The sequence below is a fragment of the Puma concolor genome, chromosome D1, assembly GCF_028749965.1.
Source record: "Puma concolor isolate L17-30 chromosome D1, mPumCon1.1.hap2, whole genome shotgun sequence".
NCBI lineage: Eukaryota > Metazoa > Chordata > Mammalia > Carnivora > Felidae > Puma > Puma concolor.
The window spans coordinates 18,718,458-18,859,948 of NC_141676.1; the positions used below are offsets into that span (position 1 = coordinate 18,718,458).

General features: G+C 54.9%; 1 protein-coding gene and 1 long non-coding RNA gene across 6 annotated transcripts; one reads left to right on the plus strand and one right to left on the minus strand.

Annotated features, from left to right (window-relative positions):
• Positions 1 to 8,869: 8,869 nt before the first annotated feature.
• On the minus strand, positions 8,870 to 57,435 carry CD82 (CD82 molecule). Of its 5 annotated transcripts, XM_086677628.1 has the most exons (11): positions 57,293 to 57,404; positions 41,181 to 41,425; positions 36,405 to 36,477; positions 31,290 to 31,372; positions 25,960 to 26,032; positions 20,870 to 20,994; positions 20,706 to 20,780; positions 12,500 to 12,601; positions 10,545 to 10,748; positions 10,114 to 10,197; positions 8,870 to 9,815 (listed from the first exon to the last, which is right to left on the minus strand). In XM_086677628.1, exons 4-11 carry the CDS (start codon positions 31,350 to 31,352, stop codon positions 9,738 to 9,740), a joined length of 804 nt encoding a protein of 267 aa, XP_086533754.1. In that variant the 5' UTR covers positions 31,353 to 31,372; positions 36,405 to 36,477; positions 41,181 to 41,425; positions 57,293 to 57,404; the 3' UTR covers positions 8,870 to 9,737. The 5 variants fall into 5 exon arrangements, with proteins under 5 accessions (XP_086533754.1, XP_086533750.1, XP_086533753.1 ...); XM_086677624.1 differs by lacking the exon at positions 41,181 to 41,425 and having other exon boundaries at positions 57,293 to 57,435; XM_086677627.1 differs by lacking the exon at positions 41,181 to 41,425 and having other exon boundaries at positions 36,405 to 36,593; positions 57,293 to 57,422.
• A 2,678-nt stretch (positions 57,436 to 60,113) lies between these two features.
• LOC147576536 (uncharacterized) lies at positions 60,114 to 62,756 on the plus strand. The gene is made up of 2 exons (XR_015240882.1): positions 60,114 to 61,621; positions 62,538 to 62,756. It is a non-coding gene; the product is annotated as an uncharacterized LOC147576536 (long non-coding RNA).
• The last annotated feature ends 78,735 nt before the right edge of the window (positions 62,757 to 141,491 follow it).

The window sequence follows — 141,491 nt, forward strand, 5'->3', positions numbered from 1 at the left end:
GGGGGAACAGCTGAGATAACGTGTGCAAAGCGGGAGCGCTCACTCAACCCGGGCTACTTCGTGTCTGTGTGGTAAGTGGCTCTCAGCGTTCTCTGATTTGACGAGGAGATGGAGGCCCAGAGAGGTAGACTTGTCTCAGGTGACCTGTCGAAGGTTTCTCAGCCGATGGGGGCCCCCAGCGCAGGGGTCTTTCCAGCACCCAAGTCGCCCCAGGGGAGGGCAGTCAGGTGCGGTTGTGGGATAAGATTCCCCCATTGCCTAGAAGACCGTCCAGCCTCCTAGCCTCTCACCTCTGTACCTCTCCTGCTCCCCCCCACGCACACATCTGCTGAAGTTCCTGGGCCACAAGAAGACTCTTCGTAGCTGGATTCCGATCAACCGGGACACCTGGGTGGGGACAGCCTGGAGGAGGCAGCCTCTGTAGGAGCTGGGCTCTGAGAAACTTGGGAGGCCGACGGCTAAGTCCCTACCCCAGGGATCACCCTGGAAGGCAGCGACGGCTCAGGCTGTCCCTGAATACCCCATTTGTAAACAGGTCAGCCAGGAGGGGAAGGGCACCGTGCCCAGCGCCCGGGGCCGGCAGGTGGCTGCGGTCCAGCGGCAAAGCAGAGGGGCGGGGCGGGCGGGCGGCGGGGAAGGCTGACCGGGACTTGTGGGCCAGACACAAGGGGAGCAGGATGGAGGCTGAGGTTATCTCTGCAGCCCCGGCAACGCCATCTCCTGATGGACCTGATGCACCACACCGCCCCCCCCCCCGCCCCGCCCCGCCCCCCGCCCCGGCAGCTCCCGGGGGCCCGGATGTCGTCGTGCAGGGAGCCGGCCAGCTCCGGGGGTCAGGGCACAGTTTCTAATACCCCATTACCCTTTCTCCTCTCAGCCTCCCAGCCGCCTGCCTGCCATGCACAGAGCCCAGGGGAAATTCCAAAACCCCTTCTTCAAAAGCCACAGCTATGGCGATAGAAAAAGAAGAGGCTTGGCCTGAATTCGGCCAGACCTGGAATGGGATCCCGTCCTGGCCACTTACCAGTTCGGCGGCCTCTGGGTGGCCACTTCACTTCTCTGCAGCCTCAGTTTTCCCGTCTGTAAAGTGGGGGGTGGCCCTAACGACCGCGGTGCCGTCTGTAAGGACTCTATGTGCTGAGTGAGGGCCTGGCACCCAGCGAGCGTCCGGGAAATGTCACGAAGGAGAGAACATGATGGAAATGGGCTCGTGACAGGCCCTCAATAAATATTTGCTGATTAAATAGGAGGTAGGGTAGAAAAGAGAGACAGATGATCCCAACATCTGTGCTTTTGTCTTTCTTTCTAAAAGCGCGCTGGGATTAGAGGCATCGGCTGGGGGTGAGAGAAGAGCCGGGCGAGACGCGGCATGATTCTTGGGGGACGGAAGGCTGAGAACATTCTAAGTGACGTCAGCCCCTGTGTGCAGAATACATTACTCCCTCTCAGCGCCGCTGGCTTGCCGTGACATTGAGGCTCGTCTGAGAAGGTGATTCAGAGCCGAGTCCGGACTTAGGTTTCAATCCCGCCCCTGCCTCTCACTGTTCAGGTGGGCACGGACGAGGGCCTTCTCCACCCCTCCGTTTTCTTGTCTGTAAGGTGGGGATCCAAGCACCAAGTGTGAGAGCCGATGGGAGGATCCCAGGAGGTGATCTCCATCCAGGGCTGGGAGCTGGGCCTGGCGGACAGCAAGCCCTCTGCAAATGGTAGCCGTCATCGTTATCCTCTGAAGTCATCACCGTATCAGCCAGCTATTATAATATTGCAATAACTGCCCCCAGGTTTAGGGGCGGAAAGTGACCACCGTTTGTTTACCTCCTGACGCTGCCTGTCAAAAACGTAGGTTGGGCTCGGCTGGGTGGTCCTTCGGGCCTCCTCTTGCATCTGTGGCTGGCCGTGGGTGGGCTGGGTGGCCCTGCGAGGGCCGGCGGGCTGCCGGCTGGGGTAAAGAGGTGACGAGGCCACCTGCCCTCAGCCCCCGGCAAGCTAACCCGGGCTCCTTCACGTGCGGTGGCAGAGTTTTGAGAAAAGGAGAGAGTGGAAGGGCCCGAGACCTCTCGAGGCTTGGGCTCAGAATCGGCCCCCTGGCCGCTCCCCGTCTCCTATTGGCCACGGCAGGATCCCACGGCAGGGTCCGGGGAAGTTCTGGCTGCACGGTCACGTTGCGGGGGGCGTTTGTACAAGAAGGGGGACAGAGTGATCATTTCTGCCCGCCACTGGGGCCAGAACTGGGTCTCTGGATTCTCAGTGCAGTGATCCCACCTCGGCTGCCCTCTGTGCCCTGTGACACCAGCAGCAAGGTCCGTGGCTCTCCCAGATGGCTTCACCGCTCCATTTTTAGCCTCAGAAGCAGGTTACCACCTTCAAACTCCTGTACCCTCAGGGGATGGAGACCAGAGTCCAAACAGGGCCCGCCGCACGCATGCCACGCGTGGGGTCGTGGGGACCTAATGACCCGCACCCCCTCCGTCCTCAGAGGCAGGACGTACCCCCAGCGCACCTGGACGCCCCTCCCCACAGGGCAGCCCCAGCCGTCCCCCAAGCAAACTCAGACTCTCCCGACGAGGCGGTCGACCATCCCAAGCTCCAGATAGTTTCCCTCGGCTCCCTGGGAAAGGTTTCCCTGCCCACGTGGAACCCCCGGGAGGCCGTGACATTTATATCCACATTTTGATTGGCTCCTGTGCCTCCTCCTGAACTCCGGGCCGGCCAGCCTCCTGGTGGAGTGGCCGTCCCCACGTAACCCCAGACAACGAGGACATCAGGTGATGCCAGCCGGTCCGGGGACAGGCTTCTTCCGTCAGCTTCTGTGCATGTACTGATGGGCAGAGACAGTCCTGATCATCTGTCCCCGACACGGGGCCCATCTTCTGGTTTGTGTTTCTTGCTTGTGCCCCGTCTCTAGACTGCGAGCTCCGTGACACAGGGACTTCGGTCACCTGGCTGCGCCCTGATTCCCTCCCCAGTGCCTGGCATTCAGTGGGTGCCCGACCGTTACTGCACAGATTGTGGATGAAACGTCAGATTTCATTGAGCTGAGCCTCTTCGAAAAGGGACCACCTCCTCAGCTCCTTTTCTGAAATGGGTTGGTGGGGGGGGGGGTCTTTATGCCCATTGGCATCCCCAGGGAGAAGGCACTGGACGCTGAGCCACAGGCTCCAGGGCCCAATCCCAGCATCTCCACTTGTGTGACCAGAGACGCACGGCAGTCACGGGCGGTTTTCTGGTTGCTCGCTGCCAACACTAGGGGAAACCACTTATTTAGACTACAGCGTGAATGACTTCTCCCAGATTCGTGCAGAGGGGCAGCCTGTGGCACACAATGTAGCTTTTCCAAGTCTCGGTTTCCACAACCAACAGGGGGTGGGGGGAGCACTCGTGTCTGCCGTGCTGGCTGAGGGGGGGGTGGGGGGGTTGGACATCAGCACTATGTACAAGGTGGCTGCTGAGATTGCCGCTGCTGCTGCCTGGGCGGGAGGCAGGGTCCAGGGAGATGCACCTGCCCGGCCTGCTGGCCTCCCGCCCTCTCTCCTCCAGCTGCCCTGCCCACCCCTTTGCTGCCCAGGGCACGCCTCCCCCTGCAGAGCTCTTCCTCTAGGCTCCACCTCTGGCTGGGGTCCTGTTCACAGCATCCTTCTCACGCCTGCACTCCCTCCCCCCTCAGATGTGGAGCCGGCCCCTCGGAGGAAGGGCCTCTCTCCTCCCATCCTACCGGACACAGGATACCTCCCGGCACCAAGGCCCAGCGTCCTCCATAAAGCAGCACCAAGAGGACTGGCTGCTGGGAACACAGGGTCGCTGTCACCCTGGCCAGTCCCAAGCTGGGCTCAGCCATGTGCGTGCTGCAGGGGCAGAGGCTACACCTCTTCACTTCTGTCAGCTGCCACCAGCACCCCCCCACCCCCCACAGCCCCCCAAGAGGCTGCTGGGGCCTCTCTAGACCCCACCTTCCGCTCGTCCCTCCCCTCCAGCCCCTCTGCATTCCAGCCCCCCACTGTTTCTGCCATTCCACACCCCCAGCATCCCGCAGGAAGCCCTTTCCTGCTCCCAGGGGGCCTACTTGAGGCATGTGAGGTGACATAGTGGGCGGGACGGACTGGCTTCTGTCCGGACTGCCCTCCCCCAGCCCAAAGCAGGTGCCGGGGGTGGGGGTGGGGGTGCTCACAGCTCAGAGTTCCTCCTACCTGCTTGCTGCACCTTCCCCAGAAGCAAGGGGACCCCACCCCACGGGGCGGGGACTTGGCACAGATCCCTTCCTGGCTCGGCCCAGCCTCTCGGACCGGTCCACAGCTCCTGCCCTGGAGGCACCCGAGTTCTCCACTGGCCTGTTCCTGTCCATCCCGCCGGCGGATGGGGGCTCCCACTGAAGCGGAGGACCAGGCAGGGGGAGAGGCTGCATTGGAAACAGCTCGTTGTGTCTGTTGCCTCACGCAACTCCCACAGTTAACACTGGGAGTTTGGAATTATAGCCTCCGTGTCCCAGCAGAGGGAGAGGTTTGCGGCCGTGGCTCCCGAGCGCGGGAGCTGCTTGGTTTGATTTGTTTCCATCGGGAGGGGGCTGCCAGGGGGCCTGATTCCTGTGGCGTGTGGCTGCAGGGGGGAAGGGGACCGAGTAGGGGTGCTTCCGCACGCTTTCCTGTTTGTCCGCTGGCTGTTCATTATTCTGCTTCCTTCCACAGGATGCCAGAGGCCTTGGAGGGGCCCCCGGGATCCCACGGCAACATTCGGCAAGGACTGTGGTGTCAGCGGGGGTGGCGTGTGACATGTGTCTGGGGGGGGGGTGTCCAGGTGAGTGTGCCAGAGCCCTTGTTTTCACCGGAATGCAGGTGCCATGCGGTCAGGGATTTTCTTTACTGCTGTGTTCTCAAGAGCGAACGAAGGAATGGATATGTAAATGGACAACCAATGAACAAAGGAAGCTTAGCCCAAAACCCCCAGAGAGCAGCCAGATAATTTGCCCCGAGGCAGTGAGGCAGGTTGGGTCCCCGTCCCCCTGCAGGGGAAGGATGCAGCGACAGTCCTTTGGGAGGGGCCCCGGGGACGGGACACTCCAGGGTCATTGGTGACATTAGCCTCCTTCACCATGTCCCTCCTCAGCCTGGGAAACCTTTTCATTTGTAAGGCCCCAGGGAGGGGGCTGGAGAAGGCTCTGCTAGGGAACAGGCAGGTTTGGGGTCTGCCAGGGCTGGTCCGGAATATTCCAGGCTGGCAGACATTTGGCCTTTTCTGCCTGCCCAACACTGGCCACCCACAGCTTAGTCTGAGGACAGGCTCCAGGTTCCCTCACAGATGAGAATGGACCGAGCCCTCAGGGGTGGCGGGGCCTGTGTGTGTGTGGAGGGGGGTGGAGGGGGCTGTGTGTGTGTGTGTGTGTGTGCCATGGCAGTTACTGCAAAATTAGCATTCTTCTCTCCTGGTTGACAACAATCGCCTCCGGACTGCCTGCCAGTCTGCACGGGACCTTATTCCAGTTCAAGTCTGGCTTCCACGCCCAGGAATGAGAGAAGCCGGACTGTGCTCCCTCCTTCCGGAAGGAACATCATGAGCCCGGGGGGTGGGGCTGGGGTGTTGGTAAGGAGGGCAGTGGAACCTGGGCCCTCCCCAGGAGGTGGGAGTGAGGGCCCCACAGGCTCGGTGCTCCCAGTGCCCAGCCCAGGCGTCACAGAAGTTAGGCCAAGCTCTGACAACACATCCCAGCCTGGGGGCGTGTCCAGGAACCTGGGAGGCAGTGGAGGCAGGGGGACATCTTAGAGTCCCATCTGTGCAGTTCCAGTCCTGGCCCTGGCACTTTCTAGAGGCGAGGCCCAGGGACAAGCTTCCGGAGGAAGCAGGCTGGGGGTTCAGCCCACCGTCTTGGTAACTTCTGACATTGTCTCAGCCTTCTTTATTTTGCAGACACAATTTTGAGCTCACCCCTGCTTTATGTGACCCAGGGTCACACAGACGGAGGTTCAGCTAGACCCAAACCCAGGTCCCGGGCCCCCGATGACAAGGAATTTCTGAAGAGCCATCCTGAGAGGCTCCCTGTACCCTCCCTGAGGGTGAGGTTGTGAGGGCCCATTAGGATGACAGGGCCCTGGAGGATAGGCCAGATAGAATCTTCCAGCTTCCCCTGCGCTCTGCCCACCCAAGAGGGAGGCGACCAAGGCCAGAGAGGGCACCTGCAGCCGACACCCCTCAGCTGGTTCCATTTAGGCTGGGGGTCAGCAGACGGCCTGGGAGAGTGCTTACCTCGGACCTCTCTTGTGTCTCCCCCGCACCCCCACAAAACTCCCAGCCTCAGCTCAAACACCCAGGCACCGGGGTCACCCACATCTTACTCGGTGCTCTGTTCTTGGCCAGCTGACATCCGCTGCTGCTCTTTGGGCGGACTTGGCTTCCTGGGCCATCCCAGCATCCCATTCTCCCCACTACCCTGGCCTAAAGGGGGTGAGGAGGGGAGACACAGTTGGGGGAAGAAACGGGCCCCCAGTTTCTCTGCGTTCTTCTGATTGCTGGCCCCACCCCGGGTATTGTCTCCAGGGGCCTGATGGAACCCTGAGAGATCACGGGGGCAGAGACCTGGTTTGGGACACTTAAGCCCCTTCGTGGCCTCTACTCCCCGGGTCTCATGCCCGGAGCTCCCCACACGGGCATCCCTGAAGGGCAGGAAAGTAGCACCATCCGGTGGCCTAGACTCTATGTTGCCCCCTAGGACCCCGTGCTCCTCGCTCCCCACCTCCTACAGACCCTCACCCCCTGTAGGACCCCCTTGACGCCTACTGCCGCGGACCGGGCCAGAGACCGGAAAGTCTGCTCAGCCGGCAATGCTGTGAGACGGGCACCATGGCCGCTAACTCACTCTGGTTCAGGGCTCCCAGGGAACCAGGCACCTTGCTGAGGCCTCTACATCCCTTCACCTGAGCCTCGCACGACCCTGTGTCCATCCCAGCGTTCAGATGAGGAAAGGGAGGTCCCCAGGGGTGAACGGGTTTGCCAGGGGTCGTGTGGCTGCAAAGCACCAGAGCCTCCACTGGAACACGGGACAGCTCTTCCCACGGCCCAAGCCCCTCCTCAGAGAAGCCCTCCCTGAGACCTGGGGATGTGGGACTGTTGAGTGGGCACCGAGGCACCTCTGAGCTGAATCCGACTGCGTCCCCACCCCACACGGCTCCGAGTCTCCTTATCTGACCCACAGGCGGGGACTCAGCCTCTCTTCCCCTAGGAGGCCATCATCAGGCCAGGGGTGGCATGTGGGTCCCTCCACGGGCCAGAGGGGGCAGACAGCCAGGGTGGGACAGCTCCCGGATCCACCTCAGCCTGTGGACCGTGCCACCAGAGGGCCGGGGTGTGACTCTGGCTCCTGTCGGCGACAGCAGGGTGTTGAAATCATTTGATCACTTGTTCATCATCCTGATCCGTAAACTGGGGAGAATGAGGGATAGGCACCTCATAGGATTATAGTGAGTAAACCTATGTCAGGGAGGCCAGGACAGAGCACATGCTATTTAAGCACCGATTACTATGTGAAATGGTCACCCAATTGCTTTGCATGCATTCACTGGGTCTTCCTGTCTACTCCTTGACAGACGCACAGCTTCTGTCCTTGCTGCCAATAACCAGCATAAGGCCGGGCCCAGTAGGCTCACTTAATGCTTTTTGCTCCAGTCACGAAGGGATATCAAAGTCTGTGTGTTTGAGGGTGGTCTTGAATTCTAGATTCCAGCCAGCCACACTCTTCCTAGTAGCTAAGCTAAGGAAACCCTGGAAATGAGAGCTATAAAGCTGACAGAGTTTCCCTTTTCGCTTTGACCACCAGGAAGCTCGGAGGCAAAATTAGATACGGCTCAACCAAACGACCAGAGCTCAAAGACGGCAACTGCTTTCATTTTGCATGCCAACTTGATTTATGGATAGTACCGACTAGGGAAGGATTCCGAGGCTGCAATGAGTAACATTTGCTTTGAGCATGGCCTTGGCATCTGGGCTAAGGCAATGAGAATGGCGATTGACTAGTGATGTCTGCTCTGAGTACAGCCATGGAGAATACGTGAGGTGCACAGCACGAATGTGCCACCACCAGGTGGGGCAGCTCAGCAGCACTTATCTCACCCATGCCTCTGTTTCCTCATAATTTTGTATTTTCCCTGTTATGTTTTATATTTTATTACCCGTACTTCCCCGTGGAATGAAGCAGGTCATAAATAAGCTGGAATGGCTTCACTCAGAGCCCTCAGACCTCCGTGCACTGTAAGAGCTCCAGGGAGAGCCTCTGACTGCAGCGGAGAGCGGCCTCCATGGAGCTGCAGGGTTCCTCGGCCCCTGGGGCTGTCCCCGTGCCTTCCACGGGCTTGAGCCTGTGGAGCAGCCACAGAAAGTCTTTTGCAAGAAATTAATTAGGTTCAGGTCAACAGACACACTGTCCCTAAAGTGTGTGCTCCTACCTCCCGGCTGGAGACAAGGCTGTCTGGCCTGCCCGCCCCCCCCCCCCCCCACTTTGGGGAGCATCTGTGGCTACATCTTATCAGGGCCTGGGGATCTAAAGCAACATGAATCAGGAATCACTGGCGGGCTGCTAAAAATGCAGATTCTTTGTCTCCAACCCAGATCTGCTGCATCAGAACCCCCGGGCCCTGGAATCTGCATTTTCACCAGTGCTCCCGCTGGTATGAAAGGCTCACCAGCCCGGGGCTGGTGGGGTGCCTGGAAGTAGCCATGAAAGGAACAACTTCAGGCTTCGCCGGGCTCCTTGGCTGGGACAGCAGCGCCACCTGGTGGGGCCGGTGGAAACACCTCCCAGCCACGGCCCACGGGGCCCCGCTTCAGGGGCCGCCGGCCTCTTCTCCGTCGGTCCTCCCGACTTCAGAAGCAGTATCTCCACGCAGCCAACTGGATTGTTACAAATCCTCTTTAATAGTTAGTTGTCAAACCTCGAACATGTTTCACAGAGCTACGCACAGAGCCTCTCCCCACCCCCTCACAAGGCACAGCCTCACCCACCCATTCCCTAGGGGGCAGACGACAGGCCAGCCTAGCTTCTCCCGGGGGAAAGCATCCTTCCCCCCGTCCCTGGATAGCGCGGGATCCTGGTGAATGCAGGGTCAGCTCTGTGTCACGCCCCAAGGGTTCGCCCTTCGGATTCCCTAAGCAGCCCGGGGCCAGTCCAGACTCCCTTGTCTAGGGGGCTCTTCTGCCAGCTCACGGCACAGCCTAGGCTGAGCTGAGCTGCCAGGGCGGGGCTGGGGCCGCCCGGGGAAGGGTTGCTGCTCCTACGGTCAGGCGAAGCCCGCCCTCTCCCACTGCCTTCAATGAAAATGTGAAAACCAAAGACAGAAGCGTTATCGTGGAAAAAAAGTCTACCCACGCAGTGGGCATCCCCTGACAGCCCAGGGTGCCTTATCCACCCCCCACCCCCACCCCGACCCTCAATTTTCAATACACTTTGCCATCCAATATATACAGCTCCCAAGGCAGGTAGAAACCCAGTCCGCCTGTGCAGGGACGCTGTGGGGAGCGTTTTCTCTGGATTGCTAAGAGAACCCTGGCGGTAAGCTGAGGATCCACAGAGCACCCGGGGCTCAAGTCTGGAGGCAAAAAGGTAGGGACAGGGGTCCAGGCCCCAGAAAGCCCCCTGCTTCCAGCCGGCACAGGATGGGTGTGGGGGAGGGAGGTGGGAGGTGAGCCTGGAGGAGAGCCAGGGAGACCCCGAGAAGCCATGAGGCTGGGGGACGGGCAGGGAGGTGGGGGCGGCAGCTGCCTCAGTACTTGGGGACCTTGCTGTAGTCTTCGGAATGGATGTGCCGGCACAGGCAGATGGACAGGAGCATCCCCAGGAGCTGTTGGGGGAGAGGGCAAGAGTCAGAGGGAGTCAGAGGGAGGCAGGGCCACCCAGGCCCCCGGGTCAGTGAGGGTCACAGGGTTTGCGCAGGATTAAGCAGACCCACAACTAAAGCCTCGTGCCCAGCCTGTGATTCCAGCGGCAGAGGGGCCCGGGGAGGGGCAGTGGTCAGGCCAGGCCTGCTGCAGGGCCTCTAGAAGCTGATGGGCCTCAGCCTCCAGGGGGCCTCAGCAGGGCAAGGACAATGGGATATGGCTGGGGGGGGGGGGGGTAGGGTGGGGGGAAAGGATTCCGACCTCAGTGACAGCCACGCCCACACACACGCCTAGGATGATGCCCATGTTCTCCTGCAGCCACACCTGCACCTTCTTCATGCAGCCCTGCGAGGGGAGAACACAGCCATGTCACCCACGCCCAGCCGCCTCACCCCTCCATGCACAATCACCAGGAGGGCCCGCCCCCAGCACAGAGGGCCTGCAGAGAGGAGAGTATGCTCCTTGAATGGATGAATTAACGAATATGTAGAGGCAGGTACAAATGACAAGCAAACAGATGAATCAAGGGCAGGAACAGCTAAGGGAAGGAAGGGGGGAAGGAGGGAGGGAGGAGGAAGGAAGGGGGGAGGGAAGGAGGGGGGGCAGGAAGGAGTCGCCCAGGCAAGCCCGACCGGCCTGTGCCCGAACCCACGAGTGCCCCAGGCCCAGCCCCAGCTCCACCTTGCACGCACCTCACGGTACACGGGCCAGAGCTCAGGGTTGTTCCCGCTCTCGGTCCTGTTGCCGTCAGGGGCCTCGCAGAAGCCCGTCTTCACAGGGGAGCCGTCATCCCCCTCCTGGTCCTCACAGGAACAGGGGTAGGTGACACGGGTGTGGTTCATGAGCTCAGCGTTGTCCGTCCAGTTGTAGAAGCTGACCCAGCCACAGCACTTCACCTGCCGGGGAGACCAGCCGCTTGTGGCCACGGCCCTCAGGCAGGCCGCCCTCCTGGCCGGGGTGGGGTCTCCCAGGACGGAGGCTCGGATCTGCCGCTTTCAGGTACCGCCCCCCCCCCCCCCCCCCCAGGTCCTGCCCAAATCGCCAGGATCAGAGTTCAGGTTTCACTTTGGCTTCTGTGAGCCACGGGGAATTTAAAGGGGCTTTCAGGAAACACATACCATAAATATTAAAACAGGAGGAAAAATAAATTGGGAGCAGTAAAAATAATAAAGGAGAACAGGAGGGACGTTCAAGTTGAAAGAACGTAGTCGTATAGGACACAAGAAAGGTGGACGGCACATAGTTGAAGAGCTGGGGGGGGGGTGTCTAGAATCGGGCTACCGGGTTCGAATCCCAGCTCTGCCACTGACCAGCGGCTCAACTTTGTGGTCTTTGTGGCTCAGGCGTGTGGTCTGTGCCCCCTGCCTGCTTCCCTCCCATCTCAGGGTGGCGGGTGCCTGACGGGCAGCCCGGTGGCCAGCAGGGGGCGAGCCAAGCACGCTCAGGCTCCCCGGGCTGCAGGCAGTAGTTCCTCCCGGCTTCATCTGCTCTGGTACTTGGCTGCCTCCTCTGGCAGGGAGGCTGACGCCTCTGAGGGGCACCCCCAGGCCCTCACGCGCTCAGCAAAAGCAGACAGGTGTCCTGGGCCCTTCCACCACACCAGGCAGAGCCTCCTACCCTGACTGGTGCCAGGATCTGTCCCCAGCCACCACCGGCCCACGTCTCAGTGGTTGTGCAGGAACAATAAAACCTCCCCACTCACGTGGTGCGTGAGGGCCGTGGGCTTCAGAAACATCGCACACGGGCATGGATCAACAGCCCCATTTTACAGACGAGGAAACTGAGGCTCAGGAAGTGTCAGAGTTGGTATTCCAGCCCCCGGGAGCCTCAGTCAGCTTTCTTAGCCCCAGTTCCAAGCAGCGTCTGACAGAATGATCTAGAGGCCTTCTCTGCCTCGGGAACCCCCCAACCAGTCAGCTACCTCCCACGGTGGGGTGCACGCCATCCCTCGAGGGACCCAGCTCTGCCCCAGACTCCTTGAAGGTGTTCGTGCTCATCTTGGGACAGCAGCCTCCTTCTAATCATTCATTCAGCCATTCATTCATTCATTCATTCATTCATTCAGCCATTCATTCATTCATTCAGCCATTCATTCATTCATTCAGTCAGTCAGTCGATTTCTCTTACTGTAACTGAGGTGGAATACACAAACACTGGCACAAACAGCTTGATGTTCACACACTGCATTGCACACAACTGGCATTAACTGCCAGTTGCACCAGGATTTGGATAGAACCTTCCTCTCACCCCAGAAGGTTCCCACGGCACCTGTCCTGTCAATACCCTCCCAGAGGTAGCCTCCACTCAGACTCGTGTGAGCATATCAGCCTTGGCACACGGTTCCTCAGCCCCCAGGACGGACTCCCGACACTCCCCAGCCTGGCGTGACACGAGGGCCTTCTTCCTGACCCCAGACCGGAGCGCTGCGAGCCTCGGGCAGCCCCCAGGACCCTGGGCCCCCTGAGCGAGGGACTGTGGTGGCTGGGGCGCCAGGGAAGGGGACGCCTCAGGGGCCCCCTTGCCCCCAACAGATACGCACGCACAGACACGGTCACTGGCACGTTCTGTCAGGGACACGGACACCCAGACCCAGACCCACACAGGCCGGGACCCTCACGCCGCCCTGTCCCTGCCACCCCCGCCTCACCTGAGCCTGCACGTAGTCCCAGGCCTCCTGCAGCCTGTCCTCGTGACCATCCTTGTAGTTCTGAATGAGCTTGGTCACGACGTTGCCCATCTCCTCCTTTAGCTGCAGAGCAGAGAACAAGATCAAGGGCAGATTTCCTGAAACCCGTGCGCCACCTGTGGTCACATCTACTCAGAGGGCCTCTCTCCTCACCCACCCCAACTCCAGGGACACGCTCTTGGCTTGAAGGCATTTCACTGTCCGTTCCAACTACTTCCCTGGTACTTCCAGGGTGCCAGCCGCCTGCTGGCCGCCACACTAAGCCCGGAGCGGTCAGGGCCAGCCACTCCCGCCCTATGCTCTATTCAGCAGTCAGTGGCTGCAGGACCCTTTAAATGTGCATCTTTCCATGTCACTGCTGCAAACCCTCCAGTGGCCCCCTGGCCCTCTCGGGAAGAACTCCAGCATCATCCCCTCAGTGGCCCGCAAGGCCCTACGTTGTTCGGCCCCTGCTCCTCCCAAACCCCCTTTCCTCTGCTCTCGCTGCTTCTGCTTCGATTACACAGGTCTCCTTGCTGTCTTCCTGCCAGGCGCGCTCCTGCCCCAGGGCCTTTGCACTTATTATTCCCACCAGCTGTTTTTCCCCTTCTCCCAAATATTAACAAGGCTCACTCCTCCACCTCCTCCAGGGCTCTGCTTCAATGCCACCTCTTCAGAAAGGTCTTCCTAGATCACCCTATAGAACACATCCCTTCTCTATCCCCGCCACCTACCCCTCCCAGGCCCTCCTCGACCTGCAAGGGCAGGCAGGCTGTGTTTCCCTTCCTAGTGCTGTCGTCCCGTGCTCATTTGTTTTCAGGATTTATTATCTCTCCCCTTCACTGGGATGTCAGCTCCATGGGAGCAAGGGCTGTACCTGCTGAAGCCTGGCCGGAGTAGGAGCGGTGTGCCTGAATAGCGAATGGGCGTGTACTCTGTGACACGCCTCACACAAGGCTGGTACTCACTCTCCCAACTAACTAATCCTCGTGCCTGCCAAGGCCCCACAAAATCCAGATCCTGACCGTCCTGATCCCCCTCCGTGCTTGGGAATTCGGGGTCCCTCGGTGACGGAGCAGAGAAGGCAGAGAAGGGGTGCAGGGGACAAACGGTTCAACCCCAAAGGCCCTTCAGCGGAGCTCCAAACAAAGGCTCGCAATTTGGCAGCTTTTCAGGAACAAGTCAGCTGTGCAAAGGGAGGCAAACCCGAAACCGGCTTTGAGAACTGAGAACAGGGAGGGCCCCAGGCTCCAGGTAGGAGTGGGGGGGGCGGGGGGGGGAAGGGGGCAAGAGCCAGCCCCAGCCTGGCCCCGCCTGGCCTCTCCCGTGGACTTTGTTCCGGGGCCTTCCTGGCACATCAGCATGAAGAGGCTGGTCACAGCCTCCTGCGGTCACCACAGAACCCCAGGGCAAGGGGCCAGGGCGCCAAGGGGATGGCCGCAAACGTGCCCCTGGGTTCTGGGGAAAGGATTAGGATATGGGACAGGTACTTCCAGGCAGGGGTTTTCAGAGCCCAGCTCATAGTGCAGTGAGTGGGTTTCCGCGAGAACCCCACAGGAGGCTCTCACATAGCGCTCAGAGAACCCACATCCTCCGGATGGACCCACAGCCCTAGCTCCCGGTTTCCTGCCCACCCCCCCTCCGACCCTGGGAGACTAGCCTCCTCCCCAGGACGGATCTCTGCCCCCCACCCCCGCAACCCTGGGACCCTAGCCCCTCCCCAGGATGGCTCCCTGCCCCCCTCACTAACCCTAGGACACTAGCCCCCTCCCCAGGAGGGCTCTCTGCCCCTCTCCCTCTTGACACAACTCCCAGCATGGTACTTTCTTTTTACTCCCCCCCCCCACCCGCCCGGCCCCCCTCGAGCTTCACGATTTGCAAAGCTTTCCTGTTGGTACTAATCACAACAACAACAGTGGCTAGCTGTTATCAAGTGCGAGATCTGCACCAGCACCGTGCTAAGCACTTTGAGGGCATTGATTCATTTTAATCCTCAGGGCAGACCGGTCCCTCATTTTCGGAGATGCGGAAGGCAAGGCCCAGAAAGATTAAATAACTTGTCCGGGCTCACGCAGTCAACACGTGAAGAGCTGGGATTTAGACCCAGACTTGTCTGATTCCCAGCCTAAGTGTTCACCCATTAAGCCCTGCCAGCACTTAAAACGCATGGCCAGACCCTGCAGTAGGTCAGGGCCGTGTCAAGGAGGGCCCAGAGAAGCTGAGTGGCCGGCCCCTGTCACACAGCTGGGGCCGGCTGCCTGCGGGTCTCGGGCCTTTGGGCCCTGACCGTCTGTTCTCCACCTCTTCTCCCCAGTGGGCGGAGGATCCCCGAGGCGAGGCGCGGCAAGCAGGGGGGTCCCCAGAGGCATTTGCATGGCGGGCTGCCTCTCCCACGGCTGTCCCACCTGCCTGCCCCAGCGACCTAGACTCTATTTATTCCCCAGCGTGGTTGCCACAGCAGCCCGGACTTCCCTATTTCAGTCCCTCTGAAATGAGAAAGTGATGGAAGCTGGGTGGTTTCCATCGAGGCTGGGTGGTTTCCATGGAAACACCACACCGTCCTGCAGCCCAGAAGGTAGCTGAAGGACATAGCCGGGCCACAGGGGCCAGGGCGTGGGGCTGGTTCAGCCCGGAGCGGATGCCTGGGGATCCTGAGGCCCAGGAAGCCATGTTGGGAGCTCAGGGAGGTCACCTTGGCAACCAGGTACTTCTCCTGGGACCCGAAGGAACAGGGAGGGGGAGCGGGAAGATGCCCACTATCTCACCGCACCCCTGCCTCCGCAACTTGTCCGCTCTGCACTGGATTCTCCCTTCTCGAAACGGTACTTGCTTTCCTCAGGGGTAACCACCCCTCAATACATCCACGGGGCTGGGAAGCTCTGTCTCTCCCCCCGCTGATGCGGGCAAGTCCCAAGCGGCCACTTGGCGCTTTCCACACCCTGAGTAGAGTGAGTGGTTCAAGAACGGGCTCGTTACCCGGGGGGACCTTCTCTTTCCACGAGTCTGGTGGAATGAGGGCCTATGTTGCTGGCGGCCACCTCAGGCTCCCCTGGGGACGGCCTGCCTGAGAAGGGAGCCGATGGAGGAGACCAGGAGCGAGGGATGGAGAGGGACAGAGTCCTGGGATCCAGCCGAGCCTCCGGCCAGCTCCGGCCAGTTTGGGTTGTGGCACTATCTGTGCGATGAAGGGTCCTGCCCAGGACCGGCCGTGTAATCAGAGCCCAGTGCAAAACGAAAATGCGGGGCCCCTTGCTTCAAAATGAGTAAGAACTTTGGGGCGCCTGGGTGGCTCAGTCGGTTGAGCGTCCGACTTCGGCTCAGATCACGATCTCATGTTCCTTGAGCTCGAGGCCCGCGTCGGGCTCTGTGCAGAGAGCTCAGAGCCTGGAGCCTGCTTTGGATTCTGTGTCTACCTCTCTCTCTCTCTCAAAAATAAAAACTAAAGAAAATGAAAAAACAAAAAAGCATGCAGATACAGCAGATCCGAGGCATCATCCTGGGATCCCGATAGGAAACACGGGCCCTTTGCAATGGTGAACTCAGAGGGGGAAGCCTGTTTATTCCTAGTCCCCACCGTCTCCATCTTTCCTGAAAGCCAGCCACAGTCTACACAAGCAGCTAGCCCAGAACTCCCCAGGCTCCCGTAGTTCCTTCGGGCAGATTCTGAGTCAGGCACTGCCCTCTGCTGCCATGGAACCACACAGGCCCCAGCACCTGACAGGTATGCCCGTCTCCATCCCACTCTCTCCATGATTCCCTTCCAGAAGGGCGGCTTGGACGCCTTCTTCCCTTTCCCGAGAGGGAAGGCAAAGGCCACCTCTCTCTGTCCTGGCTCCAGCTGCCCACACCCAGGGCCGGTAGAAATCCAGGCCGGTGGACCAGGAAGTTTCCAGCACAGTGAGCAGGCATCTCACAGAACTGCATTGTCCTCAAGGAACCCGTCTTACCACCTGTACGTTAGGGTGTGGGCGCACTGGCTCTTCTGAGCTTCCTAGGTGGGAAAGAGGAGGTGGGGGAAGGGCATCACAGTTCTCCTGACCAGCCTCCCGGGGGAGCATCCAGCAGTGTGGCCCGGCCACTGTCACCACCTCTACCCCGCAGCTCCCACCCAGCCCACGCAAGCCCTCAGCCCCTAGGCCTTCTGTTCAAGCCCCCGGTGGAACCCACCGAAGCCCCGGTGGCCTCCCCCGTGCGGGTTGTGGGCGGGTTGGCAGTATGGCCTGCTTAAGGACGCCAAGGCCAGTGCCCGACATCCTGGCAAACAGTATGTTCACGTCCTTCCTCCTGACCCTCTCCCACTCTCCACTGCCTGCAGAGAACAAGTCAGGATCCCAGAGTGTCAGAGCTGGGAATGGCTCCAGACCACAGCTGAGACTCAGAGAGGCCGGGTAAATCGTCCGAGCCCACCCCAGAACACAGGGCCTCTGGAGCCCAGACCTGGGCTGTGTCCACTAAATAGGCTGGATAAATAGTCAGATGAGGAAACAGCCAGAGGGAATCTTCACTCCCAAATCCCGGTGCCCACAGCTCTTGCTAATACTCAGGTTCCACCAATGGCAACAGGTACGGCCGCCATTCACTGAGCCCTTACTAAGCATCAGTGAAGTCAATGACGGTGACAATCGCGGTAGACCCTTGCAACGGAGCCAGCAGATATCCGCCCTGGGCGGGCACGACGCTATGCCCTTCCCACGCGGCGACAGTCTTCATCCTCAGCAGAGCGCTCCGAGGTGGCCCTTGGGGCCAGCGTGCTCTGGCACCGAGGGAGGTTCCACTTTTAGAAAGGGACTGGGGTTTGTGCCACACCCTGCGGTCTCTCCCATTCATAATTCCCGAGGGACTCCTAAATGGGGGTAAACAGAGGCCACAAATAGCCTTGCTTCTGCTTAGGTTTGATTTTGCCACCAAATGGGCTGCAAGTGGCATTTTTTGCCTTTCAAAGTGGTTCTTGGATTTCAGGATTGCAGATAAGGGGGGGGGGGGTGGACACGCACGGTCCACCTGGAGGCGCGCGAGGCACAGAGAGGCGGGCGGAGTCACTTGCCAGGGGGGGCCTCAGAGCAGGCATCGCCACCCAGGCAGTTAGGTTGTGGACTTGAGGCCTTGGCCCCCACCCTATTTTATACACGTGTTGCAGCGTGTGCTCGCTTCAGCCCTGGGAGTGGGGGCCCAGCAGGCTTCCCCTCGATTTACAGATGCGGTAACCCAGGGCCTGAGAGGCCACGTGTCTTGCCCAAGGCTCCCAGCCTCCCCTGTCGCTCCCCTGGGGACAGTGGCTGCTGAGAACCTGGGGCAGGAAGGACAAATGGCATCCCCGGAGACCTCTTCGGGGGGGCCCGGTGGCTCGTCCTTCCCACCTGCCCGGGAGGCCTGGAGAGTGAGGGGAAGGATGGGCCCTTGCTTTTAAAAGGCCTCTTCCCTTCAGGCTCAGCAAGGCTCACCTCCCCAGCTGGACCTCATCTGCAGGAATAAACATCATCAAGGGCATGTTTAGTCTTCCACCGGGATTTACAATGTGCTGGGAAAGAAAAAATAAATCATTCATTCCAACTCGGGGTGATAGAGTGGTGCCAGAACTTCCCCAGCAGAGCCAGGAAACGTCCCTCTGCCTTCCAGGAGAAGAGGGGGGCCAAGCTGAGGCAGGCTGGGACCCGGAGGCATGAGATGTGGAGCCCGAGGGGGGTGGGGTGCGGTAAGCAGGAGGCAGAGGAGGGAACAGTGGGGTGTGACAGTCTGGACTGGAGTCGGGAGTCCCGATTCTCCAAACAGGCCTTGCTCTGGGGCTGTGGGACGCCTCTGAGGCAGAGCTCCTGGTCACTGGCCAAGCAGAGATTATGCCAGCCCACAGGGAGGCAGCCTACTGTAGCGGGAGGCATGGGCCTTGGGTCAGAGGGATCGGGATGGAATTCTCCACTCTGACGCATCCGAGTCATGTGTGGCTGTGTCTAAAAGCCATTTTGCTTTTCTCAGCCTCAGTTTCTTCAATTGGAAAATGCTTGTACAACTGAACCAAGTACCAAGTTACTACTCAGCTCCTGGCACGTGCTTGTCATCCGATAGATGACGGTACATGGGCGCCATCTTTATTAACGTAGATGGGGAAACACACAGAGGATGAGAAAGGGACCGCTCAAAACCCTTATAGAGTCGACCAGCTTCTGAATCATAGGAACTCACTGGGGCCCTGTTTTTATTCACCCTGATTATAAGGGACCACGGACTGGGTCTCAGAGAAGCCCTGGGTGCCAAGAGGGCTGAAATGAAGACCGGATCTCACGAGCTTTCACTGGAAAGAGTTTCCCTCCCTTAAACACTGCCTTCCTGTCTGATCGCCAAGCGAACTTCCTTCCATTTACCGAAACCACTATTTCCCCTTTGGCCTTGGCTGCCAGGAAGCTCAGCATTCAAGTTAGCCCTCAGCTACCATGAGCATCTCGTCCCCTGGCTTCAGGGACACTGGTTTTCCTCTTCCCATCTCTCTTTTTGATTTTAGTGACCCTGTGCCTGTGTTGGAATTCAGCTCTAATTCTCCGGAGAAACAGGCTGGGTGTGATTTATAAATAAGTAAGGCAGACTCAGGTAGGGACCACGGCAAAGCAAATTTCACCAATATGAACCCAGAAAGCGAGCTGCCTGGGTTCAAATCCTGGCTCTGCCACTTACTAGCCGTGTGACCTTTGGTCACGCTGCTTAATTTCTGTGCCCCCATGTCTCAAAACAAGGGTACCATGCCCATGATCTCCTAGGCCTTGTAGTGGGGAAAGCACAGTGACTGTGCAGCAGCCAGTACCGGACCTGTTCTAGGCTCAGTTCCGTGTCAGTGGCTGATGATGGTTGAATGCTCTCTCACCTTCCTTGTAAGAGTGATTTGAGGCAACTTGACCTTCAAGTGGTAACAGGCGGGGGCCCGCTAGCCACCAGCTCTGCCTCCCCCATTGGTGGACAAGAACTGTAATGCTGGAGGAAGGCAGGGCCCCCAGGGTCAGCTGGGTCACAGGCCACGTGCAGTGGGTCTGGGGCGAGCTCTGGCCGAGAGTCTGGGAGTCTGTGCCCTCGCCTGGCCCGGCCACCGGCTGGCTGGGTGCCCTCGCCCTGCACCCGTAGGACGGGGATTCACACGCCACCCTGAGAGGGAGGGCATGGTGAGGATCAGTCAAAGAATGAAAGTCAAGTGGCCGGCCTTGTACTCAGTATATGGTATGTGCTGAACCAACCGCAGGGATGCTGGTGATTCTAGTTACTATTATTGTTGTTCTGGCCACACCCACCCCTCTCAACACCTGCCTCCCCGTCTGCCAACATAACACAGTGCACAGCTGCCACAGAACAAGACCGTGTGGGAGAAGCTTCTAGAACATACCACGTGCACATAATAGGCGCTCCATAAACGGTAACTTTCACGGTCACAATCGACTGGCCCACCCCACAGCTATTCCCGGCTCCCTTCTCCTTTGTGCCTGTCTTTGGAGACCCCTTAAAGCCAGGGGTGCCTTTGCGACCCCATCTGGGGAAGGCTGTGGGAGGACTTACTTTGCCTTTGTCCCTTTCCCTTTCTTCTGGCTGCAGCAACACAGATGTTGTGCCTGGTGCTGTGGCAGCCGTCTTGTGACTGTGAGGTGAGTGCTGTCACATAGTGAATGGCACGCACGGTCTTTGAGACTCCAAACCCGGCTTCTGGTTACGTCGATGGCAGACGTCTTTCGGGTTTAAGCCACAGTAAGCCTGCTTTTCTATTCCTTAAAGCTGAGTGCCTTCCCTGTGACACAAATGTTTTTGCTGACAGTCCCCTGCCTGGGCCTCATGGCATGATCTAGTACCTGCTGAGGTGCCTAAGAACAAGGACAACCATGCCAAGCGCTGTGCTGGGTTTTACCAGAGTCATCTCACTGCTCACCAGAACCTTGGGAGTTGAATGTATTATCGTCCTTAGTTCCCCAGTTTGCAGAAGGCGAGACGGGCACAGGGGCAAGCGGCTCGCCCACCGCCCCGCAGCTACAAAGTGCTGGGGCACAGCTACCGCATTCAGGCCCTGCAGCAACTCTGCCCGAGACGGGAGATCGCAGGGACCGGAGGCCTGAGAGGCTGCCAGGCACCTCCTGGGTTAGTCTGGGACAACTCAGAGGGCCCCTGTCTCTCGCCCACCCCCGGGGCCCATCCCCGCCCAGCGGGGACCCGGGAGGCTGCTTACCTGGCCCATGTTGAAGTAGAAGAGGGCTCCAGCGGTCACCTGAGCGATGAGGATCAGGAGGAGGAAGGCAAAGTACTGGGGGACACAGAGCAGCACGGAGTCAGCCGGGCACCGCTACCAGGCGCTCCCCACCCTGCCCCCCTCGGCGGGCCAGCCGCACTCACCAGCCCCAGCAGGCAGCGGACCTCCTTGATGGCACCGATGCAGCCCAGGAAGCCCATGAACATGGTGACAGCCCCCACGCCGATGAAGACGGAGGCCCCCACCTTGAGCGAGCTGGAGGAGGTCTCTGGGGATGGAAAGAGGGGCGTTGAGTGCAACCCGGGGGCGGCTCACCCTCTTGAAGCGCACCACCGTCCGTGTCCGTCCGGAGCAAAGCCCGCAGGTCTGGGCCCGCTCCTAACCGCCCCACCCTGGAGTCAGAGTGCTGGGGTCAGCCCCCACCCAAGGACCCACTCCCTCCCCGCTTTGGGAGCTGCCTCCCTTGGATGTCCACGCCCCCTCATCGGTCCTAATCCCCAGCCCTGCTTTGATGCTCTCCTGGGCACTTAGGATTGCAAAGACTATGTTTTACTGATGTATCCTGCTGCTGGCCTACTGGCTCCGCGAAGGGGTGAGCCGGATGAGGGCAGGGGCTTTGGTCCCCGCTGAACCCCCAGCTCCCCGAATACTGTCTAGTGCAGCAAAGAGCTACCTGAATGAATATCTGCTGAGTTAATGAACCGCAGATGGGCAGGTTCTGCTGGGGCCACAGACACGGAAGGCCTGCTTTCCTCCTTGTCCCTGTCATAATAAACCCCAGCCTCTCCGGCCCACTCACTGCCCTCCAGAGCCTCACGCACACCGTCTCTAGCTCCGACGTCATCCTGCCTGGTAGGCTGGGGCACAGCCACCTCACAGAGGCTCAGAGAGGCCTAGGGGCAAGCGCCGAGCTGGGGTGTGGAAAGCTGCACGCCCCCAAAATCCCACGCTCTTTCCCCTGACGCATGGGGCACGCGTGCTGACGTAGGCGTGATGCTAGTTCATTCACTCAGCCAACAAATCTCCCAGGTGCCCGCCGCGTGCCAGACGTTGTGCTGGGCTGCTGGGGGTACAGACTGATGAGGTCCCGACACCGAGGAGCTGACCTCCAGTGGGCTGGGGCGTGGGGGGCCACAGGTAAACAGTACAGATCTCTGGTTTGGGGGCAGGCCAAGAAGCCACGGAGGCCGGCTCAGGTAGAGAACCACGGGGCAGGGAGTGGGTTGGCTGGGTCGGGGAGGCCGGTCTGAGCAGCTGACGTGTGAGCTGAGACCAGGATGGAGAAGTGCCCTGGTGAAGACCTGAGGGGAAGGCATTCCAGGCCGTGGGAACAGCAAGGAGGAAGCAGTGGGCCTGATGTATTTGAAGAAGGAGAGACAGAAGGCGAGGGTGTGAGTCTGGCGGTAATATGCGTGAGGCAGAGCGAGAAGGGCCTGATGGCATGAGACCCTCTTCAGGGAAAGAAGACCCTCTTCTTTCCCAAGAAGCCCATCACATCACTCGTGACAACAGGGCACAGCTCCTGCCCACCTCCAGCCTGCCGGCCTGGGATGCGCTCTACCCGGAGGCCGTCACGCGCCTCCCATTGGCAGGGGCTGCGGACTCCTCCCACGACAGCCCCTGCAACTCTCAGGGAGACAGCCGGGACAGGATGTTTCCAGAAACCTGGTGGGCAGCCTGGAGTGTATTAGTGTGGGTTCCTGGGTCTATCACAACTAACAGACTTCCCTGGGGACCACCTGGAATCTGGAAGTTTAACCTGCTCTCCTAATGACTCAGCCTTGGCCAGGGCTGACACAAGTGACCGTCAGCAGGGAGAACACTGGCCGGCTCTCTGGGGGGCCTCGGAGAAGCTGAGGTCCCCACCCTGGCCACCGAGGGGGTGTTAGTGCCCTTAAGAAAAAACTACAAAGCCGAAATGTGGGTGGATAGGAGGGCCTGATTCAGTTCCACTTCCTGGTCACAGACAGAGTGTTCTGGAGCTCCGGAAAAGCCCTGGACAGCCCACTCCATTCTCGGGGTGCCAAGGCTGGGCTGCCTCCACCCAGTTCCTCACAGAAGCCCCCAGGCAGGCGGGCAGTGCCCCCTGCTGTGGTGAGTGTAGGGGGCTCCGGGCACTGAGCCAGTTTTCATTCCAGGCTCTCGGCAATCGGCACAGGCAGGGGGGAGGCCGTCAAGTGTCACTTTCTCTAAGCTTCCCGGGTTTGGGTTCCTCCCAGGGACACCTCCCAGAAAAAAGACACTGGCACTGCCTAGAATCCACTGTGTGCCAGCCAGAACAAGGCCCTTTATCCGAATCATCTGCTTAATTTCCACAACAGCCCAATGAGGGTAGATTTACATCCCGATTTGTCCCTACGAGCCTTGAAGCCCAGTGAGGCTAACAGGCGACCCAGGTGCCCTGGGCTGAGACCCCAACTCGGGTTCTCCCCCAGGAGGCCAGCCCAGATGTGGGGTCTCGGTTTCTCAGAACAGTTAGTGGACATCAGTCCCTGACCTCACCCACGGTCTCAGGCTGGCCCTGGTCTCAGCATCTTGACTTAGGAAGGGGACAAGTGGACATTCTGGGGTGGCCCTCCACTGTGCACAGCAGAAACACCTTGGTCTCACCAGGCCTGGCAGCTACCAGTGAGGTAGGAAGGGACCCAGACCGAAAGGGACTGGGGCTCAAATCCCAGCTCTGCTGCTAACGGGCTCAGCCTGGGCAAGCCGTTCTCTGGCCTCTATTTCTTGCTCTGTGAAATGGAACGAAATCCTACTTCTTAAAGATGTTGTTATAAATGTAATCACTTGTGTAGGGTTTACTTTTCACCAGGAGCTGTTCTAAATGCTTTTCATGTATGAACTCACTGCATTTCTCACCATAACCTTGCAGTATATTCTATTATCCCCATTTTCCAGATAAAGAGGCACAGAGAGGTGAGGTAACTTGCCCAGGATTACCCAGCTGGTAAGTAAGCAGCAGAGACAGGATTCAAACCATGGCAGCCCAGCTCCAGAGTCTGTGCCCCTAACCACTGCACTTGCTTCCTCTCGTTAAGGCATGAATGTGTGGGACCCTGCAGGACAGGGGCTTGGGGCTCCGGGAGCTCAGGACCCACGCCACCTGGTTCATATCCCAGCTCTGCCTCCTAGCTGTGTGTCCTTGGACAAGTCACTTCCCCTTCCTGTGCCTCAGTTTCCCCCACTGTAAGATGTAACGCCTCGCCCCGTGGACCCACGGTTAGGTAAGGGAAGAGCTATGTCATGCACGCCAGGGACACAGGTCCCAGCTCTGAGCCTCACTTTGTGTGTGATTCTTAGTAAGTCTTTTTCCTCTGGTAGGTTAGTGTTTACAAGCCCTGGCTGGGGAAGCACCTGGGGAGCTTTTTCAAAACCATAGTACTCCAGGCCCCCACCCACACATCAATGGAGTCAGATCCCTGGGGGCCCTTGTATTTGTGAAAACATTCCAGGTGCCCCTAGGGGACCTCTAAATTCTGGCAGCTCCAGAGTCTGAGAACTGATATGGGAGGAGGCGGGAGAAGCGGCAGGAGGTTCCTGGAGCCTGGGGCCTGGGGCAAGGTGCAGAGGGCAGGGATGCAGTGGGCAAGCCGGACCTTAGACTCTGCCCCATGGCGTAGTGCCTGCTGGGTGTAGGCCACGGCCAGGAAGTGGGGAGCCTGGGCCTCATCAGGGCCCATGGAGGGTGGGCACGGGGAGCGTGGGTACCCCGCTGGGGCGGGAAATGCAGACCCTAGCCCCAGAATGGGGGTACAGTCTGCAGCCCCTCAGGAAGAGGCCAGACTACCAGCCCCAGGCCACATCGGATGTGGCTGGAGGGTGGATGTCCTTGCTTCCTTTCAGGTCTGAGGGGCGGCCTAGCCCCCTGGGGCCACAGTGACAGGTGTGGCCTCTCCATCACCCATCCTAGCCTGGTTCCGCTTTATTCAAATCAAGCAGCTGTCACGGGCCTGAGTCCAAACCTGCGGCCTCAGCAGCAGCTGGGAGGGAAGCGGGCCAAGGATGCACTCACTGATGGGAGTGGCATCCCTGTGCTACTCGGGGGCCCTCGGCCGTGCCTCCCTTCCACCTCAGGGCAGCCATGAGATCAGTGCAGCAAGCCTGGAAGGCTTCCTGGAGGAGGCTGTGTGTGTGTGTGTGTGTGTGTGTGTGTGTGTGTAGACCTGGAAGGGCTCTTGTCAGCGGTGCAAGAGTGCCTTGGGCTTCTTTCCTCCTGCTTCAAGAGTGAGAGAAGGGGGGGCGCCTGGGTGGCGCAGTCGGTTAAGCGTCTGACTTCAGCCAGGTCACGATCTCGCGGTCCGTGAGTTCGAGCCCCGCGTCAGGCTCTGGGCTGATGGCCCGGAGCCTGGAGCCTGCTTCCGATTCTGTGTCTCCCTCTCTCTCTGCCCCTCCCCCGTTCATGCTCTGTTTCTCTCTGTCCCAAAAATAAAAAATAAAAAAAAAAAACAAACGTTGAAGAGTGAGAGAAGGGGCCTCCCTGCTGTGGTTCCCCTACCATGGGCAGCATACAGGACCAAAGCTCTCGGGGTTCGAATCTCACACCTGTCACTCGAAGCTAAGTGAACTTGAGCCAGGGACATCACTCCTCTGAGCCTCCTTTCTTCATTTGTAAGGCAGGAACAGAAGAGTCCCTACCTCACGGGGCTCTTGAGGGACTAAGGCAATTGTCATGTGTAAAACGTTTGGCCCCATGCCTGGCGCATAAGGAACACAAACAGTGGTTGCTGTGCCCGGTGGTTTCCTCCTCAGCCCACAGGCCCCATGAGTCTGACTGGCACCAGGTACATAGTAGGCACGTCACCAACTCCTGACAATCCGTCTTTCCCGGCCTTTCCTCCATCTACCTAAACTGACTGGGGAGGGACTGTTGCCCACATTTTGCTGAGCCGGCAAATGGAGGGAAGGAGAATATAAGAGGCTTTCTCAAGGTCAGGGCTGAGGGAAGGGCCGGGAATGGGAGAGCAAGCCTCCCTCAACCCCCCACTGTTTTCCAGACAACAGCAGCTTTGTTTAGGGAGGGAGAGAAAATTCCTTCTGAAAACCCCTGCAGAGGGGGCCCAGGGCAGAGTGCTCAGCACAGGACTTGGGCCAGGCCCTGAGGGCAGCTGGAAGAGGGACCAGCTTTGAGGCTCAAGTCCTCGTGCGGTGCGGTGCGGTGCGGTGGCCCTGCCTGCTGCCCCGGACGGCCACTCCAGAACCAGCTGGGCAGGGGGATCAGAGGGGTCCTTACGCAGCACAGAGATGAAACTGCTCCTGTCGGCCAGGATCCACACCCCGAAACCCAGGATCACCGCGCCCAGGATCTGGAAAGAGAGGGTGCGGTCAATGGGGGCCTCTGAGGGCCCCGCGGGCTGCCCCTGCAGCCAGGCCAGGAGGACACGGCGGGGGGAAGGGGGGGCACCACCTCCATCCCCAGCCCAGCCCAGGGATTTCCGGGTGGCCTCAGGCCCTGTACCCCAAGTCCCGGTGCACCCCAGCCATCCAGACAGCAGGGCCTGCCTCCAGTCTCCCCCACCGCAGGCCCATGGGTGGTTAAACCAAGTCAATCAGCCTCCCCCCAGGGATGCCCTCCTGCTTTACCTCCTGGCTCTTCCCCAAGGCCATCCCCCTCCCTCCCCCAGCCTATCTCAGGGGCCACAAACATCCCGAACCACCTCTGGGGAAAACCCTGCACGGACTTGAACATCAAGGCCCACTTGCCACTTGCCCCTCAGAGCTCGGCTTCCACAGGAGCCCTCCTGACTCCCCCAGGCCGGCCAAGGGGCCCCTACTCTGTGGCAACCACTCCTGCACCCCTCTCAACAGCCATTCCCGCTGGCTTTATTTTCTTTTATTTTTTCAACGTTAACTTACTTATTTTGAGAGACAGAAAGTGTGCCTACACACGAGAGTGGGGGAAGGGCAAAGAGAGAGGGAGAGAGAGAATCTCAGACAGGCTCCACACTGTCAGCAGACTCCCAGCTGAACCCCACAAACCCGTGAGATCATGACCTGAGCGGAAATCTCTAGATGGAAGTTCAAACCAGCGGACTGAGCCACCCAGGCGCCCCTCCTACTGGCTTTAACCAGCTGTGTGTCCTTCTCAGGCTACATGGTGAGCTCCCCGAGGGCAGGGCCGGGCTGTGTGCAGCTCTGTATCCCCAGGGTGCCTATCTCACCAGGTGCTGAGTGCTCAGGAAATGAACGAGATCCGGAACCCACTGTAAAGGCAGGAATAGAAAGGTAAACCTGGGGTGAATGGGTGGCATAGGCCCAGGGATTCCTTGCCTCACACCAGGGTGGCCCCCAACCTGAGCCTACTCCCCAGGTGGGACCCCAGAGGAGGCTCATATCCCCCCAAGCCAGCAAAGGCTGGGGAAGTGCCTGTAGCCAGGGCAAGAGCACAGGTTCCCTTTGGGAGCAGAGGACCCTGCATCACCCCACAATACTGGCCTTCACCTGGGGTCTGGCCTGAGCCCACCTGAGGGTCCTAGCATGCCACCTCCCGCCTCCATCACAGGCCCTGGGCTCCCCGCTCAGCCATCAGGTCCTAAGCTGCGAGGCCAGCAGCTGCTGATTGAGCCTCAGCGTGGGGTGAGCACTCCAGCCCACGGGGCTTGAACAGCCTTGCTGTGCTGTCATTAAAGCAGGAGCCAGGACCACAGTAAGGAAAACGGGGTGCTTGCCTTGGGCATAAAAATTAAGAGGACACACACACACACACACACACACACACACACACACACACACACAGCCCAAGATAAGAATTTGCAGCAATTACTTTTAAAAACCAAAATTCATTTTAAAAATCTATGATGAATGAATGGGGCGCCTGGGTGGCTCAGTCGGTTGAGCGTCTGACTTCAGCTCAGGTCATGATCTCGTGCTCCGTGAGTTTGAGCCCCGCAACGGGCTCTGTGCTGACAGCTCGGAGCCTGGAGCCTGTTTCAGATTCTGTCTCCCTCTCTCTCTGACCCTCCCCCCGTTCATGCTCTGTCTCTGTCTCAAAAATAAATAAACGTTAAAAAAAAAATTAAAAAAAAATAAAAATCTATGATGAACAAAATATCAAACTTTTAAATAAAGGCAGGATCGGTACCAGTGATGTTTTTCCTTCTGAAAAGAGTGGAGCCCTGAGAGGGCACAGCGTGGGGCTATTTCTCGTCCCCAAGTGAGTGCCTCACGCACCTTGCCCTAGTCTTGACCCCCTTAGAGACAGTAGCAGCTGATGGCAACCCTACATTTGTCCCCCACTGTCTCCCAGCAGGTCATGGGTCCCCTCCTCCCTCCTTGCCAGATGGGCCCTGTTACTGTCATTTTGCAGATGGGGAAACTGATGCCCCGATTTGCCAGAGGTCGCCCATTCCTCCCATCAGGGGCTGAAAGCCAGGTCTATTACTCTAGGTCAGATGGTGGCCTCAGCAGGGATACCCGGGGTCTGTCCTGGGTCTTCACCTGGAAAGCCAGCCTCTGGGGACAGTGAGGCTACTGGGACCCTGCTGAGCCGGAGGGTTCGAGTCAGGTGGGGGTGCCTCGGACTATATAGCCTGCTGGGAGGAAGCAGGACTTTACAGAACTTGGGAGTTCGATTCCCAAAGACTCCTGAGGCCCTGCCCACCCCAACTCTGCCCCTCACAGCACAGCTGGCCGATGGCCAGGCGTCAGGCCCACAGTCTGCTCCTGTGACTTGCTCACTCCCTACACTCACGGGGCAGGGCAGAAAACTCCCTGTGGGCAAACATAATCCCAAGTAGGTCAAAATCCAGGACTTCCCAGCTAACTTCCTCGGCTCGCCTCAAGACACCCAAAAAGGAAGTCCCCGGCACTCATCCTTCAGCCCCATGTGGGTCTGATGTGCAAAGACTGACATCTGTGTGGCCGGACCAGCCGCCAGGCTGTGAGTCAGCCAGGAACAGCCCCAGCCAGGCAGCCAACCAGAATGGGGGAGGCACCCTGGCACTCTCTTTCTCTGTGAACCAAGGCTGAGACCATGGGGCACCCCCACCTTAACCGACAACGCCCAGCCCCCCAGGTCCACCAGGATCTCCCCTCAGGGCTCAGCCGGGAGCCAGGACCCTTACAGCAACGGCTTCCCCCAGAAGAGTACGGCATCAGCAAGCGGCTTCCGGGTTTCTGTGAACCTAAGAAAAGCTGACTGGGCAATTTTCTGGGAAGCCCGGGGTCAGCAGGGAGCGTAGGCAAGGATGAACACGTGTACACGTATGCATATGCGAACACACACAGCAGCCAGAGCGACTCTTCCAAACCACAAGTCTGATCACGTAACTGCTTCCCACCATGCACCAAATAAAACCAGAATCCTTCCTGGAAGGCTTGCAAGGCCCGCACCCCGGAAAGCCCCACTCTGCCCCCCGCCCCCATACGGGACTCATGCAGAAGCCCGGACTCCTCTCTCCCCCCCCCCCCCCCCCCCCCACATAACTCCAGGGAGCTGTAGCTGGCCATCCTGACAAGGTCAAGTGCCCTATTACCACCTCTCCTGCGGGCCGTATCCTTCATGCCCAGCACACGGGACAAATGCCGTCTTATCATCCATTTGAATAAATACTTGACTGGAGCCCCCCCAGCTCCACCAGGAACGTAGGACAGAAACCATGGCCCTTCTGTTGGTGAGTGACTACCCGGGACCCATGACAGGGTCTGAATATGCACAGGTGTCTAGGACACACGTGGCGAACGAGGGAGGAGTGAGTGAGCGAACAAACGTGCACTGTCCCTCTAAGTCTCTCCTTTCCCCTCCCCCTCCTCTGATGAAAGCTCCCCTTCTCCCTGCCCACCCCCTCTCATCCTGATCGGCCATCCTGGACCCCAGCACGCAGGGGGTTAACACCTGACTCCTGCCAGCCCCCAAAACTCTGGCCGGAGACAAGCTTTTCCAGCCTCTGGCTCCACGGGGCAGGCTAGGAGCAGGATGGGGAGGGACCCCTCGGCCAAAACCACCAAGCCTGCTTCCTTTCTCCAGTCTCTACCCCCTCCCTCCCACTGCACGGGGTGAGACGGGCTGTCTGTGTCCCTGGACTCCAAACCCTGGCGCTCCCCAGGCTGTAGCCCAGACCCCTCTCTTCAGTCCCTAGAGTCCCCAAGGGTAGAACCACAGCACTCCCGCCCCCCTGTCCCCCAGTCCTAGCCGGACTTGAAGCCAGGCGGAGGCCCAGGAACCAAGCACCTGCCAGGGAAGGCTTGGCTCCGGCTGCATCGGCAACTGTTTCCCAGAGGCCCGGCCCAGCCAGGAGGGACCCGACCGCCAAGCTGGGGAAGCCCAGGTGCCCAGGCCCTGGCTGCGGTAGCTTCTAGAACCGGCTGCCATCCGGGGAGGACAAGAACCACAGCAAGTTCTCAGAGGAGGGGGCTGGGTGGACAAACGGCCCAACAGGCAGCACCACAGCTGTGCGTGCGCGTGCATGCACACAAGGGTGCGTGTGTGTGTGTTTGCGTGTGCCAACACACTCGTAAGTATCTGTTGGGTTATGGTTATGAGGGGGGATTTAGAATGACTCTTCACTTTCCAAACTGTCTACGATCCTGTGTAACTTGACATAAAACGTCTTTTCCCCACAAGTCATTCGTGTCTATTGTAGGAAGATTTGGAAAACGCAGAGAAGCACCCAGAATAAAATCCAAGTCCTCAGGAATCCCAACACTAACACGGAGAGGCATTTTCTTCCCCTCTCAGAAATCTTCGTGTGTGTGCGTAATTTTTAAAAATTAAGTTGGATCATGATAAACATCTTCTTTTTCAGCCTGATTTTTAACAGTATAGGGTAAACCAGCAACAGAGGAGACATAGCCCCTAGCACCACCCTGGGCCCGGGAGGGCCTCTCAGGCCACTCCCCCACCCCATCACACAGACACACAGACACACACACACACACACACACACACGCACACCCCAACATCATCCTTGCAACTCCAAGCAGGAAGAATCAGTCAGTGCCAGGCCAGAGAGGAAAATTGAGGCCCCAGGAAAACCAGCTCCAGATGTGCACTGGGCTTACATCTGGGCGGCCCCATGGCTTGGGGACCTGGTGAGGCCTGCCAGGGTAGGTCTGGTGAAGGGGCACTGGGTCCCCACTCTGGCCCCAAGCCTGGTCTCTCCCGCACACCCTCTGGGAGCTTGGGTGTGCCCCCCACAACGGGCGTGAGGGAGGAGGGGGGCAGCTGAAATCTCGAACCGTAACAGGAGTTCTTCAGAGGGGACACAGGTAGGGGGAGGGCCAGGACAGGACGAGAAAGATTTCAGAGAACTCCCTGCTGATGAGTTAGGGGACACCCAGGGGGCTCTTCCACACCCGTGCCTACTTCCAACCCTGACTGCCCAGGACCTCGGTGCTGGGGACACGAGAGAGGACAGCTGGGAGAGGCACCACAGAACCAGCTGGAGCGTAGGCAATCTCCCGGCTGCCCCACCCAGTCCCGTTTGCAGTGGTCTGTCCTCGACCCTCGCTGACCGTGTCCCACTGCCATCGCTGGCCTGGAGCGTCTGGAGGGTCCTCAGGCTGGGCTGCCCCCAGGAGGAGAGTCTCTGTTGGAGGCAATCGGCTGGTGCTGGTCGTACTTACAAAGAAGAGCAAGTTGAAGAGGAAGAGAAAGTATTTGGTGACTTTGATACAGGCTGACCCCATCCTGCTGGTCCTGGAGCTCCCTGGGGAGGAGAGAGAAGGCAGGTAGGTCAGGGCCAGGCTGGGCCAGGCGGAAAGGGAACAATGCTGACCGCTATCAGTGACCCAGCGGCCCCCAAATCATCCCAGCTCATCCTCACGGCAATCCCAGAGGGAGGAACTAACACGAGGTCTTGTCTTATGGTACCCGGAGGCCCAGAGAGGTTCGATGACTGGCCCAAAGCCACACAGCCAGGAAGTGCGGGCCTACAGGCCATCTCGGTTGCTTGATGTTTGACAGTTAGTCTGGGTTGGCCACTCAACTGGGCAGGGCCTGGAGGGAAGTCACGTAGGACCCTCTTGGGCTTTGGAAATGCCCAGATGGATGCTGGTCAAAGGGAGGAGGCAAGGAAGTTGGCAGGTGGTTGCTGGAGACTCAGAGGTGAGACCGTAGCTTATGGCACAGATCTGCAGCCCAGTCTGGGGCCAGGGGGCTGCTGGGAGAGAAGGAGAGTTCTGGCTTCTTAGAAAATGGACCGAGTGCGCCCTCCACCTTTTCCTCAAAGAGAGAACAAATATGCATGGTAGAATATCCAACGAATACAGAATAACACAAAGGGAACAAAAACTTTTATCTTACCCCAGAGATAAAAACTGTCATCATTTTAGGAGCTACACTTCCAGCATGTGTGTTTAACAGAAGGTTTTAAACAAAACCGGGCTCATACTGTACAGAGTGGTTTGTAACCCGCCTTTTTCATTCTACAATATACTATCTCTGCATGCTGATAAAATGTTCTATGACACAACTTTACATGTTGTGTAGGATTCCATACTGCTGATCATTTGACACTTTGCAGGGCGAGATTCCTCCAGAAAATTCATGTATAGGCAGCATTTTGCAAATAATTTCCGGAGGTTTATAGGCCCCACAAAGCTCGCTCAGGAACCCCCAAGGATCCTAGGGTTAAAGTCCCGGATACAGATATATCACAAAGCATGTAATCAATACTCTATGATTAGACCCATGGTTGTTCCCAATTTCTCACTGTTTTCCTGGGCAATACACTCGTGCTTCTGAAACACAAACCATGCTTGAGCACACTGGCTGTATCTCCCCACACTGATGGACCTCAGGCCGGAAGAGGGAAGCTGGAAGCTGGCTGCCCTCGCCCCCTCCCTGAAGCCATACAATCCAGGAATGACAACAGCCCAGCTCTTGGGCTCCGTGGGGCGAAAGGAGCCAGGGCTGGGCAGCTGGGGCCGGGACAGCTGCATGGGGCAGCTGCATGGGCAGAGCTGGGCCTGGGGGTGGGGAAGCAGGCACTGGGCCCAGTGCTGTTCCCACTGCCCTGCGGATGGGAGGTGGAGGGGCAGGCCACAGAGCAGAAGGGAGGAGGGCCAAGGGGTGGGCTTTACCCCTTCCTCCTCTTGCAAGGGTAAAAGGCAGCCCTAAGCCTTGTGAATACATCCTGTCCCTATGGAGGTCCCCTCTGCCTTTTCTGCATGTAATGATCTTCTATCCTTGCCAGTGGGAGGTCCGCTTTGACTTTCTGCACCTCCGGTAATGGGGGAGAGGGCTTAAGGGGGAGGACCCACCACCTCCCAAGGGACCCAGTTCAGTTTTCTCACGTCTCAATTAGAGAACATTTTCTTTAGCTGCCTTTCTGCGCGTCGCATTTGGGCACACCATGAAGCAAAGCCGTCCAAAGAAGGAAAAGGCTATCTGAGTGGTAATGAGCACCCTGTTACAAGTGGCATGGAAGCAAAGCCTGAACAAAGGCTTGCGGGGATTCAAGTGCAACGTGAGGAGAGGGGCCTGAAGGGCTCTTCCAGTCTACCAGGGTCCAAGGCTGGGGTCTGAGAAACGCAGGGACAACAACAGGGAGTTAGGAGCCAGGGAAACCCCGGCCATAGCAACTCCACCCGGGGCCTATCCCAGGTCCGGAGCGGGGAGAACAGGGGCTCCCTGTGTCAGGAGGTCTAGAGATCTGAGATCTTGAACCGAGGCCTGGCCTGAGGGAGACCTGCAGGGGACGGTCCCCATGAAGGAGCGTGACTGTTCTCTTCTCCCCCCTCCAGCACAGAAGACCACAGGTTCTTCATGAACTTGCGTGGAACAAGAAACAGCAGAGGAAAGAGTCTCTCATGGAGGGGAAAGGGGCATGTTTCTCATGCTTGCCTGGCTAGGTCTCCTCCCTGTAAGTGACGCGGGACACCCCGAGGGGCTGACCCAGGCTGAGCCCCAAGCAGTCTACAGACAGGTCACGATTCACTGGAAGAGCCTCGCGGAGCGCTGGCAGCGGCCAAGGGCCCGAGCAGCGCGCGCTGGGATCTTGTGCAATTGGAGAAACACGCAAACGGTCTTTGGCAACCGATGTCTGTCTGTTTCTGGGCAGTACGGGAAGGGAGTTTCTACACATTCCACTTCCACATCCTCTGCTCAGGCTGGGGCGCCAGGGCAGCCTCACAGGGTTGTGGGTGCTCAGGAAAGAAAGGGCAGTTGGCGGACAAGAGTAAATTCTGGGCCCGCTGAGTGAGAAAGAGTGGCCGCCAGTGAGTGGCACCGACTCTAGGAGGCCACCTGCGTCTCACACGCCCAGAAAGCGAGGGAGGTGTTCCTATCCCCGGAGGCCGTGGCTCAGAGAGGTGAAGTAACTCATCCAAGCCGCACAGCACCCAAGCAGGGGTGGGCTCCAGAGCCCAAGACCCTTCCCCTGTGAAGTGCGTCCTGTCTGAGTGTCCTCGACTATATAAAGGGATCTCTGGGGACGGCTGGGATTCCCAAGCGGGCAAGAAGGAGACAGAACCTGCTAAACTGGTATTCACGGATGCTCCAGACTCTGAGCAACCTCGCTGGTCTCGGGCACTCACATGAATTGTACTAGACATTGGGCAAAGCCCTTCTGTGTCCTATAAGCAAAGAAAGGCACAGAAGGGTGAAGGAGCTTGTCCCCAGTCACTGGTATGTTGACCAGCAAGGGCAGAATTCAGGCCACCTAACCCCTTAGGCCACCCCATCTTCTCCGGGAGGCAGCTGGGGCGGGGGGTGGGGCTCAGATGTTAGAACAGGAGCCAGCAGCCCCATGACTGGCAGGCAGTTTGGCCAATCCGGGAAGCCCCAGAGGCTCCCCGGGGATCTCCTGAGGGAGAAGGTGCCCAGAACCAGTGGCACACTGGCCGACATCCAAGGGTGCAAAGTCTCTCTTCCCTGTAAGGTACAGACATTTCCCCCTCAAAGCGACACGGAGAAGACGGGTAGCCCCAAGAAGATCTGGGGGTCACAGTCCAGCCTGAGAACATGCCCAGGTGGCTCTGCGACGGGGTGTGGCAGCAACATCAGGGAGCTCCCAGAGTTGCTCAGATACTGCCTCTGCCAACACGTGGCCACAGGGAAGGGACTTCTAGGTCCTCGTTCTCCTCACCTACAGAGTGAGGGGCCTGACTGAACCCACTGCTGTAAACGGATAGGTCAGTACCTCGTAGGGCCAGGGCTCCCTGGGCCTGTGTCAATCGGTACTTGTGGAAGAGGTGAGGGTTTCATTTGCAGATGAAGTTGAAGAGAATGTTATGCTTCCTGGTGTATACTTTCTGTAAACACTGGAGGGTCTGCCCACGCCTCCCGGCAAGCGTGTACGGACGGCCGGCGACACAAGGGAATGACACGAATGCGCGTTTTATTGGAAAATTCCAGAGCAGTCTCCGACAGCTGTCTGGGCAGTAGGTAGGAGGGACTGTTTTATGTTATACTTTATAGCAGGTAAATTGACCATTTCTACACAACCACAATTTAAATTGACCAAATACACCATTTTACGCCAAACCAATTTGTACTGTGAGATTACTGGGCTGATATTTTACCAACGCCTACTCATCCTTCCAGACTGACTTCAGAAATCACCTCCAGGAAGACGCCTCTACCCCAGCCTGCCTTGTCTCTACCACCGTAGTCACCTAGTCCCTGTCAACACAGATTGCTGGTTAGCCACGCCCCCTCTCCGCTTCCTTCCAATAGCTTCGGATACTGGATTCGTTGTTCCAAGAACAGGTTCCGGCGTTAGAGGGCCTGCCTGGGTTTGAATGTAATTCTCTCATCTCCCAGCTGTGTGATCTTGAACAGCTGACTTAACCTCTCTGAGCGTCACCTTACTCATTTTTGAAAGGAGGAAAATGAAACCCATTTGGAAGCTTTGTCCGGAGATTAAATTAGATAATGTGGATAAAATGCCTGGCATATGGTAGGCTTTCAATAAATGGAGGTTACCACGAGAATTCATGATGCTGTATGGTAATTGTCTACTTCATTGTCCATCTCCCCTGTGAACCGTGATACTTTGAGGGGAAAGACTATGTATTACTTATGAGAACAAAGTAGGCTCCCAGCAAATGTTGCAGAATCAAAGATGGAATGGGTGGCTGGACAGAGCCACGGATGGGGGTTGGCGGTGGGAGGATGCAGGGATAACTCGGGGGCTGGATGGATGGAAGGATGATGGACAGATGGATGGAGGGATGGGTGGAGGGGAGAATGGAGGGATGGTGAAGTGAGGAGGGACTTCCCCATAAAACACCTGGACTTCCAAGCGCTCAGCCACCTGAAAGGGGTCTGATACCCACGGCCCCTGAGTCAGCGGGGACTGTCGTTAGACCTCCTCTGTCCTCATCCAAGGGGTGGGGTGGGGGTTTTGTGGGGCGAGCTCCCTGAGCCAGCTCTGGGTGCCAGGACCCACCGCCAAGGCTCCTTCACTTTCCCCGAAGCCCCCTGGGTACAGGAAGCAGGACTGGGAAAGAGCTGGTGTCTTCGTGAGCACCACTGTCCGTGTGGGGCACCTGAGAATTTGCTCTCGTAGGGTAGGAGGCTCGGTCTGTTCCCCACCTGAGGACGGGGGGGGCAGGGGCCCTCCAGCCTGACCCTGGAACACGCATGTCCCCAAACGGCCTCGTGGAAAACAGTTACGTGACGGAGCGGCACCTGCAGGCCCAGAGTGGGGAGGTGCGGGTTCGGTGCCCACTCTGGTGGGACACGGGGTACCGGACCCAGCACGGTGACCGCCCTCCCTGGGCCCGCCTCCTCACCTGTGCGATGCCGGGCTGGAACCAGATCAGCGTTTCCTGGAGTGGCGCCTCACAATGAGTCCTGGAAGACGCGCTGTTAAGAACAGAAGGTTTGCTGTCACCGAGTCTGTAAAGTGCCACTTCTCCCTGAGAGCCACCACACATTAGGCTGTTAACATCCTCAAGATCGCCGCGGCAAACACTGCTGAACTGAAACCATTTTTCACTTAATAGCCCTCAAGGCCACACGGAGCACGTCTTAGGAAATGCCAGACCAGAGGCGCCTGCTCAGGGGCCGGCGCTAAGGATTCTAAGTGCTGCAGGGTTCGGGGGCCAGGGATGGGGTGGGGATGGCCTTTCCACCCAACAGCTGTCCCAGGCCAAACACCTAAAAGCCACACCCACCCACACTCCCTCTCCCTCCTCCCCCTCATCCCGCAGCCTGAAGGTGTCTCCTCTAGTCCCACACCTCACCCAGCCCAAATCTCACCTCCTGCTTGGACCAGTGCAGCTGTCTGCTGGTCACAGGCTCCACTCCTGTCCTCCCCCATCCCTCATCCACGCTGCAGGAAGGGGTTTGAAAACTGTAAACCAGACCTTGTCACTCCCCTGCCTGCAGCCCTGTAACCTTGACGTAGCCAACATGTCCCCTATAAAATCCAGCCTCTTAGGCAGCAGGCGGGGCCCCGTCTGGTTTGCCCTGCCCCTCCCCTGTCCTCAGCACCGCACGCCTTGGCCCTCCCCATACACGCGCTCATTCCTAAGGCCACTCTTTTCTGTGACTTGGTACACTAGGTCCTTGCCTGCTTCAGAGCCTTTGTCCTGGTGGTTCCCCCAAAGCTCCCGGCTGGTTCCTCCACTTCCTATAGGTCAAGTTCCCTCCTCCCTGAGGCCTTCCCTGAACACCTCATCTGCACAGCAGAATCCAAACATGCCAACATCCAGCCCCCGTCCCTGCCCCAACCAAGTTGCCCAAATCTCAGGTTGGGGTGAGGGGGTCTCGCCTGCTGACTGTAAGGAACAGCACCCTGGACACTGGGGTCTATCACATGGCCTGCTCACCGCAGTTAGCTTATTGGTTCACTTAGTGCGTCTAGAGCCCCCATTAGAACACGGCTCCTTCAGGGGAGGGCTGTGTCTGTCTCGCTCACCCCGGATCCCAGAGCCTGGAGCAGGGCCTAGTACGTGCTAAGCGCTCGGTATGTATTTGCAGGAAGAAGGAAGGGGAAGGGGGTGTCTGGGGAGCTCAGGAAAGATTTCTCAGAGGAGATGAGACAAACCAACTTTGATCCTGCACCTGGAGGTTTCTGGTCCTTAAGAATGACGTTGTTGGTTCATGGGAAGGGGAGGCTGTTTACTCCCAAGAATGGATTTTAATCTCCTCTAGGTCAGAAAAGCTGGGAGCCCTATCCCTAGATGCAGATGGGCAGGCGCGTGCTTTCCCTGGGTCACTCACCCTGGAAAGCCAAGAGGTTCGTACTTCGCCCATCTCCCAACTGGCTTAGGGCAGTGGTCCCCAATCTCGGCTGTGTGTAGAATCACCCTGGACGCTGTACAGCTTGCTCGTGCCTGCAAGCTGTATCCTGATTAAATTGGTCTGGGTTACAGTCCAGACTACAAGGTCTTTTAAGTTTCCAGGGGATGTTAATGTGTGGAGACCCACTTCCATCGGCCTGGTCCCCAGCGTGGCCTGGTCCCTCTGCTCCCAGTGCGACGCAGGCAGGCCTGCGGGCCCTGGGGCAGCAGGGCCTGGCTGGGGAGAATCTCACACGCAGCTCCCTGTACCTCTGCTCCTCTTGCTAGAGGCTCACGCCACCCCTCCCCCACACGACACCGGGGTGACTTATCCCAGGAGGAATATCTGTTCTGCAGGAGATCTTCCAGATCCCCGCATTTCCCAGAGGGGATGGAGACAGCAAGAGCTCACAAGTCACACAGCAAGATCAGGGCTGACGCACAGGGAGGACTTGGACATCCCCAGGCCACCCGCTGCCTGTCCTGGCTCCCCGGGCCTTCTGCATAGACAGGTATAGGACAGTCGCACGGCAGCCCTTCGTTCCCACCCCCGAGCGGCCTCATATGCCTCAGCTCAGCCACATCGCCTTGGGAAACACTACAGAGCTGCCTCTGTCAGCAGATGGGCATAGTAAACGTACCCGCCCCACACAGGTATGAAGACGAACCACAGTCAGGTTCATGCATAGTAGGGCTCAGTCTGTGCTGGGCACCCTGGCCATCCCTCCCGCCCTCCCTGCCTGAAGATGCCAAATCTGCGCATCGCAGCCAGCTATGTGCCCTTGAGCAATCACTTCACCACGGTGCCTCAGCTTTCCCACTTGTAAAATGGACTGACTAATGGATTATGGCAAGGCTTCCAGGAGCTAATATCTGTAAAGTGCCTGGCCCCCAGGAAGTGTCAAATAAATGCTATCAAATTACAACAATGATGATTACTACCCAGAGTCGTTGATTTCCTGACCAACAGTCCAAAGCGCTCTCGCCGGGGGTGGGGGGGGGGGGGCGCGAGGGGGCTGGATCCAGCCTCCAAATGTATGCCTGGCCTGGGGGCCTCCGTGCCAGAGGATGACCGCTGCTGCTCCTGGCAAGAGGGTAGGGGTTAAACAGGGCAGGGCAGGGCTGGGCCGGCCAAGGAACAGGGCCTCCGACCTGAGCACGGGCGGTGCCTCTGTCTCTGAGCCTCCGGCAGTGTCTCAGAGGCCTGAGGCCTGGAGGCCCAGCCAGTTTGGTGAGTTGACAACTGATCTCACCTGATCTCACCAGGAACTCAGAGAAAGCCTGGCCTGGCTGTTCGTTTCTGGAAACCGGCCTAGCCTGCGGGCTCTCCACCTGCAAGCTAGTCCTCAGCCACTCAGCTCCCCAGTTCTCTGGACTTTGTCCTGGTCATCCACGAAAAGAGGCTGGTCACAGGTGGCTGTGTTTGTTTTCATGCGGGGCAGGTGATGTGTTTCCTGAAACCTCGGCTGGCTCCGGGGGCTGGCTTTTTGACCTCTGCACGATCTTATTTTTCATTCCCCAATCTTCCCTTTTGTTGTTGTTGTTGTTAAAAGAGAAAAGAAAAAGTATAATAGGCCGTTTCTCTGGGCAACAGGAAAATCACAAGGCCATAGAACGTGATTAGGCTCATGTTTCCTTTAAGACCTGAGTCTGAATCCCAGCTCTGCTTCCAACTAGCTGTGTGACCTTGAGCAAGGGGATTGCAGAACCTCTCCGAGCCTTCCCATCTCATCTCTAACACGGGGGTACGAATGCCACCACCTCCGCCATCCCGGGTCAGAAGACACTCAGATCAGACCCTCCCAGGAATCACAGGATCTTAGAGCCCCAGGCCCTCCTGTTTGTCTTACAGATACGGAACCCGCTTCTGCTGCACCATCCCATGAGCCCAGGTGACGGGTCCTCTCCTAAGGACCTTAACGCCTGGAGCTGGGACTGACTCCTGGCATTTGGGGGAAGAAGGCCAGGGGCACCCCAGGAACACAGGCAGCCACCACGCCTGGCCGGACTGTGGCACAGGAGTAACAGCACCTTATAGTTTGTATCATACCATTCCCACTGTCTCTTATTTAATCTCTGTAACGAACCCCACAGAGATACTGTCATACCCATTTAATAGATAAGGAAACTGAGTCTCAGGCGTTCAGTGACCCGCCCAAGGCCACACAAGTAAGTGGCTAAGCTCCCTCCTCCTCACCTGCTGCTGAAGTGAATGAAGTAGATGGTGGAGCCAGCTCAGCCCACCCTTCTGCACCCCTGCCTGCCTGCCCCTCATCCCGCCACGGCTCCAAGGCTGCTTCTTGGCTTCCTGTCAGGAAGGAAAAGATCAGCCCCACCAATCCTGGCCAGAGCGTTCTTTCAGCGTGGCTGATGAGGCTGACAGATGTGGCCCTTCCTACGAGGCTCTGCTCTGAAACCCAAGCAATGAGACCGGCAGGCCATTAGCATGAGGAGGACGAGGCCACTTTACAGACGGTACGACACCAAGAAGCGAAGCGCAGACACCTTGAGTCTTCCAGCCTCCCCACCTGGCACCGTGCAGCCAAAGGCTCAAACTGAGGCTGAACCATAGCCTCTGACCTCTCCCTCTCCATGGCTCCCTTTCTGGACTGTTTTTGGCCTTCTTAGCAGGCTACTTGGGCCCCATGCAGACCCTGCCCCCTCCCAATGCTGGTCCTAGGGCTTATATATTTTGACTCGCAGTGCCAGAAGGATGCCTTTGACATCACCTACTTTGTCCCCATTTCTCAGATGAAGAGACAGAGGCCCAGAGAGGACTATGAATCCCCACCCTTCTGGGGAATGTGTGTGCTCAGTATGTATGGTGGGGGAAGGGAGGGGATTGGTTAGAGCCATCTCCTTCCCAACCTGTTTCACATAACGATACACATAGAGAAGTATCTGTTTGGTCCCTGGGGTGGATAGAGAGGAATGCTCCTGGTCTGAGTTGACCAGCCCAGGGCTCTGTCCCCATGGGCTGAGAAGATAACCAACCATCTGAACACATTGGGGACATTCACCACATCGGCTGGGAAGCCCTAACTTGGAGGAATATTTAGAACTCTCTGAGAGGCTATCCAAGAGCCTCAGATTCGAGGGCCCCTAACAGGAAGACCCAGATGGGCCCTCAGAATTTAGCCACCTTCCGAGGACCCCTCCTCATCCCCGTGGCAGAGGACAGAACAATGAACCAGGTCATAGTATGGCCTCTGAATTGAGAGAGACCTAAATTCCAATCCCACTTCACAGAGCTGTGTGACTTTTGGCAAGTTGCCTACCCACCTTGAGCCTCAGTGTCCTCATCTGTAAAATGGGGCTATCAAGCCTTGGCCGGGGAAATGGTGGGATCAGCTTGCCAAACGCTCGGATGCAAGCACACAGAGACGGGGGGCTGTGGGAAGAGTCAGGCGAAATGACTCCCCTCCTCACACGGCAGGAGGAGGGTGTGCACGAAAACTGTCCCTTGAGACGTAGGACACACACGGCTTCCCGCAAACTGCCCCAGGAAGGTTCCTGTCCCCGCGAACCTGAAACAGACATCGGGCAGAGGGAAGACCGATGGATGGCATGAGCGTTTACGGAAGCATCTCCGAGCGAGCGGTGCTTCGCTAACCTCAGCCAATCAACCCCATGCCGCTCGGTGAGGCGGAAAGCGTGGCTTCGTCATCCTGGGTTATCAGCGGGGGCCCAGGAAGGTGGTGGCCCTTGCCCTTGTCACATGAGCTTTGTGTTCCAGACCCCCCAACCCTGGAGTCCAGGGTCCTGCCTACTTTGTGGCCCGAGGGGCGGCCCTCCCGGGGGCTCCCACGTGGCCGTCTCCGCTCAGAGTTTGCGTCCTGCACCGAGCCCACTGCAGGTCATTGAATCTCCGACTCCAGGCAGGCCCTGAGCCGGACACGGGGAGGAAGGAGGAGACCCCCCCTGCCCTCAGGGAGTGCCCCGTTTGGCGGATGTGAATGGGAGCAATCACACACCAACGTCATCTTAAAGCGGCACCCAGCCAATACTAACCAAAGCTAACATTTTTGCAGTTACCTGTCACCAGCAATCATGCCAAGCGCTCCACATGGCTCAGTGCACCCTGGCGATGACCCGATGAGGTGGCTTCTGCTTTTACCTCCATTTTATGGAGGGAGAAACTGAGGCTCGGGGTGGGAAAGGGACTTGCCCAAGGTGACACAGGCCGTAAAGCTGGGAGTTGAACCCCACCAGTCCGACCCTTCGCTGTCATCTACACTGCCTGCAGAAACAAAGTTACAAACGATAGCCAACTAAAATAGCTTCACCAAGGCCTAACCCAAGTTCACTGGGTTTTACAGTCTGGCCTCCCAACCAACTGAAGACATTCTGGAACCACACTCGAGAGCCAGGGACCAGCTCGCACACCCATCACAGAGCCTGGAGGCAGGCGGTTAGCAAAGGGTTAACCTCTGCGTCAGGGCTGGGGTTCCTAAGACTCTGAGGCTGGGTGCTAAGTGTGCCCTAGGGAGGCAATTAGGGAGAAGGAAGGGACCCCACATGGCATCAGGCAGGCTCTTTGGTCACAGCATCCTGTCCCTAGGCACTGGGTTCAGGAAGAAAGAAAAAAGGCAGCAGAGATGCTACCTCCTCCAGGCAGCCTTCCCAGAACATTCTCCTGCACAGACTCTTTCAGGGGCTGTCTGGCAGCCCTAATTATCTCGGCATGAGGAGTTAGGGTGGGCATCAGACAGCCATGGGGTCAAACCCTAGCTCTGTCTACTCCTAACTGCCACTAAACTTTTCTGAGCCTCAGTTCCCTCATCTGTAAAATGGCCTAATACCTCCCACCTCCCAAGGCTACAGTTCTCAGCGCCTCTAGGCCTGAGAGGCATTCTGGCTCCAGGGATATTTGATGGGAAGAGCCAGGGACAGACACGGGGGCGGGGTGAATGAGACGCAGTCCAGGAAAAGTGCTGCGCACACGGGTACGGGGACCGTCTCTCTCATGGGTCCTTGGGGGGAGACACAGAAAAGATGGGGCCAAGGGTGGAGCGCAGGAGCAGGTCTCGAACCCCAAGAGCTCTGGGGGGATGGGGGTCTTCCTGGCTGGGACCCAACTAAAGTGGCTCAGGCCAGGAGAGAAGGGAAGAGCGGGGCTCTCTGCCTTTTCCTTCAGTCCTTCCCCTCCCTGCCTCTTCCCCTGTGTATCTGTCCCTATTTCCCCCCGTGGCTTCCTCTGAGCTTCGCCCTGGCCCCTGTCTCTCCCTGTGTCCAAGACCAGCTCTCAAGCCTCCTTCTCGCGCATCCTTCCTCCTTAGAGCCTCTGACGTCCGGAATGTCCAGGGCAACCTCACCAGCGTACAGGCCCCCGGCTCCAGCCTAGCCAGCCTTCCCCATAGCAGGTCCCAGCTCCAGCAAGGAGCGGCCTGGGGAAATCCGTTTCCACAGTCAGCTGTAGGCATCCGGGACCTCCGAGCCTGGGATGAAGGGCTGTACCTCCCATGTGGTGGGTGGAACCCAAGCCCCAGGTTCCCGGGCAGGGTGGTGGCCATGTAGGCAGCCCAGACACCCGACAGCCGGGGCACAGCCTGTTATGGCTCTATTCCCAGGGACAGAGAGCCCTAGGCCTGGGCAGAGCCAGCCAGGGTGGCCTTGGGTCTCGGTACCTCCAGAGACCTTCTGGCTTCAGAGGTACTTGGTGGGTAGGCAGAGGTAGACTGGTGGGGGGGTGTTGCTGGGCGGGACAGGGGAGAGGTAAGGAAAGCGAGACAGAGAATGACAGGGACAGAGGGAGGGACACAGATCCTAGGTGAAGGGAGCCTTCTGTGCATCCAGGACTCCAGCCCTCTCTGGTCTGCACAGGAAGTCCCCAGGGAAGCCTAAGGCAAAACCCAGCCAGGAATGAAGGCCCTGCTTACCCAAGCAGAATCCCACCCCAGCTCGGCCTCCCCCTACCCACTCCCCACCATCTCCTCTAGCCAACAGCCCGCCTCCCCTGTGGCCTCCCTGAGACTGGCGCCCTCCAGTTCTTACCCGCACTGTCCTTCCCCCACCGGCCATTAACAATGGCCCATCCCCTCCCCAGAACATTCTCCTCAGCCTTGGCCTCCCCCAGATTCTGGGAGCACCAGGCAGAGCCATGGCCGGAAACTGCCCCCTCTGAGATTCCCCTTCTGAGAAGTCTGGGTCTGTATCACCAGAGGGGATACTAGAGGCACTCACAGACCCCGAAGATTGCTGAAGCAGGCAGAGGACATGACCTCAGCCTGCAGTGGCTAAGCCAAAATGAGCACCCAGGTCCCAAACAGCCCCACGGAGTTCCCCAACTTGAGCCCTCAGGGCCCTGGGGAAGGGGAAGAAGAAAGGAACAGAGCCCAACCTGGGCTACCCTCTACCTTCTAATCACAGCTCTTCCTTAAACCTTACTTTCCCTATCTGTGCGGTGGGGTAGGCCCTATGCCGGCTCCCGGATCTCCTGGGGCAGGCATCTAGGACCCTTCACCCTGGAGACCTCCACCTCCTCTCAACCGGGCTCCCCATTCCCGGTGGGCATGTCTCTGCAAGGCAAAATGTAGCCAAGACTGCGAACACCGTGGATGGGGGAATGGGGCTGGGTGGAGAGGTCGTGAGTCCCAGCAGCGGGCCTGGGCAAGCCCCCTTCCTTCTCTAGGATAATAACAGTTCATTCCTGCCTTACAGGGAGGTGGGGGGGGTTGAGGAATAAAAATGCTCTCGCACAATAAAGGGAAGCGTGTGATTACTATCACGGTGAGAAGGTCCCATGTGCAGACATACAGGCGTGGAAAGGAAGCTGTGTAGCAGTATAGAAGGGGATCTGTGTCCCCAGTGGGCCCCAGGGCCAGGCTTGGAATTCCAAGAATTGTGAGCATAGGGACCTGCTGGCGGGGGGAGGGGGGGGCGCACCACCTCGGTCTCAGACAGTCAGGTGGGGCCTCTGGCCCGCTCCCCTAGACAGGCTACTGCCCCCGGGCAACCCAGCACACCAGGCCAGGAGCCAAGAACTCAACGGCCTGGTGAGCCTCCGGGTGTCCAGAGGGGAAGGGGACCGTTCATGCTGCACCAGGAAAACAGACAGGTAAATGAGCCATGCTGGGCTCATGAGAGGCAGCCCTCAGGGCTTCGGGTCACCTGGATTCCCACCCCTACCCTACCGGGAAGGCTCCAGGGTGATCCTGAGAACGTAGAAGGTAGAAGTAACCCTTTTCTGAAGATTAGGAAACAGGCTCTAGGAGGGATTATGTCCAGGGTCACAACTTAGAACCGGCAGAGCCTGGTTAAACACATTTATGTTTGGGGGCACCTGGGTGGCTCAGTCGGTTAAACATCCAGCTTGGGCTCAGCTCATGTTCTCACAGTTGATGAGTTCGAGCCCCGCGTCAGGCCCTGTGCTCACAGCTCAGGGCCTGGAGCCTGCTTCGGATTCTGTGTCTCCCTCTCTCTGCCCCTGCCCTGCTCGTGCTCTGTCTCTCAAAAATAAACGTTAAAAAAAAAAAACCCTTTTTTTTAAAAAAAAAAAACCACATTTATGTGTGCAGCTGATTCTGTCCCTCTGCCCAATCCTTCCTCGGTTATCAGCCTAGAACACCCCCTAGCTAGAGCAGATACAGCGCAGGCCTTAGATCAAGGCCCAACCAGATACGGGCTCAAACGTGTTAGGTGGGTGGAGGCAGAATGAAGCCCAAGCTGACTGCAGGGGAGGGGAGGGGTGGGGAAGCAGAGGCATTTCCTGAGCACCTCAACCCCAACAGACGTCAGTGGTGGTAGGTACTTTGCACGCTTTATCTCATGCAAGCTTCACAAGTGTCAGTGAGAAAAGTAGCTTTATTTTTAAGAGAAGGGAGCCAGAGGTCAGAGAAGATAGGGAACTTGCTCAAGGTCACCAAGTGTGAGAGCCACAAGTGTGAGGCTGACCCTGAGGGGGTCGGCCATGCCCGGCCCACCCAGACCCAGCACCCTGAGCCCTGCCAGCCTGGTAGACCCTTCAGGGGCTCGGACCTACAGCAGCCACAGCCCCTGGTCTCATGGCCTCAGGGAAGAGTTAACTAACCCGCTTAATTAGCTCACCCACTGGGCAGAACCCAAGACAGCCGAGTTGGCTTGGCCAGAGCACATGGCTGGCCCCAGAGAGGTAGGTGGCTGGAGCTGGGCCTAGAAGGATGAGGAAGACTTGAGTCGGGGGACAGGGGAGGAGGTGAGGGCATCCGGGCAGAACTGCAGGGCCCAGACACCATTGTGTGGGAGTCTGGAAAATTCTGTACTGTGCAGAAGTACAGGAGGGCAGGCACAATCCCCAGGGGAAGCCAGGAGCTGAGGTAGGAGGGACAGCCGGGCCGGACCCCACCTCCCTCCATCAGCAGGGGCCCCAAATGGCCAGGCAGGAGACGGTAACAGGGACAGCCCGAACCACTCCATCTTCCCTCCGCAGGCTCCTGGCCCAGAGCGAGGATCCCAGTCCAGTCCTTTCCTAGAGCCCCTTGTACCCAAGAGCCACCAGCCCAGGGAAGAGCCCTGGGATGCCCAATGCTGAGGCAGAGAATAGAGAGGAGGCCAGAGTCCTCTCTCCTTACTAAGGAGACAGCTCAGGGTGACAGACCAGGCTCAGGATGGGGAGCAAGGCAACACAGCTTTAAGTCCTGCCCCAGCGCTCCGTCGCTGTAGGATCCCCGGGCATCTCACTCGCAGCCTGTCATTATCTATAAAATGGGCTCAGAAATAATACCCTCCCTGCACACTTTACAGGATGTTGGGAGGTCTGCAGGAGTAAGTACGTGAGAAAATGTCCACTGCTAAAAGCTATAAAGCGTAAGGTATCATTAGCAGAAATGAGAACCCCCTGAGGAGGGGAGTGACTTCCCCAGGGTCACACAGCCAGACGGTAACAAAGCGCCATTTGAACTGGGTCTCCCGATGGTGAGGCCGGGGCCCTCCCAGGGCGAGACACCGAATTCCAGGGCAGCTGTGCCCCTTGGGCCGACCCTCTTTGCAGGAGTCGTGGGTAGGGCATAGGCTGTCCCCCAGCTGTACTGGTCCAGGACCCACCACTACTCTAGACGAGGGGGCCCAGCCTTGGAGTTCGGGATCGAAAGCCCAGCTCTGTGCCTTTCAGCTGTGACTCTGGCCAAGCTGCTACGACCCTCCATTCCCCCATCTGTACAATGGGGGCTGGCAGGGGGATGACTGATACATGGCTGCACAGTGTCCAGGGCAGGCCCGGCACATATTAGATGCTCGACAGAGGAGGGTTCTCTCCTCGTCCTCTGCTGTGCCTGCCAGGGGGTGGTCGGGCACACGTTTCCGTGGCTTCCCAGAAAAATGTCCAGAACAATAACTGGGAATATAAACTGGTTGGAGAACACTAGATCTTAGAAGAAGATCATGTTACTGAATGGCTAGTGGGTAGGGGTTTGCGGGGGGGGGGGGGGGGTGTGGATAAAAAGTACAGCAAGACCCTGGCTCAGAGACAGTGTGGACAAACCTGCCCTCCAAGCCCCCTCACCTGGGGTCCCCTGGGGCAGGCACAGTGTTCAGGGAAGGTACCTCTTGCTCTGCCCCAGACCGGCAGGAGAGAAGCCCAGAGTGTGTGATACACTGTAGGGGGTGGGGAGGGGTGTTGTAGGGGAGCAGGGAGAGGTGACAAGGACAGGGTTCCTGTATTGGTGCCCCTGCTGACTTTCAGGGCACCCTTGGACATATTAGGTTGCCTGTCAGAGCCTGTTTTCCTTTCTGTGAAATGGGGATGGCGATAAACATCTTATCCTCCTGCACATAAATATATAAATAGCACATGCTGGAAAAGGTGACTGGGGTGGAGGCAGGCAGAATGTGAGTTCAGGCCTCACACAAGCCTTTACTAAACAGGACAAGGTTCCTACTGTCGGCAGGACCAGGAGCTGAGACTCACCACACAGCCTCCCCTACTCCATGGATTCTCAAATTCTAATTCCCAGACCAGCATCTCCTAGCAACATATTAGCAATGCAACATTCCCAGGCTGCAACTCAGACCAATGGAATCAGAAAGCCTTGTGGGTATGATCTGTGCTTTACCAAACCTTCCAGGAGATTCTGCCACATGTCAGAGTTTGAGAACCACTGGACCCCTCCCTGACCCAACTCCTACTCCAGACGAGCGTCCTCCCACAGGTTCCTCTTCCCATTCCCTGGCTCCCGGAAGGCTGTTGGGAAGGAAGGAGTCACCATGGAGAAAGGTCATTAAATAGTAAAGAGATCTCATAATTAGTTAATGACACCACAGGCTCCTGGAAAGGAGACAGGAAGAGGGTCAAAAGTCAGACTACGGTTGAAGAGGAAAAGCTCCCCCATATCTGTCTTTCTCTTTCTGTCTCTTACACACACACACACACACACACAGAACCAGCCTCCTTCCTTCCATGCACTTGCTCCCTAGCACCCACAGACACAGTGCCCTCTCTCTCCGGTAGTGCTGGAGCTAAGTGTTTGGGGGGGGGGGGGTTACATTCTGGTGGGTATTGGGGAAAGGGCTTATGGTCCTCAGACCATGAGTTTAAAACCCACCTGACTCGAAACCACTTCTAGGAATTCACTCCGCAGAGAGCATTAGGTTTGAGCGCAAGATATACGTAGGGACAAAGTGGCCACTATAGCAATGTGGAAGCTAATGAAAAATTCAAAATGGCCTAAATGTGCAACAGCAGGAGAATGCTCAACTGGGTCATGGTAGATCCACGGGGTGTGTTGCTATGGAGCGGGGAAACAGGCTGCGGAAGAATATTGAATAACATGGAAAAATCCTCCCTCTACTCTGCTAACCTAAAGTGGCGACACAGGACGTGGTCCCTATGGTTTAATCCCGATTGTGTGTGTGTGGACACCAAACTACCCCCAGTGCTGCTTTCCGAGTTGTTATTGCCTCCTTTGCATCTATTCTCTAACTTCCAAGTTTTTCCACAAAAATTATGTCTTCAATAATTATAAAGCCTGTGTGTGTGTGTGTGTGTGTGTGTGTGTGTGTGTGTGTATGCCCATTTGGTTCAGATGGAGACGATGTTTTTTGAACAGTTGACAGAAATATCTCCTTCCTACACCAGAACCACTGGCCTGGGGCCACCTCTGCTGCAAGGGGGACTTGGTCTCCCCTAGGGAGTGTCCACATTCCAGGCGGACATCATCCCAATGAGCATGATCAGGACCATGAGTGGAATCTAAGGGAGGCTGGGTTTGTTCAAATTCTATACCCTATGTTTTAAAAGTCACATCTGTGCAGAGATGACAGTTAGTGGGTTCTCCCAGCCTTGAGGTATGCAAACAAAGACTGGATGCTGTCCACTAGACCGGGCAGGTAGATTGACTCGATGAACCACAGACATGCCCACAAGACCACAATCCCATTAATGCAGGCACAAGCCCCTAACTTTGCCCTCCACTCTAAGCCAGGAACCCTCAAGTCAAAGCTGGGCTCAGACAGTCCGATCGAGGACTAAGCACATGGAAGCCGGAGGCCCTCTTGGCCCTCAGAGCTCCAAACAGTCCTGGAAAGCTCCTTTACGTCAGATCAGAGATCTCAGTCTCCGGGGAGGAGGACTCTGTCATTTATCAATAGGAGTGGCAGGAGCAGCCTTCATTCATAACCACCTTCATCAGTCTCTGGCTTTTACTGAGGGTGCATTCTGCACCGGGCCCACCACTAAGCATTTCACCCATATCCATTACTTCATTTAATCCTCCCAAGGGCAAGCCGTGGTAGACACACCACTATTGTTACCCAGCTCACAGATCAGGAAACCACGGTTCTGAGCGGTTGAGACACTTGCCCAAAGGTGAGCAGATGGTGGGAAGAAGAGCTGGCCCCGTACCTAAGCCCCCTGCTTGCAGCTCGTCCCCAAGGGATTTGATGCACGGTTTGCAAAACCAGCTACACAGTCTCCCGGCAAACGAGGAGCCTGCTGCTCAACCGTGCCAGGAGCGGGTGTGAGGCAGAGAGAAAGGAGATCAGAGGATCTTTCCGAGAGCCTCTAAATGCCCAGCGCGAGTAGACGACACACCCTCCCTGCCCCAGCTGCTCCTCCGTTATGTGTTCAAGAGCGGTCAGGGAGGTGGGTTGTCTTTGCAAAACCACAGTGACCCAAGGACTAGCCACCCACTCACGTCTGCAAGGACCTCAGACAAATCAATCCTCCCCCACCCCCACGGAGTTTCTATTTTCTCTATACACCAGGACATCTCATCAGGTCCCACCGCAAAAACATTCTGATAAACCGTCTCTCCTAAAACAGCGGGAAAATGATTTTCCAACTGTAGCAGAATTATTCATTGTTACCATTATTATAAGCAACGACAAATTAACACTTCGTGAGCACTTGCTGAATACCCAGCATCATTCAAAGAGCCTTATGCTTATCAGGGGAACGAACATTCCCCTCTCCACTTGTTTCTCCGTGGAGGGACCTCTACCGGGAGAACACCCCTGGTCTGGCTCTGCCCCCTCCTTTACTTCCGGACCCCAACAGCGGCTTATGTGATTGGCTCATCTAGGAGACACGCTGGGCGTGCTCTCTGTGGGGTCCCGCCTCCCCCAGAGCCAGGCTGCCTGCATGAAGCCTTCCATCTGGGTTGCCCTCTGTACTACCACCGGCTCCTCGCAGGGAGGTTGGCCCCTGTCCAGCGTTGCCTGTGACCAGACAGGTAACTCTGCCAGCTCGAGGGCAGACGGTTAGCAGGCCCTCTGGGCCCCAGATCGAAAGCCACGTTCTCCGGCTAGCCTTCTCAGTAATGACACTTCCGTGTGGAGCTCCCATTTTTGTCATCTGTTTTCATTTGGTTCCAAATTCAGGAGAAGCGGGGTTCGCTCTAAAACCTCAACATGTGTTAAGCTCCTGCCCTGATTAGCTATTGCTACTCTCATCCCTAGTCTACACATGAGGAAATTAAGCCCTCTGGTGTCGGCTGTTGAAAAGTTTCCTAAACAAGCATCAGTCAGAGCGTATCGCCCGCGATGGAAGCCGGAGGACACGCCCATGCATAGCAGACTCTTCTCTCCCAGGCTCTGGGGCCCTCCACAAACACTCCATCTGTCTTCTGAGGCCTGACAAATATATACTCAACTTCAGACCAAACCCACCCCCTTTGGGGGGGAAAAAAATGACATATATAGAATTTATTAACAACAAAGACCTGAATTGGACCCCAAGTTCAACTGATACATTTTTGTTTAACTATGTATAGCAGGTTCTTTGATAGCTGTATTGTATAAGTGTGTTCCTTCTTTCCGGAGCATAAAAACATGGAAGTCGTTGCAGACGATTCAGAAAATGGGGAAAAGTAAAATAAATAAATAAATAAATAAATAAATAAAGGTCTGTAACCTGATCTGTATAATCCCATTGTTATGTGAGTATTCAAACGTACTTTTCCATCCACTTTTCAGCCTTGAGTACAGTCGTGGGATGGGGCGGGGGTGGGGGGGTGGGGGGGGTGTAGCCCTAGCATTCTGTGTCTGCAGTGCCTCCTTGATGGCATCCGGGACTCGCCCACCCACAGTGGCTGTCCCGGTGCAGGAGAATGGGCTGGGCACCCAGAGTCCTCTTTCTGAATAAAACCCTACAAGCGCCCACCGTGACTCTGCATGTGCCTCACTCGCGAAAGCCAAATGCAGCAAATGCAGGGTAATAGTTAACAGTTAACCCCATGACGGGCTGTAACTCGCCCAGGGTCACGTGGCAGGTAGAGGACGGGCTGGGATCAGAACCCAGGTCTCCTGATCTCCAGACTCAGGCTATTCGTCGAGCTTTCCTGCTCCCCCCCCCCCCCCAACATTGAAATCCTGCTTCCTATTGATAATAGCACCACTAACAAAACGAGCTGATATATATACAGCACCTACTATGTGCCGGGCACACATCATAAGCGCTTCACATACATTAATTCAGATCATTCTCAACAACCCTATGAAGTGAGTACTATCATGATCCCCACTGTAGATGCTTAAACTGATGCACAGAGGGGCTAAACACTTGCCCAAGGTCACGGCCAGCCGGTAAGCGGCAGGGCCAGGAATCATGCTCAGGCACTTTGGTTTGTGACATTGCTTATGGTTCCTTCCCAACTCGCGCCAAGCCCAGCTCGACCCCAGGCAGGCTTCTGGAGCACTTACTGCCCGAAGAATTAGGAAACCTGCCCGGAAGATCACCTCCCTGGACAAAGTCGTTCTGCAACTCCACAGCGAAGCCAGGATCTGAACCCAGACTCCCTAACACCCAGACTCTGACGCTTTGTCCACGTTCCTGCATTGGCTCTATAAGCCTAGGTCCAGAAACAGATCACCCCTCAACACAGCAAGGAAAGTCAGGCACAGGACCCAAAGAAGAGCCAGAAGCCCCCCCCCCCCCCCCCGTGGGGAAAGAAGCCAGAGGAGAGTGAGGTGCCTCCCAGAGTTGCACAGCTCATGGCCTGCAAAGATGCTGTCACAGATGGCCTCCCAGAGGGCCCCTCTCCTCCCCCAGCCCCGAGTCCGTGCCCTCACAGGGGAACAGCATTTTACCCCAATAACTGCTGACTTGAAAGCACCTTTTCTGGCTGAGTCAGGGTTCACCAAGGGCCAAAGTGGCCCCTTCACTACTGGAGCTGGAGGAAGTCGGGCTGTTCCCCTCTCAGGAGGGGAAAGGCCAGGCCTCACAAGGGAAGCTGAAGCCCTGACGGAAGCCATCCCATGCCAGCCAAACCGATCTCGCCTCCCTGGACCCGGGCTCCAGGATCGAGAGGGGCGGGGGCAGGGGGCGGCTGTGCAGGCATCCAAACCCTGCTTCCCGGCTCCACCTTTGCCAGGCAGCCACCAAGGATCTGGCACCGAGCTGGGTCCTGCTGGGCCACCCCAAGGAGAATCACTTACTTATTCATTCAACCATCACTTCCTGACAGCCTGCTGTGTGCCAGGCCTTGTGCCAGGAGTCAAGGATACAGAGATGGACAGGGCGGTCCCTTCCTGGGAGGGTTCACAGAGACACTCCAGATGCCACAAAACAGCACGAAGAGGAAAGTACTCAGTGTAGACAAGCACGGGGTGGTGGGGGGCGGGAGGTGTAGGGAAAGGAAGGGCTTAGAGAAAATCTGCCCCCCATCTTCGGACCTGTTTACCCTCAGAAAGCTTAGAGTGCCACTGGGGAGGCGCATGCTTTTGGCCTCATTTCATGCTATGAGGTCATTACCATTACCCAATTCACAGATTCAGAAACTGAGGCTCAGAAAGGGTCACAAAGCCAGCAAGGGGCAGAGCCAAGACTCTAGCTCCAAAGTCCAGCTTTTGGCCACCCTGTTCTACTATCTCCCTAATCTGCAGACAGACAGAAGGTAGGAAGGTTGCTTCCGGTGGGGGAAGCAAGGGAGGGAGGTGGGCCCAACTCTTGCATGTGTGAGAGCCGTCTCCCAGGTCCTCGCTATATGGAGACGGGGGCGGGGGGGGGGGGGCGCGTGTGCATGTGCTCACATGTGCCCTACTTTACAAACACAGATCCCAGGCTACAGAACTTCCTAAAAGCCAAGTAAAGGATGGGTCACCAGCACAGAAGGGAAGGAAGCCCAGAGAGAGAAAGAACTTATCAGAGGTCACGCAGCCGGTAACCAAAGGAGCTGGAACGAAATCTAAGAACCAGAATACAGGCCTCTTCCCTCTCCTCAGCTGTGTCTCCAAGTCAGCACAGAGTGAATCAGCGCTGACAGGAAAACCATAGTGTAGGGGGAACCCCAGGTGTGAGTCAGGAACCCGCCAGTCCCCAGACGGCAACTGGGCCTGTGACATAGGCCCCGAGCCTGTGGTTGGCCACCTCGCAGGCAGCATCGGGGGACGAGGGCGGGAGGAAAGCAACGCACACCACACTGCAGGCCGTGTTTACCTCTGGGCTTCCCTCCTGGCTCCTCACATCCAGTCTTAGAGGAGGGGAAGCTGGTGGGCAGGGCAGTTCCTGCTGAGATTAAACAGAACCCCCCCCCCCCAGCCCTGGCCCCATCCTGTCCCACGGAGGGGCTCAGGCTCTCGGAGCCAACTCCTGACTGTTTGATGCTCTTGATTAAGTCATAACCGCCCCCTCGGAGCTTCCCATGCGGTGGAGGAAGTGGGTATAACGGTTTGGAGCCAGGGGTCAAGGCCAAGGCAAAACCCGGGGGTGCCAGCTGGCCCCAGATGCTCCAAATCCAAAAGAATGCTCAGGGCTTGGCTGCGGTCTTCAGGTGGACTGGGGTTGGGTCCCCAGGGTGGGGAAGAGTGAGGAGGAGGTGGGGGAGCTTCCAGGCGGTGGCTCACACGTCTGTCTGAAGCTTCGAGAGAGGGGACTGCCCCATATTGCAGAAACTTCACAAGAGCCAACCAAAATTCAGCGCCCCCCCCCCCCCCCACACACACACGCGGGAAATGTGTCCCCACTGGCTAACCTCTCACCCCAGCCCTCCTGGACTGCAGCTAGGAGGGAGAGAGCCACGGGCACTTCTTCCCATCGATCTTGCTCTCACACCCACCGCTGATGGGTGCAAGCTCCTACCACTTGGCCCAGATGCCTCCCCCGTGGGCAAGCACAGGGCCTCCCTGGGCGGCTCCCTCCCTATCACTCTGTAGCATGTTATCACCCTCCCCAGCACCTCTGAGCCCCTGCTGTGCACCAGGGTCTACGCTGGACGGGGAAACCAAGCAAAAGAGGGCATCCATAGGGACCCTTTCTCCTCTTCCCACGTGACCCTGGCTCCCCTCCCACCCCTTTGACGGTGCCCCTTCTTTCACGCCCAGCTCCTTCCCCATCACCACAGCCATCAGATCCTTCTCCCTTGACTCCTGGGGTCCCTCACCCCAGCACATCAAGCAAGGCTGCCTTTCCTAAAGAGCCCCTCTGATTATGTCACTCCCTGGCTCAAAAACCTTCAGTGGCTCTCACCTTCTACAAACCAGATCTAAACATTTCACCTTGACATTGAAGGCCTTCCGTGAGTTGACCCAACCTACCACCCCCCCCTTCACATCCCCGCACGATTCCAACTCTTCAGCCAGACTGATCAACGCAGCGATTTCTTAAAAATTCCGTGAACCCACTGACCTCCTGGACTTTGCCAAGGTATTTTCCTCTGCCCAAAACTTTCACTGGCGCTGCTGAAACCTTCCCAATCCTGAAGACCCACCCAAAACTCCACCTCCTCCATGAAAGTTCCCAGTAATACTTTCTTCATTTATCTCTTATCAGAGTCACTGGTGTCCCTTCCCAGACCGTAAACAACTAAGGATGGGGGCAATGTGTCATCCTTCATCATTCGTCATGTGAGCTGGAGGGGTAGTGGGGAAGGCTTTCCAGTATTTGCTTACTAAGTTCTGTTTGAGACCAACGTCTTCTCCTCCGCCATGGGCTCCACCTACTGACCCTCTTCCTCCCACCACACCACACTCTAATCTTATGCCGTTCACATGCTTGGACAGGGGAGTCTGTGGCCCCAAGTCGATCCAAACCCAACCAGGACTTGGGAGCCCAGTGTCTCGCTGCTTCTAAGCACCCTCCCCTCCCCTAGACACAGACACTGTCTCCTCCATGCAGTGCAGCCTTCAATCAGCCTCCGTCCCATACTACCTTCTAGCTGGTTCCAAAGTGTAGGGCTCATCTCCCCAGGACATTCAGGGAGTCGACATGCAGCACCCCCAGTCTCCTTCGGTGCCCAGCCCTGATCAAACAGTTTATGGGACGCCTGGGTGGCTCAGTCGGTTAAGCATCTGACTCTTTGATTTCAGCTCAGGTCATGATCTCGAGGTTTGTGAGTTTGAGCCCCGCTTTGGGCTCCGCCTAACAGTGCGGAGCCTGCTTGGGATTCTCCCTCTCTGTCCCTCCCCTGCTCTCTCTCAAAAGGAATAAAATAAACTTCAAAAAAATCTTAAAAAAAAAAAAAAAAAGCAACAGGTAACACACTAACCCTCACTCTCACCCCAAGCCAAGTGTGCAATGGAACAGCTGGATTCCAAACACTAGAGCAATAGACTCATGAAATCTCATCTGGCACCAAGCCCTGGATGTGAGTTATCTTCCCCAGCAGGAGCATGGTGGGGGTGGGGAAGCCCTCATTGTCAGCAACTCAAAATGAGGGCAGAGCCCAGGTCTGGCTAGGTCACCTCTGTATCTCCTAGCTCCATCTAACATATAGTAGGTGCTCAGTAAACATTTTGGGGTTTATTGAACTGGACAACCACCAACCTCAAGCACTATTGCAGAAAACTCAGCCACTCTTTGGTCCAGATGACACACTCCCCAAACCTGAAATGGACAAAGTGATGCGGATGGCAGGTGGCAATTTCTGGCTCTCACAAGGTCAGGAGGGGCTGCAGCCGGGATCCGGCCCTCCAAAACCAGGCTCGTTCCTCGGCAGGAAGCCAGCCCATCATCACCTGCCCATCTGCATCAGGGCAGCTGTCATACAGTGAGGCCTCGCTGGGTGCCTGGTGCCTTGCTAAACACTGTGTACACATTATTCTATTTAGTCTTTGCTGCTGCTGTTGGGTACTGTCGTTACTCACATTTTACAGATGAGGAAACTGAAGCTTGGAGGAGAATGGAATCCTAGCCAGTTTGGTCCCAGAGCCTAAGATCTTGACCACTGAACTAGACTGCCCAGCTACCACAGCCGTGGCACAGATCTACTACCGCCAGGAACAGAAATCCAAGAACTAACCTTGAGCATGCAGCAGCAAGAGCCCTGGGCCGGGGGCTTGACTCTGGGCCCACAGTTTGGTGGGGCTTTCCCTTCTTTTCCCCACTCACCCTGGTAAGAACTTGTCCCCTGGTTTCCAGCCAGGGCCTCCCAGGCCAGCTCACCTGGAAATGCCCCAGGAGGGTGACAAAAGCCCCACCGAGGTTCTGGTCTGAAGCTTACTGGGATCTCAGCGCTGGGGGGAAGGGGAGACTGAAATTTCCCTGATTTAGGCTGCTTCCCAGGGCTTGTGGGCTCAAGGGCCATGCGAAGAACTCGTGTGATCTTCAAAGTAATTCGCTTAACGCTCCAGGAGAGTTCACCTGGCTCCGTGCTGCTGGGCAGGGAGAGAAACTGCAGTTGGGCAGCGTTGTGAACACCCTTCGCCGAACTGCAGGCTGCTCTCACCTGCCAGCCCGCACCTTCCAGGGTTTTTGTGAGAAAGGGCAACAAGGAGCACCTGGTTCAACCTCCTCGGTTTACTGAGCCCGTTAAGTCCCGACCCGGCTGCGGGGTCGGGCCCGGGGCCACACTGCGGGTACGTGGCGGAGCTGGAGTCCTGGGGGGTCAGGACTCGGAGACTTTATGCTCCCTTTCACCCACCAGCTGCCTCCGTAGCCCTATCTGTCACTTGTTCCGAGAAAGCTGCCCGAGCGGGCTCTGGAAGTGGGAACGAAAACTAACTTTGCTATTGTTTGTCCGGCCGGCCTCCCCCCTGCCCCTTCTCACCGGCTGGCTTTGCTTTCTGCTCGGCGCTGCAAGCCGCAAGCCCCTCGCCGTCCGACTGCGCAGCCCTGGACTCAGTCTCTCTTCGGTCCCCCTCCCGGCGGCCGTCGGGGATGGCTGCGGCGGGGCCAGGCCCCGCCCTCCTAGAGGGCACGCCCCCTGCCCTGCTCCCGGGCCCCACGGGAATGTAGTCGGCCCCGGGCCAGATCCGGCTCCGCCCACCAGGCCTCCGGTGCTGCCGCCCAGCCCCGCCCTGCGGGGGGTGGGCCCGTCTCTTGCCCCGCCCCTCCCCGTTATGGCCTCCCTAATTCAGCCCTGTAGCTCCGCCCCCCGGGCCCGCCTCCTCGACCCTGTCCTCTGCGCCCGGAGGAGGCCTGCCTCCCAACCTTGAAAGGCGAGCGCGGGAGCCCGGCTGGTGGGAAGGCCCAACACAGCGCTGCCTAACCGTCCCGCCCCTCCTCGGCCTTCCTCAGCTGTCCCCGCCCCCGCCCCCCCCCCCCCAGACCCTACCGCCACCCCGCCTGAGTCACGATCTCCTCTCGGCCTACCCCAGCCCCCTTGGGCGAGGCGCCCCCTCCCCAGGCACGCCTTTCCCCGCCTCAGCGCCTCCCTAATCCTGTTCTGCCCTGCCAACCTCAACCTGGGGCGGGCCGGCCTCGGGCCCCCAAGCTGGCATTCCAGGGCGGGTGCGTCCGGGTGCGACCGGGGACGGCGTGGGAGCGGTTTGCGTTCCAAGTCCGAGCCTTTATCAGCAGGCGACCTGGGCCCAGGCACTTTTTGAAAATACTAACAACTACTACCGACTGGACTCTTGCCAGGGGCCGGGCTCTATGCCAAGCCCTGTTAAAAGGACTGGCCCTTAAATTCTCACAACCCTCTGCGATGGTAGCTTGTTGCTCCATTTTACCGACGGACGACCTGAGGTTTAGAGAAAGGAAGTCGTGGCCTCCGAGTCTCGCGCTGGAGGTGAGCAGGATCCGGCTGCAAGCCCTGAATCACAAGCCTGATACTGCCCCAGCTTGCCTGGACTGGCCCCTGGAGAAGTGGCCTTGGCCAGCCAGCTGTTGGGGCTGTGTTCAGCAGGCTGCCTGAGGTGAGGGAGGAGGCGTGGGTTGATGAGGCGGGTAGCAGGAGGGGCTGCTGGCCTGAGCCCCAGAAGCTGGTTTTCTCCCTTAAGAAGTGACTCAGAATTAAGAAGGGCTGCAAAGATCTCCAGATGGCTGTGGTGCCCTGACCTGCATCCCAGCCTCTGCACTCCCAGACCCCAGGGGCCAGCCTCGGGCAGGTTTCCTACTTATGACCGGGACCATTCACCTTGCAGCTGACAAAGCTCTTTAACTCCCATTATCTCATTGGCATCTCACAAGGACGCCATTATGGGGAAGGTATGATTATGCCGGGTTTTGCATGGGTGGAGTTAGGGTGGGGAGCTGGATCCCAGCCCAGCACGGTGGTTCCCAAAGCATGGTCCTTAGACCTCCAGCAATAGCAGTGGTGTCTGGGAATTTGTTAGCCATGCGTGTTTGGGAGCCCCATCCCAGGCCTACTGAATGAGAAACTCTGGGAGAGGAGCCTAGCAGTTTGTTTTAACAAGGCCTCCAGGTGATTTTGAATCACAAGCAAGTTGGAGAATCACCGTTGGGCACACTGGTGAAGAAATTAGGGTGCTCTGAGAGTCACAAAGGCCTGGTAGCGTCCTGGGAGCCTTGCGACCCAAGGCAAGGTAAGGTCCTGAACTCTGGGAGAAACGTGTACAAGGGGAATAATGATAATAATACCAGTCTTGAGGGTGGCTGCTGGGGATTAAACGTGCTGGCGTTCACGAAATGTTTGCCCACTCTTGGACACCGTGCATGCTCAGTAAATGTTCTCTTTCCAGTAAAAAGTCTCCTTTATAGAATCTCCACACCAAGTCAAGGGATTGGGGCGAAAGAATCTTTAAGGCCAACAGGGTCCCACTTTGTTGTCTTTGCCACAAAGGGACACCATCATTCCTGCGAGGGGCCAACAGCTTAACAGGTTCCCAGATGATGTCGACACAGCTGGTCCAGGGCTCACATCTTCAGAACCACTGTGCTTTTCTGTCTTGCACTGGGCTCCTGGCCAACCCTTGAAAATGGGCGTGAAACACCCTCCTCTTCCACCCTGTTCCCAGTCCCCTCCCCTGAAGCTGGGGGTGCTTGTGATGGTGATTGGCAGTTGGCAAAACAGCTGGGATCACATCAGCCCCTCCCTCGCCTCCAGACAGACGTTCAATCACCGGAGGCCCATCTGCTACCCCTTTGGGTCTGTCACTCCAGATTAGAGACGGGGGCAGCTGTGGCAACATGGAGGCAGGCAGATTTTCGAATCTCTGCCATACCCCCTACCCCCCTCTGCAGCCCCATAGATGAGGGCCTTCCTATAGGAGCTCAGAGCCTATTTGTCCTGTTAAGTGCCCTAAATGCTAAAAAATGCTTGAATTAAATGCTAAAGTAAATGTTTTGTTAAATGCTAAAAATATCAACATGTTAATGCTAAAAATCGAGACCCACTTAGCTTACATCTAAACATGTAACAGACTATAAAATAAAATATGTTTATTCTCCTACCTTGAGAACTATTCTTCATACTGACCAAGAAGGCCACGTTCAAGTTTAGAATTCTTGGACTCCTTAGAATTCTCTGCAGGAACATGGCAGCATGGGGCGGGTTTAGTCCTGACCCCTCAACCCTCAGCCCATCCACTCGGATTCTCTTCCCGGCCCCATGTCTGTCCTGTGCATACAAGTAGCCTAGGACCCAGGGATGTAAACACCTCAGCCCACATGCCCAAATTCAGCCACCACTTAGTCGCCCCTCCAGGAGTGCACATGGGGGCAAGTTGTACCCTCAGAAGGATGGGCCTTGGGAAGTGTTGGACCATTTAGACAGAGATTTCTAGGGTTTTTGGATACCTGAAGCATGATTTTGAAAGGCTGCGGGGTATAGGTTTTGAGTAGACACGGGTGGCCCTGTTGCCTGGGTCTGTGAGTGGCCCTGCTGTTTGTCCTTGCCTCCGTAGCACTTAGCACGCTGCCTGGTACATATTAGAAGCGTAAGGAATAGTCATTAAGGAGAGGTGTGTCTGAATTATTTACTAAAATATCAAATTGGCTTGGTTCTTCCCCTGTTTCCTCTCTTCCGGCAGGAGTCAGACTTTGTCATGATTTACCCTGGGCATCTTGCAAAGGCAGCCTCTAGGGAGAGACGACTTCCTTCTTTTGTGAAATTCTTCGGTCCATTCCAGAGGTGAAGCCACGAGTTTGGGAGGTGGGAACAGGGGCAGGAAGAACTACTCTAGAAAGACAAGAGGAGGTATCAAATGGCCAAAGTGGAGGTAGATGGTGGCTTGGCAAGACCTTCAAAGGGTATGTCTATGGGGTTCCCAGCCTCTCAGAAGATTCCCCCACCCCAGAGTTGGCACAGGAGCTTCAGAGGAGGAGGCCTGAAGGTCCTCGTGGTCATTTATTTAGCCCCCAAATCTGCGATTCGGGGTGGGTTCACTGGGGGGAAGGCTTGTCTCTGTTCTGTGCACTATCAGCTGGTTCAGTTGGAAGTGGAGGACCCTTAACAAGATGGCGCACTCACATGGCTAGCTAATTGGTGCTAGGTGCTAGCTGGAAATTCAGCTGGAGCTGTGGACCAAGGCCTCAGTTCCTCTCCATGAGGCCCCTCTGCAGGCTGCTGGGGCTTCCTCACTGCAAGACAGCTGGGTTTCAAGCGCAAACAGAGAACAAGGTAGAAGCACGTGGCATTTTATGACCTAGCCTCGGAAGTCGTGTAGCATCACTTCCTTTGTATTCTATCAGTGCACAAAGACACCATGGTTCAAGGGAATGAGAGACATAGCCTCCCTCTGTCGATGAGGGGGTGGCAAAGTTCTAGAAGAGATTGCAGAACGGAAGATACCGTCACAGCCATCTTTGGAAAATGCAACCTGCACCAAGTGGGTCCTCAGAACAAGTGGAGAAAAATTTCCTCTGCTGGGAACTGAGTGTCTGACTTAGCCGATTTAAAAGGAAAAGGTATATGATGTTCCTTGCACAGCCCTCCGTGCAATCTGTGCACAAGAATGAGACTAGGAAGTCCGGTGGACAAGGAGTCTGGTGCCCTTGGGTTATTTAGGGTTTTCCTTCTTCAGAGAGTCCTCAGAATAGAGTTAAGACCTCTCTCCTCACCACCTCTACAGTTTCTTTGAAGCTGTACGTTTCAATACTACTCATGTGATCCGCTTCATAATGACCCCTATGAGCTACATACTATCTATTGTGATGCCCATTTCCAAGATGTGCAAATGGAGGCCCTGAGAAGGTAAGTAATTTGCCCAAGCTCATACAACTAGTCAGTGATGGAAGAAAGAGAAATACCAGTTTGTAGCCAACCCAGTTTTCTGTTGCAGAAACGGTAGGCCCAGGTAATCCAGATTCTGAGCACCCAACACTGAGCCACTCAGTCTTATCCCTAAAAGCCCACAGTGGGTTAACAAGCACCACCACCCCCCACATCCCACGCCCCAGGGACTTGCAGGGCCCCTGCTTCCTGCCTGAGAAACCGACCCATGGATTCCTTCCTGTCTCAGTCATTTGACCAAAATCCTTTAGACCCCTACTACACCTCAGGGTGTGAGGGTTAATGCCACCCAGCCCTGATGACTTTTGGCCCAGGGGAAGCTGACAGATAAACCAGTGGGGTGATGCGTGGTACTGTCACAACACCGATAGCAAGGGGACAGCAGTAATAGCAACCTTCATTTTTTTTTTTTTTAACAGCCTTCACTTTAAAAGTAAGGTATTACCATGGGCCAGACATGTATGTATGTATGTATGTATGTATGTATGTATTTATTTATTTATTATTTTTTAATGTTTATTTATTTTTGAGACAGAGCATGAACGGGGGAGGGTCAGAGAGAGAGGGAGACACAGAATCTGAAACAGGCTCCAGGCTCTGAGCTGTCAGCACAGAGCCCCACACGGGGCTTGAACTCACGGACCGGGAGATCATGACCTGAGCCGAAGTCGGACGGTTAACCGACTGAGCCACCCAGGCGCCCCTGGGCCAGACATTTAAAGAATGACCTTGAATATGTTTAACTCACTTGATGACTAGCATTTGGGAAGCACTTCACATATTATAGAGCTTGTTTGTTTGTTTGTTTGTTTGAAATGATTCAGTGACGTCTCCCCATCCACAGTTCCCTGCACACCTGTTTATTTTCCTCTTTCAGGCAGCAGCTCAACCCTGTGGCAGGGGCCGGACACCCCAAACAGTCATGGGTCCACACCCCAACATATGTTACTCTATTTATTTATCGTCGAGACATATGTACTATTTTGCTAGCCAAGCAGCATCGTTTGAACGAGGCACAAAAACAAAATTTAAAAATAGGAGGCAAAAATTGTGTAGAACTTTCAATGTATACAAAAATGAAAATAATTATAAAGCAGTCGTGTTATTTGTTCCTTGAATGCCAGTACATCACATTGGAGTCCATCTACCACGGCCTCCATGCTCACACGTAGGAGTTGTGGGAGCAAACCAACGAGACAAGTCCTCTGGGCAACCCTTTGTGAGTATCTGCAGATACTTAAAAGTCCCTAAGGTGAACAGGGTGGTGCTGCAGAAAGGGGAACAGGAAGGGGAGCTGTTTCTTTTTTTAGCTTTTTAAAGCTTATTTATTTATTTTGAGAGAGAGAGCGCGCGCAGGGGAGGGGATGAGAGAGAGAATCCTAAGCAGGCTCTACTGTGAGCGTGGAACCCAATGTAGGGCTCGAACCCGCGAACCCTGAGATCATGACCTGAGCCGAAATCTGGAGAGCTGGATGCTCAACGGACTGAACCACCCAGGTGGCCGGGGACCTGCCATTTTACACCCGCCGATGGGTAGAGCTGCACAAAATCAGTGCCAGATCCTTCTCTGGATCAGGCTGAGGTAGAAGAGGTTAAGAGGGATGAGTTGAAAATGCTTTGAGTTTGTCACCAGCATTTCCAAGTTGGGAAATGTCATGTAACATCTAGATGCCTGGCTTCTGTTTGTTTCCCTTATTTCTGTGAGCTGCACCTGCTCACTCCCTGAAGACAAGCTGGGTTTGCAATCCAGGGTTCGACAGATACTGGTTGAACTAACTGGTGTTCATACTGAGAGCTTTCTGAGGGGCAGCATCACCACGCAGACCTTTGAGGAAGACCAGAACACCACATTCTTTTTTCCTCCTTCTCTCCACCACCCTCCCCGTGAAAGCTGCAGGGTTAGCACAGGCCCCTGTGACAGATGGGCTAGGCTGCTGTCCCCGCCCTGCTGACTTCACGACCTGAGGCACGTCTCTTCACCTCTCTGCGTCTGTTACCTCGACCGTAAGGTGCACACACAGCACTTGCTACCTTAGCGCTGGAAGATGGACATGTTAGTGGTCTCCAAGTCATTGCTGTCACCAACAGAGATGGAGAGAGGAAAAAAAAATAAACAAAAGCTCGCCACACCCTTCCCTCCACAATGAGCGTGTATTGCCCTCTGGTGTCCACACTGCTCAGTGCAACCAATCCGGAGAAGCCTGGAGAGAGAAAAGGTGGAGGGAGGGGGCGGGGGAAGGGTTCCTACCGGCTCCCCACCTGCTCCTGGCCTCTGTTAGGTCACGTTCCCCCAGAGCAGAGTGGGGCCCTGGCCTGAGGGCCAGGCTTGGGGAAACATGAAATTAGATCTTAGAGGCTCCAGCTGACTCCCCAGCCATCCCACAAAGGGAAACTTGGGGTGTAGGATTTAAGAGCCGATGCCCGCTGGCCTGCAGTTCCCCTGGTGTCTGGAGGCCTCGAGGACCTGGTGACTCTGATTTAACAATGGTGACTAAATCCCATTAACGACAGCAGGCCCTGTAAGCACAAGACGTGCTAGGAATCTAGTTGTTTCCGTAGAAAACTTTAGTAAAAGGCACTTGCAAAGCCCCCTAAGTTGTTGAGTGGAGCGTCAGGCTCAAACTCCACCGCAGACCTGGCCAAAAAAGACCACTGGCCCTGTCACCACGTTCTGCCCGATGCCTCCCTGCCCTAGGAAGCCAACTTCACGGCCCCTCCTGGGAGACCGCCCCCCCCACCCCCACCCGGGAGGTCGCTACCCTCATCACAAGAGCAAAGCGCAGAAGCCCCTCATGAGAGCCTGTTCCCTCTGAAGCCCAGCCCTGCAAGGGAGCCTCTGGACGCACGGAGGCTGGGGGTGAGAGTTCTGATGCCCACTTTGGGAGGTGGAGCTTGGCAGGGGGTAGTTTTTTCACATACAGAAAGCCTATTCAAAAGACACAGGGCAGCTATGAAAGTAACAGGCGTCCACCACAGCTCTTGCTGACGGAAGGTAGACTGCGGTCCGGGCACTGGAACTAGCTCATCTCACCCTCACCCTGCCCCTCTGGGGTGGGAACATCCCCACCTCCATTCTGTAGAGAAGGAAGCTAAGTGTCGGTGAGTTTAAATAATTGGAAAAAGAGCTCGCAGCTGGTCAATGGCAACGCTGGGAACAAGCCAGAGACCGCCTGCCTCCAAAACTTAATAAGTGGGTTCTATTGCCTCCCTCCAGTGCCTTCTTTTTCAGGACCCATGTCCCGTGTACCGAGAATGACCCAGGGCGTCTAGAATGAGGGCCTGCAAGGGACTTCAGGGGTCATCTTAACCGAACTGCTTCTCCAGGGCCCTCCCCGCCTTCGCCCTGTATTAGTCAGCTTTTGTGAGGTTATGCTACAGTAACGAAGAACCCTGAAAGCCGCACTAATAACAACAAAGGTTTGTTTCTCATGTATGTTAATGACGGCTGAAGATTGCTGTGGGTCAGGTGGCCCCTGCTCCTTGTGTCTTTGTCATTCATAGGTTCAGGAGGAGAAATCGGCCCCTATCTGGGATACGCTCTTGGCAGTGGCCAAGCCCCATGACGGCTCCCGTAACTCCTGCTCGGACGTCCCATCCAATCCCTTCTGCTCAATTCCACTGGTTAAAGTAAGTCACACGGCAGAATTCCACATCAGCTCCTACAGGTGAGCCCGAACCTGACGACTAGGTTTTCTGGCAGCCGCTGCCATGATAGAAATATAGAAAGAATTTGGTTCAGTGCTTTTCAAAGCAAGCTTAATGGTGACATTCACCTTGTAGTCTTTGAGGATGTGCCTGGAGTCCACTGTGGTGGTCTAGTGGGGAGGGGCTTCGGGCCCGCCACCCCCTTCCTCTGGGAGCCCGGCTCTCAGCTGTTTTGTAGATGTCAGAATGAGATTTTTTTCTGAAGAGAGGGAGGGACACACACACACACACACACACACACACACACACACACACACACTACTTGAACAAATGTTTACCCCGGCAAGCACCCAGCTCTAAGGAGTCTGCAGGAAAGTGCCATCAGGGCGTCTCTACTGCGGGCGGATCCAGTGAGACCAGTGTGAATCACAATTGCATCTCTGCGGTTCTTCCTGGAGAACCACATCCAGTGTCTACACAGTCCAATGGGCCATGAGCCACCATGATCATCGTGCCCGCATTGGTAGGTATAAATGTTTTCTCTGAAAGAGGCGATGCCTGTGAAGAGAGAAGGTGAGCCAAGAGACCTAGAAAATCGAATCTACTGACAGAAGAGTCTGGTAATAAAGGAAACAAAAGGGTGGGACCATGCCTGTGGCCCCTCACGTGCCTCCACCCTACTGCACGTACTTTTTTCTCATGTCTGAGAAAGTAACGGACGATTATAAGAGTGTAGCTGGTTCTGGAATGCATTACCACATCTCCTGAGCATGACATGATGTTCCTGAAAAACCTAGAAAAACGGTTGGGTGGTGGACAGACGACCTTCGTCCACCAAGGAGCCCCTGAGCGTCAGGTTGGCACCGGGCATGCCCAGTGGGACAAGCAGACAGACTAATGAATCCATTAGGGGTGGAATGATTAGGCAATTGGTGTTTTCGCTGTTTTATGTTATACAGAAATCCTTCGTAGACTGTTTTGTATGTTTACGTGACATTTGGGGAGTTGGTAGGGAATTCTGGGTGGGTTAGGAATGCATTATTTTTCCTTCTTAGAGAAAAAAGAATGTAGTCGCTCGCTACGCAACATGGACGACCTACCCCTTCAGGCATGGATTAGATTTTTACACTGAAGCGTACCTCTCTCTATAAAATTATAGACCTGGATATAGTGATATTTAATATTATGAGCACTTCCCATGTCCTCGGCACCATGCCAAGCCTTTAACATGTACTTTGACACTTGGAACAGGAGAATAGGTGAGATCTGTTTATTGTGATTGATGGTAGGTTACACATGAGGAAAGTGAAGACAGAGGCTGAGTCATTATCCCAGGGTCACAATTCCTGGCTTGGGTAGAACAGAGACTTGTTTTTAGCATTGTCCTTATAATGAACATACCCATTTTCGTGGTCATTGGTGCGTGTCCTAAATTTCGCCATAAATACAAGTAAAAGAAAATAAAAACAGAGGGACTTCTTCCTAACTCATTCTACGAAGCCAGCATTACCCTAATACCAAAACCAGACAAAGACATTACAAGAAAAGAAAGCTACAGAACACATAGACCTATGGAAGAGAATAGAGAGCCCAGAATTAAACCCATGTGTATATGGTCAATTAATTCACAACAAAGGAGCCAAGAATATAAAGTGGGGGGAAGGACAGTCTCTTCAACAAACAGTGCTGGGAAAATTGGACAGCCACATGCAAAAGAAAGAAACCATCTTACATCATACACAAAAATTAATTCAAAATGGATTGAAGCCTTGAAGGTAATCACTTCTCGGCCTTTTGGCTAAGATCAAGTGAAGACTTGGATGTAAGACCTGAAACCATAAAACTCCTAGAAGAAAACGTAGGTGGAGTGCTCCTTGACATCGGTCTTAGCGATGATTTTTTTAATCTGATACCAAAAGTAAAAGCAACAAAAGCAAACATAAATAAGACCATGTCAAGTTAAAAAAAAAAAAAACAAAAAGGGGCGCCTGGGTGGCTCAGTCGGTTAAGCATCCGACTTCGGCTCAGGTTGTGATCTCGCGGTCCATGAGTTCGAGCCCCGTGTCGGGCTCTGTGCTGACAGCTCAGAGCCTGGAGCCTGCTTCTGATTCTGTGTCTCCCTCTCTCTCTGACTCTCCCCCCGTTGATGCTCTGTCTCTCTCTATCTCAAAAATAAATAAACGTTAAAAAAAAGAATAAGATTTAAAAAAAAAACACAAAAAAAGAACCCCCCCAAAACAAAAACTGCACAGCGAAGGAAACAGTCAACAAAATGAAAAGACAACCTACCGAATGAGAGAACGTATGTGCAAATCATATAACTTACAAGGGGCTAGTATCCGAAATATATAGAGTTCACAATTTAATAGCAAAAAAAAAAAAAAAAAAATTAACTATCTGATTTAAAAATGAGCAGATCTGAATAGACATTTTCCCCAAAAAGACATACAGATGGCCAATAGGTAAATGAAAAGATGCTTACATCATTAATCATCAGGGAAACTCAAATCAAAACCACAATGAGCTAGCACCCCACACCTGTCAGAATGTCTACAATAAAAAAAAAAAAAACACAAGGTAACAGAGTGCTGATGAGGATGCAGAGAAAAGGGAGCCCTTGTGCACAGTTGGTGGGAATGCAAACTGGTGCGGCCACCATGGAAAGCAGTATGGGGGTTCCGCAAAAATTAAAAACAGAACTACCCTATAATTCAATAATTCAACTTCTGGGTATTTATCAGAAGAACATGAAAACACGAATGCAAAAACATACGTGTACCCCACGTCCAATGCAGCGTGATTTACAATAGTCATGCTGTGGAAACAACCTAAGTGTCCATCGATGGAAGAATGGATAAAGAAACTGTGGTATAGATATACGATGGTATAGTATTCAGTCATAAAAATGAATTAGAATTTGCCATTTCATTTGTGAAAATATAGATGGACCTTGAGGGCATTATGCTGAATAAAATAAGTCAGAGAAAGACAAATACTGTATGATCTCTGTTGTACGTTGGAATCTAAAAACAAACAAAACAAAACAATTTTTTTTAAGTTGATTTATTTATTTTGAGAGAGACAGAGAGAGAGCACAAGCGGGGAGGGGCAGAGACAGAGGGGGACAGAGGATCCCAAGTGGGCTCTGGGCTGACAGCAGAGAGCCGATGTGGGGCTCGAACTCACAAACCGTAAGATAATGACCTGAGCCAAAGTGGGACACTTAACTCAGAGCCACCCAGGTGCCCCCAAACAAACTTTAAATACTTTTTTCTGGATCTGAGAGGAATTCGCCTACAGGTCTTTATGGATAGGAACATCGCCATATAATGAACTTTATCCACAATTGCGGTATTTAAAAGAATGTTGTCCGAGTTCTATTTCAAAAATTTCCAGGTGGTACCCTTAAAAGGCCTGAAGAGTGCCTTTTCCTCTGCCCTCTGCTCCTGCTCACTGCGTTCCCACTGGCTAGAATACAGATGTGATGGCTGGAGTTGCAGCAGCCATCTTAGACCTCAAGCTAGCGGCCAAATGTTGAGGGAGCTGAGCAACACAACAGAAGGCACCAGGGTTTCAACTGTGCACTTGGCTGGGCCCACCTACCTGAATATTCACACCAAAGAGAAATCAGCTTTAGCGACAGGATCACTAGGACCATCATGAACACCCACCATCACTGTCACCGGCCACCATCATCAGTGTCACCACCGACATCATCGGTGTCACCACCAGCCTCGCCATTCTTACCCATACTGTGACAATCCACTCCACCACCTTCACAGCCACCACTGCCATCTCATCACCTTTATTTTTTTTTAGGTTTCTTTTTTTTTAAGTGTGTTTATTTATTTTGAGGGGGGAGGGGCAGAGAGAGGGAGAGACAAAGAATCCCAAGCAGGGTCCACACTGTCAGTGCCTGATGCAGGGCTCAGACTCAGGAACCATGAGACCGAGACCTGAGCTGAGATGTTTACCTGATTGAGCCACCCAGGGGCCCCTCATCAACTTTATCGTCATCACCATTGTCATCAAATTAGTATTTGAATCCAGGCATTCTGACTCCAGGACCCTTTTAAACCTGATTCCAAGGGTGAGTGAATAGACAAGGCTGCTGACATCTGACCACCAGCGTTAATATAATAATTCGTATTATTAGAATCCAAACTTTGGATGGACAGAGGCCCCTCTCTCTGGCCACTGGGTGTGCAGAGAAGTGATGTGCACAACTTCTGAGTCATGTCCCCACAGGATATGAGCATGCCTTTCTCACCCCTACTTTCACTGCCCGGAGTGGGGACACAGCTGTGAGAACTGGGACAGCTTTCTTGGGATGTGAATGGGAAGCTGCATGTTGAGGGTGACGAAGGAATGTGAGGGAAAGTCTGGGTCTCCCTCAACCTTGGGCGTGCCAGCCTGGCCCGAGACAGAGATAAGTTTCCATCTTACTGATGCCACTGGATTTTGGAGTCTTGCTAGCAGCAGATTATCTGTATCTTTGAAGCTTGTCTTAGAAAGATTCATTCAGTGTCTATGGATTCTGAGAGTGACCTTTTCTCCAAACTCATCTGTAGATTCCAGGACCCCTGACTCAAATCCCCATTGCCAGACCCAAAACCTCTTATTCCATGGCTCGTCCTGAACAAGGTACTTCCTCTGCTTGAGTCTCCTGTCATCCCCATTTGTAAAGTAAAGAGTGTGAGCTCAACATCACCGAGGAATACTACAGATGAGTGAGATCACAGGCGAAAGGCTTTTGGCTTTGCTGTAAGGATGAAATTCAGGAGCTAATCATGATGAGGACAACAGTGATGGTAGTGGCTACAATGGTGGTGATGGGGGGATGATGGTGGTGATGGTGGTGATGATAGGATGGAGGTGATGACTGTAGGGTTACAGTGAGGCTGGCAATGGCATTGGTGGTGTTCATGGTGACACTGGCGGTGATGGGGGGATGATCGTGGTGATGATGGTGATAATAAGGATGGCGGAGATGTCTGTAGGGTTACAGTGAGGCTGGCAATGGCATTGGTGGTGTTCATGATGACACCGGTGGTGATGGGGGGATGATGGTGGTGATGATGGTGATGATAAGGATGGGGGTGATGACTGTAGGGTTACAATGAGGCTGGCAATGGCATTGGTGGTGTTCATGGCGACAGTGGTGGTGATGGGGGGATGATGGTGGTGATGATAAGGATGGAGGTGATGACTGTAGGGTTACAGTGAGGATGGCAATGGCATTGGTGGTGTTCATGGTGACACCAGTGGTGATGGGGGGATGATGGTGGTGATGGTGGTGATGATAAGGATGGAGGTGATGACTGTAGGGTTATAGTGAGGCTGGCAATGGCATTGGTGGTGTTCATGGTTACACTGGGGTGATGGGGGATGATGGTGGTGATGATAAAGATGGAGGTGATGACTGTAGGTTACATTGAGGATGACTGTAGGTTACATTGGTGGTGTTCATGGTGACACTGGTGGTGATGGGGGGATGATGGTGGTGATGATAAGGATGGAGGTGATGACTGTAAGGTTACAGTGAGGATGGCAATGGCATTGGTGGTGTTCATGGTGACACTGGTGGTGATGGGGGGATGATGGTGGTGATGATAAGGATGGAGGTAATGACTGTAGGGTTACAATGAGGCTGGCAATGGCATTGGTGGTGTTCATGGTGACACTGGCGGTGATGGGGGGATGATCGTGGTGATGATGGTGATAATAAGGATGGCGGAGATGTCTGTAGGGTTACAGTGAGGCTGGAAATGGCATTGGTGGTGTTCATGATGACACCGGTGGTGATGGGGGGATGATGGTGGTGATGGTGGTGATGATAAGCATGGAGGTGATGACTCTAGGGTTACAGTGAGGCTGGCAATGGCATTGGTGGTGTTCATGGTGACACTGGCGGTGATGGGGGGATGATGGTGGTGATGATGGTGATGATAAGGATGGAGGTGATGACTGTAGGGTTACAGTGAGGCTGGCAATGGCATTGGTGTTCATGGTGACACTGAGGTGATGGGGGATGATGGCGGTGATGATAAGGATGGAGGTGATGACTGTAGGGTTTCAGTGAGGCTGGCAATGGCATTAGTGGTGTTCATGGTGACACTGGTGGTGATGGGGGGATGATGGTGGTGATGGTGGTGATGGTAAGGATGAAGGTGATGACTGTAGGGTTACAGTGAGGCTGGCAATGGCATTGGTGGTGTTCATGGTGACACTGGCGGTGATGGGGGGATGATGGTGGTGATGGTGGTGATAATAAGGATGGAGGTGATGACTGTATGGTTACAGTGAGGCTGGCAATGGCATTGGTGGTGTTCATGATGACACCGGTGGTGATGGGGGGATGATGGTGGTGATGGTGGTGATGATAAGGATGGAGGTGATGACTGTAGGGTTACAGTGAGGCTGGCAATGGCATTGGTGTTCATGGTGACACTGAGGTGATGGGGGATGATGGCGGTGATGATAAGGATGGAGGTGATGACTGTAGGGTTACAGTGAGGCTGGCAATGGCACTTGTGGTGTTCATGGTGACAGTGGTGGTGATGGGGGGATGATGGTGGTGATGGTGGTGATGGTAAGGATGGAGGTGATGACTGTAGGGTTACAGTGAGGCTGGCAATGGCATTGGTGGTGTTCATGGTGACACTGGTAGTGATGGGGGGATGATGGTGGTGATGATGGTGATAATAAGGATGGAGGTGATGACAGTATGGTTACAGTGAGGCTGGCAATGGCATTGGTGGTGTTCATGGTGACACTGGTGGTGATGGGGGGATGATGGTGGTGATGATGGTGATAATAAGGATGGAGGTGATGACTGTATGGTTACAGTGAGGCTGGCAATGGCATTGGTGGTGTTCATGATGACACCGGTGGTGATGGGGGGATGATGGTGGTGATGGTGGTGATGATAAGGATGGAGGTGATGACTGTATGGTTACAGTGAGGCTGGCAATGGCATTGGTGGTGTTCATGATGACACCGGTGGTGATGGGAGGATGATGGTGGTGATGATGGTGATGATAAGGATGGGGGTGATGACTGTAGGGTTACAATGAGGCTGGCAATGGCATTGGTGGTGTTCATGGTGACAGTGGTGGTGATGGGGGCATGATGGTGGTGATGATAAGGATGGAGGTGTTGACTGTAGGGTTAGAGTGAGGATGACAATGGCATTCGTGGTGTTCATGGTGACACTGGTGGTGTTGATAAGGATGGAGGTGATGACTGTAGGGTTACAGTGAGGCTGGCAATGGCATTGGTGGTGTTCATGATCACACCGGTGGTGATGGGGGGATGATGGTGGTGATGATAAGGATGGAGGTGATGACTATATGGTTACAGTGAGGCTGGCAATGGCATTGGTGGTGTTCATGGTGACACTGGCGGTGATGGGGGGATGATCGTGGTGATGATGGTGATAATAAGGATGGAGGAGATCTGTAGGTTTACAGTGAGGCTGGCAATGACATTGGTGGTGTTCATGATGACACCGGTGGTGATGGGGGGATGATGGTGGTGATGATAAGGATGGAGGTGATGACTGTATGGTTACAGTGAGGCTGGCAATGGCATTGGTGGTGTTCATGGTGACACTGGCAGTGATGGGGGGATGATCGCGGTGATGATGGTGATAATAAGGATGGAGGAGATGTCTGTAGGGTTACAGTGAGGCTGGCAATGACATTGGTGGTGTTCATGATGACACCGGTGGTGATGGGGGGATGATGGTGGTCATGGTGGTCATGATAAGGATGGAGGTGATGACTGTAGGGTTTCAGTGAGGCTGGCAATGGCATTGGTGGTGTTCATGGTGACACTGGCGGTGATGGGGGGTGATGGTGTAATGGTGATGAAAGCAATTGCACCAGCTATAGTGATTGGGAGGTTGGTGGTATGCTATGAGGTAATGAGGATCATGGTGGTGATGCTGGTGAGGGTGGTAACAGTGATACATTGCTGTCACTGCTGGTGATAAGAGTGTGATAGAGACAGTCATGGTGATTGACGGCACAGGTGGGGGCAATGGTGACAGAGCTGATTACAGTGATGGTTATAGTAATGCTGATGGGGATGGTTAGGACGGTGGTGTTGCTGGTGGTGTTGATAGTGAAACCGAGAGTGGTGGCGGCCGTGGTGATGATTTTGATGACAGCAGCCGTGGCGGTTATAATTATCATGGTGATGGTGACGAGGAGGATGATGCAATGATGCTGACGGTGGTGGTGATGTTGATGATTGTAGTGGTGATGATGGTGGTAATGGAGATTGTAACTGTTGATGACCCTGATGGCTGTGATACTCACATTACCACTGATAATGGTCCGGCATTGACATTGGTGGTATTGATAGTGATCTTGATGAGAGTTCGTTTTGCATCCAGACATAGAATTGTGAGCATCTTCTCCCAGCCCATGGCTTGCCCGTTCTCAATGAGATGACACCCAAGTTTATAATTCCAGATCGGATCTGCTCCATCACTCCCCGATTCACGTATCCATGTGTTTATGTCTCTTCTCTTCCTGCACAACCACACGTAGAGCTCTTGTTCTCCTCAGCCTCTTGCTGCACACCCATTCCTCCTGCTTCCTGGTCTCCGCAAATCCCAGCACCGACTGTCCACGGTCCCACCTCTGAAACGCACTCTTGATTCCTCCCTTTCCTGTGTGCCCCTCATTAATAACCCATCAGGAAGCCCAGCCAATTCAACCTCCAAATATATCTGAATCCTTCCATTTCTCTTGATCTCTGCCACGTCCACTCTCCTCCAAGTCACCATTCGTCTCCCCCACCCCCATGAAAATAATCACCTCTTAACTGCTCCTGCTCCTACTATCCTGTAATCTTTTTCTGCTGGGCAGCCGGCGTGCTTGTTTACAAATGCAGATCAGAGCCTGTCCTGCTCCTGCCCCAAACTTTCCTATGGTATCTTGTTGCCCTGGATACAACTCTAAGCTTATTCCCATGTGTGTGATCTGACCCTTGCCTTGCATCTCGGGCCCCCTCCCCTCCCCTGCTTCAGTCACGCTTTTGTTTCTCTAATACCCCAAGCACCTTCCCACCTCGGGGCCTTTGCACTTGCTGCTGCCTCCGCTAGGAACATTCTATTCCCAGATCTGCATAGTCACGTGGCAATATAAGAATTCAGCTGGTCTGGATGTGAAGTCTTTACTTTGAATCACTACAAATATTGCCTCTCTGAGCACAGCCCCGTGCTTTATCTGACCCATAACATTTATCGCCATCTTCATTTATCTCACTTACTTTTTAGCTTATTGTTGGACTCCCCCCACTATCGTGTAAGCTCTAGGAGAGCAAGACCTTGTATCCTTGTGTCCCCACTCTATCCCCAGCATCTAGAACAATGGCTGACACATAGCGGGTGTTCTATAAACAGTTGTGAATGAATTGATGGCTCAGGAAGCAAACTACAAACATACTCTCTCTCCTCCCGACTAGATGAAAAGCTAAGCTTGTGTCCGCTGGCGAAGATTCCGTGGCGAAGACAGATCACCTTTCCGCCTCTGCCCTCCTGCCCTCTACTCCTGTGGCGACTGCCCCAGTCCAGCCCAGTAACTAACTGATCAGGGCTTCTGGTCCCGAGCCCCGTGCTCCACTCCGGAGGGACACAGAAATTACAACACAAAAATTGAATTGTTCCTCCTCCCTGCTTAAAACCTGTCAATGTCTCCGCATGAGGTACGCGCTGCTTTCCACACTGAGGTTAACAGCTGTCGATGGCTCTTCGGGTGTCCGGAGGAGGTGGGGGATGAGCTGAACAAGCATGGCTCTCTCTGCTCCTCCACTCTGCATCTCTCTCACTCTCAAAATAAATAGATAAAACTTAAAAGAAGAAGAAAGAAATGAGGCTTCTCTGGCTGAAAGGGAGGGGGATATTTCAGCCAGAGAAGCCTCATTTCTTTCTTCTTCTTCTTCTTTTTTTAAGTTTTATCTATTTATTTTGAGAGTGAGAGAGATGCAGAGTGGAGGAGCAGAGAGAGAGGGAGAGAGAGAGAATCCCAAGCAGGCTCTGCACGGTCAGCCTAGAGCCCGATGTGGGGCTTGAACCCACGGACCGTGAGATCATGACCAGAGCCGAAACCAAGAGTCGGATACTTAACGGACTGAGCCACCCAGGCGCCCTAAAGCCTCATTTCTATCAGCTGCACACAGAGGTGGTCTAACACTGAGACGAAGGGCAAGGATCCTAGAGCCAGTCGGCCTGAGTTCAAACCCTGACTCTGCGTCTCTTGAGCTGCGTGACCCTGGCCACGTAACCCGCCGTCTCTGATCGCTCGTCTGCAAATGGAGCTAATGATATTATCATGCGCGTGACGTTATGGGCAGCTAGAAACACATTTACTCTTGCAAAGTGAAGCTGATGATTGTGCCCGCCTCCTAAGGGTTGTCGGGAGAATTGGTTGTTGAATTCAAGCAAAGCACTGAGGACAATGCTTGGCATGTAGCAAATGCTCCCTAAGTGTTGGCTACTGTTGCACGTTGCATTTCCATGCAGGATTTCATTTGCTCCGAGGAAAAGGCGAATGCTTGGTTTTCATACTTCGTGTGGTCATTGTGGTTACAGAACAATATTACATGCTGGAAGTTTCTTGAAGGAAACTTCTCTCTAACTTTGGAACACATCACATCTAGACACTTAATGCTATGTTCCCAACACCTCAGGCTGAGCCTGGCAGAGTAAGTCTTCAATAAATATGCACCGAGGGAGGAAGGAAGTGGGAGGGAGGCGCAGGCGCGGGCATCTTCCTGGCTTATCCTGGGAACTGGTAGCGGCATGTCAGGCTCACACGTCCCCACCAGGTGTCGCCCTTGTCTCTGAAATGGGGCACCTGGGGGCCCTGAGCTTGTGGTCCAGGCTCACCAAGGGGCAGGTGACCCTGAGGATGACGCTGGCCCAGCAGATGGAGGACCAGGGTGAAGTTTTCCTGCAGTCGGGAGGGCAGAAAAGGGCTCGCCATGGCACGCGCTGTGGAGTCTCACGGCCTGGGCTCTGCTCCCAGCCGGGAACACCAGGCTGCTGTTTACCTCTTGAAGCCTCAGTTTCCTCATCTGCCACACGGGAGCGGGAATACTACGACAGGACTAGGTAGGTTACCAGGCCCTGCCTGATGGTTGGCAAGCGTTTGATTTGCTTTCCTGTTGCTTGTTCTTCAGCTGATCTTTCCCCCGTATCTGCTGGGCAAGGCTGGGGACAGGGGCAGACCCCCCGCCTTACCAATTCTGGCTCTCTGAGTGGAAATGAAATGAAAAAGTCACCAGCCCGGATTTCTGAGGCAGGAAGGACAAAGGATGAAGAATGAATGAGACGGTCTCCTGGCCCAAAGACGTCAGGAGAGCCAATGGCCCGCGTGGGTCATACCTCTGGGTGACTTCTGTGCCTGCGTGAGCCCACCTGGAGAGACTAAAAAACTTACTTCAGGGGAAAACATGCTAGAGTTACAGGCATAAGGGAGGTGGGATGGGTGCCCCTTCCCGCCTCTGTCCCCTCCTTGGCTGTGTGACTCAAGCAAGTCCCTTCCCCTCTCTGGGCCTCTGTCTCTGTGAAATGGGAGAGGCCTAGCTCAGGGATTCTCAGGCTGACCTTTAGGAGTAGAAGCCTGCTTTAAGCCAAAGCACAGGCCAGTTCCTCAAAGTCCCTTCCAAGTGCAAGTCTGATGACTCTGCAAGTCCTCCCACAGCCCAGACGGCCCCCACCCCCAAGGGACTTCCTATCTCCCTGGCTTGTCCCCACGCTCACGGGCTTGGAAGGGGGCCCGTGGAAGGGAGTCCATGGCTGCATCTATTGTCTGTCATAGCTGCGTGGGAAACTGGCCAAGAGGTGAGCCGGGATTAATCCAAGGTCTCCGGGGCCTGAGGGCAGAGCCAGGAATGGAAGCCAGGCCCCCTGACTCCCAGGCTTGAGCTGGGCCCTCTCCACCAACCTGCACCCCACCTCTGCCCCTCACCCTGGAGCCTCTCTTGAGCCTGCTTAAGAGTGGGCCGGATGCCGTGGGTGCTGGCCCGGTGTCGGGCCAGCAGGACGCCAGCCGGCCTCTGAAGGTCACGGACTGCACACGCCCCTTCCAGGGGCTAATTAACTCCAGGCCGCAGCTCCCTGGACGCTCCCGAGTTGGGACCTCGCCCCGACGGGACCATCACTCCCCAGAGCAGAGGGGAGCCCAGCCTCTGGCGCCTGCCCGGGTCGCGGCCCAGCGCCACCAGCCCCTGCTTCTCCTCCAGGCCATCTCTCAACACTCCAGACCGCCTCGCCTTCAGCATCTTCTTCATTTGCCGCGGAAAGAGCAGGACGCTCTGAGTCAGGGTCACACAGCAAGGCAGAGGCCACCAGATCCCTGCCCCCAGTTCTCAGCCCAGAACGCCACCCTTCCTACCTTCGGAAGGGCGGCCCAGCGGGTGAGTCAAGGCTCTGTTCCTGCTTCTACCACCGCCAGCTGGGTGACCTTGAGAAAATCACTTGCCTTCTCTGATCTTCAGTGTCTGTATCCCTAACAGAGATAATAACGGTTGTTGATGACATGAGGGTTGTTCAGAATGCGAAATGATACGGTGTCTAAGCACCTGACACGTTATATGCTATTCGTAGATTGCTTTACCATTTTTTCCAGGGTCTCCTAGGGAGAGAAATCGAAATTTCACTTCTCAGCATTGCACGCTCTTTGGCCTGGCCCAGGCCGTCTGTCTAAACTTCCCTCCTTTCTTACCACCGCCACCGACCCCACCCCACCCCCGCCTCCCTCTCAGGCCCTGGCCCCTTTGCTCTTCCAGAAAATACCTATGCTGCCTCTGCTGTTCTGCTTGCCCCCACTGTCTCCTGCACATCAAGAGCTTCCTCCTTTCCTCCCCCTTCCTGTCTGCTTGTCTGGTCCCTCCTCGCCCATGCCAGTCTGCTCTGAGGGCCCTCCAAGGTCATTCTGGGGCCTCCCCGATTCCCCATTGGCTGCCCTCTCCGCCAGCACTCACCCTGCTGGGTTGGAACATTCTCTCTGGCTGAGTGATCCCCCCTGTCCCCAGCTCATTTCAGCCATGAAGCTTTTCAAGCAGGGCCTGTCTGTACCCTCCGTATCAGGGCCAGGCACAAAGGCGGTGCCTATGGGGCCCACCCCGCCCCTGCCCTCCCTGAGGACAGTCATGCCTTTCCTCATCGCACCTTGTCCCGTCTGAACCAAACTCCCTCCCTATTCAATTGCCGAAGAAAGGAATATCAATGGCAACAACATTTATCGCAAATGCTCACGTGTATCGAGGACTGACACGATCCAGGCCCTCTCTCAGGGGCTTTTTGTGGGTCAGCTCATTTAATCTGCCCAGCACCCCTTGAGGTGGATGCTATCATCTGCCCCATTCTACAGATGAGGAAACTGAGGCATGGAGAGACTCAGCGGCTCCTCCAGGGTCGCACGTTTGGAAGACGGCAGAGTCAGGCCACAGCCCCAGCCAGGCCAGCTCAAGCCTGGGCTTTTAGGAGGTGCGGGCTGCTGGGGGCCGGGATCCACGGTAGGCCCGGCCCGGCCCCCACTGAGTGGTTAGCATCACCAGGCGAACCAGAACCTGGACTCCAAGACAGGTTGCCCATTGGACCACCCCAGGGGGCACCATTCACACCGAATGCAGCATGAGGGGTGCACCTTGGTATTGTAACTGCTGTTGGTCCAGCCCTAGAGTCGCCCTGCCCTGAAGGGGCGGATGTCCCCGTCCCCCGCCTCCCCCACCTTGTTGGCTGGAATTCTGCCATCTTGTGGACACATTAGGAATTCCTGTGCTGGGGGGGGGGGGGCGGGGGGGCTCGTCGTCTATTTCCTTACCTTACTCACCCAGCGGGCCTGGCCTCTGAAGGGGCACAAGGCCCAGCAAGACCCAGCCCCGCCCTTGAGTCACTCAGAACGCCCCCCCAGTACATCTATCTATGGGAGCACAGGTAGGTCCATTCAAAACTTCTATCAACCCTCCCTCCAAACGGATGCCTGATCACCTCCAGCCCATCTGTCCCACCTCCAGCCCAGCCACCAGACCATCTCGCCCTGGAGACTGCCTTCCAGCTTCCCCTGGTGTACCTTCCAGGCCATTCTCAGCCAGCAGCCGGAGCCACCTGTCGAAGGAGATCCCATCTACAACTTGCCAAACGCCTCACCCAGGCTCGCTCTGCTCGCCCTGGGCCCAACTCTCCTCACCCACTGTGACCTAGGCCTCCCACACCCTCACCATGTTCCCTCAGCACTGGCTCTCCACTCTCATGCACCAGGTTGGCACTTGCCCCAGGACTCTTGCACTGACCGTCCTCACAGCCTGCAGCAACCCTCCTCCAGAGTGTCACATCATCCGGGTGTCAGCTCAAATGTCTCCTCCAAGAGGCATCTTTAAGGATGTTAACAGGGCCCCGCCCCTCCTAGCCTCACACCACAGGGTCTCTCCCTCACAGCTCTTATCATCTAAAACCATCTCACCCTGTTTCTTGTCTCTCCCCTCATGATCGGGTGTGCACTCTGTGACAGCAGGACTGTGGCCGCCTCCTTCTGCAGGCTGTGAACCCAGAACAGCACTAGCTACTCAAGAAGTGTGTGTTGCTTTTTTTTTTTTTTTTTTTTAAATTTTTTTTTTTTCAACGTTTATTTATTTTTGGGACAGAGAGAGACAGAGCATGAAGGGGGGAGGGGCAGAGAGAGAGGGAGTCACAGAATCGGAAACAGGCTCCAGGCTCCGAGCCATCAGCCCAGAGCCCGACGCGGGGCTCGAACTCACGGACCGCGAGATCGTGACCTGGCTGAAGTCGGACGCTTAACCGACTGCGCCACCCAGGCGCCCCTAGAAGTGTGTGTTGCTTTATTGGATGAACGCATGCTTGCACACACAGCTGGCATTTTTTCTAGAGCTGGGAAGTTCTAAGTAGCTCAGGGACCGGACGCTTCGTCAGACTTAAAAATACTAATTTCTGGGCCCCTCCTCACTGAGATTCTGGTCTAGTAGGTTATGAGTGGGGGCCCTGAAATCTGTAGCCTCCCCCACCTTTGTATGGGTTGTAAGTGATCCTGATGCTCAGGTGGCTGAATCTAGTTCAATTTCCCCCTCTTACTGCTGGGGAAACTGAGGCCCAGAGAGGGGGGAGGGGCTGCCCTAAATCGTACAGAATAAGAGGCAGAACTGGATTCAGGAGCAGGTGTCACCTCCCCATGCCTACGGCTCTAAAGCATTGAGCCGTGGGAAAGGTGGGGGGCAGTAGTTTCTCTGCCCTGCCTGCAGCTGGGGGACAGGGCCCTAGTTCAAGGGCAGGACTGGGCTGGAGCAAGCCAGACACAGGGAGCGAAACGGGGACCCACCTTGCAAGGAGTACCTCCTTCGACTCTGTGCCCTGCCTCGCCTCACCCTGCTCCCAACCCTGGACCCCTCGCCTCCCCTCCCCCAGTACGGATCCTTCTGGAAAGAGGGCTTTGGGGGTCATCTCCCTACTCTGATGGCCAGCCGAGGGGGGAGCTCAGAACTTTCCTTTCTTTGCCCTCTCCAGCCCTGGAGCCCCTCTGAGCAAGGGTCCGGTGCCCAGCCATATGGGAAGTTACCACCTGGCCTCAGAAACCCCTCACCCCACAAGCCTCTGCAGAGGGCAAGGCCTGCAGGATGGAGGAAAGGGACAAGATTTGGGGGTCCCACCAGTCCAGCTTGGGTGGCCAACTTTCTCATGATTTGCTGGCAGTGGTCTCGTCTTAACACCCGTAAGCTTCAGTTTCCTCTTCTGTAAAATGGGGGAGTAACGGTCTGCCCTTCCGGTGCTACTGTAAGGCTGAACTGAGGAAGAGCACAGACGGGCCTTGCTGGTCAAGGGCTGTCAACCTTACCTGGGCTCACAGGGTCTCTGGAACAGAGAGGGTCTCAGGTGATGTGCTTGGAACTGGACAGTCTGGAAGCTGGCCGTACGGGAAGGTGGGAGATACGACGTCCAGACAGAAACGGGAGGGGAAGACTCCTGGGCATTTGTAGACGTCAAATCATTCCCTGAGCGGCCTTGTGTCCAGCCTAGAAACACGAGGAATCATGAACCTCGAGAGCGGGAAAGAACCCATATTGTCCAGAGGTGAGCTCAATGGAAAGTTGGGATGTGCTCCCTGGTGGGCCATCCCTGGAGTTTCACAGGATGACATTAGAGGGCTGGAGAGACCCAGCACTCGACAGCATGGAGTCACAGACCCAGAGAGTTGTTCCTTTATTCCTTTCTCACCTTCTCATTAAGCCAGTGAGAAGGTCTCAGTCTGCTGTCCCCCCCACCCTCAGCCCCCCTTGGATACTCCCCTCCTTCCCTGCTGATAGCAGCCTCCCTGTTACTTCCCTGATCTCAGCTCCTCCTCTTTCCCACAACTCACTCCACACTGGGTTTCTCATGATTATCCAGACACACCAGCACATTCCTGCCACAGGGCCTTTGCACTTGCTGTTTTCGCTCACCTGAATGCTCTTTTCTTAGAGACCTGCACGGCTCAAGCCCTTGCTTCCTTCAGAGCATTGCTCAGATTCACATCAAGACCTTCCCTGACCCTCCCGGGTAGGGTGGCCACTGCTCCTCAGTTTGCTTTTCTTCAATAGCACGTGTTTGCTCCCCGCCCCCCCCCCCCCCCCCCGCCCGGCACTGAAGCTCCAAGCAAGCAGGGACCTTGTCTATTCCTTGTAATTGCTGTATCTCCAGCATCAGAACAGTACCTGGCACGTGGAAGGAGCTCAAGGCACATTTGTTAAGTGAATGAGTAAAACAGAGAAGAGAGCCTTGGGACCGCAGCCTTTGGTGAGGAACAATTTCCAACGACGCTAATAACATTATTTTGTCCTCATTGTATTTATTTTTCTGGTTAGCTGTTATTTCCTATGGCAAACGACACGGAGGTGTTTCATGCGTGGAAGTGATTTAAAATTTCCTTTTAAAATAACTTCATTTAATCGGAAAAAGTACACTTATTTAAAGCATGATATTCTGTTGATAGAGTTACAGGTGGTAGGTGGGCATGGCAAAAATGGAGGAAGTGGAACAGGGAACAACTCATTCAAGGGGCTGCTGGAGTCCCGGTCTCCCATTTGACAGATAGGGAAGCTGAGGTCCCAGAGGCCAAGAGACTTGTTCAAGGGCACACACACATAGTAAGTTCACGGCAAAGGGAGGGCATACACCCTGGTCTTTGGATTTCAGGCACGGCTGTTCTATTTCTCTTGTAAGTTCTCTGTTTCATCCATGAGTGGACGCTTACGGGAGGCCCAGGGACAGCCTGAGCTGAAGGTAACAAGAGAGAAGACATTTCCTTCAAGGGTTTTATTTCCATCACTGGAACGGTGCCAGGCACGAAGGAGGAGCTCAACAAACCCTTGTTAGAAGCGTGAATGGAGCAGACAACAAAGACCTGGAACCCCAAGTCCTGCCCTGACAAGCCCCCAGTGCTGCTGGGGAGAGAGGCCAGGCCCCCGGCAGCAGGGCCAGGCTGTGCGTCACCTGTTGGCGTAAATCCCTGTGACTGGATGTCCCAGGCCAGAGGGACGGCGGAGATGGAAGGTGGGTGCAGGTGGCGGTGCTGAAAATAGGGAGGTCGGTGTGCCCTTGGCGATCCGGAGAGGTGGGGGCCCGCGGGGCTGCAGGGAACAACAAAGGGCAGAAGACGGAAGTTCGTTCTTCCCTGGGACGCCCATGGCCTCTGGTTCCACGACCAGGGAGTAAAGCCTCAGACCCCTTAACTGACAGCTCTTCTCGGTGCCCCTGCTGATCACCGACACCATGTTCTCCATCATCTTCCTCCCTGTCCAAGGGGCTGTTGTCAGGACTACGTGAGAAAGTCTCCAGAGAATGTGTGTTTACCATCTGGGCCACAGACAGAGCTCAGAAATTGCTCATAGCTGGCCCTTTAGGACAGGGGTCAGGTTCAAGGCTAGGTTGAGGGCACTAGAATGTCAGGTGTGCACATTTTTCTGGAAACAACTTTCTAAGGGTGCTGTTTCCATTTGTTTGAGAATCGGTGACACTGAAAGGTCCCGTCCCTTTGGGTCTGGGTTTGGGGCTGGGGAGGCGGGAGGCTGGGAGGCTAAATAAGGAGTCTGGGGAGAGCCCAGAAGTAAAAGGGTGGTGGAAACAGTCTCAGAGGGGTCAGACCCATCTGCTGTGGCTACGTGACCGGCTGGGGGTAGAGCTGGAATTGGAGACCGAGTGTGTGGGGCCCCCACTCTATGGGACCACAGTTCCTGGCTGCTTCCAGACTCAAGAATTAGGAATTCAGTTGCGTTGGCCAGGACTCTGAGACGTGACAGGTCGTCCTGGCGTGGTAGTTGAGTTGGCCCCGAGTGACTCAAGTGAACCTGCGCCTCAGTTTACCCCTGTCTGCAGAAAGACGGAAAGGTTTGTCCCGGACCGTCTCACTCAGTGCCTGAAGGCAGAATGAAATAGTTCCTGTTTCCTTTCTAGTCCTCCTCCAACTGTTTGGATCATCTGGGGTCTTAGCTGCCCAGGCCCAGCAGCTGGAGGCGGAGGGACCCCGAGGACTCAGCTGACATCCCCGCCCACCCGGGAGACTCGGGGAGCAGGGTCTCAGAAGCCAGGCCTCAGGGCCCTGCGGAAGCTCGGGGCGCCCTTTCCCAGGGCCACGCCTGAAAAGGATTTATGGTTTGGCCCACAGTGTGGTGAACTGCTAAATATGCAGATTACGGGTACAAATCCGGGGGTGGCAGGGAAGGCAGCCAGGCGGGGTGGGGGGCGTGCTGGAGACCCGGCCGCCGGACCCTGTGTGCGGGTGGGGCCCCGCTGTTCCAGATGGGCCTGCACATGTGCCTGTGCTGAGCGCTGGGAGGGGCCGCAGCCCCGGGCCTCCTTCCCACCTCTGCGGCCTCCCCTGGGCCTCCGGGCCAGGCCTCGGAGTCTTTCCCTGGGGCAGTGGCCACGGGTGCCTCTGAGTCTGGCACAATGGGAGAGGTGGGTGGGACGGACGAGGGACACTTTCGCTGCTCAGATGGGGGAAATCAAGGCACGATAATGCGCAGTTACGTGCCCCACGTCAGTCACAGCAACTCAGTGACCAGATCCGAAACCAAAGGCTGCTCTCCGGGCTCTTGGTCAGGTGGGTCAAGAGGGTGATTCAGACCGTGGGAGCTCATACTCCAAACGACCCAGCGAGCAAGGGGTGGTCATCATTGTCATACACACACACACAGGGAACGTGAGACACCCTGCCTGAGGGCGCCGGCTCGGGTACCGTAGAGTCGGGCTGTGACCACGGGGCTGGCCGTCGCCATGAGACCGGCGCGACCTTCTCCACAGAACGGGGGCAGGAGGCCTCAGGGAGGACGGCTGAGCACAGGGATGCAGGATGCCTTCCTCAGATTGGCTAGGAATTTCATGGAAAACAAAGCTGCATTGCCAGAGGGAAGAGAAATCAGGACGTCATCTTATTTCAAGGGAAGGGTTAGGGTGATGAAGGTAGAGAAGGTCCTATAGTCCCAAAGTGGGGACTGTGTGAGGAAGCAGTCCTCCCTCCTATTTTTTTCACCCGGGGGACGCAAGGCACAGAGGACGCAAGGCGGTCATTTCACTCAAGGAATACAGCAGCTGGGTGGACTAAGAGCAAAGGCATTGGTGTCTTGGTTCCTTCCCGGGTGCCTCGGGGGAAGGAAAGTGGGTCTGAGTGCTGAGGCTTGAAGGCTCCCTTGTCCTTTGCTAAGGTACGACTCTGGCCAAAGTGTCCCCTCTCAGCCTGACCCTGTGGCTCCCTGAGGATGGTGCAGATCAGGGGTGACTGGGGATCACCCTCTCTAGCCAACCCACCTCCTTCTTGCCAGGAGTCCCCAGCCGTGGGAGCCCCACCCCGTGCAGAAGGAGATGGGCCATGGAACGTGGCTCTCCCCAGCTCCCTGTTTCTGGGTCCGAGACCCCCATGTACGTGGCCTAATGGGGACCAAGGTGGTGGCAGGGGAGCCAGACTATAGACACTCAGAGGGATTGAGGTCAGGACGTCCCGGCGGATCCATCACTACGACGTCAGAATTGGAACTGGAGACCCCGAGGCCCTGGGAAACAGACCCCACTCGGGCGTCTGAGTCAACAAGCTGTTCCCGGAGCGCTTGGGTCTTCCCTCAGGGAAAAATGGCGGTGCTCAGCACCTGCTTGGTACAGGCAGGAGCAGAATCTGTCATCAGGTACAGCAAGGGCTGCCGAGGAAAGGCGACTGCTGGGGGGCTCAGCCCTGACCCTGCTCTCCCTCCCCATCCTCCCTCACGGCAGGATTCTGACCCAAGGGGCTTCCTCTGCGATCCGCTCATGGACCCCCACAGTCGGCCTTTCAAGACTCCTTCCCATGCATGGCTTCTGCGGAGACATCCTCAAGGGTGGACTACATTTAGCACGAGCTGAGGGTCTGACAGACCAAGTTTGAATCCGAGTCTCTTTTAGGTGTGTGACCTTAGGCAAGTAACTTAACCGCTCCGAGTCTGTAGGAATAAGGTTGCTGTATGCCTGACGCATAGTAGGTGTTCATTAAAATGGCCATCCCTTCCTTTCTTTCTCCTTGAGAGGGAATTGCTGCTGCCTGGCTCTTTGCATTACCAATATCCCATAGGCTCCTTCTCCCCCAACTTGCTTCTTCCCTAGTGACAACAGGACTTTAGGGACGTGACTAAGTAGCGTCCGTAGCTATCAGATCCCGTGCTGGCTGTCTGCGTCACTGCCGCAGAAACTGAAACAGAGAGAAGTGAGGATACTTGCTCAAGGCCACACGTCAACAAAGAGGCCAAGGAGACTCAGGTCCAGATCTGTGCGAGCCCAAGGCTTTGTCCTTTAAGCAAGCCCACCTTGCTGTTTGCCTCTTCTAGTGAATCATAGACAGACTTCAGACTGAAAAGGTCAATAAGGTGGGGGCGTGGGCACTGGGGCCACGGACATGAGGGCACAGGTGGGTGGGGCCTGAAGAAGGAAGGGGGACTCGGCAGGGCGGGGACGCTGAGGGCAGGCTTTGTCTCTTCACAGTTTTGCGGAAGGGAGGGTCTACACCATGTTCTCGGGTGACTCATAGGCTGGGGGAGTGTAGGCGAGGCTCACCTGGGACCAGGGGGCGGCTGCATAGGCCAGGAAAGGGCCAGAGGTGAGCCCACATCTTGGGCACCCATTGACACGGTTCTTTGCTCCTAGGAGGGCAGGGATCTCTCGGTGGCCTTTGGGGGAAGCTGGGCACCAAACGTCCAACCTGTTCCTGAGTTATCAGGGGAACCTTCCGGCAAAGCTCTGAACTTCAGAAAGTTTCACCGCCCAGCCCCTCAGGCTAGCCACAAGAAGAGGGCTTTTATTCTTGGGGGGGGGGGGGGGGTGCGCGGAGGGGAAAGCATTTTTTCCCCATGTCATTTTATTGAATTCAGTAGTCTTTTACTTCTAATTCAGGAAGTATCCTGACAATAAAGACATCATCAATTTATTCACTCACTTCTTAAAATTTTCGAGCACATTCTGGAGAGAGACTTTCCAAATGGAAAACAACCCTGCAATAAAGTGAACAGTGTCGTTCGGGCTGTCACTGCTTTTATGGTTGGGCTCTGAGCAGGGAGGGAGTGCTGGGGAGAAGACGACTCAGAACCGATCCAAGCAGCCTGGAAGGGCGAACTCCCACCATCGAGGCGCTCATTCGAGAACTCCTCTGTGACTGGGCATTGCTTTATTTGCATCTCCAGAGACACTACAAGAAGCCATGGCCGTTTGCTAGAGCCCTTGGCCATGATTTAACACTGTTTACAACCCCACGGGAAGACACTCTGGCTCATTCTCTAACGTCCGAAGGTCACCAATATCTGTAAACCTTCTACTGCACACAGGGGGGCTGTGTTAGGACTTATTTGCGAGACCTCATTCAATTCGGGCCTCACAGGATGCTCTGGGAGAGGAAGGTCTCTCCCCATTTTATGGGTGAGGAAAGCTGAGGCTTTCAGAAGCAATTGGCTCGTCCAATGTCACAAAGCGAGAAGGCAACAGAGTCAAGATGGTGTCCCAAGTGCTCTGACCCAAAACTCCCTGCCGAGACGAAGGCTCTGGTTCTTGGTGGGTAGTCGAGGGGGGGCCCTCCAGCCTGGTACCCCCGTTTACCTTCAGTGTTAATGGTAGGCTAACTTCTCCTTTGTCGGAAGAAGTAAATTCCTTGGAGAATATACTCATTCATTCATTTATGCAACAGAAATGTATGGAGAATCTTCTAGAAGCCAAGTCTTATGCTGGTGCAGGGACAGAGCAATGAAAACACCACGGCCCTCATCCTTGTAGATGTTCAGGGGTCAGGCCCCTCTCTCCTGCCACCCCTGGGGTCCCTCCTCACTAAAGAAGGGGCTGCTGTAGCCTTGATCTGCCCCAGGTTTCTTCCCCACCCACCACGAACGGCCCGCAGCCAGGCATGGGACCAAGGCCGGTCCCCCCTCACTCCCTCCCCACAGCCCACCCTGGGCCTCTGCCCCAGATGCGTATGGTTTGGGCTCTGCCTGGGACAGGCCAGGGGCAACGGAGCCCCCGGGGAGCCGGGATCAGCAGCCATGAGGGGCAGGGGGAAGCAGGGGGGGGAAGCAGAGGTGTGTTTTGAAATCTGCTTCCTTTTGGCCACGCTTGAACTTCCAAGAGGCTGGGTTTGACTGACAGGCGCAGAAAGGGAGCGCTGACTCCCCGTGGAGCCCAGGGCAGAGATGGAGGGGCTCTGTGGGGGCCGGGGCCCCAGGGCCTGCGTCCTCTGCCCTCCCTCCCTTGCTCTCCGTGGGGGGAGCCTGGGGCTTGGGTGGCGGCGAAGGCCAGGGCAGGGGTGGAGGTCTTGGGGTCAGGAAAATCGCAGAATCACAGCACGACTGAGCCCTTCAGAGCCAGCCTGACAACAGCAGCAGTACCAACAAGGATAGTCAGGCTCCCTTGCCATTGGCTTCCTGTTAGCCTTGGCCAGTGGGCAGAACAGGTTGGGGACCCGGGGGTGGGAGCCAGGGTACTTCCACCCCCAACCCCCTACTTTCACTGCATCTTGGGCAGTAATTGGGTCACTTCCATGGTCCCAGGTCCTGGGGACAGGCCCTTCCTCCAAGTCCCGGCTCCCGTGGGCAGGCCCCCACACAACTGTGTTTCCAGTGTCCCCCACCGATCCTGGCTCCCGGGCTCTGTTGTCATCACTTCTCCCCTGGTCCTCTGGGGCCCCAGGATGTGGCAGCCTCCTGCCACTGCTTGTCGCTGGGGTACCTGACCGCCGGGCTCAGGCCTTACAGCTCCTCCACATCTTCAGAACGAGTTCCCTGTGTCAGATTCCCTCTGTTGAAATACCTGTTCTGGTTTCCTGACTGCGTCTAATAGCACCTCCTACTATTTGCCACGCTCAGGTCTCTGCCTTCAAGGAGCTTATAATCTAGTGAGGAAGGAGGGCGTTCATCCGATCATCCCACAAATACATCTATAATTACAGGCAGCAGTCACTGCCATGAAGGACAGAGTGTGTGAAGAAATTCTCAACAGAGGGGCTTGAGCTCACCCTGGGGTCAGGCAGGCAACCCCGAGGAAAGGGTGTGTTTTCTAGGCACCCACTAGATGCTTCCCGCATACGAGTTCCTGTCCTTGCCCCAGTTCTGCAAGGTAAGGGACAGCCTTTTACAGCCAGCAACATAGCCCTCAGGGGCCTGGGCCAGGACTGGGATCTGAGTCTGCCTGCTCTTTGCCTGGCCAAACGCTGCCTGACGTCTGGAACTGACATTCTGCAGAGGCCAGAATAGGCCCAGGGAAGGACAGTGACATCCCCTGGGGTCTCCAAGCTAGGAGAAGTCAGGTCACCTGGCCCCGGTGTCCGCCCTGTGAAATGTCCCACGTCACTGCTCAACTGCAGACTCAGCGCTTCCTCTCTGCCCCTCCTCCCCCTTCCCCAGCTCCTCTGCAAGCCCCAGGCAGAGGCAGCATCAGAAACCACGGTTCTGGGCCCAAGGCCAGAGCCTTCCCCTCTGCCACCCCTTCCCACTGTCCCGAGCTTCAGAAATAAGCTCTCTATCTCAGGGGAAAGCTTTTGTAGCCCTCCTGAGGCTGTGTGTGTGTGTGTGTGTGTGTGTGTGCACTTTCCTGGGCCATGTCTCCCCAGGGGAAGAGGCAGAGGGCAAATAGGGCCCTTTCTGAGATTAAGGAACCCCCAGCCCACACTGTGAGTCAAGTCCCTAAAATTAATGACTGCGAGTATAGAAATGACGTCCGCTGCAGGAGGTGGGTGGGAGTTAGGGAATGTGGGGTGCAGGGCGTCCTGGGGGCCCTGGGGCAGAGCAGCCCCTGCAACAGGCACTGGGGGGAGGGGGAAGGGGAGGAGTCAGGGGCTTTCTGGCTAAGAGCCAGCAGGGACAGAGAGCAGGCCCAGAGAGAGCCAAGGAGGCAAGACTCCAGGACATCTGGGCTGGGGGAAGGTGCAAAATATTCATGCAGGAGGTGAAGGCCTGGCTGTGCATGGCCCTGAGGTCTCTGACGGGAAGTTAAGGCCTCAGGGAACAGAGAGCTTGGCTGGGAATGGGCTGGGGGGAGGAGCCTCAGGCTTGGAGAGAAGCGGGCTGACACCTCCAGGCCTCCTCAAGCAGATGGGGACACTGAGGCTGAGGGGCAGATGATGTGCTCCGGGGAGAGACCGGGAAGGGCCTAGCACTCAGTACTTTAGACTTTTCACCCCATCAGTCCTACACCGAAGCCAACCAGGACCCACTTCTTTCAAATCCTGAACACCTTGGTCTAATTTTCCGCGGGACAGGAGAGGCAGCCCTGGGCTCCAACCGCCAGCGTGTGCTAAACGCTCACCACGGGTCAGCTCTTGTCTAAACGGTCCGCAGCTGTCACGCCAGGGGTCCTCACCATAACCCCACAAGGCGGAGGCTGGGTTCGTCCCCATTTTGCAGATGAAGAAACGGAGGATCAGAGAGGATAAACACTAGCTCAAAATCACTCCTATAGCAGGCGGCAGAGCTAGGATTCGATCCAAAGATCTACAGCGCCTTGAACGCTACCCGCCCTCAAGTGCCCTTCTGGCAACTCGTAGCGACTCCCCCATAGGGGAGCCTCGAAAGAGGCCTTATCAGTTCTCTTGGGCATCCTGGGCTCTGCACAGGCTGCCGCTCCTCTGCCTCCATTCATTCATCCATTCGTTGTTCCCTCATCCTCTACCTGCCAGGTGGTGAAGAAGACAGCACAAAACGCCCGAATCTCCACTCGCATGGTGGGAAAGGTAGGAAAGGAAGAAATACATATCACCACATACACACGCTGCTATTAAGTAATCAAGAAACGGGATGGTGATGGACAGGGTGGGATTTTAAGCCATGGGGGTCAGGGAGAGTCTCTCTGAGGAGGTGACATTTGAGCAGAGCTGTGAGGGAAGTGATTTATCACAGCAGGAGTCAATTATTCTGTCATGGTCTGTCTAATGTCTGTCTTTCCTGCCGGACTGTTGCTCTGTGAAAATCGTCTCGTTCATGACGGTATCCCGATGCTTAGAACAGTGCCTCACGCCTAGTAGGTGCTCAGCAAACAGTGCCTTGCACACAGCAGGGGAATGGGTGAACGGGCGAATGGAGGCAGGCCCAATTCTAACCACGCTCCTGTCCCAAAGAGGTCGCAGACCAGTCAGTTTCCTCCTCAGAGCCTCCTCTCCCTCCTAAACAGTGAGCGGACGGGATCTTGACGAATCCTTTGGGACAGGTGCTGAGAGGAGTTATACACGAGAGCCAGCGAGAGGCGAGGCCGTGGGGCCGTGGAGGGCGAGGAGGGAAGAAGACGAGACGCAAGCAGCCTGCATGGCTTCACCCCTCCCAGGAGGCCACCGGGGAGGCTGGGGTGGTGGGAGAAGGCTGCTTCCTCACCGCTGTGTTGACTCTGGAGCTGCAGGCCTGGACCAGAAGGGGGGTACAGCAGCACCTCCACCCCAGCACGGAGGGGCTGACGGCGGGCAGGAAGTCAGGGCCACTTGGGATCCTCCCGGGCTCAGGAGAGAACAGGGCTGGCTGCCAGCCAGGGGTTTTATCCCACTAAAGGGAACCATCCCTTCCAGAGTGGGGGTGTGTTAGTAAGGGCCCGGGCTTTGGAAGGTTCCTCCCTGTTCCCCCAGTGGAAGGACCGAGAGCCCACCCGCAGAGTCCCTGCACTACCTCTCCCCCGTCCCCCCCGCCCCAGGTTGGCCTTCCTGAGCTTGGGGAGAAAGAGAAACGTCCAACAGCCCTGGCTCAGCCACCTGCTGGCTGTGACCCCGGCAACACGTGCCCCTTCCCTGAGTCTGATTTTTCAGTCTGTGAAATGGGTGATCATAATAATGCTGACCTCACAGGACTGCTCTGAGGACCAACGGGAGGAGACTACACGGGAAGTCAGATTGTCTCGCAAATGCCAACAGTGGGCGTGGGGTGATGCAGTCAGAGAAGAGAAACTTCCGTCGGTGTGGGCTGATATCAACCCCCCACCGCCGCCCGCCCAGGGCTGGTGCTTCGCTGAGTCGTCTCAAGCACTTGTGTTTTTGGACTCGGACAGACTCAGTCGGAATCACGGCTAAAGATTCTCTGAGCCTCGGTTTCCATGCCTATGAAGCAGATGAGCACAGTAAACGGCAAAATAGCACTCCCCTCAGCACAGCCACTGGCACGTAGTGAGACCTCAGTGCATGGTGGTTTGGTTCACGTCCCCGAGTAAATGCTGGAGGCGTCAAGACGAAGACAGTTGGACTCCCTGCCCTCAAGCTCATGGCCGTTCAGGGGTAAATACCCCATGCCCGCGGAAGAGGTTGGCGAGGACCATGAGGGGCAGAACCCTGAGGAGGAAGCCCCACGCCGCCTGCAGGCAGCAGGGGCGTCGCAGGAAGGCTGCCAAGGCTGGACGGGGCTCGTCCAGAGCACCCGCCCTCCGGGCAGAGGCCCGAGTGGACGCCGGGAGGCTGGAACCGTAAGGGGTACTGGGGAAGCACAGAGGCAGACTGGCTGGGGACCGGGGCCATGCGGGGAGTCACCTGGAGGCTGAAGGCCTCAGGGGCCCGCGGACAGAAGGAAGGGGGCCAGGCCTCAGGCCCCTCCCTACGTGACCCTTGACCCGAGTCACCGTGGCCCCCGCGGGGCCCGGCCTGCTTTCCCCTCTGCTGCGCGGGGCGGAAATCCAGCAGGGGCAGTCAGGCTGACATCAAACCCTCCCACCGCAGGCCTGGCCTCGGCCCCTCTCCCGGCCTTAACGAAGCCATAAATCCCGGCCGGCGGCGGGCGGGGCGGCGGGAGGGCGCCCCCCTCCCCGTCCTCCCCCCCCCCCCCCCAAGTCCCGGCGGCCGGACAGAGGCCGGCATCTCGAGCTGGCGGGGACTGAGCGCGCCGACACCCCATCACTCATCCGCCCCCGCCCCGGCCGCAGCCCATCCATCTCCCCCGGCGGCTTTCAAGTCCAGCCTCGGGCCCTCTGCTTAGTGTTAAGATGAGCCCCGGCTCACGCGGACTGTTCTTATTTATCTTCGGGTCCGTCCCCTTGCGGCCATCACTCTGCGGGGCGGCCCGGGTTCTCAGGACAGGCCCCCAGAAGGCGCTCCTCCCCCGGCTTCCTTTCCTGCCCCCACCTGGTGAAGCACAGAGAGGGCCTGCTTCTGGTCCCCCACAGGCCCCGCTGGCCCCGCATTTTGGCCTCTCTCTCTCCACAGCCTCACCAGGGCCCTTTGAAGCATGAGTGTCTGTGCTGCACCATGGGGGAAACTGAGGCACACAGCAGGAAGGCGCTGGGCTCAGGGCTCCCCTGGCTTTGCTGCAGGTACCAGGGGCCAGCCTTTGGCCAAATCATGCAAGGACTTCGTATCGCTGCCCTGCGGGTTGGGGCAAACCAATGAGTGTCTGGTGACCCTCGTTAGATAGGGTGGTCCTCCAGGCAAGGCTCAGGGTGCCACGGGACCCCCACCCTCACCCCAATCACGGAATCCTAGCTTCAGGCATGGGAAGGCGGTCAGAGGGGTGGTTCTGGAATCAGGCTCGAGCCCCGCCTCTCCACATCGCAGCTCGTGGCCTTGGAGGGCCACCGATATCTCTTGAACCTTGGTTCCTCCCGTGTAGTATGAAGATAGGTATAGAACCCTTGGGGTAACCTCCTGGAACCACGTGGGGCACAGAGGCTGAGCTCCATGGTGACCCGAGACTCATTTAGCATCATCGTCACCTCTCAGGGGCTTTCAGCCTGGGGTCCCCGGAGGTAGCACTGGGTCCCGACAGTTCCGAGGCCCTTGCAGGCCCTGCTTGGGGATGCCTGGCTGGACAGACAAAGTCCCGTCTTGGGGGTGGCTGGAATTCTGACGGCCCAGGATGGACTTGGCAGTCATCTCAGAGAGCGACCGCAGGCACGTTTGAGGGATAAGAAGGGGGAAATAAATTAATCATTACTTTAAAACCGAGTTTGTTCAAGAGATAAGATCTTTCAAAACACAGGATAGTAAGAGCAGCCTTCCTTGGGGAAAAAGCCAGGAAGCTCTAATTTGGTCCAGCCCCAAGCCCCATGCCACCGCCCCGGCTCTGTGCCTGATGCTGTTCTGATTACCCCTCCGGTTGTCCTGTGAGTGTGGGCCCATTCTGCAGGTGAGGACAGCGCATCGTGGAGGTAGCCTGATGTGCTCATGGTCACGCTGGCCGAGGAGCAGCCACTCTCTACTCTGCAGAGGTAGAGGCCTCGGGGAGGAGGAGGTCAGTGCCGCCTCCAAGTCAGGCGGGCCTGGATCCCACGCCTGCTGCTGTGACCGTCTGAGCAAACCGCATCTCCTCATCTGGTACAAGGGTGCGAAACCGTTGGAGTGAGTTACGGAGCGGCTGTGTAGGTGATCTGTGGCTCTTGGGCACATTTCCAGAGATGGGGCCTGGCACTTCCTACTCAAGGTCCCCAGTCCCCTACCCACCGTGTCAACAGCCTCCGACGACGTCCACTCCCAGAGCCTGGGTAACAGGGTGAGGTGGAGCTTTCCAGAACAGGACGCTTTGTCCTCTGCTGCGGCCCAGATGTGGCGTTCTCCTCCATCACAGAAGATGGACTAAAGATGCTTGGGTCTTTGATTCTCTGGTTATAATCCCCTTTGACCTCAAGGCGCGGGGAAGGTGGTGGGGGGGGGAGAAACTGACAAGTTTGTTGTCAGGCAGCACGGACACCCAGGCCTCTGATCCTGTAAAATGGGTGAGAAGGCAGGTGATCAGGTGGTCGGGTCTCTGCCCAGCTAAGGGCTGGGGGTGCTCCCTCCTGAGGCTGGGGCAGGTGGCAGGCGATTCTGCCCCTCCCACTCATGAGGTCGGAGCCAGGAGAGACTTGAGTGACCACCTCCTTATACAAATGAGACAAAGAGAAGGAAAGGGACTCGCCCAAGGCCATACGGGACGTGCATGGTGAACCCCAGGGAGAACCCAGGTGTCCCGACCCCTTCGGAGGGCTCCTGCGCTATACCTCGCCGTGTGCAATACGGAGCCCGGCTGCTGAATGAATGAATGAAAGCCGAGAAGCTCCATCCCCCTCCTCCCCTCCCTCCTTCCTTCCTTCATCCTTTCCTTCCTCCTCTCCTTTGTCTGTCCTTCCTTCCCTCCCTCCACACATACGCATACCCAACGTCTGCCCTGGACCTGGCCCTGTCCCAGATACTGGGGCCACGAAGCTGACCAGATCCCCGTCCTCTGGTGGCTCTCAGACAAGTGGGTAAGATCCCCTTTGGAGCCCCTAGAGTGGGACTGCCCCCCCCCCCCAGGAGTCCTTCTTTCCCTGCACACCACGCCCAGGATGGGAAGGGGTTAAAAACCTCAGTGCAGAACAGGCCCCCTCCTGGCCACTCCCCTGCCCAGCCAGCCAGGCTGCTTCTGAGGCTCGCTGTGTTTCTTTTTCTCTTCCTCCTGGTTCCTTTTTTTTTTTTTTTCTTTTTAAGAAACATATGTCACTCGCCATAACTCATGTGCTTATTATAATCATGACCATATGCTTAATGGGATGTAATAAAACCACTGCTAACCTGGCCCCTGCTCGCAAATCTCTCTCCCCACCCCACCCCTACTCTGCTGGCCAGCCCGCCTGCCCCTGAGCTACTCCAACATGTTTCCATGGCAAGACTGACCTGAGGAACGGGAGAAAGAAGGGAGAGTGAGTGAACTCAGTCATTCGCTTTTTGTTCCTTCGTTCATCCATCCGCTGTTTATTGAATGTTCTCCATATGCCAAGCACGGAAAAGGCACCAGCGAGTGACTGAGGACGGTCATGGCCTCTGTCCTCTGGTAGGAAAGGTAGATGTCTTGGAAACAGGTAATTCAACACTGAATTAATTAGAGCCAATTACAGAGAAGACTGCGTTAGAGGAAGGCCTACCAACACGTTGCCTTCAGGAGCAGAACCCTCTGTGTTTGAAGCACCCACGTCCTTACTCTGCTCCTGGTAGGTCCTCCATGAATATTTGTTCAGTGAGCGAGCCCATGAACGAATGGATGAATAAATGAGTTGCAGATCAGAAAAGGCTTTCCCCGAGAACAAGGTTTGAGGTCTCAACTAACATCTCCAGAGGGAAGTGGACGAGAGGACCCGATGGGGGACATGAAGGAGAGAGCAAAACGTTTTGCTTTTATCTCTCCATCTTAAAAACGAGAAACCAACATTTTCCGTCTGTTTGATATATAGTCTGATGGTCCAAGATGTGGTCTATGTATGACATTTATAAATAGCTATACATATGGGGGTGGAGGTATGCTCAGTGGGGGGAGGCCGGTGATCAAGAATGAGGGAGAGCCCTTGTCTCAGTCTGCTCTGGCTGCTGTAACAAAATGCCGTAGACTGGGGGCTTCAACAGCAGACATTTCTTCTGGTTCCGGAGGCTGGGGAGCCCAAGATCCAGGTGCCGGACCATGCGGTTCCTGGTGAGAGCTCTTCCTGGCTTGCAGGGCCTCCTTCCCGAGTCCTCACATGGCCTGGTGTGCACGTGGTGGGCGGGGGAGCAGGGAGGAGAGAGTTTCTCTCTCTTCCTCTTCTTACAAGGCCACCCATCTTATTGGATCGGGGCCCCATCCTCATGACCTCATTTAACCCCAATTACCTCCTAAAAGCCCTGACTCTGAACACAATCACGTTGGCAGTTAGGGCTTCATGGTATGAATCTGGGAAGGGGACACACCCCTGCTCTACAAGATGGAAGGGGGACGCTGTGGGTGAAGGTGCTCATTCTGGAAACAGTGGCCCCGCCACGGGAAGGAGCCTGGGGGAGATGAGGAACAAAATTCCTACCTTTCCCTTCTCCATCCTTTGAAGGGCATTTCTCCCATCTAGTCCAACTTCACGCTGGGGCGAGTCTAATACCTTTTCAGATGCGAGAGAATATGGGACGTAGAGTCGGAGTGTGAACGGTCTGAGAGTCCAGGCCTTGGTTCCAGGACAGCAGGGTGGCTGAGTGCAGGTACGAATAACACAAAGATGTTGTGTAGGCAGACTGGCCCAGGGCGTGCCCCAGGCAAACACCCAAGGCGTAAGGCTCCATTCTCCATTCTTCTGATGCCAAGACTGCCTCCCCACCCCATTCCTCCTCTTCCTCCCCTCCCTAGTTCAGGCCCCACCTGGGCTGTCCCCTGCATCCCCTCAGCCCTCCCGTTGTTTATCCCATCAGAAGATAGCACACAGAGTAGTCCTTTTAAAATGAAAACATGAGAGTCACTCCCCAGCTGAAACCTCCAGAGGTCTTAGGACACTCAGAATACACCCAAAGTCCCTACTGTGGCTGATGGCTCCTGCATGAATTAGCTTCTGGCCACCTCTCCTGACTTCACTCCTGCCACAAGGGCCTTCTTGTACTTACTAGAACAACTTGCATGTTCCTACCGCAGGGCCTTTGCACTTGCCTCCATGTCATCCTTCCTTCTGTCCTGGGGGTTCACGTCCTCACTTCCCTCTGATCTCTGCCCAAAGAGATCTCTTTGGATCGCCCCATCTGAAATAGCTCCCCTTTCACGCTTTATCCCTTATTCTGCTGTCTTTTTAATAGCACTTACCACCATCCAACATATTATATGTGCTTATTTGTAATATCATCTCTCTTCCACTAAAAATGTAAGCTCTGTAAGGGCAGGAGGTTTTCTCTGCTCCCTACTGTACTCCAAGGGCTTATAAAAGTATCTGACACCTAGCAGGTACTCATGAAACACTTGTTGAATGAATGAATGAATGAATGAACGAATGGATTTTCTCAACTCATCAAGCAAAGGGCAGGGTTATACACGACGATGAGATGGGACGAGGGGGAGGCCCAGACCGCGGAGGTCCTGGGTGACCCTGGCAGGGAGTTTGGATTTTGTACCAATGGCGGTAAACAGCTACTCAAGAACTTAGCATGATTTGGGCTTTTGTTTATTTGTTTGTATTCTGGAGACCACCCCCTCTTAGGCGTGCTGGGGCAGAATAAAAGGGGAGATTTTCTGACCATGGAATTGGAAGAAATTGGAGGCACTCTGGTAGGATTGTGGGAAAGCAACATTTCCAATCTCAGTCTCCTCACCCATCCTCCCAGCTTTGTCCCCCCGAGGATCTCTCTAAGATCTCTTTTTGGTTTAAACACACACACACACACACACACGCACACGCACACGCACACGCACGCACGCACACGCACAAAAGGATAAATATCAGGGTTGTAAAATCACCATCTGCCACGTCCAGCCCTCCGGGCATTTCCTATCTGCTCCCTGCGTGTCTTCTCCATTCCTGAGTGTGTGAGAAGAGGGTCCAGCCCTGATTTATGCTGCTGACAGAAACATCTAATGAATTGAAGACATAAAAGCATACGGGGCTCCCCCCCACCCCTCGGGATAAATCCATTCTGGATTCGGGCCTTTGAGAGGGGCACGTGGCCGTGCTGACAGCCCGGGGTCAGTGATGGATGTGGCTCTGGACGCCCGGCTCGGGGGCACCGAGGATCTCGCTGGGGTTGGTGATGGGAGGAGCTGGTGTAGACTTAGGAGGGCTCTAAAACATCCCAAACTTGTAGCATAAGGAGCTTAAGGCAAATCCAGAACGGAGATTCCAAGCACGTGTGGGGTGTGTGCAGGGCCAATGCCGCCGCGGGGGGGGAGCGGTGCACGGGGAACGAGAGGCGGGGACCGTGGTCTTAGCCCCAGCAGGCACCAATGTCCACGTGTAAAACAAGGCTTCGAACAGGGCAAGGACCGAAAATGTCAGTGCCTGCAGAAGTCCAGGACGCGTTCTGCCTAAATGACAGAAGTGGGGTGGGTAGGAGCTGTAGAAAAACGGAGAACACTTGCCCCGTTTGTGAGAAACAGCCACCGCTCAGCTTCGACCAATGGGACCATTGTCGGAGTCGGTCCGGGAAGGGGAAGAGGGCGGGGGCGGTTCTTCTCCTCATTGAAGGGAAGTCAGGAAGTGGGATTCGTTCCTCCGTGGAGTCTTCCCCTTTTAAAATACTGACACTGCTTAAAGCTGAAAAATTTTAATTATTTTTTAAAGCCTATTTATTTATTTTGAGACAGAGAGAGAGAGAGAGAGCAGGAGCAAGGGAGGGGCAGAGAGGGGGAAGACAGAGAGAATCCCAAGCAGGCTCTGGGGCTCAAACTCACAAACTGTGAGACCGTGAGCTGAGCCAAAATCCCGAGTCGGATGCTTAACCGACTGAATCACCCAGGCGCACCTTAAAATTGAACTAAAAAAACTTTTTAATGTTTGTTTTTGAGAGAGAGAGAGAGAGAGAGCGCAAAGGGGGGGGGGGGGGGTTGGTGAGCAGAGAGAGAGGGAGACAGAATCCGAAGCAGGCTCCAGGCTCCGAGCTGTCAGCACAGAGCTTGACGTGGGGCTCGAACCCACAACCCGTGAGATCATGAACTGAGCCAAAGTCAGACACTTAACCGACTGAGCCACCCGGGCGCCCCTTAAAACTGAGCTTTAAACGATGCTGGCTGAACCCAGCCCGTGCACCGCCTGTCTGAAACCTCGCGATGGGATGACCACTTGGGGTCCCATCTCATTTTAGTTCAATCAATCCAGCGACTGTTTAGCAGGAAGTTCGTATGAGCCAGGTACTGTGCAGACGCTGTGGGGGCCGACAGGACCGACACGGGGCTCAACATTCAACAAGGATTTACTGGGTAAATAGTAGGTACATAGGGTAGGGCAGGGCGAATAACGGCTCAGAGATCTGAGGGCCAGTGGCACATCTGGAAAACAGTCCAGAGGTGTCAAGAGAAGGGAGGGCCTGGAGCTGAGGCCACAAGCAGCCAGTGGCAGACGTGAAGGGCCCAAGAGGCCTGGCGGTGGCGGGCGACTTTGTCCTATGGGTCGCCGCCCTTGGAAGCCAGGGTGGGAGGATGGGGGTTCCAGGTTAGAGAGCGCCCTCTGCTGGCAACGTGCAGGATGGCTAGAAGAGCAACCAAGGAGGCCCCTCGTAGGCGGCGGTCTTAATAACCCAGAGACGGTTGACGTGGCCTTGGGCCCCCGGCAGCGGCAGAGGGGAAGGAAAAGGTGGCACCTCTGAGGGACCAGTGGATTTCTCCCCGTATTCGCTGGGGCCTTTCCCCACGGGCTGATGCCAACCACACAGAGCTCCTGGGGGCAAGCGACAGAAGCCAGATGTGGCTACTTTACACGGAGTAGGGCTGGGGAACCAGTCTCGGAGGCCATGTCACGAGAGCCATGCCCTCAACGATGCTGTGCAACCCGGTCCACGGAGACACCGCCACGGTCCCTGAGAAGATCTTGCGCGGCAAACTTCACCGTCACAAGATGCCATGGCGGCCTTTGGACCCCAAGTTACTGAGAAAGTGGGGATCATAGTTCTTGCTCTGCTGGGACTGCTTTGAGGCTCGAAGGCAACCCTTTCTGTAAGGCACTCAGCACAGTACCCCGGGGCCTGGCACACCAGCACTCAGGAAATGGCAGCTGTCACCGTGGTCATCGTCGTGGTTACTTTCGGATGACTCGGCTCGCGAGGCAGGGTGACTTGCTCTTGAGGGCACGTCCCTTAGACCGACCGTCCTCTTGTGTCGTCAGCAACACTGTGCACGTCTTAGAGGCTCTGCACCCCAACGTGTCGTCCGGTGGCTGGTATGAAGTGACTCCTGAGTGGCTCAGTGGATTAAGCGTCCGACTTCCGCTCAGGTCACGATCTCACGGTTCGTGAGTTCAAGCCCCGCGTCGGGCTCTGTGCGGACGGCTCGGAGCCTGGAGCCCGCTTCGGATTCTGTGTCTCCCTCTGTCTCTCTGCCCCTCCCCTGCTTGTGCTCTCTCACTCTCTCTGTCAAAAAGGAAATAAATAAACATTAAAAAAATTGAATAACTGAATGGAAGGGCGCGTGGATGCCGCGGCAGGAGAGCGGACGGCAGACGGAGCAAGTTAAATATGTCAAATGGGTTCTCTTCGGTTGAACGACCACTCTCCTTTTTCATTCACTTTGACCATGCTCCAGACAAAGGGAGAACAGATGTCCCCTTAGTCATACCAAGGATGCCCCAGGATCGGCGAGACACCATCTGTGGCCAGCTCTGTGTCTCCCACTGGGAAACAGGGCTCCCAGATGTTTCTGAGGAGCTGGATGCTCCGCGGAGGGGGAGGGGTGGGCACAGAGGAGTGGTGGGGTCTCTGAATGTCAACTGAGACGCAGATTAAGCCACGGGCAGTGTTTGGGGGCGGGCGCCGGGAAGGTGCTCGCGGCTCGCTGCTCGCGTGGTGCCCCGGCATCCCATCAAGGAGTGTGTCGGAGACAGTTGGAACCCGCCAAATATTCTAGGAGCTCCTCCCTCGCCCAGACTCCCTTGCCGCTGGGATGGGGCCACGGGACTCCTTCGGCCAGGGGACCGCGAATGGAAGACGTGCTGTGCCTTCCAGGCAAAGGCACTGAGAGCCAGCGTGCCCTCCGGGTCTTTCTCTTCCCTGCTCTGGACCTTGGCGGCCACATGTTCCACGTGATGCAGCTAACGCGCAGCAGACACCATGTGAGTGAGAAATACGTTGTTAATGTGCTAAGCCGTCGAGATGTCAGGGTTTATCAGCCACCAGCATAGCGGAGCCTCTCCTGACTCACAGAGTCACGTTTAAATAAGTCTCCCACATTTTTCACAGATACTCAAGAGCTCCCACTTTTATCAACAGGAGAGCTAATTGCAAAGCCTCTCAGGATCTTCAAGGGCAGCCACCCCCTCTCTCCACGGACGGAGAAACTGAGGCAGGCCCGGAGAGTAGAAGCCACGTGCTCTGTGTTGCAAAAGCGTGGTGCGTGGGTGAGTCCGAAGCTGGGGTCTCCTCCTCTGCAGCCCCTCGTGCCCACTCTGATCAAATAAAACTTCCCTTTAAAAAAATTTTTTTTTAATGTTTTTATTTATTTTTGCGACAGAGAGAGAGCATGAGCAGGGGAGGGGCAGAGAGAGAGGGAGACACAGAATCGGAAGCAGGCTCCAGGCTATGAGCTGTCAGCACAGAGCCCGATGCGGGGCTCGAACCCACAGACCGTGAGATCATGACCTGAGCCGAAGTCGGACGTTTAACCGACTGAGCCACCCAGGCGCCCCAAAACTTCCCTTTTTTTTAAAAAAAAGTTTTATTATTATGACGTTTAACATTTATTTATTTTTGAGAGACAGAGAGCACGAGCAGGGGAGGGGCAGAGAGCGAGGGAGACACAGAATCCGAAGCAGGCTCCAGGCCCCGAGCTGTCGGCACAGAGCCCGAGGCGGGGCTCGAACCGACGAACTGTGAGATCACGACCTGAGCCAAAGTCGGACACTTGACTGACTGAGCCACCCAGGCACCCCTCACATAAAACTTTCAGTGGAGAATCAAACGTCCCCTCTTCAGAGAGGGTGCCCCTGACTGCCTTCCTAGCGAGGGTCTTTCCGGCGAAGTTTCCTCGGTCACACCATCTCATTTCCTTTCTTCCCTGCATGTCTCTTGGTCTGGGTAATTTGCTTCTTTGTACGTTTATTTGAGACTCAGTTGTGCTAGAATAGGTGCTTTATAAGATCAGAGAGACCTCGTGGTTCTCCCGCGTCTCCCGAGACTAGAGAGAAACCAACATGCACTACAGGCTTAGTATATGATTATTGACTAACACAAGGAACTAGGGCTAGTTTCTAATTATACCAAGACCGTTGAGGCCCGAGGAGGAAATTGACTTGCCCAAGGCCACATTCAGGCGAAGGACCTGATCCTCCAAGAACCCGGTTGAGACTGTGTCCCCACATTGCAGCAGGGACAGACACACCTTGGGGGAGACACCACCGGCTCCCTGGCTGCCTCGCTGCCTCCAGGGGCATCTCCGTGACCTCCCGCCAGCCTGGCTCCTGTGACCCCAGAGCACAGTCCCAAAAGGCCTTTGTCCCTCTCCATCCGGCCCAGCACTGCCCTGCCCGGTCTTCCTGGGAAGAGGAGGGGAAAGGCGCCCTTCGGCGGATGGGCCTTGGGCCACATCTGGAATTCAGAGTCGAAAACCCGGCTCAGTGCTGATAAGGCTTTATTGACAGGAGATGAAAGTCCGAGGCCAGTTTGCACTGTTTTACGAGGTGTCATACACTCTGGAACCTTCGAGAGCCCTCCTTCTCCCCTCCTGTCCCCCCGCCTCCACTCACCTCCAGCAGCTCCTCCGGCCCCCTTTCCTGCTCCCGGCCCACACGAGCCACTCCAGGCACCCTTGTCCCGGCTGGGGGCGACTGGTCCTGCCTCAGGAGAGACTGAGCCGGTCCAGGAAGGCCCAGACCCCCGCACCAGATGTCTTACTCTCATCTTGCCCCGTGGGAGCTGCAATCTGGGAGCTGTCAGGGGCCAGGAACATGTCCTGCTCCGGGCTGGGTTAGACACCCAGGAATGGAGGGCAGCCGTCTTGGGGGCCAGGAAATCAAGGGAGGTGGTCCGATGGGGTGAGGGAACAGCAGCAGGGAGGAGGGGAGCAGAGGGAAAGAGCTGTCCCGAGGAAGCCCGTGTGTTAGTTGGCTTTTGCTGCTGTTACAAACTTAGTTACTGAAACAACACAGATTTATTATTTTGCGATTCTGGAGGTCAAGGTGTTGGACAGGGCTGCATTCCCTTGCCCTCTCCAGCCCCTGGAGGCCCCACACCCCTTGGCCCCAGGGCCCCCCTCCATCTTCAAAGGCTGCCGACCTCTCTGTGACTCTGACCATGACTCTCCCCCTCCCTCTTTCACTTACCAGGCTCCCGGTGATTCCTGTGGGTCTACCCGGGTAATCCAGGGTAATCTCCCCTTCAAGGTTATGGACTCACAAACACGAGACTTCCTTCTGCAACCTTGCTATCGACTGAATGTCTGTGTCCCCCAGAACTCATATGTTGAAAGCCTAATGTGATGGCATCTGGAGGTGGGGTCTTTGGGACACCACTAGGTCAAGAGGATGGAGAGTAGTGTTCCTATAAGAAGGGGGAGAGAGCTAGCCCTGTCCCTCACCCCCAGGTGAGATACAGCCAGAAGGTAACTGTCTCCAAGCCGGAAGTGGGAAGCTCTCAGCACAGTGCCAGGCACATGGGAAGTTCTGGTAAGTCGTTGTTATTATTACTGGTATCCGTTTTATTTGGGAGCAATCATTTTATGTTAAAATTTTATTTCAAAGTGTCCACACTAACAATCCAACAGAGACCTGACCCTTCCATGCCCGATCTGCCCGGGGCTCTGATGTCGCACGTCCCAGCCCCCAGAACCCTGAGAAGGAAATCCTCGCTGTCTAAGCTCCCCAGTCTAGGGTACTTTTGTTACAGCCCGAACTAAGACAGGCCTCACTTCTCCCATCATGGAACGTAGCACGGCACAGGTTCTGGGAATTAGGACGTGGACATATGTGGGGGTGGCCATTTTCTGCCATCACAGGGTCAGAGAGAGACCCTCCTGAGTGTGTGTGTGTGTGTGTGTGTGTGTGTGTGTGTGTGTGTGTGTGTGTAGGGTGGGTCGGTGTGCAGAGAGCTGGACATTCTAGCAGGGACCACCTCACAGCATGAGATGGCCCAATCAGGCAGGTGTAAGTTTTACAGACCATAAACCCCAGTGTGCAAATACATGAAACCATATTTTCCTGTGATAAACTTTAATTTATCAGGAGCCCTTATTCTACAGATGCGGTAAAGTTTAGTCACACGCACCCATTGACAGCCATGAGTCCCTCAGGCTTTTACTGGCCAGAGGAGCCTGAGGTGGGGATCTGTGCCCGCCCCCCCCCTCCTTCCATCCTGTGACAGCTCTCAGCTTTCAGCTCCTCTCTCCCTGGTACCCTGGAGGCAGCTGCGCTTCCTTCTGGCCTCCCCCTGCCAGCTCCTCCTAGCTCCGGGCTCTCCCAACCTCCCCCTCCTTTCTGTGGCTTAGCCAACATGAGTCCCATGGAGGCAGGGGGGAGGTGTCCCTGGACACCGAACCGGAGGCCCTCGCATCATACTCTGGGCCCAGAGAGATCCCACACACCTAGCTCTGTGCCCCTGCTCCAGGCCCTGATTGCTGGGGGTGGGGGAAAGGGGGGGAATGTTGACATGGGCCCCCTCCTGCGGCCATTGTCACATTTGCTGGGACAAAGGGCCGTGCTCCAGGCCTGTGGGCTTACCCTGGGCACCGAGGCACCCCTTCCTTCTGCTTGCCCAGCTCCCAGTGTCAAGGGGACGGTATTCCCACCTTCTGGGGACTCTGCCCCAGGGCTGGCAGCGCCCCCGTTCTGAGAAAAAGCGTCCTGTGACGTCCCTAAGTTCTGCTGTTCCGGAAACAAACCCTCTTTCCAAATTGCCCAGCTTTTCACCTGAATGACATCAAATTATAGTTGAATTTGGGAATCTTTGCTCTTTTTCATTTGCCTGCGACACCCTCCTGGGGACGGACAATAGCTAAGGGCTACTTAAAGCTAAAGGCGCAATATCCTGGGGTGAGAGGTGGAGAGTGTCAAAGAGTTAAGAAAGTTACAGAGAAACTTATTAATTGAGATGTCGCTTCTTCACCTGCCAAGATCCCAGCATGATGGGCTCCCCTGTCCACCATCGCTGAAGGTCAGTTTCCTTTTCCTTGCCGCCTACCTCAGAAGCTTGTGTGAGCGCCGAAGGGGGGGCCTGTGTGTAAGGGTCTCAGCCCACGGCCTGGCCCCCTACATAGGCTGGGTGCTGGTCCGTGGCTGCTACTCAGGTGACAGGTAAGCTGTATATGGGGACTTCCCATTAATAATATGCGATCTGTATCAGGGATGTTCAAAAGCAGTCTGTTCACGTAGATTCAAACTTTGTTCCAGTCATAGAGCTTTTGTGACATTGCTTATACTCTTTTTTTTTTTTTTCTAACTCAGAGCTGGCGTAAGGTTGAAGACATGGGGCCCATGTCCCAGTGGGAACATCCCCATCTTGACAAGAATCTCAGGGGTTACCCCAGCTGTTTCCCCCTCTTTCTAAGAGCAGTGACTGTTGCCTTTGGGGGAGAGCCCACAGAGCGTGACCTGTGTCTTTGGGATTCCTCTCCTATTTAAGCCACAGAGCAGACAGCACCCAGGGGGTTCGTGTGCATGTCATCTCATGTGCGTGTACTTGTGGGGTGCTTTTTCACGTTGCACTCTACCTGCGTGGACTTCACCTTTCAGAGCGTCTCTGTAGAATTACACTGGAGATGCACCCCAATGCCTCATAGCCCCACCTCCACGGACACCGGCCCATTTTGCGGATGTGGACAGTCACAGGTCCAGCTTCTTGAAGGCACTATGCAAGGTGGCCAAGGATGCGGACTCTGGAGCTAGGGACATTCGGGTTTAAATCCCAGTTGTGCCTTTCTTCGTGCTGGGCAAGTGACTTTATCAATACCCGCCTCAGTTTTTCTCAAAGAAATGAATATAGCAATAGCATCTATTGTTGAGGGAGGCACCCCCTACCTTACACTGTTTGAGGGAGGATTAAATGAGGTTATGCACAGATCCATTTTGCAGATGGGTAAAGTGAGGCTCTATCACTAGACCAGAGACTCATCTAAGGTCACACAAGTCCCTAGAGAAGAATGGAGGTAAGAGTCTGGAACTTCATATCATATCAAAACTTGAAAATCTCTGGCAAATAAAACTCTCCTTTTGGAGGCTGTGAGCTGGGCAGAGGCCCCCCTCAGCCTTCCATCAGGGCCCTTCCTTGCCCCTTCCCTTTCTTTCTTTTTTTTTTTTTTTAACTTTTTATTTTATTTTTTAACAGACAGAGAGGGACAGAGCACGAGCAGCGGAGGGGCAGAGAGAGAGAGGGAGACACAGAAACCGAAGCAGGCTCCAGGCTCCGAGCTGTCAGCACAGAGCCCAACGCGGGGCTTGAACTCGTGAACTGTGAGATCATGATGACCTGAGCCAAAGTCACATGCTCAATCGACTGAGCCACCCAGGCGCCCGGCGCCCCTTCCCTTTCTAACGCCGTCCTCCTCCTCGTCATGATGATGGCATCCGATGTCCATGCCTCCCTGGTTCTTCAGCCAAGGTGACCACGCAAAGACTTGGAACAGGGGTGAGGGCTCAGCATGTGCAAAGACCCTTAGCTGGAAGGACTTGGCGTGCTCAGGTAGCACACGGAGCCCGGTGTGAGTGGCGTCCATATCTTCTGGGGCCTCGCAGGCCACGGTAGACTGTGGCAAAATTCTAAGCAGGGGTTACGTGGCCCAGATTGGAATTCTAAAATTTCCATTTTCTGTGGAGTGTAATATGCCTGTGGGGGAGGGGAGCAGTGCAGGAGAGAAAGCAGGGAACCCGGTTCAGGGGTGCATTGGTTCGCTTGTGGCAACAAGGAAACACAGACCGGGAGGCCCGGACAGCAGAAATGATTGTCTCACTCTTCCCGAGGCTGGAAGTCTGAGATCAAGGTGTCCCCAAGGCTGGTTCCTTCGGAAAATGGGAGGGAGAATGTGTTCCATGCCTGTCCCTCCAACTTCCGGCGGTTTGCGGGCAACCTTTGGCCACCCTGATCTCTGCCTCTTCTTCATGTGGCGCTCTCCCTGTGTCCTTGTCCGTGTCCAGATTTTCCCCTTTTTATAAGGACACCAGGCATATTGGATTAGGAGCGCTCCTCCTCCAGGGTGACCTCATCGTAACTAATTACCTCTGCCATGACCCTCTTCCCAAATAAGGCCACATTCCCAGGTACGGGGGAGCTAGGACTTGCACATAGGAATGGAACACGTTTGAATTTTCAACCCGTAACGGGAGGCTACCGCAACCGTCAGGAGGGACAGAACGTGGCCTGGCTCGGGCCACGTCAGCGGAGGTGGAGGTGGGGGTGGCGAGAGAGGTTAGGCAGGGACATATTTTGAAAGCAGAGCGGGCGGGATGTGCTGACGGGTCGGACGTGTGGGGGAAAGTGGTGGGAGCCGGGGGGGGGGGCCCATTCCGATTTCAGATTCTGGCTGGGAGAACCGGGGGATGTCGGGTGAGGGGCGGGGGGCGAGAAGTCAAGAGCAAGGTTCTGCAGCCAGCTGTGGCCGACACATCTGGTGTTTGCCCCGGCTTACCACGCGGGTCCACCTTGTCCTGGGCCGGAGGAAGCAGGCCCTAATGAGAGGCAGCTGCGGCCGGGCGGCCGGCTCACATTTGTTCTGCTTTCAGCATCAAAGGCTTGAGAAGAGGTTGTCCAGCCCCAAAGGCCATGGCCATCCATCTTGGAGGCTGCGCTGCCAGGAAGCCGGGTCCCCATGGCCAGCGCCTGTTCACTTTGCGCAGAGGTCCCCCACCCTCGGCACAGTTTCCTGGCTGCAGCTCGGGAACCTTCCCCTCCACCCACCCCCACCCCGGGTTTGGCTCATCCCTGCCCGAGAATCGATCACCTGAGATAAAGAGGAGGGCTGTGAAGGCAGAGGGGTTCGTGGGGACCCGGCTGACCGTCCCCAAGGCGGCCCCAAACACAGCACGCTCTACTGAACAAAGGAAGGGAGCCGTTTAGCAAGATGGTCAGCAGCCTGCGCTCTGGAGTCATCCTGCCTGTGTTACAGCCCAGATGTGCCCCTTGCCAGCACCCGTCAAGTGAAGGAGAGACGATGCCACGCTCCAAGGTCATCGCAAGCCCTTAACGAAGCGTAATGCATGTGAGGTTCCCGGTGCTCGTCCCACGGTAAGTTCTCATTAAGTTCTTGTTATTTGGGAGTAATCATTTCCTACGAAAATTTTACATCCAAACTGTTCACACTAACAAACCAACAAAGGCCCAGACCCTCGACATCGATCTTCTGCTTAAGTTAGGAGTCTGAACAATTACGGTGCGACACATCCTCAAAATTAATAATAAAAATACTTCTATCCACGCCACGCGCTGATATGGACAGTCACCCCCTGTAGTCGGCAGGCTTGAAATTCCGATCTCGGCCCTGCTCTTTGCCAGCTGTGTGACCCTGGGCGAGTCACTCCACCTCTCTGAGGCTCTAAATCAGGGACAGAATGATCAAACTCCTGAGCACTGAAGGTCCTATGTGCAAAGGACGTGACTCAGGACCTGGCTCGCAGTAAATACACAGTGAGTGATCAGTTTTGCGGTAGATCGAAGGCATTAAGGCCTCCTCCCCTCCCCCTACTGCCAAGTTCTTTACCCCTCCTATACCCTGTGTTCTATACCTGTTTGGTGTCCTTCCTCTCTGACTGTGGCTTGGGCATGTGACTTGCTTTGACCAACCGGATGTTAGCAAATGTGACACAGGCATACACTTTGAGAAGCATCTGCGTGTTTCCACTTCCTCCTCTTGCTCCTCTGCACCTGCCCTTGAGAATAGGTCCGGGCTATCCCGCTGGAGGATGGGACTGGTGTAGCAGAGCTGAGTCAGTCCAGCATCTCAGAAAAGGCCATCCCAGATCAGCTGAGAGCCAGCCAACTCCAGATATGTGTGCAAACCCAGCCAAGATCAGCAGAGCTGCCCAGACAACCCACAGCTGGCCGCGGGGGCACGGGTGAATGCCGCCGACACCAGCCAAGCCCAGCCAAGCCCGCCCCCAATCAGCAGAACCCTACAGACGCTTGAGCCAAATACACGTTTATTGGTGTATGCCTCTGAGTCTCTGTGGCCGTAACTCAGCATTATTGTGGCAACAGATAATGAATAATATTAACATGCCATATTACTAATGCGTGCTTATGAAATACAGACTCTTTTAGATGGCTCTTCGGGGATCTGGGACCCAAAGATACTGACATTTGTAATGAGAGTTCACCCTGGTCCTAATCCCCATAAGATTATTTAACTGTGAACCCATAAATCTCAAAATCTAAAATATAATAAATAAGCTTCATTGTTTTGTTTTGTTTCGTTTGAGGTAAAGAGCCAAGAATAAAAATGCCAGAAACATTAATGATGTCGGCCAGACGGAGGAAGTGAGAGGAGAAAACAGGCCAGGTCATCTTCTCTTTCTAGATCTTCTAACCCAAATTTTTTAGACTTCTTGGCCCCGGAATCATAAACTAAAGACCTCTCCAGAGGACTTTTCTGTTGATTGTGTGGATCTGATTTTAAGCATCTTAATACGATGGCTGTGGCCTTGTCTTGGATACCGTGGAAACTAACAATCTCCTTGTGGGTCTGGCAGCCAGCTCCCAGCAGCCGACCAGGGAGGGGGTCTGGCACGGGGAGCACGTACCTGGACTTGAATCCCAGCTCCCCTGCTCTCCAATGGTGCAACCTCAAGAAAACCGCAGAACATCTGAGAAGCGGCACGTGGGAAGTGCTTAATGATTCGGATCTGTCGTGATGAGCAGGCCCATCACCCCGTCGGATGAGCAGGTCCGACATGTAGCCTGTATGCCCCAAACGGTCCGGCAGGGGCAGTCCTGGTACCTGAGGGTTGCAATTGATGTATTGCCCCATCCCTCAACTTTCAGATTTATTGAGGCTTCTCTCTCAGTCTCATGCCGAGTTTATTTCTTGGGTTGGATTTTTTCAGGATGATCAGCTGGCCAACTAAGCACTGACAACTGTCGCCAGTTAAGGTACGGTTAGTTGATGATACGCAAAGAGCAAATCCCACGATCTCAGTGGCTCGACATACAGAAGCGTGTTTCTCATTCACGTGAAGTCTGAATGGCGGCGAGATGCCAGCAAGATGCTAGCCCTGTGTATTCAGGGACTCAGGTGGATGGAGGTTCTGCCGTCTTCACTCTCTGGGTTCAGACGTCATGCTGGACGTCAACATTCGGCCACCGGATGCAAGGGCTGGTATGGAGGAGGGATGGTCATGGGTTGAGCCTGGGAGAGATTCCTCCCTCCTACTCAGACGCCACTGACCAGAACAGGTGCGGGCAGACGCAAGAGGGCTGGCAAATGTGGTCCCTGGCTGGACGCCTGTTTGCCAGCAATGACCCTGCACTCTGGAAGGGCAGCATGGATCTTGGTGGACACAGGGCTGCCTCCGTCTCAACGGCTAATACTCCCTGAGCCCCATGACGTGCCTGGCACCACGCGATTGATGCCCTTTACATCTACCCTTCACGGATGCTTGTGACAGCACCGTGAGGGAGGATCCTTTTTATCACCCCGCCTTCCAGCTGCAGAACAAGGCCCTGAGGATGACCCCTTGCTGCAACTCTGGCTCTCAGAAGCAGTAGTTTCTCCTGTGTTCTAATTGCGATGGCAAGGAGGCGGGGGTCTATTCACGGACTCTGGCTCGAAGGCTGTCTTACCAAGGCAACGGTGTCATCCCGTCAGCTTCTGCGTGTCACATTCTCCATCGCCACCCTGTGCAGAGACCCCGGGCTAATCTCTCTGCCCAGGGTCCCTGCCATCGCCACCCCTCAGCTCTCACCAAACCGTTAGCCTTTGGACTGGTCAAAATCAACATGGCCTTGCTCTGTTCTCGGTCCCGGCCGAGACCAGACACTAGATTTCAGATCACTAGATTTCAAACCGTAGTGTGTCAAAGAGCTATAGGTAGGCTTTCGTGCTTGGCTGTCATGAATATGTTGCCTTACATGGCAAAGGGGAATTTGAAGGTGTGGTTAACCTAAGGATTCTGAGACGGGGAGAGAATCCTGGATGATTGAGGTGGGCTCAATTTGATCATGAGAGTCCTTATAAGAGAAAGACAGGAGGGCCGGAGTCAGAAAAATGTGATGGAAACAGCTTGGAATGATGTGCTTGGAAGATGGCGGAAGGAGGCTGTACTTCCTTTGCTCTAAAGGGGGTCCCTTGGTCCTATGCACTGGTCCGTTGGATCCCGTTGTGTGTGTGAACACACAGCTAGAACCTGCATAACTAGTAGGTATTGGCTAAAGCCCTGCAGGCAGAAAAGACAGGCTCGTTCTCTGAGTTTGTGCCCATCTCAGTCAAGATAGATGTGCTCATTCCTGGATAGAAGGATCCAGCGGCCCGAGTGGCTCTTTGGTCTCCTCGAGGGAAGGTGCCACATCAGGGGCTCAACAGCGGTCCCGTCGCTGGCACGTTGGCCGTTCAGCAGTGGCAATAGCTAGGCCAGCCCTGAGAAGCGGGTCCCTCCCAAGCACAGCCCCCACCCCTGCCACCGTGATTCCTCTGTTCGAGTGCCGGCTGCAGCCGATACCACGTTGGCCGACATCGTCTGGCTGAGTCATTCTCTCTGCTTGGTCATTTAGTGCCTCTTCTGAGGCGGGTGCTCTCTGGCGGGTAGTAGCATGTGATGGAAAGATCGTCAACCTTATGCCCTTAAATCCCTCTACATGTTTCTTCCACAGACTTCCTTGTTCCCAGTCTTCCAAATGTGCTCCTTCCAGGCTTCTGGATAGGCAGTCAAGCCATCCGCCACGGCCCGGGGGTCCGCGTCGATTCCAACCTTGGGCACTTCTCTTTCTGCACTAAGTGGATTGCCAGGTCACTGCCCAGAACTGCCCAGGGGAGAATTGCCCTCCGCACCGTTTTTCAGTGCTAACCCTGAGTGAGGCCGAATGCAGTGGGGATCTGTCTGTCACTTGAACCCAACATCAAGCTATCCCAGCTGTGATTTTTTTTTTTTTCCTCCTCTGTCAGGTGTTTGTAAGGGATCCTACATATGGGCACAGGGTGAGAGCTGCGGGTGCCGGTGGAACAATGGCAGATGATGCTGGTTTATCAGCTTGGACGGTTTACTTGCATCGCCTGGCCCTGTGGGGCCTACGCCAGCTCACGGCTTTGCAATATCATCCGAACTCCGCTAGTGATGGGCAGCTGTGGCTGCAGACAGACCTGACGTCCCATGGTCAGGTGCTCTATCGGTACACAGTATCGTTTCCGGGGCTGTTTTTGAAAAGTGTGTAATTCTCCGCTGCAGGTAGCATGACCTTGCCCCAGAACCCTCAAAGGCCTACACTGAGATTCTCCTATCGGGGCTGGCCGTAAAATTTACACAGCACTTTTTCCCCACCATGGAGAGCTCCAACACCACATAGTCTGATGTGTCGTATGGCCCATGCAGCTGGGCTGCTTGCTCTAGAGAGTCTGGATCTGTTACAGACCCATCCTGCTCTGGTCTCTGCTCAAAGCCGGCCGCTTTCCGTATCATCCGGATCACCATCCGTATCATCCGTGTGAAATATGCTGTCTCTAGAACCCGAAGAGGCCTACGGGACGCTGCATTTCTGTTTCAGTGGTGACAGGCGTGCGATGCAATAATCTGACCTTTACTTCAGAGGAAACGTCCTGGGATGCTCTAGACCAGGGCCAGACTGGACCCCCAAGCTACACTAATGTGGCTCACGAACCTTCGAAAACCACCTCCCACTCGCTGGAGCACATGTTGTACCAAGGTTTCCAGGGTATTTGCCACTTACTGTTGGATCTTGTCTGGTTAACATTGATGCCGTCCCAGGGAATGTGGACCGTGGCTTCTACTGAGTGAATGCAACCTGTCCCTGACCCTCCTATTTGATAGAAAATAATACGTTCACCATGTCAAGGGTCATATATCATTTCCTAGAGCCCCCTCTGGTCGGTTCTAGCAAAGAAGCCACATCTGACACGGCTGTGACAGGGGCTTGTCACCCAGTGCGATGTGCAGTAGCACGTTGTCATCCTTCGGGATCTCCCTGGATTTTGTAGGGGACCAGGACTTCAAAAGCAGCACTGATTGCTGTCGTCCCTCATCCATCCCTCTCAACCCTGGGAGTCAATATTGTTTATTATTGACCATCTTAATCAGGGCGAGGAGGTCAGTGTCCAAAGTTTACACTTGGGTCTTACTCCGTATGCCAAGGACCCAAAGTGTTCTGCCAACTTCCAAGTATAGACATTCCTGTGAGAAATGTGGGGACCAGGAAAATGGTCTGAGTAACACGATGGACCCATGGGCCCACCGTAAGCTGGGCCTGGCTCTCATACGCCTCTCACCACTCTAACATAAAGCCCGTGATGATGCTGAGTCCTTGAGTATCAATGTCAATGCCATGCTCTTGTGCTTCATAGTCCTCAAAATGTTTAGTCTTCAAATCTTTCCTCCAATGTTCAATTACCCAAGCGCATGGTTGTAGGTCGCTTTGGTGGAAGGGCTGGGGAAATCCTTTCTATATCCACCTGCCCTGGGGTTACAGTCTCCTTCCTTCTGGAGACCCAGGCTCTTCTTCAGCCAATGGGTTCTAGATGTGAAAACTGACTCAGGATCAGAAATTGGTCAAGGGATCATGGCTTTTTATTTAGGTGGCTTTTCTCAGACTCCTGATTATTTAGTGCTTAATTTAATTGTATAGATTAAGAAATACCGTGGTGGTGGCCTATCCAACCCTAGCGATGCCATTTTCTCTTAACCAACTCTGGCTGGCTATTTCCTTCAGAGTACGGTGACTTCCTCCTCTCGCAGGTCCCGCACACTTCTGCCTGCCTGAGTTATCTTGTGAATCGGTCCTAGTTATTGGTCTGAAGGTCAGGAGGGAAAGTAAGGGGACATCCTAAGGAAGGCGTATATTGCTTTGTAAGTCAGACACCTCTTCATTGCCTGCAAACAATGGCCAGAAGACTCAAGGTCCTCTGGGGACAGAAGATTTTCATGTGTATCAATCCAGATATCACCACCTCATGTCTCAGGGTTTTACTCCTGCACAAAGCTCTGGCTATGAAAATAGCAATTCCTGCCCTGAAGCTCTTCTATTCTTAAGCATAGAAGTCCTGGACCAGATCCTCAGCTTTTCTTGCCTTCTGGCCCTCAGCTGCCAAAGAGGCCCTCTGGCTTTCACAATTAGTTTTTCATTGCTGATTCACCACCCTCAGCCTGGCCTTGTCTATCTCCAGGGTATCTGTTGCCCTAGCAACAGTCATTCAATTCCATTGTCCTTAGAATTCCTTCCCCCATATTTGTCAAACTCCCATGACATTGACTGAGTCATCTTAGTTCACCACTAGTCAAAGACTAGTGATGCCAACGCTCCACAACCCAACAGTGATGGGTCCCCACTGCCGTCAGGCGTCAAATAATCCAGCCCCGAGACCCCACTTTAAAGTCTGCCTTCTTGGGGCGCCTGGGTGGCTCAGTCGGTTGAGCATCCGACTTCGGCTCAGGTTATGATCTTGTGGTCCGTGAGTTCAAGCCCCACGTCAGGCTCTGTGCTGACAGCTCAGAGCCTAGAGCCTGCTTCTGATTCTGTGTCTCCCTGTCTCTCTGCTCCTCCCCCACTCATGCTCTGTCTCTCTCAGTCTCAGAAATAAATAAACATTAAACAAAATTAAAAAAGAATAAAGTCTGCCTTCTTGGATCACTCATGGCACCCAACGTCACAGGTCAGGGGCCCTGGGAATCAGGCTCTGAGACAGAGATTTGCTTGTGGGAGGTTTATTGGGAGATGTTCTCAACATCAACGTCGGAAAGGGATGCAGGAAGCACGTTCGGGCCCCGGAAGAAATGGGCTGCAATGCAGACACAACAGAAGCCTCGGCCCATCCCGCAGGGAGTTCCGGAGCCAGAGCAACCCTGAAGAGTCACCCCAGATTGGGGCTACAAGGTTAGGTCTTCAAGTACCTCCCTTAACCAGTCACTGGACCGCAGGCTGCCCCAGGAGGCCAGCATGACCTTGGGCAAGATGTTCCGTTCCCGCCAAGAGCAATCCCTGGGTGGTTGGGTGGGGCTGGTCACAGCTGTGAGCCCTCAGCCGTCAATCTTCTCAGTAGCTGGAGGGAGCTCTGGGCGACTCACCACAGTGCCCACCACACCACAGCTGTTCTCCCAGGGAAAGATCTGTATTAAGAGCCTAAAAGAGGACGGAGACGTATTCTACACATTTGGCACATTTAAAATGTTTGTTGATCTTGCCAAATTTCTCTCTGAAAAGCTTGAACCAATTTATACGTCCACCAGCAGCGAATGAAAATGCCTGTTTCCCAACCTCTTAGCCAACTCTGAGTATTTGATCTTTGCAAACTGTCAGTGTCATGTGGGGAGAAGACATTTCATTCCAATTTTCATTTCCTTGATTATTAGAGAGATTGATCATTTTTTTGAATGCTGTTCAGGCTCCTTGCTTTTTTCTCTGCTCATTGATTTGTAGCAGCTCTTTCTATCTTACGGAGAGGAGATCTACCTCCATATTTTCTCCCAAGTGAAGCTGGTCTTTCAACTTTACTCACAACGTATTTGACTATAAAATCTGTAAAACCTCAAACTGCCTATCTTTTCCATTAAGGCTTCTGGGTCTCATTTGCCACTTTATAAAGGCTTTAGCCTCATAAAATATTCTTCCATAGTTTTTTTTTTTTTTTTCTAATACTTTTATGGTGTGGGTTTTTCCATTTCAGTTTTATTCCATCTGGAATTTATTCTGGTGAGAGAAGTATGAATCCGTCTTTTTTTTTTCCCCCAAATGGTCAGCCAGTTGCCCACATCATCTATGAAATAATACATCTTTCGCCTCTGATTAGAAGTCTCTTCCGCTGTCCTAGGTTTCCATATGAAATGGCACTTTCCGCTCCATTCTACTGACCTGCCTGTTTTCGATCCCGCATCCAAGCATCTGTACTGTTCCATCCTTACAATGTGTCTCAATATCTGCCGGTGCAACTTCTCCGTCTTTTCTCATTTGGCCCCAGACATCTCTTCTCTTCTACCTATTCTTCTGGGTAAAACTCAGGACCGTGCTGTCAGGCTCCAGAAATAAAAAAAAAAAAAAACCATGCTGGAATTTTGGTTAAGATTGGGTTGAGTTTTTTGATACCTTTTAGGAAAATTTGCCTGTGTATAATTTTGGGTCCTTCCAGACAGGAACAAGCTAAAGTGTGTTTTTATTTTTTCAAGTCCTCATTTCTATGCTTTTGGGGATTTTACATGTATATGTCACAGGTGTTAACATTGTCTTAAGATACCGAAAGAATGGCCAAAAAGAAATAAAATGAATAATGAGTCTATGTGGATGTCAAAATCCCCCCCATGAGCGATGGACATTAGACATGCTGGGCATTAAGCGAGTTGCTTAATGGACCCAGGTGAAGACCCTGGATGCCCCTCAGTGGCCAAGACCCAGATCGTTAACCCGCGTATAATAAATATATAAGCATACATTTCATATAAGCCTACACGTTTTTATGGAATTTATTCCCAACACTTCATTTATTATTGTTATTATTCTTGCCTCTGTGGACAGATTTTTAATTTCCATTATACTGGTTACTGTTGCTCTATAAGAAAGCTACCGAGCTTCGTACACCTATTTTGTAACTAAACATCATACCAAGCTGTCCTATTGTCTATAACAGATTTTCCATGAATGATCTCGCTCTTTGCAGATGGACAAAAAGAATCTTCTTGCCTCTTGGATCTATGCTTCAGAAAGATTATTCTCTATGCTAGATTGTAGGAGAGGAGGGAGACACAGGGTGGGTCTTAGTCCTAAACGGCCTATCGGGTCGAGTATGTTTTCTTTCTGATGATCTAAGTTAGGACTCTAAACTTTCAGGTTGGCTGACAAGACTCCCGAAGCAGCACCTGCCTGTCGAAAGGGCAATGCGGTAACAGGCATCTTCAGTTGCTTGAGATCTAATTTTATCATGACTTGCTTTAAGATTGTGTTGGGGGAAGCCGATCGGGGCGGATCAAGGATAATATTAAAAGCAAACACTGAAACTGTGGGTAGACACCTTCGCACTTTATATGCATTCGCTCATTTCATCTTCAAGGCATCTCTTAGAGGTGGGCACAATTGCTATAGCCCCATTTTACAGGTGGAGAAACAGACACAGAAAGGCTGGGTGAATTACCCACGGTCATTTAGCTTATACTTGGGGAACCAAGATTTGAATTCAGTGACTCCAGAGGCCATTACCCACAGCCACCATAGTAGTGTGGAAATCTGTTCCTTATTCAAAACCCCAGAATAACCTCCAAATCCCAAGCCCAGATCAACCAGAGTTTGCTGTCTCTTTTTTCTCCATCTCAAAAAGTCAGGGGCTCCAGGCTTTCCAGGCAGCCCCAGGATACCAGACCGGCCAGGCAGAGGCATCCGGGGAGGCTCCACATACGGGGTGAGGAGTTGAGTTATGGATCAGCAACCAGACACAGAGTTGGTAAAACCAAGCCCTGGAAGATCGCAGTTTTTAAAATGCAAATTTTCTCTGGGTGGCTCTCTCATTTCATTACGTTGCGGTCAGTGGTTGGAGTTTTCTCCCTCTTTTGAAAATTGTTGCTAGTTTTGGGCCCTGAACTCAGCCGCAAGGTGGGGATGGGGCTCCTTGCTTGTGTTAGCCTGTTTCTGGGCCATGTTTCCAGGCCTCTGAGGCAACGGGGTTCAGCGCTTCTCCCAGAGAAACCCTGCAGCTCCTACCAGCAGCTCTGGACCCACTGGTCTGGTTCCAGTTCAACCATAGGGCAGCTAGCCAGGAGACACAGGCACAAAATGCCCTGGGAAATCAGAGCCGGCTTCAGAGAGGAGGTGACATTGGAGGCATTTCCAAATTAATTCAGTATGACCAGTATTGATGTTAGTCCCTCCTTTGACAAATATTTACCAAGCCCTTATCCTGTGTTGGGGATATAGTAATAAGCCAGAGGGGCCCTTGCCCTCAAGGAACTCACCTTCTAGGCAACAGCAAGTAAGCAAATAAATGAATAAGATCGTTTCAAATCGTCGGAAGGGCTACAGGTAAGGTAAAAGGATAGAAAGTGAGGAGTAGGGGGAGTGACTTAAGACAAGTGGTCAGGAGACACTTACCTGAGGAGCTGAAACTTAAGTTATGCTCGATTGTTAGGAAGGATCCAGAGCCGTGAGGATATGAGGGTCACGGTGGCCATGCAGTGGAGAGTGGGTGGTTGGGGAGGTGGGGGGCAAGCCCGAGACCACTTAGGGGACCATGCAGGGAGCTGAGGGGGTGATGACGGAATATTGGAAGGAGAGGGATGGGGAAAATGCAGACATGGCCGCAGATTTAGAAAGTGGTGCCATTTGCATGTGGATCAGCCCTGGAGAGTAAAGAAAATGAGCTCTCAAAAAAAAAAAAAAAAAAAAAAAAGAAAAAGAAAAAGAAAGAAAAAGGAAAAGGAAAAGGAAACGGAAACGAAAAAGAAAAAGAAAAAGAAAAAGAAAGAGAAAGAAAAAGAAAAAGAAAACAAAAGGAAAAAAAAAGAAAAAGAAAGAGAAAAAGAAAGAAAAAGGAAAAGGAAAAGGAAACGGAAACGAAAAAGAAAAAGAAAGAGAAAGAGAAAGAAAAAGAAAACAAAAGGAAAAAAAGAAAAAGAAAAAGAAAGAGAAAAAGAAAGAAAAAGGAAAAGGAAAAGGAAAAAGGAAAAGGAAACGGAAACGGAAACGAAAACGAAAAGAAAAAGAAAAAGAAAAAGAAAAAGAAAAAAGAAAAGTGAGCTCTCAAGTGAGCTCTCCTAGAAGTTTGGCTTGAAAAATACTAGTTACGTGGGGAGGTTATTTTCCAGATGAGAAATACAGGGGCTGGAACAGGTTGTTGATGCCAGGAAATGAGACTTCGTGGGTGATAATGAGAACAATGGTAACTATAGTTAATTGAACACAATGTGCTTGCTCTTTGCTTATGCTAGTTCCACTAACGTATCAATAATCCTGTGAAATAGATACGTTCCCATCCCCCCCCCCCCAAATGAGACCGGAATCTGACGCTCAGTTTATGAAGGACAGACCTGGGGTTCAAACCTGAGTCCGTCTGCTCTGAACGGTTACACTCAATAGTGCTTTCATAATTCAACTTTCACAAATAATAAGATTTTTTACAACTGTTGTGTTTAAAAACATTTTTCTATTTTTCAACAACTTTTCAGCACTTGGCTAAATTATTTAACATTTTCTTAAAAAAAAAAAAAAAACAATACGAAAGAATGGCCAAAAAGAAATAAAATAAATAATGAACCTATGTGGATGTCAAAATCCTCCCATGAGAGATGGACATTAGACACGCTGGGCATTAGGCAAGTTGCCCACTAGGCACATGGACCCCGGCGAAGACCCTGGATGCCCCTCTGTGACCTTTAATATATCTTTCAAAGCCTGGTCTGCCTCTCCCTTCCCTCCTCCATGGTTTTCTAGCCCATCTGCTATGACCTTCCCCCTCATCTCTGTCCTCTCACTAACCAGGACTTCTTTCACTGCCTCCAAATCTCCCTGCCCATCCAAACTGCGATTCTCACTCTTCTGTCTCCTCCCTTGGTTAGCTCCTACTCATGTGACCAAACACAGGCCATGCATCACCTCCTCCAGGAAGCCTTCCCAGACTCCCATCTGGTTCTTTGTTTCAAGGGTCGTGGAATCAACCTCCTCCTGTCCTCAGCGCTTCCTTGGTTTTAATTCCCACCTATCAGTGTGATTTCTCACCACCTCTTAGCTCAGAGCTGGCCCTGAATAGGAACTCGGTAATTGACTAGTGAATGAATCGTGTTTCTTGGCAGCTTTGAACGGCTCTGCCTCTTGCCTGTGAGTCCTCAGGGGAGATTCGTGGCTCAGACGCAGCTCTGTCCCGGCAAGACCTGGCACCCCCCGCTGGAAGAACTAGCCGGGTCACCACGAAGCTAGACCCTTACTGCCAGGTCACCTGCTTTCCACGCCGCAGGGCTCCAGGGAGGGGCCACAGTGGTGACTGGCAGAACCTGGAGGGTGGGAGAGGAACAGGGAGGGAGTTATGAGGAAAGGGAAAAGCCTTTTGTTGTCATGGGGAGGGGCCTGGGGTCTTGATGGGGGCGTACCCCACCAGCTCAGCCCTGCTATCTGGAAATCCTGCCCCCTTGGGGCTCCAGACCACCAGCAGCCCTGCTGAGTTGGGGTGGGGAGGGGCATGGGGGTGTGCAGTTACCATTAGGGAAAACGATGATTTCAACAGAGACCTCCCCTTTCTCCGCCTGTAGCCTTGTCCTGGGTCCCTTTCGGAAGGCTTCATTTTGAGGCCCAAGCTGAGGCTGAGTGGGACGAAATGCTCCGCGGTCCAAATATTCGTAAATGGAGCTGTTTTCCCAAGCTTGAGGCTGGGAAGCTGTGACCTGGAGGCTGGCCAGGGATCGCAACGTGGGGTCCCGGCCAGCCGCTTGCTTGTTAGATAAGATAGTTCTATGCTGCCGGGCCAGACCACGAGCAGAGGAGGGCAGGGCCTGCCTCTCACACATACCTAGGTTCCTGGCGCACGCTGAGGCCAGGCACGCAGCAGGGCCTCAGTTGACGTCTCCTAAAAGTTCACCCGGCCAGTTCCTGGACCAGCTCCCGCTGTCCCGTCGGGCAGACCTGGACTGGGCCACGCTCAGTAGCTACACAGCCTTGGCCAATTCCCCTGATGGCTCCGTGCCTTACTTGCCTCCTCTGTGAAACGGGGACGATGAAGTGCCCACCTCGCGGGGTGGTCAGAGGGCTCAAACCGAGCCCTGTGCTTGGCCCCCTGTTGGCTCCTGGAAAATTCTCAGTCCTAGTGACCCCCAACAATCTGGGGGAGCTGGCAAACACCCGGGGAAATCCTCAGATTGAGAGACACAGCGCCACAGGGGTGACAGCGCGCCGATTCTGTGGATACGAGGAAATGGGCAGGTGACAGTGCGAGAGGCAGAGCCCCTAAACGCTGGTGGCTGCAGTGACAACGAGGGGCATTTGTTTTAGAGGCTCAGGCTCGGGGTGTTGGGGGATGCAGAGAGCTGGAGCCTGACGCTTTTCAGACTCTTCTTTTCCATAGAATGTCTTTAAAATTTAAAGTATGTGTGGGGCGCCCGGCGGCTCAGTCGGTTAAGCTCTTGGCTTCCGCTCAGGTCGCGAGCTCACGGTTCACGAGCTCGAGCCCTGCACCGGGCTCTGCACTCTCAGCACAGAGTCTGCTTGGGATCCTCGCTCTCCCTCTCTCTGTCTCTCTGTCTCTGTCCGTCTCTCTCTGCCCCTCGCCAACTCACACCCTTTCTCTCTCCAAATAAATAAAGTATTTTTTTAAAAAATAACGAGATAAACGTATGTCTGGGGAGGGGAGGACAGAGGGACACCGGAGGGAGGCCGGACAGGGCCGTGGCCCAGCCGCCTGGCTCTGCTGGGTTGCCAGGATTGCCACACCCTGGGACCTGCTCTTCCCATTTGTTACACGGGGGCTTAGAGGGACTGGCGTCCGAGGGATTCCGTGAGTGGGTGCCCATCAATGCCCAGAACGGTGCCGTGCGTGTTGTGGAGGCTTCTGCGTTCTCCTGAAGAGAGCCAGCACGGTGTAACCGAAAGCGCGTGGCTTTGGCCTCCGTGTCTGAGCTCAAGTCCAGACTTCTCTCCTGTCGGCCACAGAAGGATGTCGCTGAGTCACTCTGAACGTTGGGCGCATGCTGGGTAAAATGGGAACGATAAGTGATAATAACGGTGGAGACGCTGATGCGAGGAGTCCGCCGTGGCACCCAGCAGGTGGCATGCTCCAGGTGGCTGGGATTACCACGGTCCCAGGCTTTCCTGGAGTACGAGTTCATAGGTGTCAAGAAAAACCGATCTTCAGGCTGGGTTTTCAAGGATCCTGCGGTGGTTAATTGCATGTGCCAACTTGACTGGGCCACGGTGCCCGGATCCTTGGTTAAACCTTATTCCGGAGGTTTCTGTGAGGGTGTTTATGGATGAAATAGGAGTCAATTTGGTGGCGTTTGGGTAAAGCAGACCGCTCTCTATAATGTGGGTGGGCCTCATCTAATCAGTTGAAGGCCTGAATACAAGAAAAGATGGTGGCGTTTGGGTCAAGCAGACCGCTCTCTATAATGTGGGTGGGCCTCATCTAATCAATTGAAGGCCTGAATACAAGAAAAGATGGTGGCGTTTGGGTAAAGCAGACCACTCTCTATAATGTGGGTGGGCCTCATCTAATCAGTTGAAGGCTTGAATACAAGAAAAGATGAATCTTCCCTGAGCAAGAGGAAATTTTGCCACAAGACGGCCTTGGTACTTGAACTGCAAGAATGGCTAGTCCCTGGGTCTCTACCCTGCTGATCGACGCTGCAGATTTTGGATTGCTGCCTCCATAAATGCCTGAACCAGTTCTTTAAAATAAATCTCTCTGTCTGTCTCTGTCTCTGTCTCTGTCTCTCATACACACACACACACACACACACACGTCTGATTGATTATCACGTCTGGAGATACACGTCTGATTGATACACGTCTGGAGAACCCTAATACAGATCCTGTGTTGAGTGATAATAAAAAGTATGCCCAGCACCAGCCACCTCAGAGATGAAAAATGAGAAAGGGGGAGTCCTCAGCAGGATTCTCTCTTTTTTTTCCTTAAGTTTATTTATTTTAAGAGAGACAGCACAGGTCAGGGAGAGGCAGAGAGAGAGAGAGAGAGAATCCCAAGCAGGCTCCACCCTGTTGGCATGGCGCCTGATGCGGGGCTCGAAACTACGAACCCGAGAGATCATGACCTGAGCCAAAGTCAGACCAGCTGAGCCACCCAGACGCCCCTCAGCAGGGTTCTTTAACATTGAACTGGAAGTATATCCTCAGGAAGTAGACCCTTGGGGCCCCAGACCCTGGGGAGGCCTGGAGTGATGAGCTGGGAGGGCAGACCTGTGTCTTGTTACCCTGTGAAACCACAGCAGATTGAGCAGAAGGCCAGAAAGTTCCTTCTTGGGGAAAACGTCCGGGTAGTGAGTTTGGGGTGATGTCTGAAAGGAGCCTAGACTGTTGTTTTACACCCAAGGACCTACCTTGCAGAGAAACACTGTGGATGGAGGGAAGCCTGGGGTCCTAGCCTAAGTTCCCTTCTACATCCCGGGCCTCAGTCTCCCCATATATAAGATATAATAAGGGCTTGGGCTCTAAAGTTTCTAAGGCACCCGCCAGGGTGGATGCCCAGGAGGTGCTGGGCGGGACAGTGACTCAGGCAGAGGGTCAGAGAGGACTGGGTAGGAGCAGAGGCAGCTCACAAGCAACAGGCTGGGGTAGGAGCTTAAGGAGAAAAGCTACTTTAAGTCCTGCTGAGTGGATCACTGAGAGAGGGGAAGAGCCCCTCAGGGTCTAGCGATTCCAGAAAAACAAAGCTTTTTTTCCTGGGCTATCAAACGTTTCTATTAAATTTTTCTTCAAAAACATTTTAAAATTATTCAGGCGCCCTCCACTCTAACCATCTAATTTAATGTTTTGTATGCTGTCATTAAAAAATAACTTTGGTGTTTGTTTTTGCTTCTTACAAAAAGAATGCTCATTTGTTATAGAATGTTAAGAAAATTCACACAAGGGGAAGAAAAGAAGATTGCCCACGCATTAATGAGGGCAGGCCACCTGCTGTTAATAAACAACTCCAAATTTCAGTGGCTTAACATAATAGGTTATTTTTGCTCAAGCAAAAATCCAATGACGGTGTCTCGTACGTGGCCATTTTCTGGATGATTCCAGGACCCAGAATCCTCCTCTCTGTGGCTCCATCATACTCTAGGGCCCTGGGTGCTTTGTCTCTAGCCAGCGGGTGGGAAAAAAGGTCAAAGACCGTGCCGCAGGTTTTATGGGTTCGGCTTGGAAAAGGCAAGCACGATTTCTGCTCACGTTTCATTGGACAGAGTTCAGTCACATGGCCACGTCCGACTGCAATGGAGGGTGGGAAATGGAGTCTAACTATGTGTCGGGAAGAAGAGGGATGGATCCCACGGGGTCCACCACATCCTGAACTTCAGCGCTCTGGGCAGCACCATTCGTGCTTTGGGGAATCCCCTTCCATTCTGTTTTCTATGCCATGTACATTTTGTGTAATAAAGCATTTGGCTAACAGGAGTGCCTTTGCTATTCTTGGTGTGCCCATCGGACCAGACCTGATAGTTTAGGCCGACGGGATGACTCAGGGTGGGGGCTGGCCATACCTGAAAGACCAATCGTGTGATTAGAGCCTCGGGGCTTTGAGCCGCGTGATGTCAGCTCAACTTCCGGGGAGGGGAGGGGGTTAGAGATTGAGCTCAGTCCCTTACGCCAATGTAATGAAGCCTCATTAAGAACCCTGGACGCTGAGGCTCTGGTGGGGCTCCTTGTTGGCAGTATTGTGTCATACACGGATGCCAGGAGGGAAGCATGGTGCTTGGAACCCTCCCAGACTGAGCCCCATGTGTCTCTTCTAATGCGTATCCTTCTGCTGTCATACAATGCTAATTGTAACTACGGTGCCTTTCTGAGTTCTATGAGCCTTTCTAGAGAATTAATGAACCCAAAGGGAGTCCACGGGGACCTCCAGTTTGTAGCCGGCTGGTCTGAAGTGAAGGTAGCCCTGGGGACCAGCCAACTGGTGGCTGGAGTGTGAAGAGAGGGCAGTCAGGTGGAGGACTGTGCACTCTTCCTGTGAGGCTTGGCTCCACTCCAGGTCCGTACGGATATAGATACGGATTCGCACGCACAAACACTCGTTGAAAGGCGTGTGTTCCCAAAGACGGGATCGCTCGATAAATCCTACTTTGTAAGATGCTCTTTTCCCCCCACGTGACTGTTGTTGCTGATGTCTTTCCAAGGACTTGACCTGAATCCCAGGTCACTCCGGTAACCCAGCCAGAATTCTAGGACTCTTACTTGTTTTCCCAAGTTGGAGACAGATGGAATGGCCCAGCCCAGCCCAGCCTTTCGCCCTTATCTGGCTCACACCTCGTCCTCGGCATCACCCGGCAGCACCCCTGGAGGACGGCTGGGTGAGCTTAGCACAGCTAAGTGTGGGCAGAGACATCTAGGCCAGCGGCCAGCTCTCCAGAGCCCGCGATGTCCGGTGCCCGGGCCAGAGCTGTGGCATAGGGAAGGGTCTGGAACAGACCAGGACAGTGTGGGCTGAAGCAGGGGCCCCACCCAGGCTCCAATACTTCACCCACTGCCGTCCTGCCGTGGCTGCTGGGATAGCCCTGGCTCCCTGCGTGCCTGGCCTTCCGCCGCTGCCTCTCGTCGGGCACAGGGAACTTGGGTGGGGCTGGGGGTGGAGAGGCAGACAGAGAGACAGGTAATGCTCGCTACCTTACCGTCACATGCAGAGCCCGAAATTGACCTCAGACATCCTCCAGGTCAGGACTGTCAAATTCTGCTGCTGTTAGAATCACCTGAGGAATCTGTCACAAGGCAGATTCCCAGGCATCACCCCCCCTCCCCCAGACAGGCTCATCCATTGGCGCTGGCGTGAAGATATAAGAACCTACAATTATCACATCACTTACAGGTGATTCTGACCTAAGTGAGCCCTAAGTCACTTTCTGGTACATCCTCCTCGATTACCTGAGGCTCAGAGGGGGTAGGTAATCCTTGAATCTGTGCCCTGATGACCATGATGTGCCTGACGTTGGGGAGGCGCAGAGAGACGGACAGTCACCCGAGGTCGCTTGCCCTCCCTCTTGGGGCCAGAATGAGTGGCGGCTCCAGGCAGACGGCTTTGTTCGCCAAGGTCCCCTGGCCCCCGGGCATCCACAGGGCCCGGGTTCCACAGAAGAGGAGGCTTTGTCAGCCCCCGGGGGTTTTTACATTCTTCTCCATTTGGTGCATGTGGAAACTCATCTCTGGCTTTTCTTTTTAGGAGACAACAAAGCTGGGACTCCTGTCCTGGGGGATAGTGCAGCCTTCACCCCACAGGAATGGTGGTGGGGAGAGCCTTTCCGTACCACCCCCCCCCCCCCCCCCGCCTTGCTAACCACAACTGTACAGTCCCTGACCTCCCTCCCTCCTTCTCCGGCTGGCGGCCGGCAGGGTGGAGGTCCCTGGGAAAACTCCCGTGGCTGAGGAGCCAGCAGACGGTGCCCGGGGCCTTGGCAGGGTCCTGGACTCAGGATGCCTCCTCCGCGGCTCAGCCTCTGGTCTGGATGCGCCGACGGGATGTCTGGTGGCCTGGTGTTGGCACGCGGGGCTGTGCTGTGCAGGTGACGTACGTGCTGCTCTGGGTTTCCAGAAAATTCCGTGCCCACGGATGGGGACGGAGTGGCAGAGACTGCAGAGATGGGGGCCAGGGATGATGCTCCAGACTCAGAAGCGAACCGGACGGGGGCTTTGGCCTCTGCTGCTGTGCCCGCAAGAAGCCGCTGAGTCACGATGTATCCTCCAAAGGCAGCCACGGGTCTGGTCTGTGGCCACCGGCTCCGTGGCCATCGGCTCCTGGCTTCTCACCCTGTGCCAGACCACCTTCTCTCCTACTCCATCAAGCGATGCATATTCATCCCAGCAAAGCTAAACTACAGATAAGAAGAGGAATTCTCACCCCCAACTCACTAGTTAGAGAAAATCACTTTTGACCTTGTATTGCATTTCCTCCCCCGTCTTTTATCTAAGATGGGAAGCAGGGCAATTCTAAGTGTGGTCGGCAAACCGTTTCACGAAGAGAAAGTATGAAAAACACGAGTGAGCATGTAGAAACTTCTATCGCAATTTGACGTGGCCAAATCACCGTGTTTGCCAAAAGTATTGGGTTGTAACCAAAGAGAAATCACAAAGCGGTCCTTCAAGCATAGGTAGGCTGAGAAGCACGAATATCGATATTATTTTAAGAAACATCCGTGTTTTTTTTTTTTTAGTTTATTTACTTTTGAGAGAGAGAGAGGCAGAGTGTGAGCAGGGGAGGGGCAGAGAGGGAGGGAGACACAGAATCCGAAGCAGGCTCCAGGCTCCGAGCTGTCAGCACAGAGCCCGACGCGGGGCTCGAACCCACGAACCGTGAGATCGTGAGCTGAGCCGAAGTGGGACACTCAACCGACTGAGCCACCCAGACGCCCCAAGAAATATCCGGTTTCGCTCCCTGCTCCGTCTTCATTCTGTGTCTCCCTTACCACGTCACATTGTGTCTAGTGCTGTCTCGCTTTTACGGCATCATTGTCCCCCAATTTTTGTCTACCAGTTCTCGATGCTGGACATTCTGATGGTTTTTGGGATCACGACCGATACGTGATGAACATCTTTGTTCGTGTTCTCCCCGTGCATTTGCGCCATTCCTGCCTTCAGATAAAGTTTCAGAAATGAAATGGCCAGAACAAAGGAGGCCCATCTTTTTAAGATTTTAGACACGTGGCTAAAACGATCTAAAGAAAAGCTGACCCAATTTGCCAGCAAGTTAGGAGAGGTCGGGTTTTTAAGGTGGGCATGGCTGGCGGGGGAGGGGAAGGGATTTGTGCAAAACAGCCGCCTCTTCCCATGACAGCCTTTCAGAGATTTGGAGACTGTGACTGCGTCCAGGCTCCTTGTCTCCAGGTCCTTCAGCTACTCCTCATATGGACCCAAGAACAGCAGGGCCAGAAGCGGCCTTGGGAGTTCCCAGCCTGGAAGTTCTCAGTTTGGCTTCTAAGCCACACTGGTTCTGCAGGGTATTCATTGGTACTGCCAGCCAAAAGGACTCTATGATGAAATCATCTTGAAAACCAGTGAACTAAGCAATCCAAGAAGATGTTCACTGCAGGACTTCTCAGAGCATTTAATATGTTAATGTGCATTTTTTTTTTTTAATCTTCAAAAAGGGCCATAGCGAACAAAGTTTCCCCAGCTCATCTGACCATGGAAACCTTCGGGGAAGGGCAGCTCAAAGAAACAACCGTTCGTGGAACCCCCTTCCCCAACACAGTGGTTTTCAAACTTTCGGAAAGACACAGAACACTTTCTTCAAATTATTTTGTATAAAAAATCTAGTGGGTTTTACGCAGAACAGGTAAAAACAGGAATGGAACAACACAGAGGCCTGATGATTCATTGTCTTTCCCAGGAGGACCCCCGGGCAATATCTCAGAACTCGTAGGCAAGCCTGTAGCACTATTTGAAGACCATAGTCCCCGGCTCGATGTCCCCTCCCCCACCAAGGACTGTTTGAAAGGTCATTGTACGGGGAAGAGGGCAACTGTATGCATAGTTAGTAGTATTTGCGGAGCACTTATGTGTCAGACCCTAGTGTGAACTCTAGAGAAAAATAAGAAACATTCTCTTGTCCCCCAAAAGTTCAAGTCTGGCGTGTGAGATGCACGCAGACACGTGCAAAGGGAATCACAAATACAAAAGGTGTGTAACAAGGACAAGCGGCATGATAGACATTTATTTTCTGTCTGCCACACGTCCCTTCCTTTGGGAAGCTTCCTGTCTCACGCTCCACTACTGGTAAGGTACCTGTGACAATATTCCATGCTTCCAGCCCACCAGCTGGCAACGTGACTCTTGCCTGGCCGTCCCGGCATCCTATTCTCCTGGTCTCAGGGGCCGGTTTGGGACGACACGTGACGCAAACTTGGCCAATCAGAACCATTCCCTAGGAGTGTAGGTTGATGCTCTTTTGTGGCGGGGGGGGGGGGGGGGACACTGCATTGGGATGGCGGGAGCCCCTCCTCTTTCTGCCCCGCTCTCCCACTTTCTGCCCCCACTTCCCAGAGGGACTCCACCTATAGCAGGAAAGAGTGAGGGCAGCCCCCACAGAGAAAAGGGTCGAGTGATGAAAGGTGAGAGAGTCCTGACGTCTTCATTTCCAGGACCCGCTCTAAGCCTGGACTTTGCAGATACACGAGCCAATTAATTCCCCATAGGGATTTACACCAACATGAACTGCATTTCTGTCGTTTGTTCTCAACGGTGTCATTGACTAATGCAAGGGACAAAAGACGTCAAGGAGGGAGAGGTCTCTTCCGGCTGGAACAGTCAGAAGAGGTATCTCAGAGGATGTTGACCTTGAACTTGATTTGGGAGGATGTAAATCCTCTAGATAGGAGGGGGTGGAGCATTGCAGGTGGAGGGGATGGTGTGAACAGAGACGGGGAGAGGGGTGTGGAAAAAGTGTAACAGTTAACCAGGGGACGGGGAGTACCTGGAAAGTCAGGCTTGGACCATTCTATAGGATGGCCGTGAAAACCAGGGTGAAAGGTTTGGTTGGCAATGGGGAGCCACTGAGGGTGTCTGACCATGGATGACGCAGACAGAGAAGGAATGGTATGGTCTGACTGGTGTTTTAGGAAGATCCCTCTGACAGCAGGTGACAGGTGGGACATGGGGATGAGGGAGAGGGAGGAGCCACCACTGAAGGACTGGGAGCACTAAGCTGCCACCAGTACAACAGAGAAGTGAAAGGGACGTGTTGACTTGGGGACAAGGGGACAGATTGGATCAAGCCGCACTGAGGTTGAGACCCACTATGGATTGAACCGTGACCCCGCAAAATCCATATGTTGAAGCTGTAAGCCCAGCATGGCTGTATTTGGAGTAGGGAAGTAATTAAGGTTAAATGAGGTCATTAGGGCAGAGCCCTGAGCCTATAGGATTAGCATCATTATAAGAAGATACCAGAGTGCATGCTCCCTCCCTCCCTCTCTCTCTGTGCCACGTGAGGACACCGAGAAGTTCTGCAAGCCAGAGAGAGAGTTCTCCCCAAGAATCAAATTGACCAGCACCTTGATCTTGGACTTCCCAGCCTCCAGAACTGTGAGAACTCACCGTGTTCTTTAAGCCCCCAGCCTACCGTATTCGGTTGTGGCCCCCCCCCCCCACCCTCAGGCAAGGCCACAGGGGGCATGGCGGTCAGGTAGAGACAGAAGTGCAACTGCGTGCACGTCCACCTGGGGGCACTCTTCTTGGTGGCACAGATCTACAAATCTGCCCGGACCTGGGGCCACGTGCCCTGAGGATCAGATGTAACCATCACCTTTTTCATCATCCCAAACAAAACACCCCAGACCCGTTAAATACAAATTCCCCCTTATATTCCCCGCCCACCGCCCCCCAGCCCCTGGTAACGCCTATTCTATTTTCTGTCTCTCTGAATTTGCTCATTTTAGGCACCTCACGTTAATGGAAGCGAGCGTGCAATAGTTGTCCTTCTGCGTCTGGTTTATTTCACCTAGTGTCACATTTCCCAGGCCCACCCATTTTGTAGCATCTATCAAGATTTCATTTCTTCGGGTGGCCGAATAGTATTTTGCTGTACGAACACACCACATTCTGTTTTACCATTCCTCTGTTGACGGGCACTTGGGTTGTTTCCACCTTTCGGCCGCTGGGAATGAAATCGGTATGAACACAGTGTCAACAGCGATCGTCTCGACCATCAGGCCGAACGGTCGCTTTTTTCTCCCCTGAATCACTGAAGATCATGTTTATCTCCAAAACAGCTGAAAAGAGAAGTCGTGTTTGAGTCGAGGTTTGATTCTCCGACAGTCTCCCCACACCCTGTGGCAGCTCCGCAAACCTGAAACCCTCCCCAATGCTCTGAAAACCCGGGTCTGGCCCTGATGTGCAGCTTCCGGTTGAAGGTGGCACTCCCTCGACCCTACCCCCAACCCCCACCGCAACAAACGGACGTCGTCATCCGGCCACCTGCTCAAGCCCCGAATCTGAATCCTCTGCCTTCTATCTTCTGACATCTTACCTGCCATGGCAGCGCCTGTCGGCTCAACCTTCTAGAATATAGCCTGACTCTGCCCAGCGCTCTCCCTCCCTGGTCCGTCCCATCATCCTCCCTGGCTGGAACTGAAATGGACCCGCGAAGTCTTCCTGATTCCTCCCACTGCTCCTCTATAACCCACTTTCCTCCAGCTGCTAGAGGACTTTGGAAAGCAAAGGCAGATCACACCATGCCTCTCTTCATGGCTCTCTAGTGGCTTCCCATGCCGCTTGGCATTCCCCCCCGCCCCCGAGTTATCTGGCTCCATGTCTACACAGCCACTGCCACCCTGCCAACCCCATCTGGTGCCCCTTCCCCCGTTCACACCAGCCGCTCTCCCCTTCCTTGCTTGCTCCTTCCTCGGGGACTTTGCAATTTGATGGGGTGTGTGCTCCAAAGTACCCTTCACCCGATCTTTGCATGGCTGGCTGTTTCTCACCTCTGAGAGATCCGTTCTAATGTCACCTCCTCCAGGAAGCCTCCCTGACCACTCAACTGGAGCAGCTACCCCACACCCAGGCCTGGACATCTCTATCCCATGACCACACTTAAGATCTCTATGCCACTGATTGCTGTATGAAAGTATCTGCTGTCTGTCTTTATCTGCTTCTTCACTGTCTCTTGTCCCCCTCCTAGATGTAAGCTCCAGGAGAGCAGAGGTCCTTCCTAGTTGCCATTCCACCCCACCCCGCCTCCCTGTGCCCAGAACAGGGCCCGATACCAAGGCACTCAAGTGTTAGTAACAAGCAAACCATCAAACGCACAAGGATGTAAGTAAGCCCTGGGGTCTATCTGAAGTTTCCCTGTGCTTTCTGAAGTTTGCGGTGGGATCCAGGCTCTGCCAACACTTCCTTACAGCCCGGGGTCTCGCGTGCATGGTAAAAGCATGCGCTGCCTTCTAATGGTGCTTGCACAAGTCTCGCTTTCTTGTCGCCAACATCAGCTGTGGGAGGAGGGTGCCTTCAACAGAACATGCACCAGCACAGCCGTGGACCCCCCTCCACGAGGATGCTGGCCCCACGCGCAGGGCTTTGGGGCTCCACCAGGGAAACTGGTCTACCTGGGGTGCAGCCTCTTCTCCCAGCGGTTCCAGGAAACCTCGGGGTCTCCAAACATGCGGTCTTTTCTGCTCCAGGGAGGAGGGCGATGCTTCAGAGACAGCGCCTCCCTGTCTTGCGGTCGGGCTATTCTTGGGCCTCAGAATGTTCTTCTCCTCGGTGCTGACAGCTGTCACCTCTCCCGGTGGTAGTGCCCGGCCTCTGGAGCCCCACTCGCTGGGTGGCAAGGGCTTCCTCGGGCCCCACGCCCACCTGGGCTCTGGCAGGCGTGGCAGGAGGAACTCAGAACATGTGGCACTGGGGGCTCCTCTCGGTGCGGCCCGGCTCTTCCTCCTCCTGCCAAACAAAAGCTTCCTGCTCCGGCAGGGATAAGAGCCCGCTTCTAATTGTGGAACAAACAGACCAAGCCCTTTCACCAACTCCAGGGCCCCTGCCTGATTTGCTTGCTTTTTCCTTCCCCCCACTCCCCCTCCGCTGGCCACGTTCCCTTGTGCCTGGGCTCCTACCCCACTCTCTCCTCTCTGGTCTCCGGACGGACGGTCACTGACCTGCGGCTGCCATTTCCTCTTCCTCCAACACCCAGTTTATCATGTCTGGAGTCTTCTAGAAACTGATAATAGCCCCCTTTTCCTCCTGCATTGTTCACTCGGTCAGCAAGCATTAAATCATCATCACCATCATCACCACATTCAGCCATCACCATGGTTACCGTTTGCTACCTTTATCCTTATCCCCATGGTTACCACCTACCACCATCACTAGGGTTTGCTACGTGCCCAGCACCGCGCTGAGAACTTGGTGCGTCTCATTTACTCCTTGTGAAGTAGGCTTTATTCTTCTCTTCATTTCACAGAGGAGGGAACTGAGCTCAGAGACGTTGTGTAGTTTGTCCGGGGTCACACGGCTGGCACCTGAGAGAGCTGGGATGCTAACATGATGCCACTGGTCGGCTCAGCCCTCAGGCTCCACGGCTTCCGGTGGCAGAGGGGTTAGAAACTGAATTCTGAAGCGAGGCAGCCCGGGCTGGTCAAAGCCTGGTGCTAGCCCTGCCCCTTCCTGGCTTTGTGGCTTTTGTCACTATTTGACCTATGCCTCAGCTTGCTTGTCTGTGACATGGGGATGACAGTGATACCTACCCCCCAGGTCGCCATGGGCATTAAAGGAGTTCATAGATGGAGAGCGCGTACATTGTCTTAGCAGGTGACTGGGACAACATAAATGCTCTGGGACACGTGCAGAAGGCGCAGTAAGACACAGCCTCTTCCCTCAGGAGCTTCTGGTCTAATGGGAAAGACCGTCGCATCGTGGGATGAATTAAGCCACAGAAAGGAACATGGCACGTAGATGGGCAGGGCAGGGCCATATCACAGGGGCCTCCACTCAGGGCCATGCCGAGGCCAGCTTAATCATTTTGTCTGTTTTTTTTAAGAATTCTTGGGGCGCCTGGGTGGCGCAGTCGGTTAAGCGTCCGACTTCAGCCAGGTCACGATCTCGCGGTCCGTGAGTTTGAGCCCCGCGTCAGGCTCTGGGCTGATGGCTCGGAGCCTGGAGCCTGTTTCCGATTCTGTGTCTCCCTCTCTCTCTGCCCCTCCCCTGTTCATGCTCTGTCTCTCTCTGTCCCAAAAATAAATAAACGTTGAAAAAAAAAATTAAAAAAAAAAAAGAATTCTTTTATTTTGGGGGCGCCTGGGTGGCTTGGTCAGTTAAGCGTCCGACTTCAGCTCAGGTAATGATCTCCATGAGTTCGAGCCCCGCGTCGGGCTCTGTGCTGACGGCTCAGAGCTTGGAGCCTGCTTCCGATTCTGTGTCTCCCTCTCTCTCTGCCCCTCCCCTGCTCATGCTCTGTCTCTCTCTGTCTCAAAAATAAATAAACGTTTAAAAAAAAAATTAAGGGGCGCCTGGGTGGCGCAGTCGGTTAAGCGTCCGACTTCAGCCAGGTCACGATCTCGCGGTCTGTGAGTTCGAGCCCCGCGTCGGGCTCTGGGCTGATGGCTCGGAGCCTGGAGCCTGTTTCCGATTCTGTGTCTCCCTCTCTCTCTGCCCCTCCCCCATTCATGCTCTGTCCCTCTCTGTCCCAAAAATAAATAAACGTTGAAAAAAAAATTTTTTTTTAAATTAAAAAAAAAAAGAATTCTTTTATTTTGAAATAACTTCAGATGTACAGAAAAGTTGCAAGGGTGTTACAGAGACTTCTCATACACTCTTCCCCCACCTTCCCCTAATATGAACCTCCTACGTAAGCATGCTACCTTTATCAAAACTAAGGAGTTAGCATCGGTGCAATCCTATGCACTAAACTACAGTCTTTGTTTCGATTTCACCCATCTTCCCGATCCAGCACGTACTCCGGGATAACGTGTTGCATTTGGCCAGCTTAGTTTCGAAGGAGGAATAGGAGTTTGCCAGGGCACAGCTCTAGCCATCGGAGCCGCTGGGCACGACAGGCCAGACGGGAGTACAGCTGGGCTTTTAAACACGTGCCCGAAGAACGTGCTGTTTTCCCCAGAAAGAAGACAAAGGAAACGGGACCACAAAAGAGGTTCGTGATGGTGGCTGTTCCCAGCCACACTCCCTCCAGCTCTGACCCCATGGGAAGGTTATTGGAAGAGGTCAATATGGTGCAGTCAGGCAAAGACCACCTCTGTGGGCCCTTGTCCTACAAGGAGGGCCTGATTTTACAAGGAACCTCAAGAAGCAAATGGAACGGCTCTCCAGACTGGGATCGAGCCCTGGCCCTTTGGGCTCTGCATCTTTGGGCCAAGGTGAGCATGGAACTGATGGCCCCAGGAAGACTCGTGGGGTTGATTTCCTGGCCTTGGGATGCAATTAGCGGCGTTCAGGAGGAAGGTGATGGGATCTACAGAGGGGCAGTGGCAAAGCACTGTCCCCCAGGTTCAGGGAAGCGTCTTCTACGAAACAAACTCCTGCTCTTCTCTTTGACTCACTTTGGCCATCTTGGCCTTTGCTCACCGTGGGAGCGCTAAGCCACAGAGGGCCTGGGTGAGGGGGCAAAAGCGTAGACGGCGGCGGGGGGTGGGGTGGGGGGGGACGGGTAGCCTCGTCTGCTTTGCATCTAGGTCAGCCCCAATCTCTACATGTGTAATTCACTTGGCTTCCAGGGCCTCGTCCTCGGTCTTGGGGCCAAAGCCTTAGCTAGAGTAATGTATTACTGGCCTCATCTTCCCTGGCTGGAAACCAGGCCAGGGGATCAGGAAATCTGCATGCATTTGTCTTTTTATGCAACACGGATATATTGAACAGCAGCCCGTAGCCAGGCGCTGTGCTAGGCTTCCCGTGGAGCGCTGTTCTCTCCACAGCCCACCTTCAACAAGGACATAAAATAAAGGGTATAAAACTTTTTGTAGCCCCTAGAGTTTCCTACTGCTACCGTAACAACGTAACGACAAACTTAGTGTCTTAACACACATAAATCTATTGTCATACAGGTTTGGAGGTCCGAAGTCCAAAACCAATCTCACTGGGCTAAAGTCAAGGTATCAGGAGGGCTGGTTTCTTTTGGAGGCTCCAGGGGAGAACCTGTCCCCTCGCCTTTGCTGGCTTCCAGAGGCTGCCTGCATTCCGTAGCTCCTGGCCCCTTCCTCCATCCGCAGAGCCAGTGAGGTAGCATCTTCTCTCCTCCCTGACTGTGCCCTTACATCTTTCGCTGTCATAAGAACCCCTAGAATTACATTAGACCCACCCGAATTTTCCAGGAGAATCTCTCCTTCCCTTCTCAAGATCCTTAATCGTATCTGTGAATTCCCCCTTGCGTTGGAAAGTAACGTGTTCCCAGGTTCCAGGGATGAGGACATAGACATCTTTGGAGGGGAGGGGCGTCATTCAGCCCACCACAAGCTCGTTTTTGAAGTGGTTGACAGCCCAGGTTCTAACGTCCACAGACCTGGATTTGCATCCCCACCCTGCCCACACCCTCACTGTGTGACCTTGAGCTACTTAATCGCTCCGTGCCGTAGTTTCTTCCTCTGTAAAATGAGACTAACAAGGGACCTCAAGGGTTGTCGTGAGAAACATATAAGAAATATACAAGCTAGCGTATGAATTCTAGCCGGAGAACCTTAGCTAGAAACAACAGAAGCTGCCTTTCTGCTGCTTCGAGCAGAAAAGCAGCCGCTCGTAAAGTCATCAGGAAGGCTGGAAATCTAGGGCCAGAAAACGTCAGAACAAGGTAGAACTGTGCCAACGAGGCTTCCTGTGTACCTCCCACTGTCCTGTGCACCCAGTGCCTGCTGTTGCCATCTGTGGCCCTGCCACAGGACGCTGGTAGCTCTGGGGACAGACCCTCTGCTGCTCCTGGGCTGAAGCAAGTGCTGGGCAGGAGCGTGGGATTGGCTGGCCCCGGTCACATGTCCTCTTCTGGGTTGCAAGGGCTTCTGGGAAAGCTAGGATTGGCTTTCTCAGCTTCTGGGCAGAAGGCTGGCTCTCCTCCCCTTCTTGATGCATAGGATGGGGAACTCTTCAAACCCAAAAAGGTGTTCAGCTCTCAAGTCAAGCACTCACGCCCTGCCACTCGTGATGATCGCTGGTCCGGGCTTTCTACCGATGGATGAGGTACAGTTGTACCCGCTCCCCAGAGCCTACTGGTCCCTGTTGAAAGGTGCCCAGATGTGGCCCGAGATCCCAGGCGCTCTCACCCAGATGCCAGCCAAACGCCGAGGGTGACAGCCACTCCCAGGTAGCCATCCGGCCAGAGAGACCCTGCTTGGGCTGGAGAGCTCGCAGCGCTGTCTAACTTCATCCGCTTTTGTTGGAAGGAGAAAAAGAGAAACCGAGAGAGTGAGAATGAGCACGCAGCGAGGCAAAGGCGTCCGAAAGATGTTTTTAATGTGCATCCGATTATGCAGCCAAGCCAGGGGCCTCTGCCCAGCTTCCCGGCACGTTCCTGCCTGAAGACAGCTTGATGATTTGAAGGCAGCCGCGGTCAGATTGTATACCTGTCAACTGCCTCTCGGCGCTCGCTGGGGCACAGGCTCTAATGAGGCCTGACACCTCAGGAATCCAGCAGGATGCGAAACAGCCGCAGAGGGCAGGAGGGGAGGCAGGCGGGGCCTGCTCCGGCCACTCGGCCCGCCTGGAATGCACCAGAGGAGTACGGGAGGGAGCCTGGTGGGCCCGGCTCCAAGTTGTGCCATGGCCATTGCTGATAGGATAATGGCAAAGCCACATCACCTCTCTGAACCTCAGTTTCCTCATCTATAAAATGGGGTTTAGTATTCTTTCAAAGGTTTACTGGGGAGATCCAGGATAGAGTATACAAAGTGCCTAGCTTACAGCAACACCTAATAAACGATAATAATAAATCTTATCAACCTTGTCAACACCCCCATCAACCTGCACATTCTTGTCTGCTTCACTTACTTGCCTGTTGAGGTGCTGAGAATTCGACCTCTCGGATGTTTATCCTCCATGATATATTTTTCCAGCTTTCTGGAGATGTAATTGACATGTAACGTTGTGTAAGTTTAAGGTGGACAAAATGTTGATTTGATACGCTCGTGTATTGCAAAGTGGTTACCACCATAGGGTTAGCTAACGTCCCCAACCCGTCGCGTGAATAACTTTTTTAGAGAGAGAGAGAGAGCGAGTGCGAGCACGTTCACATGCAAGTTTGGGGGGAAGGGCAGAGAGAGAGACTCTCAAGCAGGCGCCACGCTCAGCACGGAGCGTGACTCGGGGTTCCATCCCACAACCATGGGATCATGACCTGAGCCGAGTTCAAGGGTCAGACACTTAGCCAACGGAACCACCCACGCGCCCCTTAGCTTCTCTTCTTGGAGGTGACAACATGTAAGATGTCTCTTAGCAACTTCCAAATATATAATCCGGTATATTAACTATATATTCACCATGACTCATTGTTTTACCTCCTTGAGAGCCTGTTGGGAGAACTCTGAGCCTGAGGTGAAATGTTAGAGATGATGTTGGCCAGCTTGTGCATGTCTCTGTTGAGGACATCCGGGCTCAGGGTGGGGAGGTAACTTCCCCCAGGAGGGCAGACAGAGCATGAGGCCCCTTCTTCTTGGAGCTCCTGCCATGACTCCGACCGCAGGCAAGTGAGGAAGACGCGGAGAAGCGGAACAGCCAGCATTCTGGAAAACGCGGGTGGAGCACGTCAGAGCCCTCAGGGAAGGCACAGAGAGGTATAGGCAAGGGCCGAGGGCGCCAGTCCCTGTGCTCTGGTAGAAGGAACAGACACTTGAGCAAGTCGTCCTAGGAACCTGCTGAGAAGAGCAGATTGCAGGCCCAGAGCGGGGGAGACCCACCCTTCCTGGGGTCTGGGTGTTGTCATAGGAGCTGGTGGCGAAGCCGGGCTTCAAGGACTTCCCGAGACGGGATTCGGCAGAAAGGGGGAGCAAAGAAGCGCATCTGGTTAAGGCATAAAGAGGGGCTTCACGAAGGAGAGGAGATTCGCCCTACGCTGTGAAGGAGGGATCAGACTTCCAGACAGAGAAAGGTGAAAGAGCAGACCTGGCCGTGGGCACAGCCTGAGCAAAGGCGGGGAGAGGAGAAAGCGCATCGGACCGGAGAATGAGGGGCAGGAAGCAGAATGGTGGGAGCTAAGGCTGGCACAGCACTTGGGCTCAGGCGGGGGTGGCAGGAAACGCCAGGGAAAGGGAAGCTGTGTTTAATTCCAAGGGAAGAGGGAGCCATTGAAGGTTGCAGAGCCCCGCTGCGGCGGGCCTGGGGCTGCGGTGTGATGAGAGGAACTGGCACAGGGAGAAGCAGGGCAAGGTGGACAAGGAGTATAGGTTCTCGCCATCACCAAGATTCACCAACGTACAGCCTCCTGATGACGTTGAATAGCCTCAAACCCAGCAAGTCCACAAGTCCGCTCCTCTTTGCTCAGGGGGTCAAGTCTCATGCCCTTTTGGTGAGCCCGGCTTTCCCAAGGCTTCTGCCTTGAATGCTGGTTGGGAGGGGCCGGGGAGCCCCTTGCTCGGGCAGCTCCAGCTGAGTACTGACGAGCGATGCTCGGTACCTCGCCTTAATGACAACTAACGTGGTTCTTATTACTTCAGGGTTTTGCTAAGATCACAGCACACGAGGGGCAAGGAGGGGGCTTGGGGGGTGCCTGCCACGTGCTGGGCAAACGTACACACCTTCGCTTCACTGCATCCGCACCACATCTGTGATTTCACCCAATCCCACAGCAACCTCGTGGGGGAGATGTTAGTACCCCATTTCATAGACGAGAAAACTGAGGCTCAGAGGGACTAAGGAAACTGCTCAAGGTCTCTGGGCTAGACAGTGGCAGAGCCACGGAGCACCCGGGTGGCTCAGTGGGTTAAGCGTCCGACTTCAGCTCAGGTCATGATCTCACAGTTCGTGAGTTTGAGCCCCGCATCGGACTCTCTGCTGTCAGCCCAGAGCCTGCTTCGAATCCTCTGGCTCTCTCTCTCTCTGTCTCTGTCTCTCTCAAAAATAAACTTTAAGAAAAAAGAAAGTGGCAGAGCCAGGACTCGAACCCAGATCTGTGTGTCTCCAAACTGATGTTTCCCCCACATCACGCTCCCTCCAGAGAACAGAACCTGGCCTACGAAATGCCACAAAGGACACTCAACCGCCTCCTTGAGGGTAAGGAAGTGCACGGCCAAGGTGAGCCCCAATCCCTCCTCACGAGGGGTCTGGGAACCATTAGCCAGGATAGCCAGAAACCAGTGCGGTCCCAGTCAGGTCCTGGGTGGGTGGCGATGAAGTTGGTGCCACTCGGTCTTCTCTGGAGTGTTCTTGGCTCTTCCCTTCCCTGTAAAGAAATGTCCTCTGCAGCTGCCGCAGGAGCACCCTGGGACCGCCCCCAGCCGGGCAGTAAAGGCACGCCTCCCAGCTCTCCAGTACTGCCTGGAAGGCCAGCCTTCCCCCGATGCCCTTTCCTCCTGGGGAAGCGCTTCTCTCTCTCCCAGACAAGCATGCCCTCAGTGGCTGCAGCTGGACATGAATGCTGCCCCTTTCCTTCCATGTTGGGACTTCCTGTTTAATACCTCTGCGCCTACTTACTCCCTAGCAAATTTCTATCATGCCCTACCATCCCCACTAAGCCCTCCCCAGCCAGGACGTGACCACCCTCCTCTCTGGCACTGGTCCCACCTGGATGCTGCCAATAATGGGTAATGCTTACCCATTAGCACCTCCCAGGACACCCAAGCTCCAGCTCTGTGGCTGCTGCATTAATCAGGTCTCCTGATTGCAAGTGACAGAAACACAGGCTGAATGCATTGAAAGCCAAATGGAATGGAATGGAACAGGATGGGATGGGATGGGATGGGATGGGATGGGATGGGATGGGATGGAGTGGAGTGGAGTGGAGTGGAGTGGAATGGAATGGAATGGAATGGAATGGAATGGAATGGAATAGAATAGAATAGAATAGAATAGAATAGAATAGAATAGAATAGATTAGACTAGATTAGACTAGACTAGAACAGAATAAATAGAATAGAATAGAATAGAATAGAATAGAATAGAATAGAATAGAATAGATTAGACTAGATTAGACTAGACTAGAACAGAATAAATAGAATAGAATAGAATAGAATAGAATAGAATAGAATAGAATAGAATAGATTAGACTAGATTAGACTAGACTAGAACAGAATAAATAGAATAGAATAGAATAGAATAGAATAGAATAGAAATTGGCCAGTACAACAGGTAGCTGTGGGGATGGGGATAAGACTGAATCTAGAGTTGAAAAATGCTAATAATTGATTTTCTCCCTCCTCTGTCCCCCAACTGTCAGTATGTGCCTCATTCTTGCCTCTCGCAAATGGGCTCCTCTACAAGATAAAGAAAGGGCCTCGGATTCCCAAGTCTCCAGCTTCCCAGTGGACCAAGTCCAGTGGGAAGGAAGGCATCTTCTTGCTCTGGTTCCCTTAACAGGGAAGAGCTTTAGTGGACCCCAGGGCCGGAGGGGGGCGGTGGCATCACTCCGGACCCAATCGCTGGGGCCAGAAGGATGGTGGGATGATTGGCCCAGCCTGGGTCTACTTGTGCTCAGGTCTGAGGCTTGGGGCAGGGAGACTTGTTACCAGAGGAATGGAAATGGGGAGCACACTCAATGGAAAGAATAGTTTCCATATACCAGGGAGCAGTGGTCAGGAGTTTGCCCAGGATGGTTCGAACAAGAAGGGTTTCCCAGTCCTTGGGGCCATCCCAGGAGCTGGATCCTAACAGGGCGACAGAGCAGTGGTCTTCACAGCAAGCCGGGAGGCGGAGGCCCCCCCTCCAGGGAGCTTCCCAGCTTCCCCTGCAGGGAGATGCCAAGAGGCAGAATCCAGAGCGTGAAAAAGACGCAGAGGAATCGGGAACGCGGGGGCTGCTGGGTGGCTCTGCCTGAGAGGCTGGGCGGCGGGCAGGGGTACCCGGCTGCTCACCAGGACAACCCCTTGCCCGCCCCCACCTGCTCCGGGCGGTGTGGGAAGAGAGCCCCGGCTGGTCAGGACGGGGAGGGTGGCATCCTGCCTGCACCATTAACTGACTGTGTGACCTGGGCC

Excerpts from the sequence above, each read along its gene's own strand:
- CD82 (XM_086677624.1), bottom strand. The coding sequence starts at position 31,352 with ATGGGGTCAGCCTGTATCAAAGTCACCAAATACTTTCTCTTCCTCTTC. Across the intron at positions 12,602-20,705 it reads TCTACTTCAACATGGGCCAG|CTAAAGGAGGAGATGGGCAA; the intron begins GTAAGCAGCCTC and ends TCTGCTCTGCAG. Across the intron at positions 9,816-10,113 it reads TGGGCGTGGCTGTCACTGAG|CTCCTGGGGATGCTCCTGTC; the intron begins GTCGGAATCCTT and ends CTCCCCCAACAG.